The sequence below is a fragment of the Aphis gossypii genome, chromosome 2 (genome assembly GCF_020184175.1).
Source record: "Aphis gossypii isolate Hap1 chromosome 2, ASM2018417v2, whole genome shotgun sequence".
NCBI classification, from domain to species: Eukaryota; Metazoa; Arthropoda; class Insecta; order Hemiptera; family Aphididae; genus Aphis; species Aphis gossypii.
In genome coordinates, this window is record NC_065531.1 from 87,771,289 (window position 1) to 87,915,467 (window position 144,179).

General features: G+C 27.8%; 1 protein-coding gene and 1 long non-coding RNA gene across 2 annotated transcripts; both read right to left on the reverse strand.

The window, feature by feature from the left end:
- Positions 1-267: 267 nt before the first annotated feature.
- LOC114133067 (mucin-5AC) lies at positions 268-99,636 on the reverse strand. The gene is made up of 5 exons (XM_027998692.2): positions 99,348-99,636; positions 14,743-15,016; positions 5,791-6,003; positions 3,997-5,717; positions 268-3,324 (listed from the first exon to the last, which is right to left on the reverse strand). Exons 2-5 carry the CDS (start codon positions 14,798-14,800, stop codon positions 2,002-2,004), a joined length of 3,315 nt encoding a protein of 1,104 aa, XP_027854493.2. The 5' UTR covers positions 14,801-15,016; positions 99,348-99,636; the 3' UTR covers positions 268-2,001.
- Positions 99,637-118,423: 18,787 nt separating this feature from the next.
- On the reverse strand, positions 118,424-123,040 carry LOC126549637 (uncharacterized). The gene is made up of 3 exons (XR_007603738.1): positions 122,884-123,040; positions 121,511-121,637; positions 118,424-118,769 (listed from the first exon to the last, which is right to left on the reverse strand). It is a non-coding gene; the product is annotated as an uncharacterized LOC126549637 (long non-coding RNA).
- Between the last annotated feature and the right edge of the window lie 21,139 nt (positions 123,041-144,179).

A 144,179-nucleotide genomic window follows, 5' to 3' on the forward strand; every position in this document is an offset into this window, starting at 1 on the left:
AGGATTTTTTTGCTTTGAAGAAATCAAAATCGAAAGCAAATCAAACTGGGTTATTCGTGCTATTGGTTTAGTGTATATTATACATAAATCATATTCAAACTATATGTAAGTAACGATTACGTTAAAATTAGAAACAAAATGTTCCAAACGAATAATCGTTTGATATTGATATTGTGTTCGTCGTTGATTTGCATGGAAAAATTATTTCAGGTAAACAGTAAGCAAGCAACAAAGTAAAAGAACAATATTATTATAATAACATTTCGATTAAACTGTACAAATATTTTATTACTAAATAATATTTAACTCTTACATAAAAAAAAAAAAAAATAGTTACATGGTATAAAAATAAACATATTAATACAATTTATATATATATATATAATAAAACATAATTACACTTAATTATTATTTATGATTTAAACAGAATTAACTAAGTTTTATCATAATAATAGTCTAATGATATTCAAAATTGTTTTTTTGACCTCTTCATATTTGGCACTATCCTCTATTTCTGGAAATTATTTTCTATTGGAAAATAGTAATTAATCATGACCAGTAACCATATTTGTTATTTAACCCCAAAAAAACGACCAGGAATAGGATCAAAGTGAATGAAGCCGGGGAGAAAAGATACACCGTAATATTTTGGCTTATTTTCAAACTTCGATTTCGGTCAGATGATAAATGAGCAAGTAAACGTATAGCCAATATACGTAACAAAATGTGTTACAATGGAAAATCGCTTATGGTGTGCTTTAATAATAATCATGGTTGTTTTTTCAAAAATAATAAAATGTAGGTATCTATACCAAATGAGCGAAAATTCACAAAAAATTATCGTACATGATTTAATAATTAAAAAAACGGAATCATAAATCCAACAGATTGTCGTCAACGTGCAATGACAAGTCGAGAGCCTTTTCAGGTTTTTTTTTTATCGGTTTAGTGTTTGTCGCGCAAATGGTATGACAATGAACATCCCAATGATAAGTTAAAGAGGTAAAAAGATATAAGAAAAAAAAAATTATATCAAAACGACAGACGAAACTAAACAATTCATATACATACTACAGAATCAAATATATTTAGAGTCGACTGTTACTCCTTACTGATACAATAATCATACAATATATATAAAAGCTAAAGGTATAATATAATATTATTTACAACGCGATACGCATAATAATAATAATAATAATAATAATAAAAAATAATAATAATGGGTTTCGATTGCGGCCCAAAGTGACGTTTTTATTTTTTCAGACCTTAATTGCAGGCCCGTATATTTTAGGTGAGAAATTCTATTTTTAGTGGTTATTTAAACTAAATAAATATCTCAATTTTTTTTAACGTATTTTGATATAAAATATAAAATGTATTATATTCACACTAAAAATATATGATGCAAATATTTCAATAATAGGTATAACATGTTATGAGGAATTCAATTCATTATTTTATACTTCATTGAGTGTATTTCAAATTTGAAAAAATAAAAATAATGCCAGATATTTCTAGACTTTAAGATTTATTTTCATATAATACTAATTTATCTATAAACAATTAAATTTTAAATATTTAAAAATTATACTATTATGAGCCTAATATACTGATTCCTAAGGCTGGCTAACATTTAAAATTTTATATTTATGAAATTATGTGTAAAAAATTTGAGAATATTATGTCTATGTTGTCTCTGTTTTATTTATACGTTAATGTATTATTCTATATAGTATATACCAATATAAATCAGGGATGTTATAATACAATTGGGATATTGATATTTTCAGGCCACAATCGAGGTTCTCCGATAATAATTTTTTGCTCCTCTTTACGATTTCACGAGAATTGAGCGATTGTTGGAAATCAAAAATAATAATAATTATGTAGTTATATACAAGTCACGACAATGGGTCATACGGATTTCCGGTCGTTGTTTTCCAGATAATAATATACAATGGCACGCGGGCAACGGCGGCGAGCACCGATATAGGTGATTTAACCCAAGAATGGGTAGCCACCGTAAGGTATGAAGTTGGGAAACTGCGCAACGGTCGGCTGGACGGCCACAGACTGGGTGACGTACGACGTGACCTGGGTGGGCACTACCGAGCTAGAGTAGATGGTGGTATATGCGGTCTTGGCACCAAACGTGAGCTTTAGAACTTTGCTATCGGTTTGTGTGACCATCGACTGGGTGATGACAGGAGTAGACGTGACCGCAAACGATGGCTGAGCTGGGAACAGCGTCGGTTGAACCGGGAACAGAGACTGCTGCTGCTGCTGGGGCTGCTGCTGTGGGAATATAGGTGTTTGCGGGAACTGGAACAATGGCGTGGGTTGAAGCTGTGGGGGCTGTGGCGGGAATGGTAGCGATTGTTGTTGTGGTAAAGCCAACGTAGTGGTGACCAGTTCATAATCGGTTCTCGTAACTGTGCCTACAGGTCGTGAGAGCGTTGTATAATACGTGGCACCACCGTTGACTACAGGTAACGCGTGGGTCTCAAAAACAGTTTCATACCGCAACACCGGTCGGGAAGTGGTGATGACCGGCGCTGGTATGGGCGCGTTTGGATTCAACAGTCTGTATAGAGCCAGTTGTTGGAGCTGTTCAGGGCTCATAGTTGGCGCTTGCAGCTGCTGTTGGTACTGATGTGACGGGTGTTCGATCGAAGATGAGTTTCCTGACGCCGACGCCATTCGATGTGCCTTCTTTGACCGTGGTCCATTGACCTTGTCCATCTGTGATAGATCGAACGCTGAACCAACATTTGACAAGTCCAGACTGTCTAGGAAAGCCTTAGCTGCGCTTGGATGCGATGATTCATCATCGTGGTTCCCGTTGTCACCATATTCGAGTTCTAAATGTAGTTCTGATCCGGCTTCGTCAAGTCGTGTATTGAACTCGTTAAGTGTTTTGCTTGGCACAAATTGGTACACTTCCATCGGTGGTAGCGTTTTGACTGCAGTAACCAGCCTGGTTACTTTATACGACTGGACCAACGTCACACTACTGGTGTCCGTACCCCGAACTACTGGCAGGATATGTGTCTTGAGCATTAGCTCGGTGGTACTAAAGCTCTCAGTCATCGTCTCCAGTGGTGGTGTGGCTTGGTCCGGAGATAAGGAGATCGGAGGCAGCGTAGCTAGGCTTGAATCAATTGGCTGCTCACGGCCGTACAAGTTGGGCGCCTGACTGGCCAATATGTTCTCAGACAGTGGTTCCACTCTAGCCGGTACTGGGCTTTCAGTCTGTTCTACCAAGCTTTTTTGGATCGTAGACGTTACCGTAATGAATCTGGTGTTTTTAACAGAACCCACCTGTGAGAAACAAAAATATTTCAAATATTAAAATGACTATTTTGAAAATAAGTTTATTTCTTAAGTTGCTTATGTAATAAATATATGTTTTAGGTTATCATCACCCATTTCCTAATCTTAATATTGGTTAACTTATTATTTTAGGGGTATTTATTTATAAATACATTGTATATTTTTAACCATACAATCCCTGTACAAATTTTAAGAAATTATTTTTAACGATGAATACTATTAAATGTTATTATTACTTTTTTTAGTGATTTATAATTTATAAATTTGTCTATTTTTTTTTTTTTTAATTCAATTTTTATAAAAACCATAACCACGTTTAAATATTATAAATATGATAAGTTTAAATTTAAATTTCGTGGTAATAATTCTTCTGTAATTATTTTTTTTTAAATATGCTAAACTTTCAGTAAATAATTTTAAAATAAAATAAAGAATAATTATTATTATCTTTGGTAATATTACCAATGACCACTGGTTATGTATTTTTAAATAAAATTATTTTTTACACCATTATTACAATTTATATATTTTTTTTTCATTATTTCTAGTTGGTCATATTCATTATTCATGTTAGAAATTATAAGTATTATCTAAGTATATATATATATATATATATATTATGTTAATAAAATATAAAAAGAAAGTATTGATATATTTTACTTGGAATGAGTATGGTGATTTGATCGTGGCAATTTCGTAGTATATGTCTTTGAATTCAGCTGGAGTAGATATTTCCACTCGGATAGTCTCGGCATTTGCAGTCGGGCTCACGTCTTGAACTAAAACGTCGTTGTCATCATCGTGTTGTAAGGCTGGTAATAAACCTGAACCAGCCAACGCTTGATCTCCGTTGTCAATTTGTACATCTGGAAAATGTGGTGTTAATGGTGTTGTGGCATTTTCCTGTCCATGGCGGTTTTCATCAATACGGCGAATAGTAACACGAGGTTTGGGAGAAGTTTTGTATTCCCAGCGTCCAGTTGGTCGTATGAGTTTGGATTTGAACGTCAATGGAGCTGTTGGAATGGGTTGTGGACTAGATTGGGGAGATTGTTCTTGTTGTTGGAAATGTTTTTTAAAAGCTCGTCGGTTGGCTGGTGTGACTACCGCTGCATTTGTATTACTATCATAACGCTTAGCACTAGGCTGGAACCTTCTTTGAGTACCAGCTCCTTCAGTTGATTCAACTTCTGGCTCAGAAGTAGTTGGTCTATTAAACCTGTTTTGTTTAAAACTGGGAGCTCTCTGTGTTGTAGTAGTAATTTTTGAGGTGAATTTAGATCCTTTTCTGTAACTAGGAGTAGTAGGTTCATTTTGAGCAGAGGTGAATTCGTTTTGTTCCTCGTCGGTTGTCGAATAATCTTCAAATTCTTTTGATTTACTTTTTGGTGTAGGTGTGTACTTGTTTTTATTGAAACCTCCAACAATAGCTGGTCTTCTTGATTGTCGAACTAAGATTGAACCGGGTTGTGAACCTACTAATGACTCTAGAGATTCGTCATCCAACCCAGAGCTAGCTGGAGTAGGTTCAACGTTTGGTGATCTAGTAGAGGGTTTTGGTGCAGCTGTTTTCAGGATTCGAACACCAGACGCAGATGGAGATATTTTTACCGCTACTTTTTTTGGTGCCTTATTTGTTACAGACTCTTCTTCTGCGTTAAAGTTTGCTACTGAGTTGAATGCTCGGAGTTTTCCATCAGGACCTCGACTTTTTTGAACGAGTACGTGTCTAGATATGGTAGGTTTTAAATCAATTACTTTAAATGTTTCGTCCACAACTTCTGATGGTTGTCGGGAAAGGAAATCATATTCTGGCGTCGGTTGTAAATGGTTTACGGCCACCTCTTCGGCCGGTTCACCAGAAATAACTTCTACTTTACTGTAAATTGCTTTTTCAACTACTTTAGATGGCTCTGGAGTACTTCCCTCAATAACTTCTACTTTAGTTACAATATTTTCTACGACTTTAGAACCCGACAAAACTATAACTTTTGAGCTTACCGCTGATTCTTTATTTGCGATTCCAACTGGTTTTGGTTTTTGAGGCGATGGTGTAGTTGGTTTTGCAACCGTTTTTTTTGTTGTTAATGGAGTTCCAGTTGATTTTTTTTCTTGTTCAGATTTTTTTATTGTATTTTTTGTTGTTGGTTGCTCTTTTGCAGTTGTGGTAATTGGTTCAGTAGTAGTTGTTTCTTTTGAGGTTATTAAAGGCTCATTCGAAGTCACAATTATTTCTTCATTTTGTGAATCGATTGGTAAATTTACTGGTTTACTAGGAGTTATTTCAATGGACTCTATTTCCAGCTGCTCTTTTGTTACAGGTTTTTCTGTAATAGTAGTGCGTGTAGCTTCTGTAGTTGACGGTGCTTCAACTGTAGTACCTAATAAATATAATTTATTTAATTTGTATATAATAATTTTAATAAATATTTTTTTTCGTAAATTAGTATTTACCTGGTGAAATAGATGCACTTTGTGGCATAAAAACCATAACAGTGTTACCAATCGTTGTAGTAAAGTCCAAAAATCCATACACTGTTTGCGTGATTTGAGAATCTGATGACACTACCTGAGAAGCGATAAGTTCAGGTTTTTCATAAACTGTATCAGGATTAACATATACGGGTCCTGGTGATGAATCACCGTTGACTAATCCAAACGATGAAACTAAAATATAAAATATTTTAAACATTAATTTCAATTAATTACAGTATATTTAATGAAAAGTATTTCTTGAAAATATCCCTATTTGAATAGTTCATAACAAGTACCATGATTAATTAGCCTATAATTAATCTGAATATATTTTTTTTTTCTTAGCATTTTTAAACTCGTAAATTTATACAATTTAAAGTTGAACAAAACATAATATTTATATGTATAAACACATTTCATGGATGTAATCGTTTATTATTTCACAGGAATATTATAGTTTCAAATGGGACTGTCCATTACAAAAAAGAGGGTAGGTTTGTATAGGGGACAATGTGAGAAATTGATAGTAACTGAGGCTAGAGAGGTCGTAAAATTATTACTGATGACAGATAAACGCTTGGCGGATAAACAAAATACCGTTTATTTGTGGAATCCAATAACATAGGACACTATACACTATTGCGTTCGAACAATAGATGGTCATTAACTCTATATACATGTTACTCATATGTATATATATATTTATGTACGCATGTGTCAGCGTATGGTACAGAACCATAGGAATTTATTATTGCTACATGTTGACAGGGGTGATAATATAATGTAATCATGAAATTTACGATTTGTGAGGCAAACGGAAGAATCCGTTCTTTTCATGCGCACCAATATGTTTCTCCACTAAATAGGTATAGTTTTCTGTATACTTGGACGTTTGTATATATATACAATATATTCACACTGTGAATAGTAATTATAAACATTATAAATTAAATGCTGAACGTATCCCGATAGATTATTTGTTTCGTTTTGTTAAAAAAAAAAAGATACTCGAACAATAAAAATCAACCCTAAGGAAAACCAAAAAACACACGCTAATTTTTTTTCTTTTTACAGACTGTTAATGCCATATTATGTACAATAAAATCATCAAAATTTAAAATTTAATAATATAAGTATTATTAGAGTATTTTGATCTATTACTAAATGAGAGTAATAGAGTATATTAATTAATAAAGCCATATAAGTATTTATTTCCTTAAGTATTTAAATAGTTTATCTTGTACAAACTGAAAATTAAAATAGAAGATCAAATATAATAAGTGAAAAATATATGCTCATCGTTTCTAAATTAAGTAAAATAAATTTAGAATTTATTAATCTTCATATTATGGAGGCATTTAATGACTAGCACAACACTATAATTGACTATTTATATATTATTATCATAATATAATATAATATTTTTAAAATAAATTTTCGTTGAAATATTTAAAAATGATGAATTTGCATAATAAGAGTATTTAATTTTTCCAAGTATTTCAAATTAAACTTAAAGAGAAACTAAACAATTTCTTAGTTATTTTATTTATTTAACTTTTTATGCAAACTTATTAACATTTTTGGTTAATTATCAACCATCAGAATGTTATTAATTCTACTGACATGGATTTCGCAGTGGGAAAAATTAATCCACTAACTTATCAACTGTTGTGGTTATTCGTAATAATATGTTACTTTTTTATAAATTCGTTTCGAGTTCACTAGACCGTACATGCGTCCAAATAAACCTGAGAAGTGCACTTTGAGATCACGATCTCGCCCGCGGTTCATGGTCCCATGAGATAACATGCTCCGAACTGTGTCAATGCTCAATAACATGCTTTTCGTTTACCCGAGTAAACTAGGCAGTTCACTAACTCAACCATACGTTCACACTGGATTCAATTAATGTTGAATATATCAATAGTAATACACATAATAACGAAATGATTTGTATTTTTAAGTCACGTGATTATTTTTTTTTATACGAGATAATTATTTTAAAATTGAAATTGTGTATGTGAGAAAGTTCGATAATTTAAGCATGTTTTACAACATATTACTAAATAAAAATTTGTCAATATTTTTTTCTGAGCTTCAAACAACTGCACCAGTAAAACTGGACATGAGATATAAGCAATTTTGTATGAAACAAGATACTATTATTATAAATAAACAATTTTAATAAATTATAGTACTTACAAGACATTGTTAAAAGTAATTTTCTATTCGATGTATGATGATATTGTATAAAATACATAGTATGCACCGTATATATAACAGTGGGTATAGAAAATAAGATAAGTTAACTTTGGAATATATATTTCAGAGTACCTATTATAGCAAACCAGAAACTATTTTCAGCAGTACAGATTTAATCCACTGTATGCAGCTATCTGCATAGGTTAGACAAATTGTTTGAATAAAAAGTTTTTTTTGACCTTTTCAAATGTTGAAAAACATAATATTATATGAAATTTGCAATGTGAAAAAAAAAACAGAAAACTCTTTGAATTAGTTTTAATACTTCAATTCATATATTATTATTATTATAATATATTTATTATACTATAATAATATATGAGATAAAATTGATTGAATATCTACTATAATTTTAATATACAATTTAAAAAAAAAATCATCTCGATATGTTAACAAGATTGTTAAAAGTCCCGTCAGATTTAGTTCAGATATTGCTTATACAATTTAATATGTTCAACGTCTGCAGGTTTAATATTTATACTTTTTTTTACATATTATGTATGTTGAAATTGAAAATAAGTTTAATAACACCAAATATTGAGAACGACAAATGAAGAAGATTTTTGTTAAAAGTGCCACAACTTGTCCACGGGCTAAAAAACGTTTTCTGTACAACAACATATTGTGAACAACCTAATTGTTATACGGAGAAAAAATTTAACAGTTGATGACAACATTTAACTCGTTTCAAAACTTTTCCTACACAACATAATAAACATTCCATAGAAAATGTGCATAAAAGTTTCCCAATAGATCGCTAGAATCAATTTAAATGATGAGCACAATATTATAATTTAATAGTTTGGATCTATTTTGCATTTCGTTTTTATAACCTAACAGAAATACTGATCACAAAATATTTCAAGATTTTTATATACTAATCGAAATCAAGACACCATATAATCGTAACCGAGTACTGTATAATTTAGTTTGTTATTTAATTAGTTCAACAAATTCATAGTAAGAAAGTTTGGAGTTATAACTGACAATGGACAGAAGGATACATGCCAAGTTGTATTGTCTTAAAAGACATCAAATCTCCTAAACTATCATCTAGAGTTATTTGTTTTTTTAATAACTTACAGCTGTGTTTCTAGACGACAAAAATGGTTATGAAAATTATTTCAATAACTAATATTGCACCATTAAAGTTGTCTTAACAGATATTACAAAATTACATGGGCCTAAAATAAATATTAACGAGAAAAAAAAATTCAGTTTTCGTTGAAAAACATATGAATAAAATAATTTTTGAATAGATAGTTATACATTTCTCCAAAAAAACAACTATTGTTTAAGATTTTTTCTCTAAGAAAATTTTAATATTGATTAATAATTTCTCTTAATTTGATTTGAATTTATTTTTTTTTTCGTAAACATTTTATCAAAAATTAGCTATTCAAAAGAAAATTGAACATTATTACAATATTGTGTTTAAAAAAACAATAGTAAAAAAATTCATAAAACGTAGGTACCCAAATTACATCTTTATAAGAAAAAAATAATTTAATTTTCATCCTACATAAGAAATGTATGCACGCTTTCAGATTAATGGAAAAAGTTCTCAAACCACTTTGATATTAGAATAGTTTGCACTTAAAAATAAAAATAAACCTGCTTTACCTAGGATACAAGGGCCTGAATAAATATGAAATAACGATTTTTGTTTCTGAGTACATAAAATTAATTTAGCATCAGGTGGGTGTTGCAATTAACTTTACTGAAAACATGTAAAACACATTAAAAGTTCGTCAACTTTGGTAGTATAAAATGAACTTCTAATAATTTAATCAGTAGATGTGGGAGTATAGTATTAGGTATATTATAATATGCAAAAAAATACATCAATAAAATACAAAACATACTTTATATTATGTCAACTACGACGCAGTTTTATACAAAATGGTTATTTTAAAAAAAAAAACGATGGTTGTACACATAGACCTTATACTCTAACTATACTCTACTAAGTATAAGGTCTATGGTTGTACCTGAACTACGACGATTATAAAAAAAAAAAGAAAAATATCACGATGATCATGGAATCACGGCTACCATTTTGTAAAACTCTCAATCAGCTGCATATAGTAACTGGCCGAACAAGGAGGCTAGACACAAAAAATAAATACTTAATATGATTTATTTTTATAATATCGTGCTGGACTGTAATTTTATTGTTTCAGCATCTTCGAGTATTTTAGTTAAATATAATAGGTGATTAGATAGAAATGTAGAATTATTATAGAAGCATTGTAAATGATGTTAATAATATTAATAATCATAATGCATAGGTACCTACGCTTTCCGCGACCGTGAACCGGAATAATTTTCCCTGACCTGAATTATATTATTATAATTATTTAATATTAAACAAAACAGTAAAATCATGTACACATTATGTGAGTCAGAATAGGCACTAGCGCTATTCAAGGGTGTGTGTGTCACACACACATTATTTGGCAAATGTGTGTGAGAAACCTAAACGTCATCTCTTCGCGTTCAAATCTCACGCTTGTAATAATTTCGTTGTATATTTTAAATCTCATAATCGTAGTTTTTTAGTAGTATATATCGTTTAAATGAAATTTGTATTGAACCAGGCGCACAATGGCCAAGGCGGACCCGTTGATGAGATTTACGAGTGCATCGCAGATTCAAGAAAAAAAAATTCGCACGAACCCAACCTCCGACCTAGATCCACCAATGACATTGGTGTATAATTAGTCTAAGGAGACTCGACGACGACTACGAAAACGAAGAAGACGAAGACGATTATGATTTTGAGGATGATGATGATAATGATTATCGTGTGTAGGGAGAACGTATTCTCACGCGCAGATGACGATATACCATTGTTGTGACTAACCCATTATATAAAACGTTAAACGATCGAAATCTGTGGTAACGACGAAATGTAATATACCGATCATAACGGCGATGATGATGATAATAGTAATAACGCTAAAATATAAGTATAATGGGTAGGTGGTAATATTAGTACAAAAATCGATCGTTCTGGTGGACTTATTGGCAGGGGTGTAACTGTGTAAGTCGTTATTGCTGTGTACGTCAAACGGTCTGTAGCCTACCGAATCTTGATTATTTTCTATCTACTTTTCAGCGCGGTACATTTTTTTAACCGCAAAAAAATTGCTATAGTCAAATTGGTAGTCCATTAGATTATTCGTTATGAATTCAGAATTATTACTATTATTATTAAATGATTATTCAAAGTTTGTCAAACCAAGGAGCTCCATTATATGCATACAATGTTCATGAATTTAACCACAATCTGTGTTTATACTCTGCAGAAGTGCAGTAAAATGTGGCAATGAATTAAAACACATTCTCGCCCTTTATTATTGTTTAAAACACTGTCCCACGAGACTTAAATCCTAAGCAGTATATTACGCTTTATCGATATAATATTCAACACCAGTCTGTTATAATTCTCTGTTGAAATATTGTAAAAGACATCTCCTCTAAGCTGAATAAAATTAAAGCTTTAATAATTAAAAAACTGAAAATTATTTTTAATTTATTAAAATTGTACAATTTAACGACCGTATTATATATTTTGCAAAATCTATAGTAAAATTATTCAATTTATTAAAATAATAATTTTCATTGTTTTTATATTTTTGTGCTGTATGCTCGTTAGCTTTTACGTTTATTATACGATGCATGTTTAGATAATGTACATTAAACATTTAACACTAACCAAATTAAAAAAAAAAAAAAAAAAAAACACTTACAAATTATTTTTCAAAATATAAAGTACGACTACTAAGAGCTATAATGATTCAAACAAACAATTTTTATTACCAGCTAAAAATCTTCTTAAGTCTTATGAATTTATACTTAAGTTATTACTTTATTACAGTATTACACTAACATAAAAAAAATCATTCGATCAGACCTCTTAATGCAAATTCTAAATTACGATATTATTTCTTATAAGTATGATTGTACTGGCGTATTTTCTGTTTGTATTCAATTATTCTTTATTGTAGAATATTTCTATGACAAAATAAATGATACTTAACTTAAATTAGTCATAATATTTATACTTTAATTTTATTTGGTGTAACGTATAATTCAATTTTATTGATTCAGTGGTATATTCAAAGCTGTGTTACAATAATGATGTAGTAATGTGTTGTTTTTTATTCTTGTAAAACGCTTGAAATTTTAATGGTATCTATTATAAGCTTAAACATTGAAGATATTTAATGGTAATAATAGAGATAGTTCTTATATATTTTTTTTAAAAAATCTTAGAAAATAAATATAAAAATTATAAAAACGATTAATTATGGACAACTATATCTCTAGTTAAACTGGCAGACAATATAATAGTAATAAACTCGAATAAGAATTATCGTATACTTCAAAATTAATAATTAGTTATAATATTTAAAGAGTGGGTTTTATTTTAATAAGAGGTTATCTGAACATTTACATTCTATCAGAGACATTCGGAATTGTAAAATTGTGACAATGGATTATACACCCACCAACGACATTCCTTCATATGGGACTAGTATAAGAAGTAACTATCATGATAGTTATACGTCATTATTCTATTTTAATAGGCAAATTATTGTGCAACAGAATAAGATATATATAAATAAAAACCGTATGTGCACTAAACAAGCTTTATTGAACAAGAAATATGTGAGGACGTATTATGGACGAAGTAATCAATCTTACTAACCATTAGTATTTATTAAGCGTAACATTTTAATGAAATCGTCACATATAATGATGAGTGAGTGAACATTTCGCTGTAATTTCTATTGCAAATGATGTCGTGTTTATCAACGACAGGCGAGGATTCAAATCTAAAGAAGATATTCGTGTCTGATACATTATACTTATCCAATAATCCAACACACTCTCGTAAACATAAACTTACTGTTGATGGTTTCATTTAATATCTATAAATCCTACTATAGAATCATTTAAAAGTTTAACATGTAATGCAATGGTGTGTGGTTTTCATATCAATCACTATACCATTAGATATAGTAATACGTATTTTATAACTTATAAGACATGACCGTTAAACTCACTTTGATATCGCATCAAACATTGAATTATGACTGAAAAATGTCTAGTTTGAAACTGTTATAATACTGTGATATGTCGAAATAATTTCTTATACGTTTCTTTTCGTTTGAAAATTACGGATATGAATGTTGTGTTAGTTTATTTAGAAACAACTGTACAATTTTAATCATGTTAATTCAGTATTTATGATGCACAATGATTAGTGAAAAGAGATTAATTAATCTTAAATTAAAAAAATGATGGATTAATTATTGAATGTCTAAGTGCATGAAACGAAATAATTAGATTACTGATATTGTCAAATAAAAAAAAAAACATGAAAAAATCAGGTTATATAATTTATGTAAACAAATACATAGTGCTTAGTACGAAAAAATAAACTAAATAAAAATATATATAAATATATGTATATATTAATCTGTGCTAATAAAATAAACAGCAGTAAAACGATAAATAATTTAATATTATTTGTAAACAGAAATTTAAGTGTGCTTAACTTATTAACAAAATAAATTATTTTTTATGATTTAATGCTGGTGTATATGATTTTGGTTCAAAACGTATAATGAATGTTAAATTATTTAATAGCCACTTTGTTATAATAGGTCTATAAGCTTAATATAATAATTAAGGTGTAAATAATCAAATTTGAAGTATTATTTTTCTGTAGAATATTTTAAACAGAATACTAAAACATAAACTCTAACAAGAATGTTTAATAAAAAATATTAACTTTTCAATTATATTTTTTCTAAACGTACCTACACTTTGAAAATGTTCAAAATTAATATGGACGTTTATTAGTACTTTTTTTTTTAAATAATACCCCATTATATAACACTAATAATAATAATGCATTTTAATATTAAAAATTATTTATCATGAATAATAAATGGTTATTAATTTCACAGCTTCTTTTAAATAATTTGAATATACAATTATTTTTTGGTAGTACACTTTATGTAGTCTTTATGTAATGAAAATCATGGTAACAATTTATTATTAAATTATTTCTTATACTTGCTTTTTTTATGCAGTCAAGAAGAAAAATACTAATTAAAATATATTGTTATATATTATTAATTAATATTATAGATTTGTAAATTTTATGCACTTCTATTTTATAATAAACTAACAGTATTCATAAAAAAATGGTTTTAGTTTGTATTTGACACCATTGATAGTTTTGGAGTAATAATATAGGACTATAATTGCTACCAAATACCGTCAACCTGATTTTAAATACTTGGACTATAGTCGAATTTCTGAAAGCCAAAATCGTAAAATTCCTATAAAATACTTTCCTTTTTATTTTTTGATCTATGACTTTCACAGTATCACATCAATAAAAACGAAAACAAAATATGAATTAATTCATCATAATTGAATATTATGTACCATATACAACAATATAAAATAATACTATAGCAATTTAATAATAATTGTATAATAATATACAATAAAATATCAATAAGACTAAGTGTAAAACTTAATTTAATGTCACAATAATAACCCCAAACATTTGTATTTTCTCACATGAAATAATTGTTTTGATATATTTTTAGAAAGCTTCAATCATATTACATATTTACTTACTTTTTGCCAATAGTAATACGAAACACAGCGAAAACGTTTTCATCTCAGCAGACATCATTTTGACTGGAATGGACGAAAAAACTTTGAGTTTCTATGTATTTATTTTAGCGTTTATCAATTTTTGTAAACGGTGAAACAGAGTATATAATATATATACCCCTAGATGAAGGTCACGTCTTTGTGAGTATATCTCGGATGCCTTTCAGTGTTGCAGTCTTCGCCTGGATGAAGTCATTTCAACAAGCCAACTGACAGTCCATGTGTACACGAAAATCTGAAACAAAAAAATAAGGAAACATAAAATTATAATTATGTGTACGTGAATTACTACTAGTTTATAATGTTTATATTATATATAATCAAAAATCATATGAATACTATACATTTTTACTGTCAAGAGACAAGAATTTCATTTAATAGTTGTACACCAACCACAATTTTAAATTTTGTATTTTTGTATTTATATAATATCATTATACTTGGTTTATGTCGACAAATAATTATACAATATATTATACTTAATATAAATTAAAATTATTACGATAGTAATTGATAGGTACAATTCTTAATTCTTAAATTTAGACCTAAAATTTAAAGTTAATATAGTCTGATATTTTCCTAAGGTTGTTGATGTATAAAATATAATTTTGAACATTATTGAACTTCTCTTTTTTTTTTTTTATATTATTAATATTATAAGTAAGTATTTAAAGTATGTATGAGAATGTGTCATGCAATCAATTTATCTCTGTGCCTATAATATAAGCATCCTTAACATTTATAAACGATTGGCGAGAGTATATAATAAACTATATTTTATACGCTATAGAGTATAGAATGGCTATATAAAATGAGACAATATAATGATATATTCAACATTTTCATATAAACGAGTTTTTCAAGCGAAAATCTAATAGGGTGTCGCTCTTCGGCCAGAGGCGTATACGAAGTGTGTGTATATGTGTTTGTATGTGTATGTGTGTGTGTGTGTATATATATATATATATAATATATATATATATATAGAGAGAGAAAGAGAGACAATGTATAATATGTATATATATATATATATATAGTCGGAATAGCTGGGGGGAATGAAGAAGATATTTCCTGGGAAATTTAAAAAAAATGTATATATAGGTACCTACATATAATAATATCGTTTTGGTATTTTTTCCACTCTTCCGAGTAAAGTGAAGCGCTTTTTTTATGTATCGCGTGTAATACTACTACCACTGCCACTATAATACCACTTCTACCACTACTCACACTACCCTACGTATTCTACGTGCAAGCGCTTAGAAGCACATGTGTGTGTATATATAAACAGTGAAAATTATCGACGTCAGACCCGAAATGGACCTATCGAAAAACGGAACGACGGCGGGCACACGAAACCCTCGTGGCTGATGTACCGTGAACGCGTGCATACGTTTAACACCGTTAGATTTGATCCCCCACCACTCCATCCATACTTAACTACTCCATACCCATACGCAAGTACACCGATCTGGCGTATACGAATACATGTACACGCGAAAGTAGATCCTAACAAAGGCACTTTATTAGTTTCCGGGTGCGCGGGTTTTGCGGGTGTGTGCGAACAAGCGAGCGTTTCTATATATTGTGCGCTGATCGTATTTTCCCTAAAGACATATAAGCGGATCGGCAACGAACGCGGGTGGACCGTGGAAATACGACGTGGGGTCGATGGCGAAATTGGCATTTTTGTTGTTTTTTTCACCACCCCCTCAAATCCACTTCCACTACGAACATTTCTTCCCCAGACGCGATTTTTTTTTTTTTTTTTTTGTACGAAGTACACGTTCGCTCGCTTTCAATTTGCAGTAAATCCGAGTGCGACGGACGTTATTTACACACGCGCGATGCTTAAAACGGCCACGGGATAACAACGCATACGACCGTAGCCCTCTTGGACGGACGCTTTAATCCTCGAAGCCGGAATGTTTATATATTATTATAATGACGTCGTACACGCGCATCATTCCGGTTCAGCGTATTTAAAAGTTTTAATAATTCACACGATATTGTACGCACGAGCGTGTGATGTGTATTAACGTTTATCTATATTAATAAAATATAATTCTTGTATATGTATGTAAACGATTCACGGCCCAGTCTATTGCACTCGGTGTTCTAAATGTTGCTAATAGGTAATACTTTACTTGAATATTAAAACCAATATTTTAAAAAGGTTCTCACACGAAAATTCATCGGCTCGTGAAGAAAATAAAATAATAATTATAATTAGATATAATCTTAGACCTATTATTTACATTAAATTTAAATTAATAATATATTGAACATTTTAAAAGTTTAAAATGCAGTAAGTCCACAGATATTTGCTACGAGCTATACTTTAATATACAATATGCACGTATATAATATAATTCATCGAATAATGACACAAGAAGTGGGTGGCTTAGTCATCGCTTCCATAGGAAATATACCAAATTAGTAATGATCATGTTTAGTCATGTTTTGTTTTAATCTTGAGTTTATACGTTTAACTGTTTGTGGGTTTGGAGCACTGGAGCGCCAGATATAATAAATATTTCTCAAAAATGGTATTTTATAAATTACACTCACTCTGCCGATAACTGTGTGATGACAAATACGAAATAAACAATTTCGATTTTGAGTTAATACTTTCATAAAATAAAGTAGATATTATTTTCGTTAAACTATTGCAGTGCCAAACCATCTATATATTGCACTTTGTCCACAAACCAGTCATATAAAACTAAAGAATGTAATTTAGCTGAGGTTAGTAGTCATTCGATTGTAAAACTTAAAACACGAATTCTAACGAACAAAACAAAAATAATTTGGCCGAGATTGTAGAAGTTTGTTGAAATTTTTACTAATAATGCAACAACTGTATTAATAAAATAATTATATTTCTTGATTATTATAATGTTTTATTGTGTGAGTATGGTTGAAATGTCACAATTTCTACAAAAGATTATCTTACACTTTCCGCCATAAGTTAATGACATTGATGTTTATAATAATATACAACTAGTATAGGATTCAAATCATAAATTTTACATGCATTTCTATACAGAAGTATATCCGTGTTAGTGGTATACAAAATAAATATTATGCCCGCTTGCACACAAACACATTATTTGAAAATCGATAGCTTTAAACATTGAAATACCCAATGTGCAATGAATTTTAACCGTTGATTTATGTAATTAAACCTAATCAAAAAATAATAAGGTTTAAATTTAAATTAATTATTTTACCATTAATAATTAATTTATATTTTGAGGTGACAGGAGTTTTGGAATGAATGACGTAATAGGTAGGTTAGGAAATCTCCTTATTAATGTGTTGCCTTTTATGAGGTAGGAAGAAAGTGTGACATTCTAAGACGCTCTGCTAATTATTAATACAGTTTAAACAGTTGTTTAAACATCCATTTGAAACGAAATAAAATATTATAAATTAGATAGTTAAATTTTTTTTTTTTACTTAACGAGTGAATATAGTTTTTTTTTCATCATATATGAATCCAACTCAGCCACTGTTTGATAATATAAATATAAAATATAAGGTTTAAGGTTTCTAAAAACATTTTAATAAATAAATATTGTATAACGCTATTGTATAATAGTGATATTATATTATATTCTATATATAATATTCGGTCATCTTGATTTGTTCAAACAACAACATTAACTCTACGAGTGCAATATACTTATTAGTATTTACAAACAGTCGTTTTAATATGTTGATATCGATCAACAATATTACTGAGAGTTTACCTTTACCGAGATGTTCTATCCAAATAATGTGTTAGTATAATATTCGTATTGGAATGTTATTCGACAAAGATAAAATAAAAAATAAACATCAACCAAATCGATCTGTGCGTTTCAATTCGAATTCTATTGTTTGTAAAAGCTTTTATTAAAAGGTACAACGATGAAAAATGTATCCAATTGATGTCTCCAGGAAAAAAAAACATTGTGACTGTTGCAAAAAACCTATCCTCTGTTTACGGTTCCATTGTGAAAAATCCACAACACGTCGGCAAAAGAATGATTTCGGCGAACGTTGATTTGTGAAGTTTGTCACGAAAATGTTAATAAAATAAAAATAAAAATAAAATCCTCGCTTAATTGATAATGAATATTGATGAAAATGTTTTCTCGGAATCCGTCACCACCATGATGTAGATACTATACCTACTCTTACATACTGTTATAATATGTATAACGTAATAGTGAGTACACTCTGCACACTTTTATTTAGAAACGTTTCGGGAGATGTTTAAACATTTTCAATGTTATCATTATTACATTGAATTTATTATTATTATTTATTAAAATATAAATATGTAAGCTGTATAATAATTATTTGATTATTATTTTAGCCATAATACTCGCATAATATAATATGATAATTGAAATTTATGGTGCTTGTAGATTTTTCTGTTTAAATGTTGAGCAATAATCAATTAACGATGATTTTAACACTGTTATGCATTCAAAAAAATATAACCACCTAAGAACAAATCTAGAAACCACTATGGACAGATGAAATTTATCACTCATCATCTAACATTCTAATACATAATATTAATATACTGGTTCCCGTATGTTTTGACGAAAGGACAAATACACGGCCGATTACCTACTTACATCACGTCGGGCCTAAAAATACTGAAAAATTGGTTGATGGAAATAATAACGACAACCACAGCGACTGCTGGAAATCAGTAACAATATATTAGAATAGAAAATGCATGTAAATACTAGTGATAAAATCGACTTACGGTCGTAAATTATTCGCGGGTTACGCGTAACAGGTGGTCCACGATCGCGATGTGCAATAACAGTTTCGATAAAATTTCCTATTTTATTAGTTTTTAAATTACACACACACACACACACACACAAAATAGGCGTACCACAAACATATTATATTATATTATAATATACTATTTATGTGAGTGACTATATTTTTCTGTCGTTTCTTCGTCCCTTACAAGCGGCCGGCTGTTGTTTTTTAAACAACTCACTTTCACCGAACATCATGCAACCACACATGTAGTAAAACTCGAAAACTAATACATAAAAATCGCGAAATAACGCGTACTATCGGTTGTTAATTTAATAATATTATAAACTATATAATAAAATGATGATATAATTTATGGATTTTATTTTCGTTATCTCTTAGCTGTTTAGCTGTGCCAGATTTTGGTAATGTGGAAACACCACCGCATATATTATATTAATTAATAATTCCCTAATGTTGTCGTATACCTATCTGACCTATGGATTTAAGGACGAGAACATTTATTAAACAAATGACAATAATCACCTCTATATATTATGTACAAATGCAATAATTACATATGTAACGAAAATTCTATATATGTATTTAAAAATGCAATTACGCACTTAGAGCTTATAATATTTTATTTTTAGAGTGAAATGGTAAAAATCTTGAAATCGGGTAGCAATGCCAAAAAATTGGATTATAAAATATCTATAGTCTATACACCAACCACAATATAACACATTCATATACTAGTATTATATTATAATATAATATACAAGATCTACATTTTATCAGCCGATCTCTATTGTTTGCATATTTGTAGATATTTGTTTTTGATATTTTCGTCAAGTTCGCCGCTTTTACTGTGACAGTTAATTTTTCTGTTTTAAACTACAGCCTTTCCGGTTATCTAAATGTTAATTTTTCTTAAAACTTCGCCGAAATTGCCTATATTAAACCCCCTTTAAAATTGTTAAGTTAATTCCCTTGTCAATTTTATTAAAGTATTATCTTTACATAATACTATACCTAAAAATATCTTATCGTAAGAAAGGAATTTTTTTGATTTTTGATTTTTGTAATTAGAAGTAGCAAAGGGTAGAAGTTTTGCTAATGACTTTGATGTTTATGTACCTCGAATTTAGGTTTTTCTATTAATAACAATATTTTATAGCATTATAGTTCATAATACGAGCTTAGTAAAATATCAAAGGGAAAGTATGGCTATACAATATAACATACTATACAATATAGCTACCCTGCGAAAGTTGTGGTCCGTTTCTTCACTCACCATATATACTATATATTATACACAATATGACATTATTAAGAATAAATTATTGAATCATTAAACTAAAATTTTAATAATAACAACGATATATTGTGTTGAACAATAATTCGCGTCGATCCACATCGCTGCAGATAAATTAAACCGTCGTGACGCAAAAGCAAAATAGTACACATATTTTATTATGTATTAAAAACGGTTATTGTCACACGCGCTTGCAAAGTCGACGAATAATTGTATATTTTATAATAATATTGTTACTTATGATAATATTTCCAACGAAACCCTTCGGCTGTATCTGTGCCATCACGAGTATATTGGTAAAATTATATTGGTAATGGTATCATGTTTCGACTACTGTTTTACGTTGCGACATGCATTTGTACATGTCGTTATGTATTATACTATATTATACCAGATGCGTATATTGCATACGGATTAGAAGTGTATTGTATCCTTGATCTATGATCCAAACACCTCACGCTTGTATTATATGCATCAAGTTTTATTTTATGTATAGTACGTAAACGCTTTAATCGAGTTAAACATGTTGATAACTAAATGGGCTCTTATAAATGGCAAGGAGGTAATTTATTATTGATATAAAATATGAGGTAATCGAAGCTATAGTCAAGATTTATTTTCATCGTATCGATATTACATTATTTATATTTAAAACCTATGAGATAACATTTTAAAATAATTGTATTGGGTGTTCATAATCAGAATATATCGTTATTATCGTAGTCACACGCGAACGCTATATATATAAGTAGTATGATGTATTTAAGATTTTTCATAAGTTTAATACAAGTTAAATTCTCACCCTATACCAGATATTACATTTAGATATTTTTATTTTGTACATTCAGTAATTGTATGGTATAGCTGACTGCAACCAAGAATACAGAGACGTTATACTACGTATTTACTCGTATAAGGCCATTATGTACTCGTAATGCTAAACAGACGACAATATATTACGACTTGGCGGTTTGACAATATCAATATCAAAGCAGAGGTCGACCGAAGCCACCACCAATCAACATCGTTCGGCGATAACTTGGAAGAGATGAGCAGTGCTCATCTGAGCACTACAATAATAATTATAGTTACTATTCCGTAAACCGTAATATAATAATATAATGCTACGATATTATAAATTCGTTAGTCGCATCCAAAATACGAAGCCTACAGTGTGCACAATACGTCACTACTCACTATACACAATATTATATATATGTACCCGACTGCGGCGTCTTTGTGCTGCACAATGGGACCCGTTGCACAATTGAATGATAATAATAATATTATTATTATTGTTACGAGAGAGAATACCCACGTCTGTCTACGGCGCCAACTGCAGTGTTTATCCATTTGAATTGAGATAACATATTTTTCGGAAGATTCTCGCTACTGTAGTGGTCCGACTCGTCGTCGTCCAGATGCGATATCGTTACGCAATAATATAATGTTATTATACAATATGGAGATGCATGGTTACCATGGTTGCTCGCTACGATAGTAACACATTATTGTTGCCGCCTTCCGGTCGAATATACCTTCCAAGAGGCAGTACAAAGTCCGTCATTTGTCCGTTTCCGCCAAATCTACTATATCTATGTGGATACTACTGTCGAATCATTAGAATGCGCAAATATTATTATTATTATACTCACCAATACATATAATATACGTTTCAATTCCTCCGAATGCGACGGGTCATGCATTAGACAGCTAATATTGCAATACTACTCTTTAGCTCCGTCGCTAGTGCTGTTTCATCAAACGTCGTTTATATTTTATATTAGCTCTAGTCTAGGGCACGATAGCTTTAAATATATAACTATTATATTAGAAGCCAGATTTAAATATAAATCACATTATTTTTTGTTTGATCCAAGACACTGCATTCCAAATAGGTACATAATATGTTTCATGTACATAAACTTCAAAGGTAAAACTTTTATTTATCATTTTTTTTTTTTATTAATTCAGTTAGTTGTATTAATTTTTAGTGTAAATTAATTGTATACACTTTAAGTGATACCTAACTAAATAAGGGAATACAAATATTTTATCAAAAAATATTGTTTTCATAATACTTGCTTCAATAATTTTGCTTTTTTAAATATTTTTCATACATATAAAATGTTTTATTTGTGAATACGATAACATTTTTATATAACTACTGTATACATTATTGGATTTTGTATTTTACAGGGACTCAGGCAAATAACAGAGATTGTGTCAGTTGCAATACATCGCAATTGCATTTATTTTTATTTTAAGTATATGCCTACTTTTAATTTATTGTGCATGGTATTTTTTTATTGGTAATATTGTTAAGATAAAGAAGTGTTAACAGTTCAGAAAGTTATTAAACGGTCGTTTTTATCTAGTTATTGTGCCTGTTAAGACAATTTGAATTAATTTAAAGCTAATAATAATTGCATTAAAAAGGTGTTTTTAAGTTATTTTTTGAGTATTTGTTGTTAATTTTTTAAGCTTAATGCTTTTGTATATTAAATAATCAGACAAATTTATATTATGCCTATATGGGCTATATGTATCATTATTACTATTACACTTATAAGATCCCGAAATGTATTTACTTCGTTGGATTAAATCTAATGTCTTGCCACCAAGTGAATAACAACTAAAATAACTACAATGAAATGAACACTAAAAGACAATGATGCTCGCGGCCATGCACGTTTTGATACATACAAGACAAAACCGTAAGCCAGGCAATAAGCAATTTATTTATACAATTAATAATAATAATAATAATAAGAAGAAGAAGAATTAATAGAACCATCTACCTAATAGAGTATATGATATAACAATAACGTCAAAACGTGATACCATAATTTGACTTTTTAATTTTTACACGCATAATCGTAGTCACAAGCAAAATATATAAAAATGATTAAACAATTTATTGCGCACTCGGTTATTAATATCCGCGAAACTTACGAAGTGAAAATAATTATAATTATACTGCCAACCATGGAATGGTTAGATTCACATGATGTAATATTACAATATTATTGACTAATGTAATGTTCATACCGGTCATTTCCGTTTTGTGCACGTAATTTGAATGTAGTCCAAAAAATTCCTGCCAGAGACCTAACCCAGCGTGCGAACGACATCTTATAATAATATTAGGTACTATAGCATTGTTGTCGCAAATCGTATAAATATTATATTATATATTATTATTGTTATGTTCATTTATTTTATCCTGAAATCGATGGTGGCGACGAAATTTTAATACAGTCATGGTTCCGCACGCGATTCGAATCCGTAATCTGAAGAGTTCAATAATATCATAACATAGGTATAATGTTATATTATTATTTCGCGATAGTGTCGTCGTCGTTGACATTCGCACACAATACGCGGACACTGACCTCCGGGTCGTTACATCGGTTGACGGTCACACACTCACATATTATTATTCTTGTGTAATATTGTAGTACGTCCAATCTACGTAGGTTAAGCGTTATATACAATTTTAATCAAATACACATTTTTTTTGTTGTCAATGACCGTCACGAAATGCTATTGGTGCCGATCAAAATGATGACTGCTGCAGCTACATTGCAGACCGAAAAAAAAATCGTGAATTTGTGGTTGGTAGTTGTTGATGGGACAGGAGGGGGGGGGGGTTATATTTTTTGTGATTTTTTTCAGAACCACAATAATTCATTTTACATTGTGTATACTATAATAAGATAATCTTTACTACGCATTGTAGAATAACTGTGTTGGAGATGCTACCACATTATATCAGCGTGTTTATACGGGACCGAAATAATCGCAGAAAATTAAGCACGGAAATATTTATCGCTGCCGATACGGAGAAAGTTCACAGTCGAGTTTTCAGATAATATTTCACTTGGGAGTAAGAAGTATAATAACAATAATAATATATCTGGCCAAGTGTTCCGGCGACGGTTATTTATTCACTTTTTTCGTCTAAATCGCGTAAAAGACTATTGGTATGCGCACAGTTTGCGCACCACGCACTTTTCCAAAACTTCCATTTAATTAATAAAGTTGCGAATATTTTGTTATTTATATACTTATTATAATAGGTGGTACATTCCGTGAATGTCATAAAATATTTAATTAAAATCCACTGAAATGCACAAAAACACCATTTAACAAATAATTGATTAATGGATAATATCATCATAATTTGTGCTGTTATTGTTCTAAAAACTATATAAAAATAACATATTTTAAAACATAGTTATTTATTTTAAGATAATAATTAAAGTATTTATATATATATATATATAACTTATTTACACGAAAATCCACAATTAAGAATAAAACTGTATAAATAACATTGTTACAAATAATATGACGCAAACATTAAAAATTGTGTTTAATTTTTTAATATTTCATAAAAATATATAAGCTGTGGTTGCGTACTTAAGTATTGACTTTGATGTGTTGTATTATGTAAGTATCTACAACCTAGATTTTTGATTACATTGACAACTAAAATGGACTGAAAAGTAGAACCAATGTTCATTACAAAAACGAATATAATATCAGAATATCTATATTATAATATGCAAAAATATATTTCGTAGATATTTATTTTTAAAGTTCATGAATAGATATTGTCCAAACAAATGGGTTAAATTGTTCGTTTTATTTCTTCGGGGTTGAAAAAAAAACAACAAACGAGTGACGTTTAATAACGAGGGGGTTGAAAAATCCACATGTATAGAGGTTTCTAAGAAGGGTTTTCTCGGTGATCAAAATATAAAAAGCTCGAATTGAAATATATATACTACCAAGCATTCACATAACACCTGTCACAATTCACGAGTGAGAGGATATTTTGTGTTCTGTGATCGCGCGTGGCTGAATGTGAATGGTTTCAAAAGACGATGTGATATGACCAGCGAATTGAACACCGGCAAATGCAAACACAAAAAGCGTAAGGAAATGTCTCAGTAGAAAATTCTTCAGAAACGAGTAGTACTTATAAACGACTGCACCAATACACTTTTTGTTTGATTGGTTTTATTTGATAGCTGTCAAATATAGCATTCAACTGAAATTCGCATTAGTAATCTGAGCAATATTACTGTAAAAATATATTTTAATACAGGGAAAAAATAACAAATATTCAATAAAACGTGATTATTTTAATATTTGATTGGTTTTTTTAATAAGTCTATTATTCATACTAGTGACATACCTAATAAATGTATTTCTATTCAGTCTAACCCACGTGATTATCTTTATTTATTTCCGAATTTTCATTAATTTTTTTAACAACAACTTTTATAGTTTATTACTAATCCACTGTATAATGTTATATAACTATACACTTACACACAGACCTGATAAAATAAAAGTTAGAAAAAATATAATTATGTAATTTTAAAAAGTGTATACAAATGCATAACTCATTAGTCATTACTCATTAGACTACTATCAGCTGTTTGTGATGATCATTTTCTTTGAAAGGCAAAGGAGGTGATCCCTCCTTTAAAAATGTCTATGTAGTTTTAATTATTTTAGCTTTACAATCTTATTGAGTTATATTTTTAAAATTTAATATAAGCGAAAAAAAAAATAAAATACAAATATTATTAATGAGGTATAAATATACAAATTATAGTTATAAAGTATACTAGGAATTTAAAAATTTAATCACCCTTTCAGTAAATTTTGAGTACGACCTTGGATATTCATAACCCTTGTCCAACATTTTCATATTAGGACTCAGTTTTCACTCTTCACTCAAAATCCACCTCATCTTTATACTTATACCAGCTACTATCATGTCAAAGTACGATTAGAGTGTATAATATCATATTATAATAAATTATAGATCTATTCTGTTTATGGACGCCATTTAATAGTAAAAACCCACTCAAAATTTGACACTTTAAAATTGTTTATGATAATATGATATTATTATTGTTGTGTCATACTTGTTAATAGTCTATGGATATAATTTTATACCTGTATAATAATGATAATGTATTTCCTATAATATATTATGCAAAGAGTGACAAGTGAGATCACTCAATTCCGTAGGCTTGATATGAACAATAACAATAAACAATATACCACATGGTCGTATAAGATAATAATTTTCTAGTGGTGCAGGTTGTACCTGTACATCGTCATTCGTGTGTGTTGTTTATTACTTTCATCGAAAGTTCAACGATGTAAGTAATTATGTTGTCACTCCTCCTACAAAATTGTACTGTGAGTGGGAATGACAATTACTTTCTTTCACATAACCAATGGAAATCAAGTGATACGCGTCGATCGAAAATAAACCTTATTGGCGGTGGTAGCTGTTTCGTAATAACTACCTGAAACTTATCCTCGCCCAATAGTCATAAATATAATGATAATAGTTATTATCGTTATAGTATTATAATATTTATTATTGCGGTGACGAGTAGACGGGTACTCACACATACGAGCACACGTGCATCGATCAGCGGTAAAACATGTTTGGTCCATGTGCATCTTCCGGTCGGCTTTGGCAAGCCTTCGAATAATACAGAGTGGTTCAAAAATATGTTAATGTTTAAAGATAGAAATAAAAGGGAACACATTTTTTTTTTTACAAATGTATTCAAGATTCTCAATGTACAAATTATAAAAAACATAATTATAAAAAAAAAAATACTTCAAGTTTTAAAGATTGTATTAAGAATATGATATTAATGTTATCGGGTGCATTCAGCAAATCAATGTTAAAAATGTTGCATGCCATTACATAGGATATCAGGCGAAATTACTACGATATTCTCAGTTATTCTTGTTTTGATTCGATTGGGGTTCTGAGAGGTGTGTTGTTGACCAAAGTCTTTAAATTACCTCATAAATAAAAGTCACGAACTGATAAATCAGGTGAACCTGACCGCCAGACACTTTGCCTCGGATCATGTACATTTTTAAAAATGGACTTGTCAAATAATATCAGGTTAGACTTCATTTCCACGATATAATCTTCAAAACTTAATTTTTTCTTTAGTTTCCAATGTAATACGATTAACATCCTAACCTAATCTTTAATTTGAACACTTTGAATACATTTTAAAATTGTTATCAAATCGTTTTTCTTTTTAAAAAGTTCTATTTTTTTTTCTTCCCAGCTGTATTATAATAACTTTACTTTTATATTTCCATATCACACAATTTGTCATACAAAATACACATTATTGTTAAACATGACCTCAACATAAAATACTCGTCCTTTTTGTTAAATGCTGAAGTGGGTGTATTTTTTCATTGTTAGTATTTTTACCAATAAATGTCAACACTTACTCATGTATATATACTGTCATAATAATATATGTACGACGTACGTATATTAGACGATGAAAAGTTTTGACCATTGTAACCTAACTTGAATTTGCACCTATTATTCTCTCAGAAAAAAGCAGCTTTATAAAACGTGAATATAATGAGATATATATAGGCTGGCTAGGCAACGGGAGAGTTGCAATAATTAACGGTATATGTCGAGAAGTTCGACCGTCTAATGAATTTATGTAAGTCTGCCACTATGCGCGTATTAATGTTTTCGGTTCGGGAATTTATGGTTTTCCGCGGCGGATAATAACAATTATTATTCCTCGTTTTTGTTGTGTTTTAAGCTTTGAATTGATGGCGTCCATTAAAACGACGACCAGGGATATAGAATGCTTGAGATATATAGAGAGAGAGGGGAGAAAGAGAAAATAGCATTGCAGTAGCTCGCGTGGGAACGAGGGAAAAAAACAATCGGAAGAAAAGCGAAACCACCTCGACAATTAAAAATGACTGAGACTAATAAATTCACAGGGACCGAAAACAAACGTCTCTTTGGAGTGAGTTGTTGCTGGTTGTATAAGAATCGGTGAATATCTTTTTCATTTTGCATACTTTCCCTACCCTTTTTCCGTCATCTCGCCATCTGACATCCATTTCATTTTTATTTTAGTTCGCCTTTGCCTAATGAAATGAAACGTAATCGAAAAAAAAATAATAATAAAAGTAATAATAATTCAGAAGCATTTTATCGACCATTCCGTGGGTGAACAGATGCCTCCGGTCTCTTCGTCCATGTTTTTAAATATTTTACCTACCCCCGCAGTGAAGAAACCACCGTGAACAAATATATAATATATATATATATATTGGTCGTGGGATCTATTTGAATTTACGTTCCGTTTAATGTGTTTTTTAAGTACGACATTATTTTGAGGGAAGATTTAATAACCGTTTAAATTACTTTAAAAAAAAAAAAAAAACATTAATCTGCATTCGCGGTTTTTGCCCAACAAAATTATTCTCCATGCTACCGCACGCCAAGTACAAAATATAAATTGCGTAATCGCTTCTCTAGTACAAAACATTTGGTCGATATTATAGTATTACATTTCATTCAAATACTCGCTCATAAATTATAAACCCTGAACAATATGACAATAATAACTGTATCATTATATTGCATAATAATTATTACAATTTAGTCGTAATGACTTTAATAATATGTGCTTGTATAATAATTCGAATTTACATAATAGTATCCAAATATAGAAAACGTTCAATTGTTTTTTAAATATTATCATGTCCTACAGTACGCTATGTGTAGTGTAACACACTATAAAATACTAAATCATTTAGATATTTAATAATACGTCGATAAATCACCGGAAAACCTGTCCGAACTTTTCATTTGTCTGGAATATAGATATAATAATAGTAAGTATTTTAATACAAAATACAATAAATTTTCCGCAGCAGAAGTGGATGTTTTTTTAGTTGTTTCATTGACTTCTGTCGGTTATAGATTTTGTACCTACACAATTTTATATTTTCAAGCAAGCATCGTCAGCACTTGGTGGATTATTTATGCCTATATAGATGCGTGAGATTAAAATTTGAACGGAATTTAAAAAAATGTGTTTGTATTAAAAGCTGATTTGATTTGTGGGTGCTATTATAAGTAAACAAAATAAGTTAGTGAAATTTTACAACCAACAAATTGTTTGAAAACAACGATCTACAGTTGTACTTATATAACTATACGTTTTTTATTATTCAATTTGTCATTTTTATACTGCTGTAAACTATATAAGCAATAAAAATATTGGTGTTTGTTTTTAGCATGTTAATTACTTATATACCGTTTTACGTTGCGTGTTATTTATTTATCGTCATCGTTCTATGGTGTAGAAAAAACTAAGTTCAAATATAATGATAGACCGACAGTGAAAACCTGATTACAGAACATTAAATACTTTTAGATTTCACATTTATGTGTCTTTAATAAATTACATTACATTAATAATTCGTGTATAAATAAAATATCAAAACAATAATAAAAGTCGAATTTATTGTATAGCTAAATGTTCACTTCTACACAACAACGCCAAAGCGGACGGATTATGGATATTAAAAACATAATGTCAATGTTGATGATGTCATGGGAATGCCTTTACACTATGAAAGAACTGTGATATAACGAGAAAATAATATTATCTATTATGCCATTTAAAAATCGTGTATAACAACTGTAATCAAACAACGTAGTTTTATTGGTATTAGTTTACGCGTTATTTCTCAACACCGTGTTTTTGTAATGCATGTCTTACAAAAACACGCTCTCGTACGTATAGTATATATTATTAGTTATTAGTTATTACTTATTACACATAGTAAAATATTGTTATTAATCAATAGATAGAAAATATAAAATAAAATCACACGGCATTCCTTTATTTTTCCGAATGCTAAAAGTTTTCCGGACGATAAATTCAAAAGACGTGATAAAGGCGTTCTCGGCCGTTATTGTTTATAGTAAAATAAAACGACCCAAAGGGTCAACCCTTTTGGATGACTGGACACGATTTTTTTTTACATTACCAACAATCCGACTAAAATGTCATGTCTTTTATTTAAATTAATAACTATCACAATTCGCTTTGTTATTGGCTTTATTATATTAAATTTACCAAAAGAAATTTAATGTTTTTTAGCCGATGTATTTATACTCACTACCGTTAATCTGAGAATAGATCATGTACTATATGACATATAGTATAGTCTATATACATTACAAAATTTAACAAGTATTTTTCATTAACAAGGTGATTCGCTATGCATACTCTGCAACCAAATAGGTAGGCTAGTCTATTATTCTTTATACGTGAAGTTTAATATCTCAAAAATATATGTTCAAATTTTAATTTGTATCGTATTTGTTTTTATATAAATACAAAATAATTTCGAGAATTTGAAAATTTGGTTTTAAATTTTAATGGTCTTTAAATGTGTTTAAAAATTATTATTGTTGAAAAATATGTGAGTGTGTTTGGTTACAATAGATAAATATCATAAATTTCTTATTTGTATACTAGAAAATTAATTGTTTTAGATAAAACCAAACATTATTCTATGTTTGTAATACGAAAAGTTTCAAATAAAATGGAATGTCTTGAACGTTATTGTATATTGTTATTGTGTCAGTCATATTCTTATTGTTCAAATCCATGGCGGCGATTCTCTTCGCAAAATCTCCATCGCGTGAGCGTTGTCAGTTGTCATAAGTAATATTTGTTTACCGAATCTAATCGACAATGCAAATAGAAGAACGACTTATGAAAACAATTTCAAGAAATACGAAAATTTCAGTAAAAATGAATAAACCTATCTAGGGCTCTTACAGTTTTAAGCGGAGACACACACGTCTTTTAAACGTAAGGTTCCGGGTCTTTATATTGCGCCCGACCCCGCATTAAGGCTTACTCGGTTAAAACATGTATCTGTAATATCTGTATTCAATTCCGAGTACGTGTGCCAAATCTAAAAACGCTTCTAGACGAGTTTTAGCACAACGCCTGTACATATGCAGTTACGGAATGGTTGTTTGAATAGAATTTAGGGTCGGTGATGAGATCGTGTGTGGCGAATGAGAGACATCCCCATTATTTTGATTTCACTGAAATAACGTTCACCTCCTCCGACCACTGCCGTAGTTTTATATATATGTATACAATGTATACATATAGGTACTATAGATTGTATATACTCGTGCGCCCGTTATCCAATTAGCGATTACCGGACGGAAGGATGTAATGGCGGGTGTAAGAACGCGTCAGAAAATATTTGAAACCTACCCTCCGACCTGTTCAGTATTAAACATTAACTTTTCCACTCGGTAACGTTTTTGGTTACAGTCGCTTTGTACTCCTCTTTATGTTGTGTACTGTAGGCTGTTTTGACTACCATCATACCATATATATGTATATACTACACTATACTGGTATTAATGGTTGCAAATAAACCTTAACTCGGTCGAGACTAATGAAGACAAATTACAACGAACTAGTATATTGCTTTGTATATATGTGTAGAACGTATCGTAGCAGACGGTGGGAAAAGCAATACAGTTGTGTGTGTGTGTATTTGTTTTTGGAAAGGGGCGGGTGGAAAGAGGAAACTGAAGAAAAAAATACAACAAAACGACAAATGGTGTTTCGAAAACAAACTCGCCGGCAGATAAGTAACCGATTTGTCAGACGGAAAGAAATTCGTTTTGTAGGTGATTTTTCGTAAGTAGCTGTAGTCACAGGTATATGCACATAATATTCTATTACACGGATACCTTGCTCGTAACGTTGTTAATAATATAGCCCGACAGTTGGACGGTGGCAGAAAACAAGAGAGCGGCGTGAAACACGCGCATATGACACGCTACTACAATTTACTATACCGAATAATGATTGATTATAAAGTGCGTGGATAAACCGGTCTAGTATAATACCCATACATATTATTATAGTAATAATTTTGTAATTACGATCTATTCGAAAAGTGATAAATATATAATATTATTATAAATGTTATATTCTGTAGCTGAATGTTAGTGTCATAACACCAATATTCATTAGTTAAAATGAAAATTTAACAGGGTGGTTTCGCACACTTAACATTGATTTACACTTTCTATTTAAAGTTACTATTATAACGATATGCTAGAAATATTGTTCATATAAAATTTAATATTATATATAACATATATTACAGTAGAAAACGTTTCTTTGTCAGAACAGCTAATACGTTTAACTATGTATACGTCAATAATATGTTATAACTTACGAGAAACCTTTAACATTTTTTAAATATCATATTATATTATATTGAGAAAGATACATCAAAGAAATGAGGGCATTCCAAATAAACTTGCGACAACAGAGGATGAGAGAATCATTATTTATCGACACTGTTATAAGTTATAATGCGCACTCATTCATACCGACATCGAATCTAGTTTAACAATCCTAGCAGATTGCTATTGTGCGCCTCGTACAGAAATTATAAAATCAATTTCTTTCTCCCATTTTTTAATCAAACTATAATTGCGGCGACGTAGTCAGATTATCGAAGAAATTCCTTCAGGTCACAGTTCGCGTGGCCGACGCCGACGTCGTTGATTATGCCTGTAGAAAATTGCGACAGACCGTCACGACGGATGTGCGTACAATACCGTCGTATCTACTAATACAACGCACGAGGTCTCAGTGAACACGCGCTCGTGCTTGTACGCCACCGACACGGTTTAACCCGAAAAATTCTTATACGTTTCGCATATAAAAGCGTTATATTATTATCATTGTCTATACACCGCGATATCATAATAATGCATATATATATTATACACACGCAATAATATACAACGGTCGTGGGCGTTTCAAAAAAAAAAAATCGTGTTTTCTTTTACCGACGCGAAATAACGATAAAGTATACACACATACATAGTACATACATTATAATATATAGTTTCTTTGCGATCGAAAAACATCCCCAATGAGCGGACTGCGCGTAAATCTTCGGAACAGCCAACTTCCTCACTATAAATTGTTGTCGTTATTATTATTGCGCCCAACGCACGGACGACTGGTCGCCCGCGCAAACGGGTATGATATGTGCATATACATTATATTATACACTTACGATTTTGTAAATTCCCAACCTCCCGCGAAATACCTATAAACATTATATATATTATATTATTGTGTATACCGTCTCGTAAATTCGATTCCGTCCGCCGGATATTCCGTTTGTTTCGGTATACTCCACCGACTATGCTGTATACGAAGTCGTTGTCGCTAGGAATTGATATTCCTTTCGGGTCTCCGGCCTGTAGATAGGGTGCGAATTTTCGTAGCGCGTTAGCCGTGCCGAATACAAACGACTTCATTAATCGCGTGAAGTCGAGGCGGTTATCGCCCTTGGTTGGATGATGGCCGGCCGGTGCTGGGTTCGCTCCAATGGTGCGGGTGTTGGATCGACGGGTGTGGAGAAGAAATACTGGGCCCGGGGATACGATGTTTCTTCTCTTCCCACTGACAGACCCGCACACGCCCACGGCACTGACCCACAAAACCCCCGCGTTTGTTGGATACGACCAAAATTTCGACCGAAGCACTATAATATTATGTTGTTATATAATATACTGCTCGATGAGACTTGTTTTTGTATCCACCTATAACTGCCCGCTACTATAATGTGGAGGATTATCATATCTGATCGCTCACTGTCATTTGCCACGTGGTGTCAGCAACTTTCAATCATTTGGTGCTTAAGAAATGTTTTTTACGACTAGGTAACGATAAGACAGGGATCGTCTGTCTATAGAATACCCTCAAATTACCAATACCTTCGTATATAATACCACAATATCTATATCATGCTTATATTCTATATCCGTCCGACGACAGACTTGTGAATGTATAGCGGCCATATGTTAAAATTCAGGTTCCTGATAATAACGATTGATTTATAATACTAATATGTTATCAATGTTTTTACTAGTGGTGATTACGACTGATATAGCTGTTTTCGTTATCCGGTTTTTGACCTCGCATAAATAGCGTGTATATACCATTAGACTCGTTGCCACTGTAGTTCCAGAACAGAATCGCAAGTGCACACACAACAATGGCTATACTAATATATAATTCCATGATTGTTCGATGTACCAGTTATTGAATAACACATCACGATCTTATTATAAGTGCAGACGTCCTAATCGATACGCGTTCAAAATCACTACAACAACTATCTACGATCCCGGAGTAGGAGTGTCTATAACAATATATGAGCCTGTATGTTGCAACGGGACACTACGTCGTAATCAGCTATATTATAAAGACAGCTAGGTAATTATATATTATATTATGAGTTATGACGATGTAATGTATGTTCGGACCTTTAAAAGAAAGTGGCCACGCGTTACTCGATGGATTGTTAAGCGGCACGTCATCGGTATACCCAAAAGTATATATTAATTAACGCTCATCAGTTGCGTAACTTTAAGTACAATATTGTGTAGGATACTTAGGAGTACTATATTCTATTAGGTATTTAATTTTCTTTACTTAAATACACATTCATTGATTAATTATTAGCACCAAATTTTTTACACATAAATTCTTTTGACTCTTGGTCACCTTATACCTAGCTATTTTTTATCCTAGAATTCAATCTCTAAACGTTGACTAATGCGTGAATTTTGTTTCGAAACGCGAAAATCGAATTTAATTTTGTTTCTATATAAATGGTTGCCATGTGCCACAGAAAACATAATAATTATTATAATTTGATATAATTTTCTGTATTATAATATTTTAATACAATATTGTTAATTTCTGTATTTTTGTAAATTATTGACTCAAAATATACTTATTATTACTATTATTATTAGTATTACTATTACTACTTATTATTTTGAGAAAAATTTCAAAGATATCAGAAAAGTTAATTAAATAATTTTAAAAACGTACCAAATATTATATTCAACCCACAGGCAGATTTCCCATTTCAATCGCCTTAATTCACCGATACATCGATATAGCGACATATTGCATATTATTTCATTCAGGTTTCTCAGACAGAGTCGGGTTAACATCTAATATTGTAATAACATTTTATACTTATACTAAAGAAACGTATTTGTGTCTTCTTGCCTGTAAATCTGTTTAATTAATAGACTCGCATGGAACTTTCACGAGCAAACAATTTGATGATGTATATTGAAGTTGATGTTTCGCATCACTCTCAACACCGTTAATTTTATGCTCGGGTGATTATTATTCGACTGTAAAAGCGATATGAATATTATGATTATCTTAAAAGTATCATAAGCGTTGCCATATTGCGTGACAATTGGATTTCCGTTAATAATTTATTTGATGAAACTCACCCCCGGAGTACAATATTTTTGAAACAGTCGTTTATAATAATATAATGTCTGTTTCATTAAATTTCCCAAGTGGCTGAATAAAACGACAAAACTCGGGTCCATTTCTCGTTAATAATATATAATCGAGATGCATTATTATTGTTGGACCTGTGCATATTTTACCGTATTGCAACGTTGCATTATGCTGACTCGTAATCGATTGTATTAAATAAGACCGATTCAGATGTTTTATGAAATATAATGTAATCGACTTGATCTATATTATGACTATTTCATGCATCTACTACAATGATATTTATTATGCAATATATAGACTAATACTCGTTAAAAGCATTAACTTCAAAGAGTGTCTTCCTATCGTATTAAATGACTACAAGTCTGACGTTTAACTTCTCTATAACTAATATAATATAATAGATATGTGCGTTTTGCTGGAACTTTAAAAACACTTTCGCCCTCTGAGTTTGACACGTATTGAATTTTACTGAGTTTTAATATTGATTAATTTAGTGATAATACACATAACTTTAACAAATAATATTATATTAGTTTAAACATAATATTATACCTACTTATTTATATTTTGGAAAAATCTGATTTTCAACACAATGTCATCCAGTAAACTCTCTATGTATTACAATTACGTTTGTAAAGTTTTATTGGGTTGCCAAGTAAAGTAATTTTAAAAGTAAATTATAATGCGTGTAAAAAAAATCTATTAATTGTTCAAATGAAATGCTAAATAAAAATAACAATATAAAACGAGTTCGATATACGGTTAATTAAAAACAGATGTTTTTTACTACCAAATGTAAATGTATTTTGTTCTTTTTGTTTTTTTACTGTTTAAAATTGTTAACTGTCGTAGAATTATTATATATATATATATAATACATTATTATGTAGTTTTTCAAACCTTTGTGCCTGAGGAATCGCGTGGGGAAAGCAAGCGTCCTCCGCGGTAGACCCAACAAGGAATTCGATTTGCGCAATTGTATAATATTCATAGCTATACATTATATAATAATATAATTGCATGGCCCAAATCGAATTATAGTATTGTTATCGAAACACAAACCTAACGAGTTATACATTGTATGCCGACCGATCCGAAGAAATCCGCTGCAGCAACTCGACCAAACGAAACGCAATGAATATACGATTTTTAAATCGTTTGTTTGTCTGTTTGTTTGATTGATGCGACGTCGTTGGAGAACGAATGACAGCATAATTACTCATTTTGAGTATAATTAGCATAAAAAAAATTAATAGTAATAAATAGAAATACTATTCCACCAAAGTATTTATTTTTATTTTACACACGCATACATAGAGTCTTATAGGTTATAACATTATACTACCACGAGCAAAAGATAACCGATTTACCAATCGTGGTAGTATCATAGAATACACATAAATTTATTAGAATATGTGAAGAAAAGCAATACCTAATTAATCGAAAAGTATTTATAATATGACTGTCATCTGATCCAACATCAGTGAATCTTGTGATCGATGGATATTGTACTGATGATTTTACCAATAAAATTATCATTTATTTATTATATCAGTATCATCTACCTATGTGCGTTTAGATATATAAAATTATGATCTTATAAAAAAATGAATCGGCAGGCAGCAATGTAGTGAGATTTCTGGTGGTTGGTAACTGACAAATTGTGCATAAATAAAATGATAAATGTGCTAGTCAATTACTTTATAGCCGATATTACAATGTGTTATTATAATGTCTTGTAATATATAATAATAAGTAATACGATATTAGTTATATTATGTCTATAAAGATATGAATAATAATATATTATACTGTAGACTATACATATTTATGTAGGTACACCCAACCATCATTGATTATAAAAATTATATAATCATAATTTAAAAATTTATTTATTATTAACGCTACCTAATGAGCATGATTCGGATAGTTTGAGAATTAGGTATATAAATTATATAAAATCTGTATTAAATAAAGATATGTATTAAAACAAGAATATTATAGCAGATAAATATAAAAATACGTTTTTAAGTATTGTAGAGATATTTGATTTTATATAATTATTATTTTGGGTATTCAAAATTGTTTAAAATAAATTTAACTATTATATTAGTTACTTTTGCAACATAGTTTACAGTATAGAAGGATAAATAACCATAAAATATTTTAGGGAGGCTAAACCTACATTTTAAAACTTTTGAACTGCCCTTGCCCCATTCCAATTCTTACTATTGATATAATACATTTTAGTATTCGTATATATAGTATCATGGGTAAAGCACACGGCAAAACGCTTGTATAACGGAACATCGTATGTGGGAAGTTGAATAATTTGAATAGATGGAAAAGGTATACGGTTAATTATTATTATTATTATTATTATTAATAATAATAATAATAATAATGTAACTATAGAAATTTTTTAATTTATTTTTATTTCCTTGTTATATTCTTCAACAAGTACTTTATGATTATATACGCAGTAGTAGAATCGACGATTTGCGCCACATGGTGCAGAATGCAGATACAGTGCATCTTATTTTATTTTCCGGCAGTACCGTAATAGATAATTGTCTCATTATAAAACGCATATTATTATATCATATTAATTAAGCTCTTTATAGGCTATAATTTAAAAGTATTTCTCATGCTTGATTAAGCTCAGGTTTTTACTCATTTTTTTGTATGGACTTTTAAATAATTATACTTAAATATTGTATCATCAAATATTAATAGGGTGAAATAACGTAAAAGTATGTTATATGGCCAACAGATATTTTTGAACGGTTGTACCTACTTATATAATAATAATTAATAATTGTAAATTTATTTAACGTATATATAGATGCGTATTTGCGTCACATAAAGGTTTTAAAACGCCTACCATTTACTGACACATAAAATATAAAATCAAAAACAGTAAAAAAAAGAATTTTGTTGATATGTAGTTACAACGATCGACCGATTAGTATTGTAAAATTACAACATCATTTTGTCATGCAAATATACCTGTGATTTGTAAATTAACAATCATCAAAAGATGTATAGGTACTTAAATTTTAAACCGTTAACTCGGTTATTATTATTTATGTTGATAATAGATTCACCATCGATATTTTTGTGGAAACATATCATTAGTTGAAATATTCACGAAAATTTAAACATACACGATTTCACCTATGCTATCATAAAAAATGTAATTATTATTTTTTACGTGAAAATGAATACAAATGGCCAACTACTTTACGCACATCGTTTACACAAAATGTGTATAAAATATGAAATTATACACATTCGTTACGGAATACTAACTGCAGGCAACTGCTGATGCTCTTCGCGATAATAATCGTTGATAGCGCGTACGTCCATGTTATAATAATAATAAAATATACTTAAAGCATGTATACGTGTATAGTTTAAAGCCGATTTGTTTGTTTTATTTCGTTTTTCTCGGATATGTTTGCTGTTGAACAAGGACCATAAAAACTGAAGACTCGTGTGTGAGCGAGCGCACGCGCGTGTATGTCAAGGACCGAGAAACAAAACTTGGAATCGTTAAAATGTATAAACATGCATAAATCTACATGAACAAAAAAAAAACAACAACAACACGTCCAGTAGTATTATAAGTCACGAGATTTTAATCAACATCGTTAGATGCATATATGTGTATTGTGTATGCTGTGTTTGCATGATGTCGTCGTGTTGATAGACCATTCACTATAATATTATGTGTTTTGAGGTATGCACCACACAGCAGATATATATATCGGTATTGTGCAAGATGTGTGTATAAAAATGAGTATTTTAAAAAACGATATTAATTGCTTCTTACCTTTTTTACAGTAATTTAACTAAATAATTCGCTTATTGAAGGCTGACGCCGTTATCGTGAGTTCAGAACCTATAGTTCTCGGAAATAATCGGAAAACTTGTGTTTCTAGGATTAAGTAGAGGATTATGTAAATTAAATGTGCAAACATAACGAAAACAATATGTACAATATTATCCCATAAGAAAAATATACTCCGGATTACTAGTGGCTAATGTAAATGTTATCCTTTATCATAATATATATTATCCGTTGGATCAAACATTAATTTCCTGGATGACTTATTTAATATTTTAATCTATACTTCCATAATAACAATTATATTTTTATATTATTCGGATATTATGATGATTAAACAATGATAACTTTATTTAATATGAATATATTTTTACAATTATTCTTATTTATAATAAATCACTTCACTTAACTTTTTATCATTTAGTTATTTTTAATTTTAATTTTATTTTTCCATAAAACAAATACAATTGATCAGAGATACATGCCTTCGAATTAATTAAGCATTATTTAATTATTTTACTCGAAACGACTCTTATCTTCCATCACTTATCACATACAATTAACGCAGTAGGTACTAATAACTGTTGTTTTTGTGTCAACTTAGGTCATAATTACAATAGGTAAGAAAGATTTCCGACAGTGTAGAAAATTCGGTACATCGGAGTTCAAATGACAATAAGCACAACACATGGATTTTGTTTCCAAGAAAAAATTGATAGTACCTACCCTATTGTACCTAACGTGATAAATGGCAAAAATAAAATAAAACTGGTTATTTTATTAATGACAACGTTACGCGCGTGATGGTTTTCTTTCGATTGTTGTATTTATTTAATATTTTTTTACGCTTCGAGACCGTGAGTTTAGTGACTCACCAAAAAGTGTTGCTATAATAATAAATAGTTACGTTTACGTAGTTGATAGCATATTATTATTACTTTTGAGTACATGTGAAGACTTTTTGAAATAATTTATGAAAAAAAAAAATGGTTGTACCTATATATTTTTATTTCCTAGAAATAATTTAAAAATACTAAACAAAAACCTTTACGCGTGGTTGACGATGCGTATTTGTTGTGACTTGAAAGTACAAAAATAAAATGCCAAAAATAAAATAACAACTGATAAAAAAAAAAAAATAAGATAGAAAACAATCACAAAAAGTTTGTGGGAGTAAAGACCGAGACTTTATAAAGTTTTTAAACTTGTTCTTTTCTGTTTCTTATTATTGTTGTATTTATTATTCTTTTCAAATGAGATCTATACTGCTCTTCTTTTTAGCATAATATACGTGTATTCAGTACTGTTTATAATATGTTAATAAATTATATTATACTATAATATTATTATATTGTATAGGTATACATTTCTTTAAGTTATTTGGAATAGAATTTTAAAATATATGTATAGTCGTTCCAAAATTTGAAAAAAATATATATTAATTAATACAAATTATTCTTTTTTAAATTTAAGTATAAAGTACACTTATTTCATGTGCTTTAAAGTTAAATCAATTTTAAAAAACAAAAAACAATTTATTTTTCTATAGTTTTGAGTAGTAATATTATTACTTTATGAATCAAATTAATACCATAAGTTCTAATATTGAATAACTTTCAGTGCATTGAAATGTGTAAATAAAAAAAATATTAATAAATATATAAATATTGATAAACAATTGTCTAAAAAAAAATGTTTGTAAATTGAAGAAAAAAACAAGAATATTTCTCAATTCATAGTGACGTTCCTTTATTTTGGGATGGTTTATTAACAAGTGCTCTGTTAAGATGCTAAATCCTAACTTTATAAAATATTAAAAAATAATTATATTATATCAAAAAATCTTATTATATTTTAAAATGGTGTTAAAATAAATAAATTGGTGGTAAATATTCTGAGAAAAATGATATTATTCTACAAATTTCAAAAAATATTAGGCATATTTCACCACTACAATATAGAATAATAATATTATTGAATGTATAGTTTTAAATTAAACGAAAATGGAGAAATTACTTAAGTATATATTTATTGGGAAAATAAAATGGAATTTTTTATTTAATTATCCATAATTTCCCCAACAGACGGTCGGTTGTTGGCCACGAATTATACACTAAGCAAATTCCACCCGTCACGCAAATTCGCAGTGAGTTGTGCTCCCTTCTCGAGGGCTTACGGACTTTGTTTTGTTTTATTTATTTGTTTTTTGTATAATGTTATGTAAATTTTTTCAAGTAAGGGCAATCTAATATTTTATGTACCACTTGCAGGTTTTGGGCGTGTTTTCCCTATAAATGTCCGATGGTAAATATAATACAAAAACTATGTTCGCCCCGTTTATTATTTTTATTATTATTACTATCATCATCATTATTTTTTTTCATTTACATTTTTTTTTAAGTAAGAGACTTAATATTTTTCATTAGAAACACAATTTCCATGTTATTTTCAAATTTATTTAATTATGATCGTCGATAGCGTTGTTGTTTTATTATGTATTCGTTCTTTATTTTATATTTGTTGTCAAATATATTGTTATATCGTGTTCTACATCAGCTATATAATATACTAGTCAAACGCAACATTATCATAATCGTTTTACGTAAAAACATGGAAGTGAAAGAATATGTCAAGCATGTCAAGGTTTCCTTAGTTAATCTCGCTAAATTAAATCGTTTATCTGATTTGCCTAACAAATACGTATCTTTTTGTATCTTAAACCATTTAATTACATTTTTTATATTCGCTGTAAGAGTAGATGTTCACCATAATATCATATTATCATCCGATAGATATTTTATTAATAAAGAGCAATTACGAAATTCTCGTGCTTAGGTAAATAAAAGTCTGATTATTATTTTTGAATATCCATAGTAAATAATAAAATATTAAATAAGCTGATTGTGTATTTTAATAATAGCATTTAAGTATTTAAATATAGTACCTACTTCTGTTATTACAATTATTGATAACTCGATAAAAAAATATTTTGTTTTGATTTAAATTTCTAAGTAACAGTATAAAACCATTAACAATAATAAAGTTAAGATAAGCTAACAGACTACGGGTTTGATTTTATCAATATGTAAAACTGTTTGAAATCCATCACTTATTTCAAAAATTGCTACGGGATAGCTGATGTCTCATCTGGGAACTCGTATATATCGAATTTTGTGTAATTGTGGTGCACAACTCTATTACAGAAGAAGATTATTATTATTATTAAATAGTACGTCGCTTACTCCCTTTGGGATCATCGTCTAGAATACGTAAAACCGTGCATGTATCTGTCGAGTCTTGAGTTTGATGATTAAAATTTACATTATGCGAACATACTTTACAACGCATCGAGATTCGTCGCAGTAATACAATGATAAGTCAGGACTAATTATCTCCATAGTATGTAGTTAGATTACATACAATCATATAAAATCTGCAGACGTGTGGAAACAGTTAATATTATTTCGTGAAAAAGTTTAAAAAAAATAGTTAGGTACGGTGTTGGTGACACAAAAATGATAATTTTATTGGAGGGTGTATTTCCATCCGCAAAATATTTTCATTTATTTATTATTTATAACATAGAGACATAATATTATATAGGAATATAATAATATATCCTTTTTTTTTGAATATAATTGATTTTTTATACTAAAATGAGTAGAGGCAATAATGTGCAATAAAATTAATTTAATTAATTCATTTGAAAAGTTTTAAATTGCTTCAACATTACCAACTAAAAGCATTATCATTAACTTGACCAATGGTATTTTGAAAACTAAATCGCTGTCAGTTGAAAGAATGTAATTTTAAATTAAGATGTACGATTAAACAGAAAAGTTTAAAAGTGATTAAAAATTAATTAATTAGTACTTTTGGTCAGATATTAAAAATTTTGATTTTTCCTAAATTGATTTATGTGAGCCCAATGTTCAAATATTAAGATTTTAGGTTTCTTCGTAATTATTTGACTTAAAGCAAAATTCAGTGTATTCTTTAGCCAGGTGCGATTTTGACGTGATTTAGAACTTTGGAAAACAGACGCACGCCGCTGCACTATAATTATTATATTATTTTATAACTACCAGTTGTAGGTAGTATAGTAAATTTATAAACGAATACCCGATGGGGATCGCGGAAACCGACCACTGCTACGGCGGCCGACGATGCTTATCGTCATGAATAATACAGAGTTTTAGTGTTTTGCACGCCACATAATATTTAGTATTTACACGATTAAAATCCTGCAAGTAGTTTTATTTTACTATTATTATTATTTTGGTCACAAATGATGAACAAAATGATTCATAAACGTAAAAAATCCTTCTTATCGGTGTGTGTTAAAACAATTCATTTAGATCGTCACGGAAGTAGAATTATACTATACCTAATATAGTTTGTATACTATATGCAAGTAAAAATAATATCTCAGTACTATCTTTCGATAATAATATTTGGCACGCGATATCGGCGTTATATTTAATACCTATAATAATAATATATGAACATTATCCACCTCTTTTAATGGTTTTGCACGGCTGAACACACATTTTTAGCATACAATATATTATAAATGGGTACACAAGCACAATCGGATATACAACATCATTGATATTGTTTAAGCATATTATACTATAACATTCAAAAGGTTAATAGTAGGTACATAAATTGAACAATTATTAAAGAATATGATTTTAATGATAGGTTATAATGTTATCTAGTCTGGTTGTAATAACATTATTTAATTTAAATTTATGTTTATTTGTAGAACGTAATACAAATGTTGTTAAAACAGCTATTTTTTGTATAAAAATGTGTATATCATAATCTTCGATGGTTGATTAATGCCATATATTTATATCATCTATTATGTTTTTGCTTAAAAAACTAAAATTGTTATATAAATAGGCTCAACTCGAATCGGCTAACATCAAAAAGGAAATAACTTCTATTAAATAAACCAAAGTCGATATTTTAAAATTGGAATATTTTCTTAAAAACGTATATATAGGTATATTAACTATGTACCGTTTTTTCATAAAAATAGTTAACGAACATTTTCGTAAAATCACAGTAATTATAATATAACTAGTAACTACACATTTTTCAAATGTAATTAATTTTACCACTATAGTAGTTGGTTTTATTTAATTGCGAGTAGGAAACCGTACATTTTTTTATTTGTGTTTGATTATCAACGATTCTTTAAAAACTAATCAAAAGAGAAAATATTATATGAAACTATAATATATTTAGCAAGCAGATAACTAAAATTGTGTCTTTAGTAAGTCAACTGAGGAAACCACAAATGTCACCTTCTGTTCATATTAATTATGTTCGTTTTGCCGTTAGTTCTCGATAAAACAATTTTCAAATATTAACGATCGACATTGGTAACACCATCGTTTGAATTTTTCTGTTTTTATTGAAATAAATAACTGAATATTTAAAATTTTATATTTTATATTATATCTTCTCGCAAGTTAAGATTCAGCCTTGGGACCACGGTATATGATTTTGTAGTCTCATTGTGTACTAATATATTAGTGACATTTGGTACATTCAAATAGTGTTGATTTTACCGATTCTCTTAATGCACTTAATACATGAGCTTTATGATTTTCAAAAATAAACATATATATATTTTTTTAATGATTTTTAGGATTAACATATTATGTGGGAGGTAAATTATATTATCTATGTTGTTATAAAATTATGATAAATCTTGATAGTAGAATTTTATAAATAAAAATAAAGTGAAAACGTGGGCGGTGAACAATATTTGAAATCAACTCGCGATCTGGTACCTAGATGGCCGCACGCAGTGTCAACCGATAATATGTAACTATTGTGGCCTTGAACTTCACTGGCTTGAGGAGCGGTGCTGGTCTTGGCAACCGGTCGCGTCGGGGAATGCCGGCTGCTGTGACTACGTATACGATTATTTATTGACTATTTGTATTCAGCATTTTTTTTTTCTTTTAGTTTGTCCCTACTCCGGTCGAGTGATTCCGCGACTTCTCACCACATAATATTGTATGTGACGAGCTCGCGAGAAAAAAAATCCAAAGAGAAAAGTAAACACAAAAAACGTTTCAATTTCACTCAGTCCGGCGGTATCGAACATCGCATTCCATTGCGTTTGCCGACGTCCACGTCGTCCGCCCACCGACTTGCGAACAACCAGACTCGTATAATGCTAATATGTATTATACGTGTAAGCGTTCGACGACCGTATATTGTAATACTTATTACTTGCAGTGTAACATATTATATTATTATACTCGTATTATATTATTCTGGTCATTGAAGTTACAGACAACACGACACTTTGTTACTTTTTATGGACACAGCTAGTATATAGCTAGTATAGGTTATACGCAGTGCCGTTTTTCATACGTGAAAAAATAATATTCACAAGCATTGTAGAAGATTTGATCCTTATCATTGTTGAACATTCGTTCAAATTACAAAATTCTTGACTGAGTCATCTTCAAATAAATCTCATTGATGGGAGGGAAACACAGTTTGTATTTTTTTAAATGACTTAAAGCATAAAATATTGACTTATATTGATAGAATGTAGAATATAGATATTAAGCATAAACAATACTTTAAATATTTTCAAATGTTGAAACTTTTTTATTGTTTGATGTTGTGAAGTAACAATATTTTAACAAACCTTCAACGGAGACAACTTGCTTAAATTGCGTCATTATTTACTATTCGACACATAATAAACTACAATTATCCGCGAGTAAGAGGAAGTTAGTAACTATATTTTTCAGATTGAATATTAATTATAATACATAATAATATAATGGTGTTAACTGTTTATAGTAATATATTTTCTAAACAAATAAAAAACAAATGTTTCATTTAACATTTTCCTTTATAAAAACATTTTATAAATTAGGTATTTAAAATTGACTTTATTACTTTTAAGTACATATTTATTAATATATTTCTATTGTAAAATTATATTTTTTAATCAAACAAATTATTCAATTTACTATTATGTTTCTCTTTAAGTACTTGAGCTCTTTAATTTGTATTGCATACATAATTTAAATAACAGTATCTACAATATCCATAATAAATCAATAATGTTTTAATTCAAACAGTTTTTGAGTAAGTAATGTTTTATAAGTATTAACTAATTGAACACGCAGACGCAGAAATTTAAAAGTTTCTAAAAATTCCAATATAATATATTAATGTAATAATTACGGAGCTAAACTTCTTGAAAAAAATATAAACATTAAAAAAAAAAAAAACGGATAATTATTTATAACATAACTATTAGTAGTAGATAATATTGTGTATATTATGTGCACCTGATATTATGACCCGGGGCATCACAGTAATAAACAATTTGATATAATAGTTTGTATTAAAACGGTATTGAAATAAAATAAGCTTTGTACTTACTATACAATATTAAAATTTGTGTTTACATAAAATAGTCAATATTAGTTATATTATATGAAATGTACAATATACATAGTAATACACATTATATAATACATATATGACTTCAAAAAATTACGCATCAATAAATGTACACATACGCGTGAGTATAGCTAATACGGGTATACGTAGGTATATAATTTGGAGATAATAACGAGGATTGAAAAAAAGTAAATATACTATTATAACAAATCGATACGAGTGCGGAAGACCGGAAGAAAAGTAAAGCTTTCCGTTTACCGTAGTTGTAGTGCGTAAATACTAAATAATGATATAAAGCAGTTATCCAACGGGGCCGGTTTCCCATGAGGAAATTCGACGTCAAAGTAATAATATAATTATTATTGCACTATAAGTTATTATGTATATACATATACAATCCAAGTGCTTGGTATTAAACAAATATTAATTGTCTCGAGAGTCGTTGGCTCGACTGTGTGCATATTATCTGACGGTACCACCGGGTTGGCACCCCATAACCCATCACACTAATACGGGGAAGGTTAAAAAAAACAAAATTTACTGCTACATAATACACACCTATATAGACACACATAAACACACAATAAGGCTATAATATCGTCTACGGGGATGAAAAATACCATTTATATAACTCGTCGTTGCCGGAAATTGCGTTGCATCGTTTTCGATTACGGAGCGTCGCACGAGTTATTCGACATTATGATGTCACGCGTTCGCACAATATTATATTATATTGTTAACGATTTTAACGCGTCACAGACGTCGTCCTAACGATGATTTCGCGATTTAAATCCATTACCAGCTCTTCCGGGTCGACGAAGTATGACTGTGCGAAGAGAGGGTGATAATATTCTACGACGAAAATATTTTTCGTAGTCGTGCGGGTGTCGTCGTCATTGCCACGAATTTAGCGGACATGTATTATATTATATATAATACCATAAGAAACCGGTTAGGTCAACCACGCACGAGTGTTTTGAAAAATATTAAAATATAAGTACAAAAAACTAGTAGAAAAACGCATTGATTGTAGGTACCCATGCAAATAAATTATTTTTCCCTGTTCCGTCTTGTGGGCGATATAGTATACGTAAGTATATTATAACATGTTTAATACTGGTCAGATTTACGAACCTATATTGAGTACCATTTACAGTATTGGACCGAACTAAGATAACCCCACACACCTACTTGTCGTAGTCCTTCCATCACTATTTTGTTTTAATCACAGTACCTATCTACATATTAATATTATAACAGCGTACTAGGAGTAGTTGGATATTGTTGCAATTTATTATAGGTATATACGGTACATTATATTATATAATTAATATTTGTACATATATTGTCATTTAAAATAGATACCAATGAAGACTGCGATTTTTTCTTGAGCCTTTGTTTCAGATTTTTTCGTCTACCAAATACAGCTGATAATACTATTATTAAGCTGCAGTTACGACGCACATAAGAGCAACGGTTACAATGATAAATTAATATACTGAACAACTGAAAATGTAAAGTTAGAAGGATAAAATAACGATTTAAAACTTTTTGAATAGTGTTTATATCTTCAGTTCAACGAAATTAAGAAAACTTTTTACGATAACGTAATTTTGCGTGTGGTTTCCAAAAACGAAGAATTTTCTGAATAAATAAAGCGATTTAAATTTTAAAATCATAGTTTCATTGATATTTTCAGATTATCGATTTGATTTTGTTATGATTTAGTAAATAATAATGTATAATTATTAATCATTAATTGGTATATAAACATCCTAACCCTCTACTATGATATAATGACTTATGGGTTATATGTATTATATCGTTTTCTTTGACCTAATACTGGAAGTATTTACAAACGATTTGTACCGTTTGTGACGATGTACATTAGTGTTACAAACTTTGAAAATAAATCAAACATGTGAGTTTATAAGCACCTACTTACTTACGATAAATTTGGTTTTAACGTATACGATATACTAAAGTTACTATATAATATTCGCATTGCATATAGTGCGTTTAATGGTCGACAATAAAACAATAATAAAATGCCCAAACTAGAAGTGTATATTTTCCATCCTGCGAACAATATCGTTACAAGTATTATAAACAATAATTTATAGTATTTTTATTAGAAAAATAATCATACGTTTCCATTAAATAAGTCGTAAAAACGGCCAGCGTAACCGAAAGTACCCTAATGGAAACATTGTATGATATTATTGTATTACGGTTTTTACTACGTATACATGCATATATACATACAACATACAAACGTACGTACATATTACATATAATAAATATATAATAGCGGGTGCTCGTTGTTTACTGTTGTTTGGTAAAATGTAATTTCGGTTAATTGTATTAACAAACAATATAAAGGACATATATTCACGAATTAAAGTGGCAGTCAAGTATATGGCATTAATAAAAAACTCCGCTTATGATAATAAAGTTAAAATTAAATTGGAAGACGATGATAATAATCGATGGTATTGATGAAGCTGTTAAATTTTAAAACGTTTATGCAAAATTAAAAAAAAAAAGTAATCTGAAAACTTTTTGTTTTGGGTTATTCACAATATAGGTATATTATAAGAATTGTATTAATATTTTTTTAACATAATTGATAATATTATCTGAGTATAGAGCACAAAATTATGTTGCACTATTAGTATATAGTCTCGGTTAAAGTTTTTGAAAAAACGAAAGTCTACTGAGTTAATATAATATTATGTATCGTCGCACAGAAGGGAATATATTATTTTATATTATTATAGTTATGCCTCCCCCACATTGCTTATGACCACGACAATTAACCTAGATTATTATTTCAAATGTCGTATATGATATACTTTGATAAATTACATGTACTATAATTTACTTACATAAATTATCATATTATTGTGTAATGTTTTTTTAATGACACGAATCACCCGTAAACTCACAAACAAATTCTAACGCATAACTATAAATACAAAGTTAACTCGAAAAAATATTAACTGAACTTAGTAGCGAATTCACGGGTCACTGCCAAAAACAAACAAATTGCATAAGTAATATTAATTTATATGTGTTTCCAAAACAACGAAGCATAAAAATATATTTTGATATTTTTTCACGATTTTCGTTATATTATTTAAAAAATCATTTTTTTGTACTGCATTGGCAAAAGCTAATACTATTAACGTTAAACGCCAAACAGTCACGACACTGTTGAATGGCTGTTTAAGTAGATGGGAGAGACGGTGGACACGTTTGTATTCGGAATCGGTCGCACGCGATTATCGTTTACACACGACTACCGATCGAGCGGTTTGTTTTGGAGCGTTTCCAAGTTTCAATTTCTCACCGCTAAGCGAAGAAGTATACGCGCAAAACTTTCCCAACTACACGTTTCTATACAGTATAAAGTATAGAATATTACCTACAAAATCGCAATAAAAAAAATACTACGATAACAATTTTAACATCCATTCGGGATGATCTAAGGTTTTTGTTTGTCACATCTAATTTTTTAATATTACAATTTACAATTCAATCGTAGTTACCGTCTCGATAAAAAACTAAATGTGTACATGAAGATAATTATTTAGTATCGATATACCTAAAAAATATTATTCATAACAGTATAATTACATGGTGTATACTTATCGCACCCACACCATGATAAGTATTAACTAGGTATAATGTATGTGTATAACGCCATACTATGTAGATCTCGTGATTATTATTACTTTTTTTTTTTTGTAGGTTGTTCCAATACAATCGTGAACAGTATTTTATTATTGTCGAACTGGCCGACCGAGTGCTATAATAGCACTTTATTATTGCGTTATGTGTAAGCGCATATGAGCTTCCGATTAATTATTTTGTTATTGCATCAAGTCGTCCCCGAGGGGAAACTCGTGATATTCTCTGTGATTTTTATCGTACTCTTTGTACACAATTTTAAGCAATTTTATCATATTGTAACCATTGTTTTTATACAGTATAATTCATTAATGTCATTTTTTTTAAAAAATTATATAGATTTTTTGTATTACTTAAGAAATATTCTATTGAAACACAAAGTTCGGGTTTTTAAAATTACAAATACTCCCTTTTTAATGTAAATAATGTAGAGAATAATTTTTCTAAAAATTGAAGTAATATTAAATCGAAATTCAAAAGTATTGGTTTTTAAGTTAATTAACTAATATTATATATATTTTATAATTTGTTCGTTAAACTATTGTTAAAGACTATAATAATACTTAGTGTCGACATTTTAACTGATAAACTGTTTATTTAGAATTTTAATTAGACATATCAATAAAAATAATTAGTACACTAAATATTTTTAAAAAAAAAAAGATAAGTTCTCATTTGAAAAGCAAAAAAATATGTATAGCCATAAAAAAAATATCCCGTAATTAAGTGCCCATGCATTACTTGTTTTTGATGAATCACCCTGTATGTGATACGAATATACATTCAAAATTTTATTATTTACGGAATCAAAAATAATATGCATTTAGAAACTGCCACTACAATGAATTGTACCGAGTGAATTATACATTTTTTTTTCATTTATAAAACGTGTGAATAATTACTCAAACTTTTCAAAGTGTTGACAAAGTTTTAATTTTTGCGCGTGTTCCATTAAATGAGTAGGATGAGTGACCAGTCGGATAAAATAAACATAATAATAATATTTTACTACTTACACCTCCTTATTTCTAACAGACTTATTTTAAAAATAATATGTCCGTTAACACGTTTAACGTTCGATTGAATAAATATTCAACAGAAAATAAAATGCTTAAGATTCGACGCAAACCATATGATAATATTATTATACGGCACGACATTGTGTATGTGAGAAGTATATGTCAACCAACTGCAACGTACCTGTAACATAAAACGAAAAAGAAAATTATTAGTTTATTTATCTTGTATATTATTTTTGTCTATATTTTATAAATAGATTTCGTATATATGAAAAAAAATAACACTTTCGCTAGGTTCGCAGCTGTATAATATAATATAAAAATATAGGTAATATATTTTGCGAGAGCTATATAGTTATTATATACCCGTCACAGGCGTATATAGTTGTAGGTAATATTAAACTATTACTATTATTAGGTACGTTTTACTGCCGTCAGAGCGCTCAATCAAATAAGTGCAATACACGTTTTGTTTTTACGGCGTGGCAGCCCGGTAAACCCGGAAAAATTCACACCCGCGGTGCGTCCAATTCCCCATGCCGCCATATTATTATAATAATAATACAGATACGTCTAATATATAGGTAGATAGCTTGCGTTCATGTCTTATTCGTCAGCAGTCGTCTTGCGATCTACCAAATGAATGAATCGGGTCGATTATTTTCGATGTACATACAATATACCTACATAGACAAAACGATTCACAAAATAGACATTTTCTTGGAAAATGTATAATTTTAAAACATATTTTCACAAAACAAGAATTGAGGTGACCACAGTGAAATATTTTTGAAAAAATATTTCTAAATTATTTATAATTTTTCTAGAAGCATGTATTTACCAATAAAATTATTGTTTTACCTAACTGCTCAATTGATAATAAAGACACCTTATTGTAGACTATATTATATATCTTATACTTGCATTTACACTAAATGTATTGAAAATATTGTAAGTTACATCATTATGTATGCACAAGAAAATCATGTACTTTACATGATAAAAACCTCAATTTTCAAGTGTACTTTCAAATTGTGTTAGTTTAGATAAAGCCCAGAATTTATTGTCATTTTATGTTTTAAAATATTAGTAATTAAACTTGCAAGACACATAAAATAAAATAAAAAATGTTAATTTCAATCAATAAAACTATTGTAAACATAATATTATTGTTTAAGAAATAATACCAAGTTAGTTACAATAGAAAATAATAAAAATAAAAGGATAAACATTTTTATCTATATTTGTAACATAATATAAATAATGTTTAATAATGTTTAATGTTTAAAATACATTTTAAAATTACTTAACATAATATGCATGTTATGTGATATGTAAAAAGTAGTATGATAGAAACTTTCAAAACAGTATAATGTGCAAAATTATATCAAAATAATTATTCACTTCTATATTTTTTACAATAATTTGCAATATGTATAAATATGTCCAAAAAGAGTTGGATGGCGGATGGGTTTTTGTATGTAAACGATATACTATTTACGAGTAGACAAAAATTTCGTATTGATATATATATATATTTAACATACTGTTGCAGTAGGTATACTATATTGTAGTACATAACATTTACGCGTCATTCATTTGAACATATAGCCGATTCAAGTCCAAAATATACGTGTGCATGTACGTAATATTACATATAATTATACAATGTATAATATACATATATTTACACTGCAATTGCGATAAATTTAACGTCGAGAGCTGTACACGACGCGAACGAACTTTAATGGAGTACGGTCTGCTCGTCATTTGCATAATACCGATTACTACTATATTCGTTACAAGGATATTTTATATATATTTATTATACACGTGGATATTGTATTATATATATATAATGGAAGATAAACCGTAAACAATGACTGTGCGATGGAATAAATAAGTGGTTATACATGAAGGATAAGCAATAATATCATCATAACAATATTATATGTGATTCACACAACTACACAAGCTAAAATACAATAATTGTGGCCAAGGTTCGCATGGCATATAATAAATTAATATTGCAAACGTCTGTAGTATAAGGACGCAGCAAGTAGCGGCTATGGATATATGGGTATTACTTCAAATAATAAAAAAAAAATACTAGTACGAGGTATTTCTTTAAAAAGTAATATACCTAATTTATATTATACTGTTAATAATCAGTCCACAGTAAAGGAAAAAGAAACGACACGAACTGACTGAGTTTTGTTTCATTTCGAAAATCAAAAGGGAAACCGCTGTTTGCCGAGTATAAATTTAATATAATATACGTACCTACGTATAATACAAACGATTATTCGTTTCAGCCCGTGATCCTGTGGTGAGAAGCATCTATTCAATTTTAGATTTAATTTTTTAGTAACTACAAAATTAATTAGTTTGATGTATTTTCTATTTTGTAGCACTTCGTTATAAATATATTTATATGCAAGTAGATCTCATGAGTATAAGCATACAGTTATACGTGTATTCCTTTGAGTAATTAATTTTACACGGTTTTGAAGTTAAAACAAAACAAAAAATATTCGCTGTTCTTGACCTCGTCAATAATTCTATAGTCTTGAAATATATAGCCCTTTGTAGGCAGTTATATAATAATATTATTCGAATTAGTTAACTTATATAACATACAAGTCGGATATTCTCACCGTACCACTGCACTATAATATATTATGCCATACAGTCATCCTCGGTATCAACTCTCGTCGGCTACGGTTAGTAACCACCTGCAGTGTCGGGTCAGATCGGAATTTTAATTAAGCCTCTCGGTCTTCTCAAAAGCATCCAATCAACAAAACACGCGTGTACAGAACGGCTAAGTCGACTCTCGTTCGATTTGAGTCCGGGACGGCTTAAGTTCAATTTCAGCTATATGTGAGGCACGTGCCTATACGGTATATCCAAGACGGGAAAATCCCAATCGTAGACAACGGTGCTGCTTCCATCTCCTACACCATTTCTTCTATAGGTATATAATTTATATACGTATACGACATACGTATGGTATATTAAACGTGCTCTCCGTGTCACCATTCGATAAGCTTTAAGTATAGTAACACTATAACCCACGACGAGGGACAAAATCGGATTTCGGATCATTAGACTTCCCAAAGTGTGTGTGCATGAAGGCGATTGCGTACTCGATTTGAGAAAACAAAGCTCGTGTGTGTGTATTCCAACAGAACGTTCATATATATATATATATATATATATATATATATATATATATACTGACTTCTTAAAAAAGAACATAATACATATATATATTTATATACACTCACCGCAACCCTTCGACATAGCTTTGGTATTCCGGCAGTGTATGGCGACGAGTAGGAAAAAAGGTCGCTGCACACACAATAATATATAGATCGAATTGCTCGTAGGCGAGCGGAAAAAAGTGGAAAAAAACGACGTGTATATATAATAAAAAAAAACAAATTGTATTGTGTGTACCAAAAAAAAAAATAAATAAATAAATAAAAGGGAAAAAAACACTTTTGGACCGACAATTGGCCGGCGGTCGATTTTACGGTTGTTAGACAACCGTATTAGCCGCCTTGATAATCTGGAAAACGCGCGCTCACATATTTTCACGAAAAGTGCCACATGAGAAACATTATTTAGGCGTACAGAAGAAAAGAAATTCTCGTTTAACGACACTCTTACATATAAACATTGTCATATGACGCTGGATTGTCATCGCTTGTTTGTAAGTTTGTAAATTGTACAATACTAGTGTCTTTATATCTGAGAGATGATCTGGCTAGTTTTAAAATATTAGTTGTAGAATTATTTTCATCATCGCAATGAACGTATTTTCCACTAATTCGGGTGACGTAACCATTATAGGTCTATAATATTATTTTCTATGTTTCTATGAAATTTATATAAAGGTGAACTGGAAAATAATTTGAAATATTTGAATAAAACGCCTTATTCTATAATACCACGATTTCGTCATTACGATAATTTATGTGTATAATATAATACTACGCTTGAAATTCAATGAATATTCAACCACTCATCATGTTGTATCCATTGAAGACAGGAGAGTAAAATTTGGAAAGGATGGAGATTTTCTTTGAAAAATCTGAACAAACGGTATGGAAACAAAAAATAAAGGCGAAACAGTCAACGAGACGTGCTAACTACACGCACAAAATGCATTTAACTTGCTCAATTGCAGTGATAAATATGTATAAAAATAAAACAATATAATAATAATATCTTTTGGCTGTGTATATACACGGCTAGACGAGTGTTTCGGAGTAATTGCATAATATCTACCTACCAGTACCTTTAGATATACGCAAAGGCCACTCAATTACTCGGCACAATTTCCATAATCTGTGGATTTCGCGTACACGGGCATTGTTCATTTAATGTTGTATTACATTATAATAATGTTATGCAGTAGAGTACTAGACGGTGGGATTGAATCTTATCCATGATTTTAATGACCAAACGTGCAGTAGACCAATATTATAATTTGTTAATAATTGCGAGAAACATCGCGCATATAACTACGATGATGAAAGTAATACGCTACATTTATTTATGATCTGTAAATATCAGAAATTAAATAATAATTTAAAAAACTCACAACTTGCAGGTTACACTGATACAGGTATCATGATTCGATTAGGCACATGGATATTATTTCAGGCTAGGCGCCATTGCGTTTAACCAACGAATAAATATTAATTAAAAAAAAAAAAACCACTCACTCGTGATATGTATTAGTACACAAGAATGGATGTAACGATATTAATGTATATTTGATTCGTCTGAAATAACAGCAGTGAACTGCGTACAAATGTTTAATAATCGAGTGGGAACATTTTTTTGTTCTCAATCGCGTAAATATGATTATAAATTTTTGTTTTATTGACTCAGTGCACGTGTTCGTCAACCAATCCTTGTGGGTTTTTGAGTGGCCTTTGAAAAAACATCTTTTTTTTGTTAAAACGAAAGATACTTATTATAGAAATAATTGTACCACCGCAGCTAAAATAAAATATCATAGTCAGTCATCAAGACTTTGTGTCAAAAACTTCCATTGATATACAAGTATACAACCCATTGAAAATATTTAATACAGTAGTTTTAATACATAATATACATTTATAAATAAACAACTTTTTTCTATACAGGCTATACAATATATTATTATTATAGTATAAAAATGTCGACAAGCATAATATAATTATTGTGAAACGCTAAGTTTGCATTTACGTACATTTTAACCTCAAGGTAAAATATAAAGTTTCATCTCATCAAAAAAATAACACAATAAGTATCTACACGTCGTATTAGTTTGAAACGATAAACTCTAAATTTCAATCAATCCGTTATTAAACGTATTAATTTTTATAATATTACAATTTATACGTACTTGTTAACTTGGTTAAAAATCAAAATATATTATTATGCAATATGTAATTAATATAATATAAATATAAATATGTTGTATAAAACAAAACGCTGATGTGGTGCAAAATGTCCCTGTTACTACCTCATACCTTTCCCTTAAATACTTCACTGACTTAAAATAGTGACGGGCGTATGCGCATTTTAACCACAGTGTTAATAATATTTTTTATGTGAATTTTTTGAAGACAATGACAAATAGGTAGGCATTTTAGATTTAACCCGAACGCGACAAAACAAACGTAACAGATGGATTTTAGCGGACGTCTATTATTCATTTTATTTATTTATTTATATGTGTATATCCACATTTTTTTTTGTTTTGGCCGTATATAGTAATATATTATATTTCGTTATACCTATATGAGTGTATAACATATAAAAAGAAAAAAATGTATATACGCGTCATATATTCGTTGGATGTCCTCAGCTCTACCGTCACCGTTTTTAACATGGCAAAAAAACCATTTTCTTCCCTTTGTATGATTTATTATTGTTTCTTATTTGGTCGTCCGGTATCGTCAGATGACCGTTTCGGACTCTCGAGAAAACACCTTTTTACAATAAAAATAATAATAACAACGTGCAACGATGATAATATATTGTATCGAAGTCTACAGCTATACAGTACAGAGAATAATTGTAAGTAATTTTAAAACGGTTTTAAAAACTAGACAGCGATCGTTTCGTAGCACGTCGGTTGGATCACAAAATATATTATAAATTTTGTCAAAAAATGAGACAGTACCTACATGTTCCATTAGCATATGCTTATCGGCAATCGTGTTATACACGGACCGTATCCTATACAATCGAATTCAACGTTTCCATTAGTACTTTTTTTCACAAAAGAACATAATATTGCAACAGACTCGCAAAAACATTGCATTACATTTATGTATATATATATTATATACACATATTGCGTGAACCCATAATCTATATCACTATTATTATGATATAACAATATAATAATTGACGGTGTTAATATAATAATACAAATAAATATATGCCCGTGTTAACGAAATATTTGTACGTATTTATCATGCTCAGCAGGAGGTAACCTAACCTAAACCTAACCTCATGTGTGTTGTGTGTAAACAATTATATTATAACGAAGTATCAAAACGTTGTTTCGATTAAAATTCGAAAATATCCAATATCTACGAACAATTATTAGACGTACCTAATAGTAAATATTTTATTCGGTTGATTACAATATTAACATATTTGTTGCTAATATTTTACTAAAACCCTTTTCAAAAAATCCATCGTATATCAATAAATATATATGAATATAAGTATCGATCAACAACTAACGTTACAATCACCATACATGAAAAGCCATCTTTAAGCGTTTTTTATAAAATATTTTCTAAGTAAATATAAGCTTAACTTTTACACACGATTATAGAGCTGTGTTGTTATCACATATACAATAATATAATCAGAAGACCGTCAAAAACGGTTTATCGCGATTTTTTAAAACCATAAATAACGTAACCACGCGTATAATATAATATAGGTATTATATGGTTGTTGGTTTTTTCTCCAAACCTGCGTGTATACCTATAACGGGAATATATTATTGTCGATTGTCCGCATACCGACGACATAACTTATGTGTTTTTTATTCAAATTCTTATTGTTGATGTATTATTTTTTAATTCAACGACGTTTTCTCCGCACGAGCTTCGCGATTGCCGACGATGTTATACCGATAACAACTGCAAGAACCTTTGCTCCTACGCACCGTGCATATGCATAATATTATACTGAATGTTTCTACATGAAGATCGCTATAAAAATAAACATAATCAGCGAAGTGACCAAAACACTATATTTTCAAAATTACATGTACCTACTCAAATTGTAGTTTTATCAAAATACTGTCTACTATACATACCCACGGATATATTATGTTAATAATCGAAAAAATCTATTTCAAATTAAATAATTAATTAGATAACTGTCACCAAATGTTTGTATTCGTCGTAGTTGTAAATAAATATTTTTTTTCAATTAAGGCTCCAATAATTATTATTATCGCGTAAAATAGGTACATATCATGAGGCGCAATTTAATATTTGGTATGTAGTATTTGAATACAACGTTTATCATTAAATTTTATTGGTTATTTAAAGTATAGATATTTTAAAAAATACCCTGTCATTTTGATATGATTATTTTTTTAAATACTTTTATTTTATTTATTTTTTTGCTTACGATAGTAGCTGTATTCATTGTAAACATTCTATATTATTTGATAGTGGTATTAAGTGAGTATTTTCAATTATTCTAACCGTTTTTATTTTATTCATTGATGTACATCAGTGAATTTATAAGAACCATCTCATAACAGTTATTTTCCTGATTATAATACATAGCGTCATAATAAAATCACGGACAATTACAATCCTTTGACACGGTTTGGTTTTAAACCCTTATTCTGTATATAAAACTCCTGATATTATTGTCTATTTTTAAAATGTATAATAATATATTCAATGGTGTACCATATGTTTTGCTGGTATATATATAATGCGATCACAGTAAAATAATATACACACAACCTTATGACCTAACCTTCAAACTTTCGTACGTGTTATAATATAGAGGATGATTTTTTTTTGTATCGTGAACCCGTAGACAGTATCTTATAGAAAGCAGGACGAATTAATAATTTTAATTTTGAGAACGGACACTGCATTACTACTTAAAATTATAAAATTATTGTACATTCTAGAACGGCAACAAAAATAATGATTTAAAAATACCTCCCATTGGGTATTTCCTAAGATATTTTCATATTAATGTCGTTTATTTTACTTTTAGTGTTACTATAGATTGATAACATTTTTCCCCAAAAATATTGTATTTATTATATTATTAGTAATTAATTATTATAATAATATTTATTTATAGCAAATTATGTAAGCTTGTAAACTCAAAATTTAATAACATTTTCCTTTACCGTAAAACAGTAAAAATAGGTTCATGATAAAATTATATACCTAATAATGTCTAAAAAGTAATAAAAAATTTCATTGCGTATAGTAATATATATATATATATATATATACATATATGTATATTATATTATTATTATTATTATAATTATCGCGAATAATGTTTTAAAATTATAATAAAATAATTATATTTAAATAAATAATTTTGTCTAAATTTAAATTCAAAATAGTTATTTATTTATTGTGCTTTTAAAAACATTAAAAATGATGAAGGGTCACTTTATTTTATCACTAATAAAATATATCTCAGTAAAATTTATCAAGCTCACTAGTACCTAGCATGCAATTAATATACATGCATAGATATCTGTAATATTCAAAACAGTTAAAATGTAATTAACTATTATTAAATAGCCATAACTTCGTGTTGAATATTTACTTAATAATTTATATATTTTGTCAATATTATTTTGAAAAACGGTAATAAATCATTACTCAGTAGTTAAAAATAATGAATTGTACATGCAAAAGTTCAAGTCATAATATAGTCAGTCATTTTAATACATTTTGTTTTAAATGTATTTATGATTAGACTTATTTTGTTCTTTTACGTACTTATGTTATTAGCAATAATTTATTACAAATTTACAGCAAAAATTATTATTAATAAGTTATAGGTAATGAAAATTCCTCAAACGTTGTAGACTGGAACTCATTACCTACGTGGTTCAGACGTCCAAATATCTCGTTTTTTAAAATTCAACACTAATTTTATTTCAAAAACAAATTTATGATTCGCTCAATAGATTTATTTTCTTTAAAATTTTGCAAAAGCATTCTGCTAATTTCACCTTAGTTTTTTCTTTGTGTATAGTATATATTGAAATACGGGTACTAGTAACAATATCCAAGTTGGGTTCAAATAAAACTTTGTTATTGACTTTCATTTAGTTTAAGCATCAAATAAACATTTAATGCGTGCTCAAAATAATAGCTTTCGCCGATGCTATCTTGGTTAACCATGTATACGCGTTATTCTTGTAGTGGATCAGTTTTTATTATGGTTATCACATTGAGGTACAATATACAAACTATGAGCTAAATACGAAGTTTGATATAACAGTGAAAAGCACGATTTCCAAAAATTTACGAAAAACAGTTATTATTTACTGTAGCTTCGACGATATTCCGGTGCATATAATATGATTTATATTTACGCATAACTTCGATGGTCGATGAGAGAGAATAGTGTATTAAAGAAAAAATATAATAAAGTACCAAATGTGCGGGTCGGTCGATTTATCGAATACAACTCCTGCACTACCCAACCCACTACGCCTTGAAGATATACGAAAATTTTGTACACTCAATGCTATACATATATATATATATTATATTATTATATATAAGTATCGTGATCGTAAAAGTTTTTAAGAGACGAATATGTACCCGGAGGAGTTAATATTGCGGGCGCCAGATGTGTCCTAAACCCTCATCTCTACCCACCACAGACCCACCCTCTTATAACCGCCGAGTCCCCCTCGGCGCGATTTTAAACGCCAAAGTCCACCGCTGTTCTCAGGCCCTGCTAGTATTCCATAGCACTCTGATTCTCGGTGGCGCCGCTGCCGTTTGAAATGACGACGCATCTTATCAGTGTGACAAAAAAAGCTAATGTTCAACACTTTATTATTAAAAACTTATAATAATATGTTAAGTAAATACGCGTATCTCACTGAGCAGGTTCGTGTAGGGAATAATCAAATCGTGCATCTAAAACAACTCATTGATACATTTATATAATATTTATATCAATATTAATTTTACTGATATGACTAAAAATTAAATTATCTTGATTTCTTTACAGACAATGTTTCTTATACTATAAGAATAATTAATTAATTAGTTTTTGATTTTCAATAGTTTATGTTTATTATTAATTAATTTAGATGAATTTTGTAAATTTCGTTTTGTTATTCTTGGTCGGGGCAAAATAGTTTATTGATAATTAATTTCAGAATACAATTTTGTAAATCTCAAATATTCCTTTGGAAATAACTCTATTTAGTATATAATAAGTTTTAAAATTACACAATAAAATATTTTTTTATTTATTATTTTTGATAACTGAAGAAGCCTACCTAATTTTAATCTTTATGCCCGCTCTATAATACCATTTCTAAATTAATCAAATTTTTCCGCTTTCTCTTAAATATTTTTTTAAAACCTACTGTATTAAGTGATCTTAAGCTTAAGACAAACTGTATAGTATACACTTACCACCTTATAAACGTGAGTATATATTTTAAAAATGATTACACAATAATAATATATAATATTATTATAATGTCTAAAGGTTAGGAATAGTTTCGTGTCGTTTCAATATTGTGATCAAGTCATAATTGTGTATGCGGTCAATGTCTATACATATTTTGTAACAAGAACAAATCGAAAGGAAATCAGATTATTGTTATACACACAAACGCTAAGTTAAATTAATGTTTTACACTGTTGTTGATGTCAGTTATAGGATAGTATTGTTATGGGTCGTTAGAAGTCAAGACTCGTCAAGTGTAGGTAGATACTTACTCTTGACCCGTAAATGTTACACGTAAAATATTATGCCAAATTTCCAAGGTCTGATGTCAGTTATATGTACGTGTCAGCGGGTATCGCGTATTAATCAACAAGTGGCGATTTCATTTGTATATGAAGGATTTGATTTAGTGTTAAGCCAAAATAATGTTCTTTAATCAATCATAAAATGCATATAAATTAATAATAAGAAAAAATACCGTTTAAGCAGTAAGTTGTCGTCTTGTACAAAAATAATTCTAACTAAGGACGCGTCTAAAATAAATGTTTAATGGCTATTCACATATTTCAATAACGCTAAAAGTTAAAAATATATATATATATATATATATACAAAAACTCATTCAAACGAAATATTCTTTTACCAGCTGTTTGATTGATTAATATATTATTATAATATATAATATTTTCGATGAATCGTCGCACTCGCGTCTTATGTCACCCAAGAACAGGTCGCGGAATATTTATTACTTACAATATTATAACATTTCTATGTCTTATTCGAGTTGAACTTAGTTTCACTACAATATGCATATTAAACAGGAGTGGTTTTATTAAAATGGTTTAAAGTCATTCCACGTATTTATTTATTCATACGAAGCCAACAAGACAACAACAACTATGAATCTATGAATAATTAGAAAAGTTGGGTTATGAAACACTTTTACAACAATATGATAAGACTGCTATATAATACATAAATGTACATGCGTAGTACTTGCATAATAAAATAGTATATAGGTTGTCTTGTAAAAAGAAAAAAAAACGATCAACGGAGTATAAAAAAATTGACTAAAGTGAATATTATAATATGTACATAACTGATCTTTTTGTGCGAATCGTTTTCCATTCTAGTAAAAATCCTCTATGACTTCAAATACCTTCGCCATATAAAAATTATATTAAAGTACACTACAATAATAACTAATATTATAATACCTCGTGTAAAATGATATTATGAACCATATTTCCTTTTTATAGTTGACGTATAGAAAATTATCTGTTTTAATATTTTATACAAACATTTTTCATATAATTGTAACTGTCTACCACCATCACAAACATATGCTTAAATGAGTTAGATATTTTTATTTATTATTGAAAATATTAGATATCATGTTAAATAACAAATATGTATACTTTCTGTGTATACAATAAAAATTAAAAAAAATATATTTTATGATCATAAATTAATAAATGTAAGTACAAAATATCTTATCCATATAATATTTTCTAAAGGACTCAGTTTATACCAAATTTTCTCTAAAACAATAATTATTATTAAGATATTTCAAATACTCGAAACTCCGAAAATTCTACTATTATTCTACCATTCTATCCAATGTATGGATGTTTTTGAACCATTATTACCCATGTGAAATCACAAAAACTGTCCACCCTTTCCAGATTTCTTAGGATTCGGACGTTAAATTTTTTTCGAAGGTTGAAAGATGAACACATAATGCTCTATTATAATATTATGTTACAGTTTCGTTATGCAATTAATAATATAGATTTTATGAAACTGAATGCTTATTATGTATTACTAGATACACGTATAACAATAACTTCAAATAAAAATGTTTCTTTAAGTGCTAATATATTCGATCTATTAATACATTTTGCGAATTTTTAGTTTACAAATAACGATTATAATGTACATTTCTGTTATTTTATTCAACGTGTTGATTACTATACACTTGATGGTCTTATTTTTTACCACGGTTACTGTAAAATTTATCATTACTTTTATGGTACAAAATGTTACTTAAAAATCGTTTTGTAAGCTTTATATTATTTATAGTTAAAATATTTATACTATAAGAAAAAAAATATATAATTTTTATATTATAAAATAACTCAGAGATTTTTTTAGTAATACAATTAAATTAAAAAATGGAAATATATTCGAAATGTATTAAAGAAGAAATACAAATGTATGTTGTTTGATTTTTAATTCAAATAAACTTTTATATTTTCTTGAACGTTTTGAAAACTCAAAATTACAACATAAACATATTATAAATAAATTGTAGGTACTCACTAAGAAATATAATAGTATTAACTACAAGAAATTAAGTTTAAATATTATTATTATTATGATCCTATTATAACTTATTATAACTTAATGTTATACTAGTATGTATATACTATATATATTAAATATTTATTCTCTCTAATAATAAATATTTTCATTTTTTTTTGCACAATTGCATTAAAAGACAAATATTTTGACGTGAGAATATATGGGATAATTCTATCGCAAAATAATTATAAATATATTTGCATGCGTAGAAATGACAATAATTTTAATATTAATATAGCCTTAATAATTGTGCACCTATATTTTACTCGAAAATGATATTTTTAACATTTTAAATCTTCAAGACTTTTCTTATAAATGCTAAATCCTACTTTTATTATTTTAATTTTTACACTAAGTGTATTAACTATAATATACTTCATTATACTTTCTGATTCATTTTTTTGTGACAAAAACACTTTAAAAAGGTTAATGAAAAAAAAATCGTAATTATTATTTAAAAAGCAGTTAGATAGTTAAATAAGCTAAATGTATTAAAAAATATCCACTATTTGACTTGAAAATTTATATCAACTAACATCATTGCAGGTACTATCAAATATATCTACTTATATTTAATGATAAGTTTCATATTAAATTATTAAGTAAAATTTTAAGAGGCTATATGAAAGCTTTACAATTTGTATTTTATATTTGATGGAACTAAAAGTAACTATGAATAAATGATAAACTTATAATGATATTATGATTTTTTTAAAACAGATAATTACATTTTATAAGTTTTTATTTTAATTACGTATAAAGTATAATATATATGTACATGTGTGTAAACCTTAATAAAACCAAAACTATAATTAATTACAATATAATATCCTCCTGGCACCTAATTTGTTTTTATGTTTTGTAATTATAACTACCTGGTTCCCATTAAAATGGTCAAATCTTTATACCCCAATAATGTTATCGCCTATTACATAACATTTGTAATTGTATCTACATGGTGTTCATTACAATAGAATTAATTCTGTATTTAGTTTATGATTTCGTGGTTTTTCTATTATTATTATTACTGTTCTACTTATTTTTAATACTTGTATCAGTAAGTAACTTAAAATATTTTGGTTGATGTTAATAAATTAATAAATTATATATTAACTTAGCTCGTATAAAAACAATATGAAAATAACAATAAACAATTTACCCACATTAAATAATTATAGTTTTTTTAGATTTATATAAATATTTGATTATAATATCATGTTTAATAAATATATTTAAGACTCTTACTAGTTAAATAATTTGATATAATTTTGTAATAATTTCTATTGGCTAGGAATAAAAATGATAAAATATTAGTAAAACTATTAAACTAATTGGGATTAATGCATTTTATATCTCCCTAATAATTTGGATCAAGATACATTTATTGCAAATAATCGACTAACAAAGTAGTTTATTATTATGAATATTTTTTCGATATCTACTAATTTTTAGTAAAATAAAAAATCCGTTTCTATTACGGGCAACGACAGAAACTGCATATTTTTAATAACTACAAATTTAACTGAAACACGCATACATAAATGAAAATTAATAGAAAAATTATAGCAATAAATATAAGAATGATAAAAAGATAATTTAATCGAAAAAATGTATTATATATTAATAGTTTTTTAAAATTTTCAGTATAATGGTTAATACTTAATACTCGATGGATTTTGATTAAATTTACAATAATAATAATAATATAGGTAATGTTTAAGAGGTAATATTACCAAATATAATAGTAATAACAATAATAATAATCATAATCATAACAATAATAAGACCAGACTTTAATAATGTAAGCCGTGGAGTTTTCCGCTTGGCCAGTGAACTTAATTTTCGGTGACAATGAAAATGACGACAACAGTTGCAGTCGGTGAATAATGAAATTTATCCTCTTTTAATAGACAACTTAACCGAAAGAAGCCTTCAAAAGACTCATTCAAATATTTTCATATTTGCATACCTCCATGTAATAATATCTACGTGTACTATATTAAGTACCTGTATAAATAATGCAAACCTCGTTACATGTACAGTTATTTTCAGTAAACTTGTACCTATATGGTCATATATAACATCGTCGTAAATATTCAGTCTTATGATCCTACGGTGTGCCTACAATATAATATATTAAATCTAGGTAGTGAAGAAAATATATATATAAAAAAAAATATCTTATCGAATAATAATAAAAGCTATTGTAGACAGATATTGATAACCAGACGTGAAAAGCTTTATTTATTGCTAGAGAAACTAATTTTGTTGACGGAAACTACACGAGGCTGGCTAAACAATTTGTTATAACTACGTGCGAACAATTGAGTTTTATAAGTAGGAAGGTAACACCTGAAAACGACGTTTGCAGAAATGCACAACGGACTTCGTGCGAGAAAAAGAAGAAGAAAATTGTCGTTATTAGGTATTTTCTACTCCCAACTTTCAAACGGTCATCCATCGCGCGAGTTTATGTATGTGTGCGCGCGTGCGGATAAAATGTTTCTCAAAACTCGGTCAAGAGGAATGGGTATAGATAAGGTAATAGCTAATGTAAGGTTAGTTCCAATCGTAAAAATGCTCGTCTTAAGGGACGTACTTTTCTGGGACGATTAAATTAATATATACTATTTTAAATCGACATTGTTTGTTCAAACCCCATTGAACCGAAAACGACAATAAAGTATCGTCGAAAAGCGTTTTTATTTGGTGGATAGGACCACGCTGTTAGAAGCAGCTCAATAATATTTCATTTTCAACTACGCCATAGTAAATATAGTGGTATAATATATATTGTATTATACAGTTATTATAATTACAATTTTACCATTTTCTAAAACAAAATCTGAATATCAAAGATATAACTGAACAGTACATTGTATTATCGCTTATTGAAATACAGAAACAAGTTTACACAGTAGGTACTCGTTTATTCATACAAGTTTAGAACGATTTTAACTAAGGAGAATGGCACGATAGAGATTAACAAATATATGGATACATGTTTTTATGATAACCACGTTGTAATCTCGATTCAATAACAACAGATTATAAAAATTCCGTTTTTAATACTTGGCCTTTACTCTGTTAATTTTATTAAGTACTCAATACAAAATTACAAATTAACTTTGCAAAAAAAGGATCTGTGATAAATGAATCACAAGAAGCTACATCAAATTTACAGCCATATGAACTATTCTAATAGTTACTACATTTTTAAAAAGAATACTAAATTAGCAGCCATGCATTCAAAATAATAAAATTACAAAAATTGCTATTTAGTTAACAAATAAACACATTTTTTTATACTTATTTGATAAATGTTTACATATTTCTCTTAAAATAAAATAAAAACAAATAATTTTGTGAAATAATAAAAATCATCACATCGACTAGTGTTAATTAATTTTCAAATTTTTAATTTCATAGATAATTAATTACAAATTGTGCCTAGTTTACATATCATCATATGTAGGTATACTAGGTATACATTCTATTTGTACACTTTAAAGGTATTTACAGTTGACCCTCTTACTACCTATCTCCACTGGGCTAAGTTATAGCCTACCGGGTCTAAATAATATAAGATTAGCGAGACAATGAAACGTATTTGCCAACTAGACTAATGTTTTTGAAAATGTTAACGTTATAAAATGTAATCTTACTAAACATAACACTCCAATTCGTCTGTGAAATGAAGACTCACACACACTGAATGTGGTTGACAGTGTTCTCTTAATCACTCTCGGAGAATAATAATTGAAGTAGGTATAATAATACTCAAGAACTCGTTTAAAGTAATGTCATGTAATATGCTCTTTACATGATTGTTGTACAGGAGAAAAAAATATCCTTATACTGTATAGCTAGATGTTTCAGATTTAATCAAAAATTCACATTATAACACATCGGCTCGAACTATTTACGAATTCACGACTTATGATAATAATAATATTGAGATATCACATAAATTATTCGTAACATATCATTGTGTCACGTACACACAAAAATATGCTGTACGTATATTATGTATATGCACATACCACCGCACAATGGCCCAACAACGCATCAGTGCATTAATATTGCATACACAGTGCGCCGTGCATTAGTTAGATCATGGCAGCGGCTGAGGAAGAAAATCAAAGTTTGCACAAAGAATATGTAACAACCGAACTCAACATTTTTTCAAAGTTTTCTTTTGTGTACACATATACAGTTTGATGAGCGGCTCCCGTTTGGCACGTTCCTAACTTCATTTCCGACGAGACATATTATGCTTGTACTATACTGAGCAACTTTTCACCGTTATTATTTTTGTTGTTGTTTGTTGTTGTCATCGTGGTAAGCCTCGTGATGGTCGATTAGTTTTTCATATCCATATGATGCGTATTTTTCAAAAAAACGTCGATGTAATCCTCGAGTATGTTGAAAAGCATTGAACATCGTTGGAAATTAATGTGCCATGTAAATAACCGATATCATAACACATATAAAACATAAATCAATTAAATTTACGATTTTTTTTTTATTGTTTTGGTTTGTTTTAACGATTTAATTTTTGGTTTGTGCTAGAGACGACTGAGAGCGTTAAATATTCCATCACAAAGTTTCAAACAGCAAGCATAAATTTGTTGAAATTATGTATAACAAAAATGCGAGTTTTATATTTGCGTAGAGATTTAAAAACGAAATATTTTTTCAAACGAGTACTATCAATAATGTTTTGCTGCAATCGAAGCTACATATTGTATGTATTATATACATATAACATAAGTTAAGTTAGGTTAAGAACATAACCTTATGATAGCAAGCAGCTAAAAATATGATATATAGTGTAACAAACATTCGCCTTGTAAAAACATTTGTATTGTTTGGGGGAAAGTAAACTTGTCTCAACCCGGACGTAATATCACTGCATTTTATGCGTTGATGGACAGATGGTACATAGCTTATTGTGTAATAATAGTAATAATAGTATACTTGATTGTTGACATGGATCGTATTATATCATAAATTATGTATATAATATAAAGTGGTACAGATCAAGACTTCTGGCCGGCATGCATCGGACGTGATCTATTTCGACCGATAGCAGTGATGCGAATGCCGCTGTCGCTGTTGGTTTAACGCATATTTATATGATAGTATGGTCGACTGTGTAAATACGGCGCGATGAGGGGTTAAAGTGCTGTAAATAACTACCACCACTCCATCCACCACATCGAGCGTCACATCCGCCATCGGCAGACTTCCCGGTCAGAGAAACTCCTACTATCGATCACCGTGCGGTCACGCGAGAGAAACTCCGTCATCTGTCCATTATTATCGTTTAGAAAATACGCGTACATAAATAAAGGTTTGATAATAATATAATAAGTATAGCGATATTATGATGACGCATGCGTGGAAAACGAAGATAATAATATTATATTGCCGTGTATTTGACTAAAAGGGGTTGAAAATTTGTAGCAGGGTCGTAATGAGGACACGCATGCATTATTATAATATAGATTATATACTATTATAATATCGTATCATTATATTATTATCTACTTCATCGCCTTAGCCAGTCGCGTGACGTTGTGTAGCTTGATGAGACGCTCTATGTAGACAGCACGATATTCCACCTACCGGCTCAATGTCGACCAACCCAATCATATTGTCGGTAGTCATTAAATTATAGCATAGGACTTATTTATCGGTAATAAACGAATATGATAATAATATTATAATTTATAACACAATATCCTAACATCATCGTTGTCTGGCGTTGTTATTAATGCAAATAATAAGTATTATTGTTGCATTATTTAATTATTTTCGATTTTCAGTGAGGTCTCACTGACTTTATAAGTTATATTTTTTAAAACGATTAACCGAAGGAATTCTATTCTGCTGCAATAGTCTCAAAACAATAATTGAATTGTTCCAATTACACAAATCGAGTTTCTAACGAAAATCGTTTTGTGTGCGTTTTATTTGGGTTGTAACAAACGATCTAAAAATAATAGCTCGCGAGGGATAAAAACATAAAAAAAAAAGGAAAAACCGTAAACGCATTGTGCAGGTATATCAAAACACTGGTTAATTTAAACGTTACAGCTCTACGTTAATTATTATATACATTTTCGGTAACGAAGTTGTGTGTTTATATGTATCTACATAATACTATTACTATTGCATCAATAAATTATAAACGAACGTACTACGACGGTATTAATTGTCGATATGGTTGGAACCAAGAACCGTTACGATTAACCTAAATTCGCTACAGCTAAACGGAAAAAAATATGAGAGCATGAGATAGTGATAGTAAAATGTACTGTTCTTTTATTGTATAGCTGAGATAATAATAATAAATAGCTACATCAGTTAGATCCACAAGGGTAGAACAGTTGAGACAAAGAAGGTTTTTACAACAACGACAATGAAAGAAAATTGTAATAATCGTTGTTTAAATGATATTATTATACATACCTAGTATATAAAATTGTAATATATTATATTATTTTTAATATAATATTGGCGCCCATGCGTGACTCGGTTAATATGAAATTAATTCTCACGTGATAACGTGCATATACTATATATTATAAATAAGCGTATTTTTCGGAACGTAATGAAAATTTACATACACGCAGGATTTTAAAATTTCGAGAAAAAAGTTCGGTTTAAGGTGCATAATAAAAAGGCGACGGTGTGAGCGGAAATAAGTTAACGCTACTATTAAAAATATAACACACGGATGATATTTAAATAACTATGATGAATATTGATTGGAATTGACTTGTTTACCAAGTGTTATTTTTTCACGGTACACTTGAGATTTAAAAATTCTATAGCAGATAACACGTATTGTTATCACCATCATTATCACTACGATCGATGTCGTCGCCGTCATAATTATAATTCCCCATACTTGGTGAGACAGCTGTCACGTGCGCGTGAGCAAAATTTGACAAGAATAATAACCAATATGGATGACCACATAAAAACCTATTAGTTCAACGAACCTTGTGGTCGTAATCTTAATCGTAATATTTTTTTTCACCCGTTCCTATTACATAGATTCGTTAAGTTAGTTTGGGCTGTACATGCATATTATATAAATGACGCAACCACATTTGCGGTTATTCCACTAACGAAAATTTAAAACCATGCAAGGCGAGTTGCCGTCTGTTTGTATAATATTAATATTTGGTTTCAATTTTATCTATCAAGAACTAAAAAAAAAAAAAAAAAATCAAATATGCATGCATAATATAGTTTATAAGTCTTTAATATGTGAGTTTTAAGCTTTACACAGTAGTTAGGTTCTCAGATTTCCTGTTAAATTAAACACTGTTCCTAAATAAAAACTATTAAAAAAGTTTTGTTGTAGTTTTTGAAAAAAAAAATGAAAAACCAATGTTTACCAGAGTATAAAGTGTACTAAAAAATTTTAGTTTAATGACTGGAAGATTGAATATTTTGGATGTGAAGCCACAAGAAAAAAAACATCAATTGCTTGTTATAGAATAATGTCAAAAATAGTAATATAATAATAAAAATAAACTAGGTGCTATAGATTACTTATAGACTACTTACTATAGATTTATTATTAAATTATAATTAAGTATAATAAAGTTGCACAATGTATAACAATAGTTCTTAAAAAATTGAGCATCATTATAGAATGAAAATTGAAATTTCTTATGAAACACAAATATTTTAAATAATCGGCCGTCACCATAATATTTTTAGGACACACATATCTATCACGTGGACTTGTTATGACCTTTAACAGACTTTATATGTACGTTCGGTGACTAAACACGAACGGTTTTTTCTGACGTTTGTACGATCAATTATTTTTTTTTTAATAACCAAACTTCGACCTCATCGTGTCATCGATGTATCGTCATTTGGCTGCGGTTCAATAACGGCGACGACAGCGCACAGATGACGTCAACCACAGATAGGGTATGACCAATCTTTGAAGACTCGACGCGTTACAATATTGATAATCAAAATTTTAAATGGTTTTCGTGTGGGTATATATTGTATATACGAAGGAGGTCGCCACATGTTGACCGAGATTATAAAGTAATGATATTAATAATAATAAACATATGATCGATGGGTAGGTAAAAATAAAAAGTATTATACATGATTACCGATTAATATTGTTTCATCGATGTAACATTTAGTTGTCGCCTTACTCCAAACTCACAAGAATTTCGTAGTTGTAATAATAATATTATTTAATATAGATAATCGAAATTCGAGTTATTACTATATTGTACAAAAACGTATACGATGTCCATCTGCCGAGTTTTTTTCGATTATCAGTCGACGGGAATAACAGTTATAGTATTATATTATTAATAATACTCGTTCTTTGGAAGAAAACTCGTGCAGTGACTTCAAAATGAGTTGATATTATTTCTCAAACAATAATATACAATATTATATAGATGGTTATAACAAACATTATACGTTTATATGTATATATTATATTACCCAAAACGACAGCGGAGTGATACATATTTAAATTAAAATCCGTCCTCTCCGAATAAACTTTAACAGTGCTTATTTTTTGTTTTGTTTTTTTTTTTTCAGGAAAGTGTGCCGGAATCGTTTTTAATGCGTGGGACAAAATGCAAATTATAACGTTTTTAAAGTTCAACTTTTCACAGAATACCAGATGCTCTTTTGTACCGAAACTCGATTTGAGTGAATATATTTTATATTATACTATACGCATATATAAGTATAATTCCGTTGACGCTGAGTTTCACTCCCCGACTGTACGTTATGGGCCTTCTGTCACCGCAAGTACTATACACATTATAATAATAATTATAAAAATAATGATAAAATACATTTTCTATCCACAGTTTTTTTTCAATTTCTTTCTCCACATCTCAACAATTAAGATTAGTTAAGATAAGTTCCCATAGAAACTCGTCATAACTCCGTAAAATTATATGATGAAAACTACGCTATACAGTTTATACTTATTAAAACTGTAAGAGTATTATATATAATTATTTATATTGACATTGATATATTATGATTTTTACGATGGTGACTAAATCGATATTATAACATATATAACACATGTTTATAATTTCGTATGTATAAGCTATGCTAATATTATAGTCTTCGACTCGCTGAAGTTTAAACTTAAAAATCATTTTTCAATTAGCTTTAACTTTGTCGCCGCATCATCTATGACAGTATTTTGTACTATTATAATATAGTAATTTATTAATATGAACTAAAAGTATGGAATACATTATAATTGAACTGGCTAGATTAACCTAACTCGAGCACTCTTTTTTTACAACATTAAAAATTTTAATTATGTTCTTGGACAGTCCAGCATGAGAATTGCTTCTTGAGACCATTACAGGGGACATTTATATATATTTAACGTCATTAATGCCATATAAAAGGTTACTTTTTCTTTCTTGAAACATCCCCAACATCTTCTATGTCTGGTATTCAAACTAGATAAGTAGGTAAGTGGTAAGGTATGTGAAAAAAAAAGACTTCACGTAAATTTCATAAACGAAGGTTGCCAATTAAGCAACTATTTTCACATTTACAGGATTCTCGAAGTATAAGTAGTTGTATATACTGTATACTTTAATTTCATAATATAAAAAGATCTTATTAATATTATAATTATTATTATATTGTGCGCGTTTTTCGTTTTTTATCTTATATTGCTTTTACATTCTGAGTAAAAGGGAGATGCTGTTAAATAATAATATAACATCATACATATCATTAAATAGGTATTAAAGTGTTTTGGCAGTTAAATATTCATTTCAGGTGTATTATATCCGTCGGCGGAGTTATTAATTTTAAGTAAAACTTTTTTCTTTCTTTTTCAAGTATTTATACATGACCGTTGATGTTAGGAAGAAACCTTTCAAGGTCGGTGCATTATAATAATATGACGTTATTCTTTTCGGTCGTCTATCGGAAAAATGTATAATAATTTATAAAATATATTATTTTTGTATTTTATAATATTATTCGGAGCAAGATATGTTTGCTCGTCTTGCTATTTTTGTTCATTTCGAGCCAATTATTCGAAATGTACCACGGACAATAAAACACAATTTCATAACGAAAATGTTACGTCATATTATATAGTGAGTATAGTGTATTATTATTATGATGTATCAATTTTAAAATAAACGTGTTTTTTGTGGATACCAGTTGAAATAATAATTAAAAGCAGAACGATCGAACGTCATATAAAAAAATAATAATTTTTATTGTCATGTTTATTGATTTGGGTCGGATTGGTTTTGACACAACTCGTCTGCAACCGTATAATAATAAGTAAGATAGGTACCTACTTCGAGAGATGCACTTTTATACTATTATTATAATATTATATTATGAATTGCGCAACGGCAATAATACGCGTATTGCTACACGTCGTGCGATTGTTACGGATGTTGTAAACTCATTTCGCGCCGAGCTTGGAAACGAGCGCGCATGATTCGATTGTTGTTCGTGATCAATAATAATGTATACAATAAGCCATAAACAATTAATTTAATAATAATAATATATATATATATGATACCGTGGTCCATGGTAATGAGTCGGCTGTCGCTCAATTTTTAATATTTTCACTTTATTAAGTAATAATATAATATTATGTTACATTGTGCTCTGCGGTTAAGTACATATTATACATAATACGTCAAAGGTAACAATGCGGTATATGATAATACGAAAACAATGATAATATTCCCTCACAATTAAATGACATGTGAATGTAAATATTACTTTAACTTTTTTGGTTTATGTGTACACTACAATTATGTATTGTTCTATAAATTATTATTTTATTTTAAACACGAATATAGTTGATTGACTCACATTTTTCAAACCAAATATACAAAAAAAAAATATTTGTATAAATTGGCTTAACTAGAAAATATAAAATGTTTTCATAAACATCATTAAAAAGGTTTCTTTTACTCTATAAATAAAATTATTTTGATTATATGCTTAACCCGTTAAAAGTTACTTCACTTATGTTTTAACTCCAATAATATTATTACATTTTAACATGCTACCAATTATCATATCCGTAATATAATGTATTTTATATGGTTATCATGAAAATGCTCTTAATATTATTATTTTCAGTTCGATGAATTATGAATCATGTATTGTTTCATCTCAAAATGTTTCATTTTTTTACTGAAATGTTTTTATTAATTTATATTATATAGTTCACTTTTCCTATTTTTATTTTAAATAGTTTAAATATTTTTGAGCTCCAACCTTTAATTTTGTAATTATTGTGTGGTAATAGTATGAATTTTTTGTAGTTTATAACTATTACTATTAGTTATTAGTTTAATAAATAAATAAATTGTGATCATTGTAATCATTGTGTATATATTATTAAAGGACAAAAGACAATTATTATTACTTAATAACTTCAAAATTGCAAATACCACATAATATGTATATAAAGCTTGTAAAACTCACGAATGTGGTCGCCTTAACTCAAAAACACACAAATTCAAACTAATCCTATTATTTTCGAGAATTAGTTTAATAGTTACTTAATATGATATAAAATTAAATTTAAAATCCAATTAAGAAATGTTCGTTTCCAAATTTCCTAAATTAAACATTGTTTTTAAATGCATCAAAATTATTAAGATTATTACAATAAACAACCTATAATTATTAATTTTTTTTTAAATAAATTGGTAACCTATTCTTGTTGTTAATTTTATAGTGTAATCAGCCTACACAGTATGGTGAATGGCCATCTATCAATCGTCAACTACAGTTGACCAGATTATACTATGATCAATTGTGTGTTTTTATTATGATAAATAATAAGGTGATTGATCTTTACTTTAGACTCCATATTTTCAATTTCAATAATTACATTATGAACCTATTATTCTTAGAGAACAAAATTAAATGACTAAGAATTACTTATTGTAATTTTTGATTTTGATGTGATCAAATTTTAATATAAAAATATCCACTTAGTACATAGTTTAAAATAAAAAGAAGGTTTTTGAAAAAAATCATTTTTTATCTCCACAGAGTACTATTTAAGTATTGTGAAAATTTCTAAGAATTTGAAAATATGATTTTTTAATGTGTTTAAAAGTTAGGTTTTAACCAGATGGTATGTCTGGTACTCACGCGTTTGTAGCCCCTGTAGAGTACTAAATATTATTATATTATAAAACTCTAGAATTATTTTTTTTAACCACGGCGCCGTGGTGCTTATACCCGTATATTATACGTACACACTCTTTTCGCCGCCTTCACTGGATAATGTAATAACGTCTCATTCCTTTTTTTTCTTTTTATTCCGTTTTGTCTACGCAAACAAAACAAATCATCCGGAGCGAAGGAAATTACCACGCGTAAACGGTTTGTGCACCATGAATATTATCTAACGTCATTCCACGTAAAACTATATAAATAGGTACACAATTACGTTTTTTTCTCCTTTTTTATATTATTGTTACTATTATCATTTGTATCCCTACGAATACGTGTCAATTTGACCACTCACACCGACAGTTTCTACTATTTTGCAACGTATCATTATACGACTGCGTATTTCCATTTGCCGCGTTTGAATCACACACGCGCGCGCGCACGCACGTTAACCCAAGTCTATAATAATGTCATATATTTAGAGTTATAATACTTCTGGTATTGCAACAAATACGGTAGGACTTGGCTCGAAATATGCTCGTTTATCCGATGACAGCAGTGAGCGGTACTCTGTGTATGCTTATATCGTACTCGACCTCCGACATATCAACATAATGTTATAAAGTTCCTGAACTAGATCACACGCACTACATAAAATATATTATATATATATTATACGGAACGTCAAATTGTTTATTCATATAATATATGTTATTATATATTATGCTATCCGCGTATGCAAAATACTATAGCAAACGTGTCGGCGTGCGCCTTCGTGTATGCGATTTCATGGTCTATAAGAGATGGATCGTAAAAAAAATAATAATTACATGTAATGAAAAAAATCTGATGGACGTCACGTAACTACTAAGACCCTGAAGAAAATAAAACTTTACGGAAACTCTACTTCAGAGAGAGAGAAAATGCATTGTTTCAATGTCAACGAGTTCTTCGTATAAGTAGTGCAGTGAACAACTCATCTTACGAGTTTGAAAAGAAAATCGGATGATATGCTTAAGGTTGTGATCGATATCTCACACGAAATTCAAATGAAGTCCTCATGCGAATTTTGCTCGAGGCTTTCCACTTGCGAAGATCTACATGTTTGTATACGTGAAGATAGTTCATTCGAATCCTTACCTAACCTAAAAGCAAGTGCCAATTTATGCAAAATACTCAAATTATATCACATATTACCATACTGAGGTATTAAATTATTATTAACACAGCTGTGTGTTTCTAAAGAAATGGATTTTTTTTTCAACAAATTATTTATCTAATAGTATAGAATAAACTCTCGGTGACCGAACGGGCAAAACGAATTTTTAATGACAATATATCATTACTATTATCATTATTCTGATGTGCGTGTCGTTTATCACGACAAATGAGTTACATAATTACGACTAAACAACCGTAAAATCGTTTATGAGTCAGTACCACCGTACATACATTTTTCGATGCAAGTACGCTTAATGTTACTAGACATATCGTATATACGTGCTTAGTATATATATATATATATATATATCACTATATTATAAGCCATAATATAAGTATATTATATATAAATGTATCACGGTGAACAAAAAAAAAAAAAAAAATGGCAAGCATAAAGAACGATGATCTATATTTATACAATGTACACGGTATTCTATGTAACTAGTACAATATATTTGGCTAGCGAACGATTACCGCAACGACAGTGGGAATATTGTGTAAGATAGGCGAAACGCTACTGATTTGGTGAGCGCATAATATAATATTATGATATATTTATTATATGATATACATACATTTATTTATTTATATATATATGTATATATATTGCTGTTTAACAAATACATTTAGGACAGTAACATATAACATATTATAGTTTACAGAATAACGATGGAGTATTTATTTTTTTATTTTACATCATTATTCTTTGAAAACTAATTAAATTTAAAATGAATCACAATTAATACTCGGATAAAATTGTGGAAAGTGTCTCTATGTAATATATTTTATTTTGTATTTATCTACTATTATTATTGACCATTGTGAAGTTATGAATATTATTGACCATATTAGAGATCTGGTTATAATTAATAATAATTATGCACCTATTTTGAAGTTTAATTATTTAATTTTGTCACATGATTTAAAACCAAGTATACTTTTAAACTTTAAATATACAAATATTGAATATTGCATAAATAGTTTTATCCCTCCTATTCATTTACATTTTAAGAATTATACATATATCATACATATAGATATAATTACTCGTACACCAGGAGTTATATTATTATTTATTAAATACATTTATGAATAATAGTATGTGTAGATATGCTATTTGTGTAAATTATATGCTAGGTTTAGATAATATAACTTGCCATATCGTTTCAATAATTTGCAGCTCAGTCTACGGTTCGGCCGAGCCACTCTTGGTCGAGGTTTTAATGGAAACAAGGAAAGGAGTTTAGAAAGGATGTCGGGAATGAATATTATCCGTTAGCAGTTTTCATCAGCAAGTATATTATTATGATATGTAAAGGGAATTTTCCGGACACTAATTGCTCACTAACCCCTCACTATGGCGGTCCAATTCGTCGGGCGGTGAAAGCACAACGGATTTTCGGTGCACTGCTCTCGTGGCCGCTAATGATACCGACTTTTAGCAAGCCCATAAGGGTAATCGCGTGTATAACTCGCCGCAACAGCGTATTAAAGGCTTACCCAATATATGTATATATAAATATAAAATTATACATCATTCTATATTATATAGGCAAACATTATAATTGGAATCGTAGGACTTTAATTTTAAGTGGTACTTTAGTACATGCATGTAAAGAGCACTTTGCTTCATCACATATTATATGTATCTCACAATAAAACTTCTTAATATCGGACACTCTTAGTCGCCAAAATTGTATCCATTATTTAGAAAAATAAAAAATATTGAAATATTATATCAACAAAAAAAGTGATTCACATATTATTAAAATAATATTCTATTATTTAAAACAAAATCAGTTACCGAAAAAGACTGCCATTCCCTATGATAGTTAAGATAAATATAATAATATAATAATTTATAAAAATAAAAATGTATATTGTAATAAATTAATATACTTAAATAATAATTATAATCAAAATAATCAAAATCTAACCATAAAGGTGTTCGTTATTAAAGTGTGTCATATTTAGAGGTTTTCTTAAAAATAAATAAATCAAAATATTTCTTTTTCCGAAAAAAATATTAGCTACTTCGATATTATTATATATAATATATATTGCATATAGGTATAATTGGTATATAATATATTATATTATACTTCGAATTTACGAATAGGTCCATCATAATACAAGTAGGGTATATTATTACCCTACATGTTAATATATTGATGTTCACGAATATTTGTCTGTATTTTAATTTTCTTATGTTTTAAACTATATAATATACAATATAATATTTATTATATGGTTTATTATTATAAACCACAATTAGATAAAATGTTATTTCCACATGGTAAATCATCATAAGACTAAAACGTCGTCAACGCCATCATTAAAACTGTATTGTTCTCTAACATTATACCCGAAGTGAAGACAAAAGTCGTACCATTTTTTCTACCCCTTGTGTTCACGACCCATTGTTCGTTGACACGATGTTAGAATCATCGTTTAATTATCACTACACTTTTTTTTTTCATAAACGTTTGTTAATAGTTACTTGACAAATTATAAGCCACAGAAATACAAATTTTCTATAAGTGACAAGTCATTGTTATTTTTCAACGATATTTTAATCGATCTGAGGCATTTGAAATCCGTTCTCAAGTTTTCCCACTATCAATAATTTATATGTAACTATTTACTCGTATACAAAAAGTACGTTTTATTTGGTTATGACTTATGAGTAGAGAAATGTGAATAATTATAAAACGTTTTTCAGGTACATTTTTGTCGACTATCATTACATATTACTCTATTTATCCATTTATTAAGACAAGGTTTCTTGTGAAAAATTTTAAGAATATTAAAAATAAGAAAAAAAATATTCGCATGTACAAATTTGTATTCCACATCTCTAAATATTAATAATAATTTTTAAATAAGGGTCAAAATAAATTAAAATATTAAACATATTAAAACAAAATTACTGCATGATATAAATATAATATGTTTAACTACCAGAAAAAAGTATAAATAATTTTAAATGTCTATGTAAGATACTAAATTAATTCATTGGCCACTGCACACTTTTGTTAAAATAGTCGTCTTAGATCATAAACTATAACATAATGTCATAATAGAATATGTATTAAAATAATACATGAGTATAAGACCGATTGTGAAAACGAATTAATATAAAATTCTTGAATAACTCAAGGATAAACTACCGGAATTATAATGTAGTAAGATTATAATATATTTGTTAGTAAATGCTAATATGTCATAATATTTATTTTTCAAAACCCACATGGAATGTAACCATTATCTAACTTTTTGTAAAACTTTGGAATGACGATGAATATGTTGTTATGGTTAGATAATATAGTATTTTATCGATGACCCATCATCTGACTTTAAAATTGGTGCTAGAAAATACGGGTAGATAAAGATAAGATATACCATTATAGTAATGTATAGGGAGTTTTAGTGAGTAATGGCCCTCAAAAAAAAACTTTGTACGGATGGAAGATAGATGTACAATAGGAGATTCTAGTGAAAAACCAATCGGCTAACTATAAGACGAAAACTTACCGAACTAAAGTACTTTAAATAAATCAACTAGGTAGGTAACATAGTTTCTTCTTTCTTAGGAAACATTTCAGAGCAGATTAAAATCGTTTATCTTTAAATTAAGTTATCCAGTTGGTTGCAAATTCTGAAGCCGATAAGAATTTGATTTTAAACATCCTCATTTCTGAAGAATACAGCACACATAAATATCGTACAAATATCATATACCATAATACTCATCATAAATTAATATTATATTCTATTTAAAGAATTTTACAAAGAGTTCGTAGAATTTCAGAATTCATTCTATGCAAGCGGAATATATTATTTACCTGGCTTTAATGTAATTTGCACAAACCAATATGTTTTTGCTTTATTAAGTTACGTACATTGTACAAAATTACTTAGAAATATAAATTTGTGTTTACGTTAGGGAAATATATATATATATACTTCGGAGCAAGATGTGTTTTAACCATATTTAATTAAACATCAACTGCATTAATATAACGCAATGTACTAGACCAATCAAAATAAACCGATTCACTAGACATAATTAAATAATATGCTTTGTTAGAGTAGGAATACCAATAATTTATACCGTCATGTTCGAAGAATGTTTATCATGCAGCATCATTACTACCTTTTGATCTTTTGGTTTGAATACTGTTACAGTGAATACAATATTATATTATACTGCAATAGTCGTATAGATATTATAGCAAATGTATTTAGGCAATAGCGTATTCGACATCAATATACCGCCTTGGAGTTTAAAAATGGTGAAACACTATCATAATCTTTACCCATTAAGAAATAAACAACATGTAAAATACAAAACAAATACCAGTTTAAAATATTTGCGTGTAAATTATTAGTTTTAAAAATTAACCAATAGATACTGCATCGATGGTCAGAGACGAAAAACAAAAACACCACTATTAATATTGTTCTATACCTAGAAGGTAACTATGTATAATTATTTTCTTCGTTCTTTATCTGTTTTAAAGGTAATATTGAAGTATATCACTGCTAAAAAAACTGCTTACCGTTTCTCTTATTGTAGGTTGGTAAATCGTATTATTATAATATATTATGTACATATTATAACAATTTTGGTTCTGTTCATTGTTTTACTCGGCCGTAAAACACAGGCGCTAACAACCAGAGTGGGTCACTACCCCATCAACACCTCAAAGTCTATAATACCACCAACATCGGCGACGATTCTAGTTCCATGGTTTTGACTAATGGTCCGCATGTACAAACAATCGGAAGCTCGGTTGCCAGTGAGCCAAACCGCACATCCGTCAGCCGAAACTATGTAAGTCCAACGCCAAAAATAAAGGAGAGACGGTAGCGCGCAGATGGTCACAGACGGTGGGCGCGGAAGGCGCGCAAAAACAACTCCAAACCGGGTAGTCCTATAAGAACCACACCATTGTTTGCGGGTTCGCTATGTATAAACGCTTTCACGGTTTAATAATATATATATAACATCACACAATATATCGTGCGCTTTCACCTTCTCTACGATGGGTTGTTTCAATGAAATTATAACGGAATTAAACATCAAACTTCCGCAGGTGTCATAAAAATGTGTCTGTGTATATGTGTATAAACAGGAAGTCACACGCCGCGGCTTGTGAACCAAACGGACGTATATTATTATTACGCGTAACGATGGCACGTGGTCGGTGGTAATAACAGATATACTTGTTTGTATATATATATATATACATCACTTTATTATATTCCCGAAATGGTAGAAAAAATAAAACGCTCAATCGCGGAATTTTCCAATTATCGAAATCGATCGATCGGATAACGCGCAAAACAGGATTTGAAATCCGGATCATATTTCAACTGTACAACCGTACGCGTGTAGGTCGAAAACAGAGTAGCGTCGGGTGAAAGCAAAATGCATTATTATACTACGTATTTTGGCAGTAAGTATACATCAACCGCGCGGGTTTTTATCACAACTCTACACTGTCAATTATTAAAATACAGATTGCCAAATATATGTTAAAATACAAAAAAAATAAGTTTCCAGAACTGATCAAAAACTTAAGTTTAAGTATCTTTATTATATTATGTATCCTAATTCCTGGTGTAGCGCATAGAAAAAAATTCACGAACTCTTAAGACGCAACTCACAGTCGCGATTATTCAAAGATCGGCACTCCATAGATGTACTTATAAGATTGTGTTTCTTATTTCGTGTTTCACCATATATTATTATATATGCTCAAGCAGTATTAACGCTCACTCGGTATGTGGTTAATGAGCCTGTGCGCGTAGCTTTCCGCCTACCCGAATCAGAGCGCATATTATTGTTGCTTCCTGATTACATTTTCTCTTGGGATTAAATAACTTTTATTTTTTCTCTTCGTCGACCAGCGATAGATTATTACGAGCCTTATTTATTTACTTTTATTTTTTTGATCCACAGTAAATCTGTCGTTATGTTATGTGTATTTTGATGTCGGTGTCACAGCGGAAGTCAACATCTACGGTCCGGTCAATGAGTCGTAAAAGGCCATGTCAAGTTTATCTTCTTATTCATCTTCAGTACACGGCACGTCGTATACCGTAGTAATATGATATTATTACGTGCCAATATTATTATTCTACCCAGAAGAAGGAAAACGACAATTAATCAAAAACCACTTTTACACCTCACGCCAATGACAATAATAAATAACAATCCAAAGAAAAGAAAACACGGTCGCTTGTAACCGGACTATCCGCTTTGAAATGATTATAACGCGGGGAATACACCCATTAATAATTAATCCCGTAACAAATAATATAATACATAATATATACATACCGATTACTCAAAACAAAAATATCAACTTCAATATTTGCTAGATATATGATAATAGCTAATTAACATAGCATAATTACAGAAACTAGTTTAACTCAGGAAACAAATAGATGAATATTAATAATTAAATTTAAATGTGGATAACAAATGGTTTTTCCTCTCAAGTATACAATGCAATTATTTTTTTATGTTTTCAAATAATTTACTTGTTACGCAATTTGTGTATAGATTGTAAATATAATTAATTATAAAAATAAAAATATATAATATAGTTTTTGAGGAGTTTGCATCATCATGAAGTTTCAATGTAACGAAATTATAAACGTAATTTAGACTATTGACGACTAGCTATCAGAAACAGACAAACAACGTTTGGATTAATTTTAAAAAAATAAACAACAATATTGATGAATATTATTACCTCAAATACCTGATATCAAACTTTTTCTAAATAATTTTTAATTGATCGGTCAGTTATGAATATATTGTATGTAACGTATAATATAGGGTAAGTATGACTTAGGTCATGAGATAAGCGCACGACAAACCTTTAACACAAACAATCAATCCGAGGTTAATATAGTACATTGACTAAGACCGCGTGTATAATTAAAATATAATACGTTTTATAAATTCTTAAATAAAGTTTTATTACGTCGAGTGTCATCTTAAGACGGCGCGTATTATAGTATAAAACATATAAACACGTATACAAACTTACAATTATAGCTGTTGTAATGAAATCTTACATCGCTAGAATCACATAATCGTTATTAATATCACGACGGTGGATATGCATACGAATTAATAATTTTATATGTACCCACGGTTTCACGATCGCAGATGGAAATACACATTTTCAAAATGCCTCTGTATAATTATTATTTATGTGAAAATTATACCAACCATTTATATACTTATATATATATATATATTATATATATGAGTACGCATATTAGAAACGTTTCGAAATATAAATCACTGAACCATCCATTGTATTATTCATCAACGTGAAAACATTTTTTTCTTTTATGTATATAGTTCTCTATACGCGAGTTTTATAGTTTATACGAATATAAGACGTTGATGCAGTTGAACTTTGCTATCTATAGAACCATTTGATGGCCATTATACAGACGATCGGAAAGAAAAGTATTAGCCGGATAACCAAAAATTCGTATTATATGTTTTGAAAGTTTGTACCTACATCACTCTACTGACCATCGAACAAAATAAAAAGAGAAACAGTGCATTATTATTATTCATGTATAGATAGATTACCGCTATAATATACCATGTATGAGCATGTGGTCATGTTGACTCAAATAGACTTACGCTATACAATGCAATTTATGATGAGAGCAGTATTATTATTATCATTAACGATCGGCGTGTGATATGTAAATTAAGGGTCATTACGTGTGTTATTGAGTATTGTTCGCGTAACGTCATGTAGGTAGGTACATATAATATTGTTATATCTCTACACGGATTATGCGCGCATGCTCGCGTCCGAAAAGAGAATAGTGAAATTCTGTAGTCATTATTGAACTCGGCTAGTTTAATAATTTCGATTTATAATTAACACAACAATGAGATCGTTAAAAACATTCAACTGTAGATGGTATCGGCACGATGAGGTTTTTATAACCAAATCCATAGGCACTGTGCAATAATATAATAACAACAACACTGTGTTGGCATAATAATATTATATAGTCGTGTTTTCCGAACCGTCAAATTGCACAATAAGATCGCCGTCCAATTATTGGATTTTTGCAACTCCTAATTCCTATGTGTTTTTCATCATCATCTTCGGTTGTTTTTGAAACATATTCGAGTGGTACGTGGATTATCCATATCATAATATAGATCGATTGACGGCATCTTAACATTTTCAGATGATATATAATTCGGTAGGTACCATACGAGTTATACAATCCTAAACTCTGGAATACTAAACAGGACTTTCCATACGTGAAGAGCAAACAGAATTATAATTATTATCATATTAGAGCCGCAGAAATTACGGAACAGGACGTCCTAGTATATGGATATGTGCCCGGACAATTCTATAAATAGGCATACTCATAATCTATTTACTTGGTATATATAATATATGCATATAAACAGTAATGAAAACTAGCGTAGATGTTATGCAACTATGTGGTGGTCAAATATGTTTTTTCTGTAATCAGCAAGGAAGTATGACATATTTTCAAATTGAAATACTTATATGTATACGTCATATAGGTACATAAACATATTATATTATTATACATATATTCACTAGTCAACGACCGAAATCGTATTTGTTTATTATACATTTGAATAACTGCGCCTTCTAATACACAAACAACGACAACGCATCATAGCTTTCACTTTATTGCAATACGAAAAAAAGAAGCTTCTCGACAATTTCGTAATCCACGAAAAAAATTTGTTTCCTGCCGCAGACGCACACGTCTTGTTTTCCCCCGAACAAAGTTTATCGTATACCATGCCGCTAATCATAACGTCGTCGGTGATTTTTTTTTCTAGAAGGTTTTTTTTTCTTTTACACATCTTTAAGTCCTCCGTCTCATGGAAAACACGAAAATAATAGCTCGAACGAGTGGGGCGTGGTCGTTACACAGCCGTCGCTAATGACTACGCGGCTCCGGAGAGGCGTCTGAGTTATTTACGGTCGCGACGGCGATTAAAAACGAATTACGGCGACGATATCCATCGAAGCACGATCCGTCTCACACCTGCCCGTCTACCGGCTACCCCCGCCGATCGGACGACAGAGAGATAGAGAGGGTTGATCTATGAGTCACTCGTACGATCCACACACACACGTTGCACCTACTACCGGCGTCATAATTTTGTGTCTTATCTGCAGTACACAAAACGAAACGTTTATGAAATTCGTGATTCCGATACTATATATATATATATTATGTATATACATGCCGTATATGAGGACGTGAAGACGATCGGTGGCGGTGTTTCGACGTTGATGGATTGTGTTTAAATTTCTTGCGCGAGAACCCGCACCGCACTTGAAACGCCGCCACAGCCCACGACTACTCCTGGCTTCGCTCCCGTTTTTACTGAGTTTTCAATACCACCACCGTTATCCTTCTCCACCTAATGTGGTAGTGTTCGCGGTGGAGAGTTAACACACACATACACACGTAGACAACGCATATTACACCGTCCCGATGATTTATGATTTTCCGGCAACTTTTGTATACGAAATGTTTATGCCGTTGAGTATATGTGTGTGAGTGTGGTATAGGGGCGTTATACATATTTAACAGCCATTTGTCTGCGTGTCCCCACACCACCACCATCCAAATATTTTTGACGATTACGCGGCGTTTAGCCTCTCCACCCAAGCCGAAGGTGATTGACGACGACGTATTTATAAATAAAATACACTACAGTCAACCAGTACCAACCACGGATTAGCGAACCCGATCGATACGATCGATTGTTGCTGTTTTCGGTGGAAAATTATCCTCCAGTCGTCGCCAATAATATTAGATGTATATGTGCGCTGAACATATACAACTGGCATTAGGTATATTGTAATAATGTAACGCTGTCGGACGAAGTGGCCGATATTCCTATCCAACAAGCGCGATTATTCGCAATTTAACGGGCCATTCACGCGAGTCGTCTCCGAGTCCGTCCGCTGTAGGAAAATAATAATTATTCAGTTACACATTTCTACCCATTGAAAATGGGCACACAATGGCTGGCTTGATTGGACCCAGCGTTTGCGTGTTGTGTGCGTAGTCTGCAGCTGTGCATGTAGCGCAACTTCACGACCGACCGTCGTTTTTCGATTTTTGCATTGGTTTATATTCGTAGGATTTTCTTACATTTATGTATGAATTTTAATTTCCACGGTCTCTCACTATTTTTAGTGAATATTTTATACTTTTTCTGGTAGAAAAAGCGAGAAATAAAACAAAAAAAAAATATTTTTCGATTTACTCGTAAATAATATTCTCGTGATCAAGGTTTCTACGGCGTTGAAACATTTTCACGATATCGATTTCCTACTAATTTTATATACTCTCGTGTTTCTTAATGATGTTCGCTTTTATTTAATGCCTAAGCCACAGTTTTTAGAAGGTGACGTTTAATTTTATTTTCCAGTTCTAGACAACAAATAAATACACATTTCCGTTTTAATGCTCTACGGGAATTTATTTCCGTACCATTAATGACTGCATAATATGGTAAAATAGTTTCCTTTTTTGTGTTCAATTAATTTTTACTTTTGTTTAATAATTCGAATTAAAAATCATCAAAAGTATTTTTTTATATAATTTATTTAAACCATATTTTATTGAGCTGTTAAATTTAATAATGTATTTATGCATTCAGATACCTCCTTTGAACGTATTAAATCACGGATAACTTATTCATTAATTAAATATACTCTACCGCACTTTCATCTTAATAACTTAACCTTGACTATATTATTTATTGCTCTCGTTTATCGCCTTCAGTCTAACAATAAGATATATTCAAAATATGATGATAGTCTCCTCACAAACTGGTTTGTACTTTCTTCTCATTTCTTTATTGCATATTTTATATACTGGTATTATAACTAACCGATAGTTGTTCGATTCCCTTTCCTTTGCCCATACATTCAATCCGTTAACAGCGAAACAATTTTCAATATTGTATACAATTACAAAAAATAAAAATAAAAAATAGTTAGTTATGGTAAAAAATTGTTATCATTTATCAAAAATAAAGAAAGTAAACGATCTTACATGATGTATATGTTTATTTCATTATTCGGTGTACCTATCGTTGTCGATCGTTAGACCGTAAATATTTAAAACTAATTAATCTTGAAAAAAAATGTGTTCATAGTAATTTATGTACCTATATTGAGTAAAAAATAATTAGTTTAGCTAATGAGAATGTACAAAACACCCAGCGATTTATTATTTTTACTGTTTGTAAAATACGTATATTGTATATTATAAAGTATTATATACGTAGAACCATAAAGTTCTATCACAGTTTATAATAATAAAAATAATTAATTACCAAACGTAATATTCATTGACATTTGCTCATTTGTCCCATCTTCAACTTATTATATAACATTACATTAATATATTATTATAGGTATGTTTTCAACCAGGACAACAGTATACATTTACGTAAAATCCGGGAAATAACGAAAGTTACCGGATTATTGTATATTGCAGTATAGATTTATATAATAACAAGTATGCATAAGCAACACAATACTAAATATATAATATATATGACATTTTATAGTATACAGTATATATATATATATATATATATATATACTTGCAGTACTACGTCGTGTGTTTCTTTTTGATTTCAAACATTTTGTGCTCGAAATAGACTCGTGTAACAGATAGATCATAATATACGTGTGAGTTGTGAAAAGATTAAAGGTTGGGACAGCCTCTGCAGACACGTTCCAAAAAGTTACAACAGAGAATTTGGTTTATCATTATATTTCTCAGCTCTCTACCAATAACGTTCGTACATTTCACGTTAATAGATATTTTCCAACACTCCGACTATCGGCGGAGGTTATCGTGTGTGGCTGAGTGGAAAGTGGACGCCGGAAACGTTCGTGACGGCTGGACGAATATTGCTTGCCGTTTTCAGTTTTCAGAGGAAAATTTTCACCTATATAGGTGCCTGGGATACGTCGTGTTGTCGTAAAGCTCGTCACATTTCGCGTGTGGCATTTCCATTTCCTGTCGAGGCCCCAGCCGTGTCGACACGAAATCCGTTTTATATTTTACGTCTACGAATGTCGCCCTTTTAAATAGACGCCGCACTGGTATTCGTCATGCGAATAAAATTTTCTGTTTTCCATAATTCAACTTAAATCAAGGTATCCAGTTCTTTGTAATAAAAATAAATATAATAATAGTATTTAGCTTACGTACTCATATTTTAAGTTATACTGTGTGATGAGTACTATGACAGTTTCAAAAGTAAAAAAATGTTTTATTTCATTTTTGAATATTATTGTACTGCATGCACTAAACTCGTATTATAATGTATATTTGGGCCCAAATAACTAATGATAATTTATTATTACATCTCTCAAGTGATGCTAAAGGTGGAATAGTAGCGTGTTAATGCATATTTTAATAGAAATAGCTGTACTTGACGATACTTATAGTATGGTTTCTTATTTTGATTTTTCATATACATCAAAATAATTTAATAATGGTGCAATAATTTTCTGTTGATCCGCACTTCCGTCAGTTCAGTACGTTTATTATAGTTTCGTTGCAGGTATATAGAATATGCGGGACGTAGATGGCATATTATTTTAATATTATGTATTATGTTATAAAGAGAGCCGTTTAATATCGCTGGGCGACGGGAATGTTGTACGCATTTTATAATGCACAAATAAAATTCCTCAGGGCCGTTTATAACTTTAATTTAAATGGCAAAAAGCAGATAAAAACCCGGTCCCTGGGATTTATGATGACATTATTTGCTTGCTACTCTACCGCACGGCGTGCTGAAATGCCCACGTCTGGCTATTATTATTATTATGCATATTTTGGAAAACAGCCTGCCCCTTGTTGTCTGAATTATTATTATTTTTTTTTCCATTATAAATTGGGCAACATGGTAGCGTTCATACTTCCTACCGCCACCAAACGTGTACAAACACACATACAAACACACGCATACAATCAACGACAACAAACGACGTATAAATCTTATTAGGACGAGTCTTTTGTTCCGGTGAAAATAAAAAAAGCAATTTTATTGCTTCCATTCCACCTTTCTGTACACATTCAGACTGTAGGTATATAATAAATAAATATATATATATACACATATAATCATAATGGATACACAGATTTTGACCTATCTAGTCTCTTCAGCATCATACAAGCATTCTCATATTGAATATCGAGCATCTCTACAGAGGACAACTTTTTTTTCAGACTGAAATACCTCTCTAGACCAAATAGCTTTCTTTGCTGAAAAATGATTTGGAAATCGATTGATTTATAACAATGTTTGATACTGTTGGTGGCAATCAAAATTTATTTCATAAAAAAATGTCACAATTGACCTCAGGCGTAAAACCCTTAATATAACTAACAAAAAGGGTACATTGTTTTCTTTATTTTCAACGTTTGATTGATACAGTTTAAACGATAAGTTTGCAAAATATTTTTAGGTCATTCGATTATATTGGATAAAATAGTTTTGCCTATAAAGTAACATGTAATTCTTCGTATGTAAATATCGATATTCTTTTGATGACAGTTTACCTTCATTAACTATGTGATAGATAACTGATTGCTTTTTCACACAAGTTTGTATGGTATATTTTATATCATATATAATATATACGTTCATGAGTGCCATCATAATAGATAACTATATAAGTTAGTAATTGGAATTCATTAACAATAATAATTCTGGGTTATCGCTACGAATTCTTGAATTAATTGTTTAAATACCACATTTTATAAGTAAATGTTTCCAAGCGTTGTTTTTTTAAAGATTCCTAATTAATAATTAATAATAACAAACATATCAAATTTTTACGAGGTGTGCTATTACGCACTGATCTATTGCGCTAATTGAACCATTATACTGCGTAAAAAATATAAATAAATTAGGAGTATTACGAACTTGGACATATTTTTGCATCGTCATAATGGCTATCGTATTATTGTTACACAATTTTTTATTATAGTGGCAAATGGTAATGCACTTTACAGTATCGTATTACGTACGTAATACGTTTCTAAATTAACATTTAAAAACTTTGGCTTTCTCGGAGTCATATATCTGGAAATATTACGCGCGTAATTGTTTTTATTTAAAACAAAAAATGAGGTCGGTTTCTCATTGTTATAATATGTTATTTTCATTGAAACAAATTATTATTCCAGACTTGGATCCCGCTTCACACGCGTGGTATCTACGAAAAAATGTATACGGAGTGATTCATTTAACGTAAAATATTCATTATATCAGAAAAAAATATCGTTATAGTTTTTAAGTTTTTTACTTTATATTTTAAAGGACTATTGTTTGTAATATTTTGTTCTATACAAATCTAATTTCATATAAGTTTCTTAATAATTTAAGTATTATAAGTTTTAATGGCCGGAATTGTTAATAACAATTAATGTATACCAACTATACCTCTGTAATCAAATCACTCCATTTATCATAACTCTAAATACGTATAACTCTTAAACTACTCGTCAAAAGTTCAATTTTTTTGTTTCAAAGTAAGTACCTACTCCGAATAATATTTTGCTTTTAAATAAAGAACTAAATGTTTATGTTGTTATAAAAAAAAAAAAAAACTTAACGCCTAAATATTATAAATATTGGGAAAAATGGTTTATTTAAAAAACTTAAAAAAATGTTTTAAAAAGTGTTATATTTTTTAAAATAATAAATGCCGTACGTTAAATGAATCATTTGATATATTTATCTATATATTATGCATACGTAGTGCACAGCTCTTATAGCATGAACACTAAAACGAGGAAAAGAAACGCTTTCATTTTCCGTGGAAGCTAAATTTGCATTTCACTCGTTCTTTTGTGACGGCCATCTTTTTACTTGTCGATCGATAAAAAAATAGCCATTACATTAAGTTATGACATTTTACCTGAAGCCGAAGCTTTACGTACCTAGATTACGCGTAAATTATTATAATAATATACATCGTCGTAGTACTCTCATCTCATGGAATTTGCCGGATCGAAATGGAAAGTGCACGCGGCCAACCGGTCCGGCCCCCATCAGGTTATCGACATTGACATTGCCGGGCGAGAGTGCAATCCGCCGAAACGACCTGCGCTCGCACAAAACGGCCGCCCCGGGGACTTGCAGCGGTGAAACCTGTTCAACGACAGAACGTCCACGCCGGACGACGTTTTGCCGTCGATCGATTGTCGACGATCGGTTTACCGTTTATCGTTATATTATTGTCTATTAAGTTTAAAAATTATAATATACCTACGTCTCACGGTAAATTTGTTTTCCATAATTGTAGGTTTTTCACGATTTTGCGGCTTAATACGTTTAAGTCCACGTCATAAAAGGTTTACTAGTAACAATTCGTTTAGTAGAATATGAAAAGAAAAATGTACCGTATTAATAATGTTTTTTTTTCTTTAGCTTAATTTTTCTATTTCCCGTTTGATATCCTAGTAATATAGCAACACGCTGTCGCCATTGTATTCTCGTATGCGCACACAACGAAACTGACTTTACGCTGCTGTATAGACAAAACAAACTACCATTTTATGTAGGTATATAATACGAGTTCACCGTGATTGCGTTATTTTCCCTATTTTAATCTATTTTATACTTATATTAATATAACATTTCGCATTTCCCGGACGTTCGCCTTACAGTGAAATATCATGTCGAGACGGCGACGAACTTCGAAGAAGATTACTGCCGCCAGTAAGAATGGAAATGGCGTGCAACGGGATGCGGGTATCGTACAGTATTTCCTGCTTCCGTTTTTGATAGGAAAAATCTATATGAGTTGTAATGTATAGAGTGATCCATAAGTTATGCTCACCACAATGTTTTTTTTTATATATATATATATATATATATAATGAATTTATTCAAATTCTAATTTTTGGAATTTTTAAGTATATTTAAAGACTGACGATATTATTCCAATTATTCAACATTTTTATTCTACTTTGGAATGCATAGAATTTCAAGAATGTTCTATGGGAATACTGCAAGCTTCTCTTTTCTTCAAATAATAACCAGCAACTTACTTTTTTACAGTAAATTATTGAGTAGATGATTTTTTTTTTTTAATTCCGATGTATTTAAATCAAGTGTTAACAATTCATTACTAAGTTATAAATAAGTATTTAAATTTGATGATAAAAAAAAAAAAAATAGTTTTTAAAAACCAACTAACTACTAAAAAAAGTTATCTGATTAACGATTTATAGGAGTGAAGTTGTTTTCGGTACAAATAATTTCTTAAAATGGCAATTTGAAAATATAGCCCTATATATTATTTATATATTGTTATTATTGAAAAATGTCATCGTTAAAGAAAAACATGGGGATATCTAAGCATGCTTGGTGTATTACTTAGTTTAATACGAAGATATACAAAACATAATATTATAATCAGTGTAGGTTAATATTGATTGTCGCTAGCACAATGCTTTTGAGGCCTTGTCACATTAATGTTTTAGGATTATAAATTGGAATCCACACAAAAACGGATTACAATCCGCAGCTGGTTTAACTTGACGTCGTTGTCCGCTAGTCTCTACCGTGTCTAAATTCGAACAAGTATTTATTTTTTTATTTTTTCAATTTTTTTTTTCAATCGCGAAAACGTGACAATTATTATTGTAAATGTGAAGACGTCAACAGTTGTGCGAGCGGCACACGTCGCGTTTTATTGATATTAAGCACCAAATACTACGGTATACTATAATAATATCATTTTGACCTTGGATATTAAATACTGCATTATAATATACTTGTGAATAACGAATTCAAATTTTGTAATAGAGTTTTTAGTTTGAAAAAAAAATCCATTACAAATGGGTCGGAGATGAAAAAAAAACATTAAAACGACGCCTGTAACTCCTACATCACGGATGATTACTTATAATTGTGTTACTTCATAAAACGTAGGAATATTATATATATATCGTTTATATAGAAGACTCCGTACGAATAGAATGAAAACTAAAAACCATTATATATATATAGTTAATAACGCCAACGTTATTTCGAATATACATCTATATACATTATGCATATTATACAATCCAAAATGATTTAACGTTTTCATTCGACGTTTTGAAAACACACTTATTAATTTTATCGTATAATATCTATGTTGATAATATTATACCCAATGGCAAATACACATTCTAATAATACCTATACTTAACACACAGTTTCAAAACGGAAATGGATATTATAATTTCGGACCATACCTCCGCTATGGTGCATCACAGGGGGGTTGATGACCTTGAAACATTTAGGCGTTTGATAAAACGTTATATTTTTTCGAGAAAACAAGGTCAGATTGAGAGTTAACAGCCCGCTTACATTTTTAAGACAGAAAGTGAATTTCTAATAGTCGTACCAAGAGAGCAAGTACCTTTTATTAACGTGCATATAGGTGCTGTATAATATTATTAAATATAAACGTGATACACGTTGTAACATATACGTACAGCCGCGGGGAGCCACTTGTAACGGGCAAGTTTATACTATAATATAGTTTGTATGACAATCGTTCAAATTCCGTGATGTGATCTTAAAAAAAATCCAAGCGAAAGCCAATATAATTGGTCGTATAATGATAACGCAAAGAAATGATAAAAAAAAAATAACAAATAATAATATATTCAAAACAATGTTAATGGCAACGACGAAGAGTTGTTCACAAAACGTATTATTTGATAACACAATGTTTTACTTTCTTTTTCCTCTCCTCGGCAGTGCAATTTACACTTCTTCTTGTCGCTCAACTCACACACAATATATACGCGCTAGTGTATATTAAACTATGCGTGCGTCTACTATTTATTCCGTCGTTTTTGCCGAACTCGAATGTACGCCATTGCCGTAGAGTATGGCTGGAACCCTCAAATTCGTTATCAGAATAAGTACGTGAAAAATATTTAAGTTCTTATATATTATCTTTTTAGAATTATAATATAGTTATACAACGCAATGACTAATAGTGTATGTTGTGGGTAAATAATGCGCGTTGACCGTCGAAGTATATTATCCTTACTTAGAAAAGTGGAAAATAATATGGTAACGCGACTTGTGAGAAACGAATTGACTGTGTCGTACATATAATATGATTATCAACATAGAATGTACGTGCTTCTGTACAATATTTATACAAAACAGTGAAAATCAATCAAAAGATGTTTCTACAAAAATTCTAGAGGAGGCATTGTTTCAGTACCATAGCACAAAAAAATTATATTTATAGTCTTCCCAAAGATTGCTTAAATGTTCTTTTGTTTTATTCTTGTTATGTATGTTTAAAATCGTTTTTAATATGTGTATTATTTATAATATTACATTAATTTATCATATTTAGTTTGTATGTATTAAAATAAAATATTCAAATCTATTCTTGGTATACTCTTTTTTCTTCACCTATTAACATTTCATGTACTATCAATTAAATTAAAGTGCATTATATTCTATAAATAAAACGGTATTACATAATTAATAATTATACGCATGCGTGAAAAAAATTAAATTGAATGTCTAAAAATGCAGAAGTCGTTAAATTTAAATTTACTTTTATAAGAAGTTTTGTAATCGCGTTAAATACCTATTAATGTTGTTAACTAGTTGCATCAATGGATAAATTCAACGAAAACAAACCAATAAATTTAATCAACCATGAATTTGTATTTGAAAAGGAACATGTCACTTCTTGGTTTTTAAATGAAAAGAAAAAACCTAAGTATTTACATTTCACTTAATTTATTAATTATTTGATTGCTTAAGAAAATCGTTAAGTATAATATAAGTATATTATATTATACAAAGTTATATTAAACATTTATTTTTATAAAAAATATAGTTAATAGAAAAAAACTACGGTAATAATAATTACATCATTCATAAGTAATTACCATAAAATTGGTAGAAAAAAAAAGTCAGTAATTTTAATTATTTATTATAAAATGTAATACTTGTAATATATTGATGGTAATATTAATCATAGTAATCAAAATCAATATTATTTGTTCTCATAATTATTCAAAAAAATAACCCTTAGTACCTACCGTTGTTTAATTCGTTAAAATATTATCGCAGTATTTCTAAGGATAGTAAAAACCTTGATACATATCACATGTAAAGAAGAAACTTTAAAATTATAAAAATTAATAAAAATAAACAATATTTTAAGTGTTGCAACATACTCACAATAATAAAAGTTGTAATTAAATAAATATACATAATATTTAAAAAACAAAAATATAATAAATTCAAAACAAATTTACAAAAATGAAAAAAAAAAATATTTCAGAAGATGATTTTTTTTAATGCAAAAATTAAAAAAATATTCATGCAATATTGAATTTATTTTCTTGTATTTGCGTATATAATTACTCAAATAATAATATAATATTGATATTTAAAATCATTTATAAAAATATAACGAAATATTTACATACCTATGTAGGTATGAACTTAGTATAAACGTGTAAATGAATAATTAAAAAATGTACATAATATTTAGATAAAAGGAATTTTACAAAAAAACAATATGAAATAAAAATTCAACTAATTCTAATATTTTAAACACGGAAACACACAGGCCAACTATTTATATAATGATAATGTAAGTATAGAAATTATAATTTTCCTAATATTTGATAATATATTTTAAACAATTATAATTATTCAATAATTTATTATACCTTATTTATAATATGCCAATTCTGTTATTTACGTTAAAATGTAACAAGTAATTTTAAAATTAAAAATTAAATATTTTTTTATTGTTTGGGAATTATCATAAATCATGTTTGGAAGAAGTGTTCAAAAATATCGTCGATTTTTTATTGATATAGCTAATCTTCAGTAATCAAACTATATCTGTAATATTGCCATACTATTATGTTTTACTGACCTGCAGTAATATATGTAAGTAATATGTACATTGGTATTTTTTTTCGTCGTTAGTAATATTATGATATCGTTAAGAGTATTTTACAAAAATGTTGTTTTTTTTTTGTGTATCAGATAGCTTAAAAAATTCTAATTTTTCAATTTTTCTTATATTAATTTAAACAATAATATTACACTAATTTATTATTAATTTATTCCTATCAAACGTTATTGATTTGCATATAAATTATATTATGAAGTATGATAAGAAGAAAGAAAAAAATCATCATTATTAGTAATATATAATATATATATTATTTGTATTTTATGTTAAGTTTAAACCAAACCGTAACATTGTATTATTGTTTAATAGAGTAACTATTAATAATGGTATAAATATATTTTTTTTACACATAATATTATAATATTATTATATAAAACACCTTCATAACGCTTTAATGATAAAAACTATCACAAACTTTGTGGCCTAGCGTACAGGTCTCTCGAGCACAATGTTATTACTATCGATAAACAAGTGCATCTCACTAAACCGTATCATCATTAAAATTTACTTTAACAAAAATAATAAAAAGCAGATAGAATGGCAAAAACAAAATTGAAAATCTAATTTATGATTTTAATTTGTAACAAAGACACACCACTAAAAAAAAACCCAATTCTTTACCTGTATATTTGGCGGCTGGTGGCCGCACTTGGGCCCTGCAACGGTGGATCACGGTCGTCCTTTTCTAGAAGAAAAATCGGTTCGGATACGATTGCGTGTGTATAAAATATTGTTATTATTATATTATATAAATTATAATAAATGCGATTTTGTATGTGTCTAAATGGCAAAAAAATATCCGTTCGTATGATTCTCAGGCGGACGGGTGAGCTTGTGTCTATACGAGTGTGTGTATATGGTGAGTGTACACGCGCGGGTAATGTCTAAATGGTGACTGCACAAGAAATTAAACCTCCGACGTCGACGTCGTCGTGGTCTGTTCATTTCGCCGGGCGAACGTGTGCTCTCGCCGCCGCCGTCCTTACCACCGACCGGTCGTTCTCGCGATAATAACAACAGTGTTTTACGTACATCAATAGAAAAACGAACGGTTTTCGCCGTTTATTCGGTAGATAGGTAATCGGTTTTAAGAGCGAATTCTGTAGTTCCTAATTTTTTTTTAATTTTAAGTATTTTCCACATGATAAAAACGCACCTCATATATTTCCGTTACGTTTCGTTTCGTATAGTAAACTACGATTGCGTTACAAGATCGATTTTACGAAATTATTCGCACGGGAGCACAATTTCGAGGTTGGCGATTAAACATATAAAACAATTGACTATAGATAATATGTTCAATAATTCGTCATTATTTCGATAATGATAATTAATTATTAACATTTTTATATTTTTATACACACTGACAAATTTAAATAAACATTCATATAAAATATTTTATAATAATGACGTATTAGTGTATTTACTACAGGTTTTATAATTTTATAGTGTATAAAAACGAAATAATTATATTATAGTTGTACGGTTTAATGTTGTTTTTTTTTTTTTTTTTTTTTTTTGTAGCGAACCTTTTACAATATAATACCTATACATTTTCTATCAACATTTTTAGAATTTAATACAATGATTTGTTTGTGTTTTTACAATAAATAGGTATTTTGTGTATAAACGTCGTCAAATATGTCAAACATAGCTATAATATATACGACACTCATTAGTCATATTAAACGTCTGCTAATATTCAATAAATTATAATTAATATCTTGTCTTACTGTACTTGACCAGGAAATTTTTTTTTAATTTAATAATACTGCACTTATGTTTTCAAGGTTTGCAATACAAGTTGAATAACTCACTGCAATCAAAACCACAATTTTGGTATTAAATTTATAAAAATCTTAGCAGTAGAAAAATAAGTAAAATAATTTATATGTATTTTAAAGTGACACATTAGTAATAAATAAACAGTTTTGTAAGAAAACATTCATGGCTTCGCAATCCATAATGTTGTTTGTTTAAAAAAAAAAAAAAAATATACGCCTGCATTTTTTTTTTATAACAGTTTTAATGTATGTATTACTATAATATTTTAATTTAATTTTACGAAAGTGAATGAGTTAACGGTTGAGTAAAGATGATTACAATTTTGATTGTGTTAAATGTTACGAAATTAAGTTAAACGTGAGGTTTTTAACATTTATCAAATGCACACGAGACGTGCAAAATTGTCAGAGACGACGAGATTTACTTTTAAATGTTTATGTGACAAATGGAAACTATATCTAAATATTTATATTATAATATTTCATTTAAAATAATTGTATAAAACTATATATATATATATATATATATAAATGTCGAAAGGTTTATAATACGATAAAATTCTTCAGTTAATTTAATTTTATCGTTGAACAAATTTAGCAGAGTAGATGCTGAAAATTCAGAGAAATAAAATCATCCGAAAATTTTCATGTAAACAACACATATTACTATATACGCGTCCAAATATATTGTCTGGACTGACTCGTGTCAAAGCGGAAAACATAAATGTTAATATTATTAAATGTTACGAAATATACACAAACCACGACGGTCATTATTCATACCAGGTAAGCGTGAATCGTGTAAAACTGTCTGGTAGATAGGTAATCAAAAAATGTATAATATTTTAATTATTATTTCACATGATACGTGTAATTAAAATGTCGCATAACGTATTCAGTTTCAGCATGAAAATGTATTAAAAATAAAGTAGAAATTCGAGATTAGAATAAAATAAATTATTACTCATTATAATAATATTGATGTTCTTAAACTTTTTATGTGTTATTGTAAATCAATAATTAATAAATATGTTAATCATTATTTTTACGATTAAAAATATTTTTAAAAAATGATATTATATTTATGTGTAAATGGATCAAGCGACAATTTTTTTTTTATTAAAATTTAAATTAAAACGGTCAAAAAAATAAAATATATAATATATTAAATTCTAAATCATATGGTGGAGTAAAATATTTATAGTTTTAGTAAACATTTTATATCGAAAGCATTGAAAATTATTATTAAAATTTCAATAATTATGCTATTCTAGTGTCCATAAAATACTATGGCATCGGGTGATTCTACTCACTTTACTATGACTTTTAACATAACCGTTTTAATCATATCATGTAAAAATCATTTATTAATTGAGTGATATTAATTTTGTTCTATACAAATTAATTAATTTTCTGATACCTAATAGTAATTCATTATTTAATAATTTAATAAATTTATTCTCAAATGGATGTTGGTTATTATCGGTACACTATTATGTTATTATTACATAGGTACATTATTATGGTTTTCCTTTATAAACTGTAAAATAATTTTTGTTTTATGATTTTGACTTCCCTAATACAACAATAAAATTGTTCACTGCCCACAGGTACCCAAAGGAATATACCGCAAAAACAAGTTTATGCATTTTTTATGACCAAATTAAGACAACAGAGTACAAACATAAAATTACGTTGACATAATAGTATGTATAAATATTTTTTTTCTTTTCAACATAAAAGTGTCATACTTAAATACAGCTTAAGTAACAATTTAAACAAATAATATAGTACTCCTTTTAAAATGTGTAACTATCTAGTATATTATATTATTATATATACAAATCATATAAAATATTTGTAAATAATATTAAACAAGCTTAAGGCATATTAGTTACTAATAATAATATGATTGCAAGTCATACACGTCAATCAGAATACATATTAAATTACTTGTTTAATATTAACGGCTTAAACGATATTAAAACATAAATTTTACTATCACAAATCATTGTCTCATTGAGTTCAGTGAGTATAAGATAATATATTATACCCATGTACTAATATCGACTTATATCTATATATTAATAGTTAGAAATATGATCTAGATTGTTAATACGGAATAGTGAAAGATTTCTGTCATACAAGTTAATAAAAAATGATAATAAGAACTAATCAATATCGTACCAACCGTTTAAAACCGAATCGTTTTAATTATGTATTTTGATATAAAAGTAAAAACAATACTATATAAAATGTTAAGTGTATAATAACAAATGCAAGGAGGCCGAACATATATTATAATTACTAGTGCCTGGCGTACAGATAAAAGAATGATAATTTATACACATGTTTGAATTATGTATCACCTATTGTCACGAACAAAGAAGAAATACTTTGAGTCTCCGAATATAACTACGATTTACACATTCTTAATCGTAATTAAAAAATAACAACAGAATATTATTATTATAATATTCTATATGACATTTATAAAATATTATAATTTAATCGGTTAAATTTGTCAAGTATCTAATTAAACTTTATGAATATTAATTTAAAGTAGATTTAAGTATTTTTATGAAATTAAAATAAACTAGGTAATATTTTACATACATAATATTATACACGGGTATTATTTTTTGTATATTCATTAGTTAAATAAAAACCATTAAATTATGTTTGACTTTATTTGTAACAGTCTCTTGTAATTTAAATTTAATATCTTAAAATGATAATATAGTGAATATTTTATACATCACGATTCGAAGACCAATACTACAACATAACAACATAATCGAACATTATAGGTACCACAGCAGTAAATAAGTACCTAATAAGTAAAGACAATATGCCACACTATAATACCTATTATATATTTAATATATTACTGAAATCGCTTTATTAACTAGTTGTAAGATACTTTTTTCATTTAAGTACAATGGTGAGTAGAGATGCTTGTTCCAATACGTATAACTAAGTAATTTACTATGAATATATATCATGGCCCATTTGGTATTTCGACAATTATCTGAGAGTAAGCACCTACGATGTACATCATACAACATTATTTAAACAAATAATTATGAATTAGTTATAAATAATATAAAAAACATATTACAAGTTATAACCTATACTCGTATTGCTTATATTAATTTGCGTCGAATTATAGATTTCAGTTTAGTAATATTTTGAATTGAAATAATAGTAAATAATGGACAACTAAAATCATTATCGTCTGTATTCTGCAGCAGTAGTGTTTTAGTGACATTAATAAAATAATAATATATCTTTAATATATGACTACATGTATGGGATACAGTAGATTGGACTGCCATCTGGTCTTTGATCGTATAATATTGTGTCGCTGACATTTTAAATAATTACCACGATATTGAAATATTTATACACAGCATGATACGATATTATACTATTCAAACATATTACAAGTTCAATTTATAACTAAATGATTGAAATGATGAATTTAATATAATGTAACCGGACGATGAGCCATAATAATTAATACCTAATATAATTTTATCAAATATATCATTATAATATGCACTCGATGGCTAAGTTTTCCGAATTTATGGGCCTTTGTTCATGAAGTAGAATCGTTGTATAATCGAAAAGTGTCCATTATTAAATGTGCGGGAAAAAGATCAAATAACGGGTTTGGCCTACGAAACTTGCTGGCAGTTATGACTGCTATAATATAAGTAACTGCTGTTGGGCTCAGTCCAAATCGCTTAATATTTGTATGAATATTAAACGTGTGTAAAATACCGGTGCTCGCTACCTAGTACAACGACGTGGCGGAGAAAAATAGACGCTGTAACGAAATAAAATCGAAAACAAAAACGTGCGATCGTAGTAAGTACAATCATCTTAGTAACGATATCATATTGTTATGCTGACGGTTCGCCCGAATTACAGGCTAGCTGAAAGTCACGTATCACGATACTGTTATTAGTTTATTACATAATATAACACAGTACACACATTGTACTTATGAAAGCATTCTTAGGTTTGTTAATATTAAAATAAAAATAAAATGGCCACAAAAATGAAGGAAAAAAAGAAACCAAACTAAAAAAAAAAAAATAATAAAACAAATAACCGAACGTCAGGAAAAAAGTTTAAACATAAAACAAGAGATAATCGTAAAGAACAACGTTTAAAAATAGGGCATACCTAACACTAACCTAACACAGTACACACACTGTTATCTTATAGTTAAGATAAGAAAAACGCAAAAAAGATCAAATAAAATCCTCAATCTACAGAACCTAAAAATAACAGTCAAACGTCTCTTCATCAAATGAAAGCAAACAGAAGCTACTTAAATAAAATATAATATTCCTAAGTTGTTCTACTAAGTACTAAAATTGAGAATGAAATATAGTAGGTAGATAATTTATTGTAACAAAAAATATAGCTTGTTAGCAAAACTATAACAATCTTTAAAATCATATTATTATTACAAGAGAAAAAAATATTGTCAATCATATGGACAAGCTGTCGAGACTTATTAAAAAAAAAAAAAAAAATATATGCCTGAAACGGAATTAATGGTATTATAAGGTCAAATGTACATTCACACCAAATGCTTAAAGATAAAACCTTAAACCCTTTTAACCTTTTTAAAAATATAATTAAGTTTATATTTAAATTTTGATATTATATCCTATAATTGCCGTATTATAAGCAAAACTTTTAAGCATTCAAATGTAAAACTCATAGAAAATAAAATTGAATATTTATGGACATTTAAAAAATATTTATTACCTACACTATTTGTGTTATTTGATCATTATTTACGTATTTTGATTAACATTTTTGATTTTCTATTAGGTACAATATGAAATATTTTTTGCTATATTAATACGAGTATATAATGACTATACCAAAAAGTAATTGCATTATAATACAAAAATAAAAGTAACATTTATTATTTTATTTTTTAAAAATGAAATATGAATTTAACTTAACAATTTATTTTTCATTTAGATCATAAGAGGCCTTTAGACAATATCATATATTTTGCCACTCATTAATCTTAAACGTTGTATACGACGCGACGTTTCGCGTTTTGGTTTGCTGGTTTCCATATTATTATAGTATAGTTGTACTGGGAAACTTTTGAAATCATATGTATTTCAACGATGCGTGAGCATAAAATTAAAGTGCACGCATAGATGCATATTTTTTTTTAGCTTTCAACCTAAAAGTTATTATAGCTCAAAAATTATTGTGATTACAATACATATTATTATAATTCAACATACTACATTAAATAAAATAAAAAATAATAAATTAATAAAAGTACAGTCTCAAAATAATATAAATATAATATCAACAACTAATTAATAATGAAGATAACTGATCGCGTGGCACTACGAATAATTTATAGTTAAATAACTTAGAATGCAAAATAATATATAATATGGTATATTAAGTTAACTTAATTTTGTAAAAAATACTTTAGAATATAAAAAGAAGAAAAAGAGGGTAATTTATGCAGTTAGCTCATACAGATGATTAATTAGTGATAATTTTTAATAGACTTGTTGTTAAGAATTCTGAATTAACACAGCTTTTGTGAATATTTTCACTTTGGAATAGTTATGGTCATCTGAAATATTGAGTGAGTAATTGATGGAATTTTGTATTAGGAGAAACTTTCTTAAGGTTTGAAGTATTTGAATTCATAGAAAGAAAATATTGTTTTTTATCATGAATAACATTCGACTTTTTACAAAATGGACAGGCTTATAAATGTATGAGTAAGTGAATTGCACGTTAAAACTGACTGCATTTTGTAAGAACTCAACCAAGTTTATTTTCAGTAAGACTGCATATTATATAACGTAATGGATTGCAACCAAATATATGCTATCATAATATTATTAGACCAATTTATGTATGCACCTAATATATTGTAAATAATATGTAGGTAACGCGGGCACCATACTCAATAACCCACGAGTACGTAGATTACACCCCCTCCCAATCCCATCACAACTTGCAGTATACGCTTATAATATGATACCAGTATATATGTAAATCGCGTAGGTAGGATAATGTGCGTTTATGAATCTTTATTATAATATTAATATTATTAATACCTATACAACTCAGCGAATAAAATATCGTACCTACATGTATATAAATGTATAGAGATGCACAAGCGCGCACGAGCACAGTCTTCCCGGTCGTGTTTCCTCCATTGGGAATTGCAAAATTAATACGAAAAACACAATGGGCATTGTCTCTGAGACTGCGTTATCGCCAGGACGGCGATGAAGAATCGCGTGCCGGCCGTGTAAATCCAACGGAAATAACGTTCGTACAATTGTTATTTTTGGTTTTATATATTATATTGTTACTATGTATTGTATATAGGTTTAGGTATACATACGTACATTATAATAGCGTGGCTTCGTCGGCATTAGTAAAATACGCCATCGTCGTGTATTATATACTCGTACTATGTACTTTATACTTACTTACACAGGAACAGTACGTACACATATATAATATTAAATTCACGTCACCGATGAAGAGCGGGGTGGGATGGTAATCGCAGGTTTTATGATTTCCAATGTGCCCTATGTATAACGATATATTATAACAATATGCACAATACGTGTCGTATGGTTTATATTGTGATATATTATATATTTATTTTTATATTTATATTTATATCATTATAGCGTTAGTTGTTTTTTTCAACCATTTATAATATACAGAGTGATTCACTAAGCACGTTTACCTCCTTTATTTACATTAATAATGCATTTATTCTAAATTCATATGTTTCAAATGTTTATGGTCTACTAAAAAAAAATCATTTTTTAAATTATTTATATTTTTATACTATTTAAGGAATGTTCTATAGCGTTACATACTCTTGTTTTTTACACAAAACCACATTCAACCAATCTTTCAACCTATAACTATTTAACAAATGATTATTTTTGATATTTTGATGTATTAAAATTGAAACTTGAACCAGCGCCTAATTTCCAAGTCACTAAATATTATGTGTAATAAAGATAATAAAGAATAATAATAGTCGATAATAATGATGAATGGGTAAAGATTTGGAAACTTTGATGATATTAAAATTGCATCAATTAATATAAATTTATTTGCATGTTGAAATTTATAAAAAAAATTGTCTGAGTAAAGTAAGTATTATATTAAATATTACATATTATATTTTAAATTTTTTATTTTTTAAAAAAAGCTATTATCCCAAGTATAAAAATGTCAATAATAATGAAACTACTCGATTGAATTTGGATACATCGACATTTTCAAACAAATATCTACCTATTAATACAATTTCTTGTAAAAAAGAAGCAGGTTCTCATTTAAACAAAAAATATGGTATAAACACTTTAAGTATTCAAAAAAAAAACTTTTAAGTATCATAAAAAATTCTAAAATTTAGAATTTGAACCAATTTATTTTGAAAAGGGAAAAGTGGGGTAAGCATATTTGGTGAATTATCGTGTTTATTAATATTATATTTTATTTACATAGCTTAATATAGATTTCATATAATGATGGTTTGATAATAAAAATATTGATTTTAATATTATGCTATTTGAAGTAGATAAATTAATGACTTTAATAAAATCATTTTGCTGATAGATAAACAAGTGCTATGTAGAGTGTGTTTGCAATATTACGCTTCATTACTAAATTTAATATACATATAAATATATAATACTGCAAATTTTAAAACATCCAATAGAAAAAAAACACACTATAATATTTTTTATTTTCTTAAAAGATTCAAAACTAGGTACATCCATGTTTAATAACTCTGAGGCAAGAACTTAATTACATTTTTCTTACACACATGCTTGTGCTTATATTATGCATATAGCATTCAGGACGTAGTTCTCACAAGATATCTATGAAAAAAAAATCTATACATAATATTATTATACGTTTTAATAATAGATTCATAAAACAAAAACAATAATAACATTGTACACCTTATTACCATTAACTAACGATGAAAAAAAAACGTCTTAAACCCAAGGTCTTACCACCTATGTATATTATAATAATATAATACCAAATACCATATCAGTGGGTAGAATCTAATTTTTGATTAATTATTCACACTAGCTTAGAATTATCATATATTGTATGATATGTTTACACTGTTTATTATTTATTATACAATATATCTAATATTTTAGACGTTATGTTTTTTAAACGGAAAGTTGAAAACCTCTGAAAAATCGGCAAACTAAAGAGAGTTTCTCAAAAAGATGATCATTATACGTCACAAAAATACTGTAATATTATAATATATGTAGTTAATTACTATGATATAAGTTGAAAACATACGTTTAATATATTCAGAAGGCGAGAATGATGTATCGGTTTATCAACTAATATACATAATACGTGGCTGCTACGTTATGAGTGTTAGTAGTAGTAATAATAAAATAATATTAATATTATTATATTATATGGTATTATTATACCGTCTTATCCAAACCCGATGTGCCGGCGCGAATATCATAAAATTGTCATCTTCGGTAAGGTTATAATAGTTGAGACCTTAGAAATGGCCAGAGAGATCGCAGGATATGTCACTATATATCCTGAAACCATATATTAAATACACCAAAAGTACCAATTTGGGAAGTAGCTGTATACTTTGTAATTATTTTAAAGTTTTAAATAGTTTTTTCTGTTGGCCGTTGACGATTTTGGTATGATAATCACTAATCATGTCGTAATATTGTATACTTATATTATTCTAACTTTTCCTGCACAGCTATAGCCGTAGTTACCAGTGAACAACTCAGTAATCTTATACTGATAAGTATAGAACAAGAATTTTCAATAAATGCTGATAGTGTTATTGATGATTTCAAAAATAAGGTAAATTGTACAAGGAAAATGACTCTGTAAAAATAAATCGATGATTTTAATACAATTTATTATAGAAAATATATTGTAGCTATATAGTAACTTGTTATTTTTTCTTTTTTATAAATAATAATTATTTGTTAATGGTGTTTCTTATATTATTGTGAATCTCAACACTCAACAAAAATTGTTGTTATTTGACTTATATGATTGTATTAAAAAATTGATGTTTAAAAAATGTATTGTAAGGGTTGGGTAGGTGTAAGCAGTTTAAAAAATATGAACACTGAGTTTAATTTTTTAAGTTGTGGTTAATTTTGAGTTAGTGAGTCTGTCATTTCATTGTATATTCATGTATTCATTGTATATTTATAAATATATTTCATTACATGTTTCCCCTCGTGGATTAGTTATTACTGTAGTACACAGACTTCTTGCATATACCCTGAAAAAACGCCCGGCTGCGCCTATGGTTCAGACACGAAAAGCGTACAAACTGTATATAAATGTTTTCATGATTGAATCTCAGACCTAATAAAATCGGTAATAAAAATTAATTTTCTGTTGGTTTAAATACACGTTAAGAGAGATTCGGTGACTGGTTCATTTAGATTACTTGGCTGTAAGCCAAAAATTCATTTTAGTTTTTAACTTAAAACAAATACGAATACCTATACGATAATATATTATTGATATACGCAATGAATCTAAATCACTGATTTCATAAAACAATATTACATTTTAGAACGGGACTTATGTTCAATTTGGTTGACGATGGTCAAGGTTTTATTAAAAAGACTTGTGTCACCAACATAAACACTTTTTTTTTAAACATTTTCCTGATGCGTTACACGTGATTAATGTATTGATAAATTAAAATAGCCACTTTTAAACACAATCTGTGTTTAATATCCAATTCTTTAAAATTTTGTCAAACAGAAAAGAAAAGAAATAATTGTAAAACCAATACGTCCATGACTCGAATATAAAAATAAAGATACGAAGAGGGTGAGTAGAGAGAAAAAGAAGATAAAAGACATCAAACGAATTTTTTGCCCTTTTTCAATTTTCGATTACAAGTGTAATATTATGCTCTTTACTTTTATCTATATGAAATACCGAAAAAAATATACCTATCTGTTTCTTTTTATTTTACTAGTGAGTTGCAGTCTATAGTCTACACATACGTAATTAAATGTCTAAATAATCATTTGAGAGTCTGATATAGTATAGCCAACACCAATAAAAAAAAAAAAAACTATAGTATTATACTGGTTTATTGTACGATGAGAAAAATACAGAAAACCTGAGTACACACAATGTTTTCAAAACGTTCAATATAAAAATTATAAATTACTGATAAAACTTTGAATAATTAGAAATTATTGAGTGTAATAATACTTGTATAGCTTACATAGCCAGAGCGTGATAATAAACATGATATAAATTAATTATTTCTTATTTATAGATGACAAGTTATTTTAATTTTATAATGCATAAAATTTCAATCTTCAACAGATTATATCAATGACTAGTTAAAAGACAAAAAACAGTATATACAACAATGTACTCGTAGTTATCATTCACGTGAACTTATAATATAAGCCGATATACTTCAATTACACCTTTTGGATGCTAATTTAACTTAATTACCATTTAGTGCACTGTTTTAAAGTTTAATTAGCTTCTTTTGAAAACTTGAGCTTTCTAACTTGAGACTTTAATACCCACGAATTAATATCTTACACGCTAAAAAGAGAGAGACAACATGCCGGAGTCTGCTTTTAACGCTTGAGTGGTGATCACTAAAATAGAAAAATTCAAGAGAAAATTAAAATAAATATTGACAAGACAAAAAGACCAAACATTAAGTTGAATTAATGAATATAAAAAGGGGAAAATGTAAAATGTTGTAAAATATGAAAAAAAAATAATAAGATAGTAGTTTTATGAGAATCAAGCTTAATCGATTTATGAAATGTTATTATAGTTAGTAACAACAAAGTTCACATTTTACAAAATGGCCTATAAGAAAATATTAAAGGGTCCCATAAAGTCGATTACAATATAAACGTCGATTTTCAAAAATATAAATTTACATGCAAAATTCATAAAAATGGTTAAGACGACATTTTTGTCATCATTTTATACCATTATATATAAAAAAATATTATTTTTAAATATTCGACAGATAAATTACTTAAATACTTGCTTGAAAAACGGTAATGTGTAAGTGTAATCTATGTAATCTAAAAATTATTTGAATCATTTCCATAAATCATCTAGAGCCGTTACGAATAATATTTAATAATGCTATTATATTAAATACTTACTATTAATAGCAATAAAACGTTCTTGACTTATTGAAATATGGAAATTGTTTAAGTATAACATTATTTAAATTTGTTAAGTTGTTTATGATTATTGAATATGTAAATAAAACAAATCTAAAAGTTTATAAATCATATTATACATGTGACAAGTACCTGTATAAAATAACACATCAAAACTGTTATGGTTAAACGACATCGACGCTGACACAACGATCGATTCAGAACGATTTCGAAACATAAGTAATATACTATAGGTACTGATAGATACTATTTAATGCACGCTCACGTATCAATCAAACTTACTATAAAGAGTATCTATAACTACCCAGTGAAATAGCATATCGACATAATAATATGCTCCCGATCAGCTATACATTTATAAACAATGTTTAGTGCCGAAACGGGTAATTATTGATTTCGAACGAAATATCAATAGTTTAACCAAAAGGTAAGGTATACGTATTCTAGTGACTCGGTACATCGTAATAATATTATATTATTATTAATAATATGTAATATATATATATAATATAATAAAAATACACACATATTATGTTATATATAATAATACTAAAATGAATACAGGATAATTCATCAAGCATGCTCACACCCATTTTATCCTTTAATACTATTATACTTCATGCACCAAAGGAAAAAGTATACCTACTTATAATGACTTATAAATTATACTAATATACTAATAAATATTAGTATATTAGTAAATTAGTATTCTGTTTTTTTTTTCAAAAATATTGTCCAAGTTTTATTCACTAAACAATACATATATTTTAGGTTTTTGACCAAAACAACTCAAAAATCGTTTGAATTTTGATTTAAAATAGAAAATATATCATCTGTTTGACAATTTAAAGTTCTAATAAAATAAAATGTGTAACAGACAAGTGAATATTTCAAAATTTAAATATGTCCACTATAAACAAATGAGAATGATTATGCTCGGTAAATCATACTGTATATATCCGCACGTGCCGTTGAGTAGCATATTTAGTCCAATGTTTTGGGTGAATTTTGCGTGGAGAGAGACATCGGGAGCAGACGGACAGTAATTAATATCTATATAATATAATATATAACAGCAGCACATATATACAGTTCAAAGACAAAACATGATTAATGTAAGACTGCAGTGCCGCGCCACGACGGCGGCGAGAAGAGCACTGTTATAGTAATAATAATAGAAAAAATAAAAACAAAGAAATACCAAGAGAGAGAAATGACTATATTATAGTATAACATAATATTATTATTATATCCACGCGAGACGTGCGGTCTTAACGATATTATTATGTTACATATGAATGATGAAGCTATATTATATATTATTATGACAACCGGAAATGTTATTATCTGCGACTTTATTAAAAGTTAAACCCGTCTAGGAGTTTTAGGAGTCGTGTCGTGTTTTTATGCGTTTACAGCCTTTTCGACTGAAGTCCGATAAATTTACGACCATACATAGATACATACTATATTATACATAATATAGTATTTTATGTAATTGTATGCGAAGTAAGTAGAAACATAATAATAATAATAATAGGTAATGATAGTTGTATGGAGGAAGAAACTATACAACAACAACAGTCATAATATTTACGCTGTGTATTTTTAAACGACTTTATATGCCCATCGCTCCCTACGCGTTTCCCATTTTGCGTTAACATTAAAAGTCGAATAAGTACCTCATTATATAATACAGAGTTACAAATATTTACTAACTTAAAATATTTTCCACCCAATGGTCTATATCAACTCTGTCCCCAATCGTTTTTTCCATTGCTTTTATGGATAGTAAATAACACTGTGCGTTGAAAATAGTAATATAAAAATAAAATATGAAAGTAATACATTAATACCAGATATAAAATGCAATAATATTTATGAAAATTGAAATAGGAATTTTAACATGGAATAATTTGTTCATCAAAGATATTAAATACAGAGGTGATTCACCGAGTATTCTCATCCTTATTTTTAAATTTAATAAAACATTTTTTTTAATTAAAATTTTTTGAATGTTTAAACATACAATGTCTTTAACAATATATTTTAAAATTGTTGAGATATTTTGTTCTATTTACCTTATTTTGTAGAGATAAAAACTTTTGAGTTTCCAATAAAACGCTCCCCCCCTTTTTATACTGTAAATTATATAATAGAGACTGTCTTTTTAATAATGTTGATTTATCTGACTTAAAATACGAGTATTATTATTGATAGAATATTGGATCTAATGCTTATTATGTTGAACCATATTTATGAACTATATGAATTCGTAAATGAATATAAACAACTAAAATTTTCAAATTAATATAGACCCATAGTTTTAAAACCATAGAATTATTATCTATAATACAGAAAATGAAATAACTCAAAAACTATTTATTCAAATTTTGATTTTTATATGTCAAAATGTTTTAGGAAATTGCCTGCTGCAGTTTAAAAGGGCAGTTCTTGACAAGGAAAAAAGGGGTGAAGATACTTTGTAAATAACCCTTATACTTCCAACGTGACACAATAAAATATTTTAAAGGTTACTTTTTAAAATCACTTGGCATACTACGTTAACTGCCTAAACAATAAAGCATATTAAAAGGTCACTATTTAAAATTTTCAAATACCATTCTCAATAACATTAGCATAACAATACACGGATTTCAAATGGTATCTTACACTTATGTTTATGTATTTATATATTAAGAATCAATTCATGTTTTAAGTCAATTTAATAAATAATTATAATGTATAGTAATAGTTATATTTATCCAAATTAAAATAATCCAATTACAAGTATTTTGAAATTTTGTGTATTACATTATTAAGGAAGAAACTATTATAATTTATTATATTATTATATGTACCTATTAAGTAATTTAATTTTCAACAAATTATTCATACTATATTTAATAATAATTTCTAAATTAAAAAAATTTTACTTGATATTTTATATGATACTTATTTTTTTATCGCTCAGGCCATATTTTGTAATAGTAACACAAATATTTAAAAATAGATACTTAATAATTGGCGCAGGTAATAGTTTATTTTATTAGAATAATAAAGTATTGATTCGATAGTATGTAAAAAATGTAAACCATAATTGTGGTTAATCATAATAAGTTAACGAATGTAATATTAAAATTAAAACATAATAGTATTGAACAATAATAGCAACACATGAAGTATGTGTTTTATGAGCAGGATGTAAAATTAAACAATTAAAACATTTTTATTAGGTAGGTATTTTAACATATTTCACGCGTCAACGCATACGCCCTTACTTTATAAAACAGTTCTATATTACCTAATATACATTTTTACAAGACATAGATAATTAACCTGAAGCAAAATAAATAGTTAATCGATAAGAAAAAAATATATACGATAAAATGTAAAAAAAAATAAAATGGATTTTACTGATGTAAATTCAATAAAGTATTAATAAAATTACATTATCTTAGTAATTAATGTACAACCGTTAATTAATTTAATGCGTAAATAGCGACGGAATTTCGTGTGCAGTTTGTTAAACTTTTATGAAATATCTTGGCCTTGAGTTTTTTAAAGCGAAGTTGTTCCAATTAAATGCCAGAGAATGTGTGACGAAGAATGGATTAGACGAGTTTTCTAATCGACCTATAAATATATAAAATGTGTTATTTGTACATTTTTTCTTCGTATCAATACTAAAATATTTATATTTTTGATGATGCGATTGTAAAAGTTAATTTGACTAAAAGGTCATGACGAGCAACGACCACACTGATTCACCTATAAAATAATATAATATCTTGAAATCTATTGTTTTCAACACTATGAAGACAATACGTGAGAAAATAATATTATTATGAATAATCGTAAAATCGTATTTGAATTCCCATAAAGGAATTTTTATTTAAAAAAAAACAGCTTTTTAAAACCTTCAGATATTGTACTCGTACCTACGTTTTATGTGCACGCACCTAGTGGACTGTAAGCTTAATACCGGCTAGATTTTCTTGAGATTTCCCACAATAATTTTAAATTAATTTTATGGGCTTGTAGGTTTGTTAACATACATTTTATTCATATTAGATATTTTAATTTAATGTGACACGTCACAATATGATTACCCTCTGGCTGTGGCCTTGGATACGCATACCTATATATAAGCGTGTGCTTATGATTGTATGAATAATAACAATTGTAATAACGTTATATATATATATATATAAATTAATTTCAATGGGCAAGAGGAGTTCTCTAACTATCCTAACGATGTTTTTACGTCATACATTTTAACTTATTGTTTCGATAACGCAAACCGTGTAAACTTAACAGATTTATTTATGTATTTAAAATTAAAACAAACATTTAGTTAAATATTAAAGTAGAGAGGTACTTATTTTATCACTATAATCTAATACCTATAACGGGTCATTCAAAAAATTTAGGCTATAATACATGATATAATATTACTTAATTATTTATATAAAATACAATAATTGTACACGGATACTAAAAATGTGCATGTATAGATTAAATTTGATATTAAATGTGTGATTTTTATACATTCACCCAAATACAAATATTCGTTAAAAATAATGCTTTTCAAATAAATGAGGGTTTTTTTATGAAAAATAGATGAAAACGATAGTCTAACAAAATTGTACTCACTGTAATTACTTATTAATCAGTAAAACCTATACAATTTTGGTTTACCCTATTACTGCTGCATCGATTCACAGTAAATTTTTTACAATGTTGCTAGTTGAGTGAAAATCTAGATCTTTGTCCAAAAAATAAGCAACCATCTCTTTTATTAGACAATGATTGACGATATTCAAGTGCACATTTTTTTTTAAGATTCAGTGTATAAATGTTTGATATATACCCCTACCGCCCCCCTCTGTATAGTATTATATTAAAATAATTTACTAATTTAATAATATATTTTATATTTTTTCTTTTAATTGAGTGTTCAAAAATAATAATATTTACACGGAATAAAATGTTTTTATAATTTTAATATAAAATATAATTAAAGTTGTTTGAATACCTATGTTTAAACTCACTAAACTACTTAACTGTTAATGTGAAATTCAAATTTACCATCAATTTTAGCACCAACTTTATTATTTTCCATCTTATTCTAAGAAATAATTAAAATATTTTTTGGTTTGTTTAGAGTTTATTAATTAATAGCTAAACATACAAAACTTGGATGCATTCTCCTTTTAATTCAGAATTATTTACGATGTAATATTAATATTCTAAATGTTTTAATTATTTAATATTTTTTTAAAAATAAAACGTCAATTAACGAAAAAATGTTGTTTATTACAAATATTAGGTATTTTTGATCAATAATGAAAATGGTAATCATGCTGTAAGGCTAACATATTTTTACACAGTAATTTTTTGCAAAATTTTCCTGAGTTAATATTATTTAAAATACTTAAAAAATTATTTTGATAAAATAGGTAGGTATTTTTCCTAGTGCATTAAAAAAATGTGTTATTCAATATTATCAAGTACTTTTAACAGGTACGCACTCTATATTATATAACAGGACAAACATTTTAAATGTTTACTAAACGTTCATTCACTTAATTGGCCATATGTAAACCCATACGTATTACCTATATAAAATATAAACATAATTTAAATTTCGTAATCAGATTTATTATTTAATTAAATAGGTATATTAATTTATTTGAGCAGATATGAAAAATTCTTGTTAACAACATATTGAGACTATATTTTGTTACAGGTACACACAAATGAATTATTATTTCATAATATTTTTTACGTAAATAGTATGTAAAGGTTGTATTAAAATATTTTAAATTTTAATTGAAAAAAAAATATATATATAAATCATTAGCATATTATAATATTATTGTTATATTTTTAAAATAAATATACAATTATATATTGTATTGACCTAAGTTGAAATGAAATTAACCAACTAGATTAAATATATTAAAGCAGTATGCAATTTAATTCATATCAGGTTCTAAACAGTATTAAATTTCAAACTGTTTATTATTATCACCTATGCATTTAGAATAACGGTCAATGTTATCATAATAACGGTTATAATTGAATTCAATTGACACACAACAATTGAATTTCCGATTTCAATCATAAATCAATTCAAGTCAGATTTTACTCTAGATGTTCATTTGAAGTCAATACAACCATTGTTATTATTTAATCGTGGTTTTTATTTTAACTGTTAATTCTTATGTAATGATTATTGTCTTCAAAGATCACATGTTAGATAATTCTCTTAAAACCATAAATTATTATACATATTGCAGAAATACGCAACTAAGTAATTAAGTTGTACGAAAATAATAAATTAATTTCACTTTACTGATTTCAAAATGAAGTTAACAATTAATTTCAACAATATAAATTATTATTAAACCAATTACCTACACATAAATTAAATTTACATTTCATTATCATCAAATTGGTAGTTTTATTCATATAGGAATATGTAAAAATGATATATCGTATTATTTTATTCATACTACAAACCTATATTATATCTAAAGACTAAAATATAATGTATAAAATAATATAAATTTAAAAAATAGGTAACAAAAATCATAATGTTTAAATTAATAATCAATATAATATGTAATCTGAAACTATGATTATATTATAAACGATTTTATATTAGGAATAATGATTGCTCATTTATTATATAAATATTATTATACCTACTCGCACCTACTTTATACTTATTCTATCTCTCATTGATTATTGTTGTAAATTGTAAGCACCTGTAACAAATCTAACCAATGTATTTGAAGAACACATTATTCTAATGGTTATAATCACCAATAAGCCATTTCCGAGATCGATCGGAGGTTTCCTTGAAAACGCGTTTCGATATACGGTTTTTCTGTTTATACAGCGGAAACGATGACTTTGGTTCCGTTTCACCTTGTATAAGTGTCAGATGACTCCATTACATTTAAGTGTATTCTTTGCGTGCCAATACTCACCTAAGAAAAAAAAAGGAAAGTTGACATTTTAACAAAATAATAAAACGCAATAAATCCTTAATGCGTCCATGAAATAACGCTGGTGAAAAACCATTTTTAGGCTCATTGATCATCTCCCCACTGCACGGTACATGAGGTCATTATATAGGTCGATAGCAGAGACGATTGGACTTTAGTCGGTCGGGTCATTACGACGATGACAAAACCTTGAATGGAAATCGTTGGGTGATGATATTATTATTATGCATATATAACATACGTATAGATATAGTAGGATACACTATACATATTCAAACAATGACACCGTCAACGTTTCCGTGGAAGGTCGAGTGTCTAATTAAACGGCGCTGGTGCATCGCCGCTGCCACCTACTCCGCCACCAACGCACGTTCCGTCCGACTGGAGATAAATAGGAAAAAAGAAAATTACATAAAATGTAATGTAGAGGTACGCGTATTATGCAGATGCATTACGCCGATACGATAATATTATCACTAAGCTCCGGTCGGCATATTATACACGCATGGTCTTCGATTAAATCTGCGCTGAGTATTACTCGACGTTATTAGAGCAAAAAATAATAGTATAATATAATATAATGGCATAAAAGCGAGTAAAATCCGTCAACGACGCGTTGGCCTCTATAATAATATACGTATACATGTTATTATTAGACATAATATACATACGCATTCGATATATATTTTTTGGACCTTGAATTCGTCGGTAGCAATATTATATTTGTTGGGACTTGGATTTGTATGTACGTAAATACATGTATTTCGTTAAGCGTAATTCACCAAATTTGACAAGTGTTAAATACTATTCAATAGATTCCAAATAAAATAAGTACAAGTACATAATACTTGTTGAAAATACTTTTGAACTTTATTTCAAACGGGTATTAAATAATCATATTAAAATGTATTTAAATATAATTTTCCAATAAGTGTTTAAATGAAAATAATATATATTCGTACATTAAAAAAATATTTAAAAACTTACTTTATTTATCTAAAGCAAGAATAAATTGTTCTAGGTAAGTTTTTTCTTTGTAAATATATATTTTTTTAAATTGAATGGAGACAAAATCAATAGACAAATCCACATATAAAGTATACGCTCGAGGCTTTTTTTTTTTTTAATATTTTGTACTTTATACATATAGTCACAAAATAAATATATGACTAAGCTTTGCATAATATATTTTTATATTTGTCTATACAGCAAAAACTTTTAGAAAAAAATATAAAATGAAGCGATTGATTTTTATGTGAATCATCGGAAAGATTATCAATATCAACACTTCTGTTCCAACGACTTTAACTAGTATACGAATACATGTACTAAAAATAGTAAAATCACATTTATCTATACCTACCAATAATACTCTTATACGTGGTTATTTCATTGTGAAGTAAGTGGCTTATTGTTTATTTTTGTTAATATATGATTGTGGATGGTATTACACATATTAAAAAGCCTATGCTTTCATAGAATAATTTGTAAACTATTCAATAAACAGGGACTATAATTGAAGCCAACGAATCTGACTTAGAATCCATAAACACCTTAAAATATTGGGAACCAGAATCGAATTTAAATATTTTAAAATTATCTTAATCATAAATTTAAAAAAAAAAATGGTGCCATTTAATTAACATCGATTTTAACCGTCACTCGAACTTTAACCCACAATTTATATTTTCAAGAACTACAACCTAAACTGTAAAAAAATAAAATATAGCAATTACTGTCATTAAATAATATTGTTGTATATCATACATTAATCCAATGGTTATACTTTCATATTTTATTACAACTAATAAAAATATTTTTTCAAATATATAAATAATTATAATTTATAATATACTTAAACTTAAACAATTATTATTTCAGTATTTTTTTCAAGCGTTTGGGTGATTTAGATTATTTAATAAACCAACCTTCAAGTTGTTTTCTTCTTTTTTTACTTATATTTTTTTATGTACTAATACTTTTTAAATTTAATGCATATAATATATATATATATATATATAAATATATTTATAAGACTTAATGAATGATAATATAACATATCGATTTACAGTTGGTTTTCAGAGTTATAATCACTAAAAGTGATTTAAAAATTACATGAAGATTTATATACTAATAAGCACACTATTTGATTATAAACGTAACTATGTAACATTATTATTAATTATAGATACCTATGTGTGTGTGTTTTCCTTTTTGTTGTTATTATTTTTTTTTAACAACCAATATAATTATTCACTTTCTTCGATCACTAATGGCGACCGAGTCAGTAAAAACTGGTTTGTTCTTCCCCGTTAATAGTACATATTATATTGAGTTTAATTAATATACCTGCAGTAGATATAAAATAATATACGTTTATGTAATACTCTCGCGCACATTACATTGCCGCGTGCGCAAACAAGACGCACGCGATTCGTGTCCATCAGTCAGTGAAAATTAGATGATGCTCATTGCCAGAGGTTAGAGCATCACCCCCTCTCACTATTTCTGAAACCATCCACACTGTTTAAAGTTTCAGTTAAAAATATAAAAACTGTTGGACGTATAGTATTTGGTTCAGTAAACAAGTACAACTTTAAAGTTATATAAATATTTAAATCAATAGTATATCAATGAATTGCCTTCATTGTGCGTTATATCTATCGCCTTTCGGTTATAATAGACGTAATCACAGAAACTGGAGAATTTTTGAATTCAATTACCCTTTATGCTATGGTTAAAATTGATTTGTCCTTTTTTGCAGCATTGTATATTGTTGCTTAAAACTCCAATGAATCACATCGCTTTTATTCTAGTAATTTAAGTAACTGGTTTCATTTTTGTACAAAACTGAAAAAAACCGAGGGCAGAAAAGATTATTATAATATGTAATTGACATTAATACACCTTTGATAATGAATTATTTTAATTTAAAATATTTCTTAGTGAATAGGAAAACAATCAAATGGGAAATTAAATTTGAAATTACATGTATATGTATACGTCATATTAAAAATATTTTACTCTCTTTGTGTAATTTTATTTTATTTTATATTTGCAAAAAATTTAAATTTAAAATTACGAAATAAAGATAAAATTAAAAATGGAATTTAAAAAATATTCAAAAACTACGATTTATTGAGATATGAGTCATAGTAGTACTGGTGTACTGGTGAGTAGTAATTGTTGAATAGTTAGAAATACAAACATTAGCCTTACTCCTGTATTGTTTAAATGTGATCACACTATAATTAACCTATACTTGATCCAATATATTATTATGTATTTTTTAACTTGTCAAAATTATATAAAATATTTTTTTATTAAAATGATTGATAAAAAAAAAAATAAATACAAATTGTTGAAAGAACTTGAATATTTCTATAATTATTATAAATATTACAATATCATTTGTTCCCATGTTATCACTTAACGTGTTTTTCTATATTTCATTTTATTTATGTAATTTCGTATATAATGATAAAATGATAGTAGGTATAATTTGTCATTTTAATTTTAATTTTGGATTCATAAATATTACATGTTAACAATGTGAATATTAAAAATTTAAATTAATATAGTATTAATGAACAAGTTTTCGAAGCGGATATAAGACTAATAAATAAAAAAAAATATGTGTATATAATAATATATATATATCGAAAGTTAAAAGTACTCTCACGACCATTTTGGTCTTATGACTAACACGCCAACGCCACCTACTACCACATCATATACTACGTACTCGTACTTGCCCACTACAATTATTATTATAATTGATAGTACGTATTGTCGTAACTTCCGACGGCTAAGAATAATATTATTATTCCACCAAACCCTGTCAATTATCAAATAGTTATATGATAATACAATTGAAATTTTGCAGTATCGTTAGTATTTGTAACATTATTTTTTTAGATTTTTGTGTACGAAAATATGATAATATTTAATTTAATAATTATTAACTTACTCAACAGATTCAAAATTAACATAATCCAGTGATATTATAAGATATTAAAAAGATTCAGATCATGTACAAATAAAAATAGTTGTAGGCATATAGGTATAATCTAAGTATATACTTCCCTATACTTACGACTTTCGATCGGACTTAAGAATCATATTATAGTGAGCCATTTTATGTATTTTTTCATAACGTTTTCTGATAGATGCAGTTGATATATTATGTTTTATCATAACTGTTTCAACTAATCCTTGAATTACAATAACCATGAATTTGTATTGTTAGCCAATCAGCTTTACTTACCAACTACTGATGTCATCTGTCTTGACTGAATCGACCACAATATAATTTCTACGCTCGAGATATTATTTTACGATGAATAATATCATAATTATTATTACGTCAGTTACTGTCAAGACAGCTACAGTTTATACACATTTTATGAGCGCATAAACTCAGCAGTTGTATATTCGTAACAAATAAATATTATAATTCCATAAAAAAAACCTCCGTTCGTTTTATATTTGGTTTTTTACGTCATAATCGGATTCAGTAACAAATATTATGATTTAATAAAAATACCTCGAGTATAATACTATTATACGAAATAGTGCAAGTAATAAATCGTATTAATAAATTCTTCACATAAATTTAGAATACTAAATATAATTTGTATTACCTATAATTGTATGTATTTTTATCATTAGCATCATCTATTTGAAAGTATAAATTATAATACACATAAATCTTATATAATATGTATGTATAGAAAATACATATTTATTAATATATAAATATATAATATACAGTGTAATTTACTAAACATGCTCACCTCTCTCTTTAATTAATATCCACCTAACGAACTTATTCAAAATAAAATTTTTGGAATTTTTAAATATACATAACACAATATTTTGGAATATTTAAGATTTATTATTCCATTTAATTAGTGTCTCTAGCAACGAAAAGGTATATTTTTAAAATAAAAATCCCATATTCTACTTAAAATTATTCATCAAAATGTTAATCTAACATCTAAATCAAAATTTAAAGTGTAGCTTTCTAGTTTTCTAGTTATTAAACATTATGTACTAAGAAAGTAAGGAATAATACTATTATACACGTGTAGTCGTGTATAATATGCTTATACACATGAAATAGAATCATATCATATACCAGGGGTGGCCAACAGGTCGATCGCGAGGTGAGGTAGAGTCGATCGCAACACCATTTATTATTTTCTTATTTTTTTTTTTTTTCAGAAAACAAATAAAAAAATTTGTTTATTGTAAATTAGTATACCTAACTAATATCACTATTATAAAAATTAGATTTAGAGAAAGGCAATAAATAATTTCTGAAAAATAAGTCTATAAACTGAATCGAGATTTTTTTTTTTGTGGTCGATCGCGACAACCTAAAAATAGAGGTCGATCACAAGTCTTTTAAAGTTGCCCATTCCTGTAATATACTACCTAAGCTATCTTATAATAACTAAATAACTAATAACTTATAAGAAGAGATGACTAAATAATAAAATACATTAAATTTGAATCTCTATCTATTTTAATTGTATAATGTATATATGATTGTAGTTGGATACCGGGATCAGTACCGTGGAAGATTAGTATATAATAATAAGTATAATTTTTATTCCTTAGTACCTACATAATGTTCAATAAGTTAGAAATAGTTCAAAATTTGATTAAAATATATGACATTTTTCAATAATCTGCTGAATAATTTTAAACAAAAAAGAATAAATCTTATTTAATAAACAGAATTTCGTATTGCCACAAGACATACCTTAAATGGTACATATAAAATTTTTCGAGTATTCAAAGTATTCAAAAATATGGTCTTTAAGAAGTTAAAGTTAAAAGTTGTTGAGCATTTTTGCTGAATCACTCTGTATATTCCTCTTAAACTGCTATTAATTATTATATACGTTTTGTGAACATTATACTCGCCAGGTATCATATTAATTATTATTTAAACTTAATTAGGCGTCGCTTAATGTTTCGCAGTGGTGTATCAAGTATTATAGGTGACCCGTTACCAAATAATTAAAAAATGAGTTCTTATCGTTGGTACATAATTTCTTAAATAAATGTTTTCAATACACAGTTACTGCGTGACTGTGGTAGTGGGATATATATTTTCCCCATATAATTATTATGTTAGGTAGTATAATAGAAAAAACAATAATAGAACGTAAACGTAAATATTATTATAATGTCACCGGATGTAAAATAAATAAAACTACTCGTCTGATAAACCCGCTTGACACGAATTAGAGCGGAAACATTATATGTTTAATGTATTTAAGGGTGAACAAAATTAATATACGAAATTCCATGAAAACATCTTACATCACTCAAATCCTCTTATTTCTATTCTTGTTTCTATTACATTACCAAACAATCCTCTCCTTATCGTCTTAAAAGGAATTGGCCACACGATCTCTTTACCATATAATTAAAATAATAATAAAAATAACCCTCCTTCTCCAAATTCAAATCTTTAAAAAAGGTAGTGACCTTTTTTTTCTTTAATACACTTAAGTATAAAATACACTATACTGTACATAATATATGTTAATTAGTTATTTTATATAATATTATGAGGTGTGGTAAATAAGTCAAACCGTACATGAATAAATTGTAGATATAAAAAAAAAAAATAAGAAAATTATCAAAAAATATTTTTTCTTTTCTATTAAGATAATTTTACTTATGTAAAAAACGAGAATAAATACATTTTTACTAATGACATTAACAATGCTACACTATTATAAAACTGTATATTATATTCATATAATTGCATGCATAATATAGTCTAATAAATTAGTAAAACTAAAAATTAAATTATTTGATATCTCGATTATTTTAATAGGAATTTACTATTTAGATATAAACCTGTATTTCGGAATGAATCATAAATCAGTGAAATATCAAAATATTACAATTATAAGGTTAACGTAACTTTCGTTATTAAGTCGTTTTTATTGCTAAAATATATTGAAAAATATAAAAATAATATGATTCAATTATATACTAAATTATATTGCATATGGGACATGGGTATTTTAATGTTCTCTCAATATATACCTATTTTGGTATTATAATTATTACCTACTAAAAACCGATTAATAAATCGTTAAAATTAAAGTAAAGATTTACTATGTAAATAATTATTATTAAAACTACACAGTAATTTCAATATACTTCAATGAATACTGGTAGTTTTCTTATTAATCAATAGGGCTTTAAATATCGTTAGATATGACGTATGTTTTAAATATAATTTTAGAAGTCTCAATAAACAAGATTAATGAATAATAACATTATATTGTATCAGTTTTACATTATGTATTGAATAAAAGTAAAGTTATATTAGCTATAATTATTTAAAACCATATATTAACATTTGTAAAGAAATAAACAATTTTTAACTCAAATTTTTTCTAAAAAATAATTGTATATAATTTATTGTACTGTAGTATAATATATAACATTCTGAATACATAAAATAGTATTTTTAATAACAATGATAATATTTTGGATTAATCAAACACATTTATGCTGAAGATAATTTATTAATCAAGATAAAATCTTCACACTAAATACATATCAGTATAACCGAGAATTTCCTTGTTAGGTACTATATTATTATACATTACCCAATGATATTATCTAAATTAAATTATATAAGTTTTTAAATTAAGTATCTTCTTCTGCAAATTACACAAGATACTATTATGTATGTATTCTATTAAAAAAAATAATAAATAAATAAAAGAAGTGGGAGGTTGATAATTAGCTGACTAACTAAACTTTATAAATATGAATAACATTTACATGGAACTATTACAGTAATAGGTACTTAATCCTTATGTCTTCATCAGTTAACAAATTAACTAATCAATTTGTATATTAAGAACAATTTAAAATGTACTACCAAGTGAAAGTAGTTAAATTAAGTCTACCGTTAATCGATAAAATGCAGAAAATATGTTTTTATATAATATTTTTAAATATAATATATTAGTATAAATACATAATTGATTTAATTTATAAGCTTTTAAGTGCTAATGATTAATTTTATTATAATTTAAATTTAAAATGTTTAATGTTTATAGTATTAAAGTAGTATTATAATATTAATTGTTTTTATTTTAAATTTAAGGAAATTTTTTAGTTTTTACTAACATTAACCTATTAACCAAAAAAATAATGCCTCCAATACTAAATCAGTGAAAATATTAAATTTATTCCATCACGCTATATTGATGTTTAATAATTTGAATAATATACTTTTGAACTAATAATAGTTGACTTATGCAGTATCGATACTTATTGTCGAACAAAATAATTTCATCCATAAAATATAAACTTTTTTTCTGTTGTAATTTGCATATTAGATTATACAGTTATATATTTATTTATATTGTGTACTTTATGAGATCATGATTAATTACCTTAGCCTCTTAAAAATAAACAATTGCATTTCACTTAATTAGTACAATAATAATTTAAATAAATTAGAAAAAAGTTTGAAATGAAAGAATAGGTAGACTTAAAAATTGATTACCCACGTCCCAACCGTATTTTCTAACTTTAAATTGACCCGTCTTATATTATTGAATGGAATACCATACAAATGTAGAACACGTATTGAAATTTATCTTTTTATGACCGATAAAAGAATTACCAACACTTATATTTAGAAAATATAACAAATCAAATTCACGGTAGTCCTTTTTTTTCAAAACACTACACGATTTCAAATATTAAATAAAAATGTGGAAGAAAAAACTATATTGCATAGTATGTAATCTTACATTAATTATTTATGTATATTACATGCTATTATTTTTTACTCTTAGTACATAACAATGTTGAACGATTTGATATTTCTATAAATGCTTAAACGTATTACATATTATAAGTATTATTTATTATTATTAGTTTTAATGCAATTATATAGCCATATGGGTAATATAATGACTAAAATGTATTCCGATAATACGTATATTATCATCGAATTGATCGTATAACGTTATGTTTGGTATTTAAAAATTTTAATATGATAATACTTAATAGTACTCGTATATTTAATTTGAATTATTTTTTTATAGAGTTAAAATATTATACATTTCACGTTTTGTATAACAATACAATTTTAAAACCTCTACCTATGTAAATATTGTTGCTTCGATCTAGGTCCGAGAATTGACCTATATGTGGTGTTGTGTCCTGCAAAATAATATAATTCCTATAATATTAAATTTTATTTTATACTTATGAAACACATTATTATAATAAACATAAAATAATTCACCATTAAATCAAACCTAGACACGTTAAAATATTTTATTCCTCGCTGCACGCGGTCTTTTTATGGTCATGAACCAAAGCGAATAATTAATTTCATAGAGAGAATCAAATATAATTTATACAACAAGAAAATAATTGCGATATTATTATTTTTTTCCCGTTCGATTGGCACGCACACGCATTCTGCAAGTGGCGAGGCACAACACCCGCATAGTTTCAAAACAGCGATAAGATACACGTAAGTAAGAAAATATACGCTCAAAACTGTACAGATACGTCAGTAACGACATACGAGTCTCCAGCTGCAGCTGTGCGGTTCGCTTACAACCTGTAGATATATTATGAATGTGTGGTTTTCGAAGGACATCTATGGAAACATTTTTTTTGCGTGTTTAGACAGATACTGATCTGTGAATATAACATTATATGTATATAATAATATATTATTAAATAAAGGCTGTATTTAAAACAGGGATCGATAGAACGATTTATGTATATCTAACCACCTGCGTATACGTACTACAGTCAAGATGCCATAAATTGTCAACAACGTTAAACGTTCATGACACAAGTGAAAAACAAAAAAAATCCTAGCTGTGCACTGTAATACACCGCAACCACAAGTTTGCTTTATAAGGGTCATTTGGACCCTGATCATAAGTCGTTAAGTTAGTCTTACTAAAATTAGCCATTTCTCACCTTTGTCAAAATTCAAATTATTTTTAAAAGTATTGTTGTGTTCTACAGTGGAAATTTTCTATTTATATATTATTAAAAAGTTTTAAAATTAAATAATATTAGTAATACGGAATAACAGATAAGTAAGAATTATTATAAATATTATATACAAAATACATTAAAAAGGATGAATAAATGAGAATTTTTAGCTAGTGAAAAGTCGACATATATTTTTTTTATTTAAAAGCTGTTTACATATGGTTAGGTTAGGTTAGATTAGGCTATATATATTTTTGTCTTTGAAAAATGTCTCCATACATAAAAACTAATCAGAGAAGTACATATTTGATTGATTATATTTTTAAATATTACGTTTTGTTTGACTTGCTCTGATTTATGTTTGATATGTGTTTATTTAGATAATAGTATAATACTAGTTCAACTTAGCAATTATGAACATGGAAAATTAGTAACATAGTAAGGGCTGTTCTTGCAATGTCCGGTTAAGTGTTGGTTAAGACTAACCGGTAGAATTCTATCGGTTAACTCATGATACATTTTTTCGGTTATCATTATCAGGCACTAGCCGAACATTGTAAGAACAGCCCTAAAACCACAATCCCTAAAATAATATTAGGTTATTATATTATATTATTTACTTAGATTCTAAAATAAATTAAATTATACGGTAAATGTTAGGTTAATAGATTAGATTAGGTTAGTATGATCTTTATAAGTAGAAATAAAATTCTGAAATTTAATATAATTGATAAAGAACTTCATTTTGTGCTATGAGAACTAGTAACTTTTGTTTCTTTTCGGTTCCAGTACTTAATTATTTTAAAAATACATTTTTAAAGGTTAATTTTTTTTATTATTATTCTTTAGTATCTGTTTAATTTTTTATATTATAATTATATAAATATATCAATTAAGTACAAATAGATATTTAAATTTTAAGATTTCGCGAGGAGTAAATAACTCTAAACAAAAATAGTATTAATTTATCGGAGGTAAAAATGAAAGTTAACCATTGTAAAACATAATGGTTTTTTTATAAATATTGGTTCTAGTTTCGGTTCTGGTTAAATGGCTCTCTGTACACAAATTTCAAATAGGTAAAAAGTATAAAATTTTCAAATATTTCGAATCTAAAATATTATAATAAAAAGTCATATTAAAATGTTTCATGTTCCTTTGGTTAATGTTTTTTGAGTTACAACAAAATAGCGTAATTCTTATTTTAAAAATATTTAGTTACATACTTAGGTACATTAAAATTTGATATTAAAACGCTCATAAAAATTGTATATGCTTTGTATTTATTAAATTATCAAATCATAGGAGCCCATAAATAACATTTTAAGGTGGGGTAAAAATCTCAAATGTAAAGTAAAATAATAACAAAGATAAAATTTTATTTTCATACATAAATGTAAAAATAGCATATTTATTGAACTATAAGTTCGTAATATTTTTTGCCCGAGAGTTGGCAACTTACCCTATCTTGCCCCTCCCTCCCCAATAGGAGCAACCCATGATCATAGGTATAAAAAAAATGTATCAACTTTTAACTACAAAATTATTTGGCAATTACAGAAGTCTTGACAATTTTTACTAATATATTTTTATTCACAATTAAAAAATGTATTAGGTACTACAAATCAAAACAAAGCGTAAACACTAAAACAACAATATCATATGTCTATAAATAGAATACAAAGAGTCAATATTTAATTTTTATCCTCAATATACTACCAAAAATTCAATTTAAACTATCTTCTGAGGAATGGTTTTTAATATTATTACTTCTCTTAAAGACTAAATGTGTCATCACATACACACCCATACACAAAAATAAATAAAGGTCAAACCAAAATATTCATCACTTTGCTCTGAATCTAAAATCTTACATATTTAGTATTGTATAAATTAGGATAAACGTTAAATAGGTTTATTCGAAAATGTGAATTTATTTTTAGATATAGTTAAACCGGAAATAAATTAATTTTACCAGTAAAAATATATATTTTTGAATTTTTGAAATGAATTTTAATGAGATTTATTTAAATTTATTATGTATTTATCACAATAATTCAAAGTAACATTCTAATAATGGTTTGTTAATAATTTGATTTCAAAAATTCTTTTCAATCATATGATTTATCTCTGTACATTTTTATCCAAAATAGTTTTCAACAACCATCAACGTCAGCAACGCTATTTTTTCTTTATAAAATACGCTGTATTTACATTTTATAAATATTAATATATTATATTTTGTTTATTAGCTGTACATACTCTAAGTTCAAAAAATAAAATAAATAGCATCAATAACAATATTAAATAAAAAAAAATAAGAGAAATATTATATAAATCAATAATTTCTTATGGTTTATTATTTATACTTTATAGAGAACATAAATTATAAAATACTCCTTTTTTTTATTTGAAAAAATATAACTGTGTAAGAGATATCTTATAATATGCAAATACATTTACTTCTATAATATTTTTTCGATAACCAAATAACTTTTTTTAAATTTTCCATGAATTTCTGGTCAAGTATGTATTATACATATTTGATGTTAGTAAGATATGTTATAATATTCATTTCAAATACATCGATGTGGAAAAAACAGTAAATCAAATTCGGGTTGATTTCTAAGCCTATAAGACGCTCATAAATTGTATTATAATACTTTTCAATCCTCTTACCAACAAAACTTCACTATAAATTGTATGCTCCAGTAGATACTGATGACAATCCATATAAATTTATAAATTCTCTATTTAAATAAAAGTTTTGTCCAATCAAAATGTCTAAAGAAACAACCTTACCAATTCATATTTAATTTTTAATTTCAATTTGTAGTTGGTCATACGAAATGTTCTAATTTTTAGTTTTAAGTGTTACACTTAACTGCATTCTGCAAATTATTATGCATTAAAATTTAAAAACCTTTATTTATTAAATATTTTATTATTATTTGTATAAAATTGTTCTTTTAAGGCTAATTATAATACTATTTAATAACAAAGATGATAAAATATACATAATTTTATATTTTAATTATGGGATGACCAATTTTTGACACTATGTATTGTATTTTTATACTATGACTTATGAGTATCTTTTAGTTGAATACTTGAAACCTACTTAAATAGTTAAATGTAACAAAATAACTCATTGTCTTATTCTATTATCAATTAATCCAATACTTCTTCATAACATCGTGTTTAAAGCATCTCCTCCCTCATCAATTTTTTCTGTTTTTGCCATGGTATGTTCAGTAATTCATAAATCCCGTACTATTATATCGGTGTATGCTTTCAATAATTTCATTCATTGGCGTTCCCTTACCTATAACCAAACATCCGACTTTTTTCACATCGAACAATTAATTTGTATTATTTATTTACAATTAATTTTTTCCTCAGCAAAATTTCAATAAAAATATTGATAATTGTTTTTCAAAAATGGGTGAACAAAAATGAAAGACGTCATGCTGTTATATAATATCATATATCATATATTGTGTCATATTGAAAATATTTGAAAAATGTAGTACGTATTTCCATCTTTTTTTTTTTAATTAAACAATAATTTTATAAATGTTATTCAAATATGATACGGTCTACACTCAACATAATATTTTTTTTGTAAATATTGTACCCACATAAAAAACATCAGATACAAATAATGCAGTTCTATCTATATGTACTTGACAGTCGTCAATCATTTTTAAAATATTGTAATATGAATTTTATAAACTGTAATAATTATTTATTTTTATACACATACCTAAACTAATATATTTTCGGTAATAGAAACAATAGTATTACCTATAATAAAATATCCTGAAACTCAATAATAATTAATATATCTAATAAATATCTAACTATAATTCATCCACAACTAAATATTTTCAGTAATTCAAATATATTATATTTTTAAGTTTTAAATAAAAACAAAAGATTTATAGTTGTTCATGAAGATAATATAAAGTAAAATAATTTCAGATGAAAACAAGAACCGATATTCAAACACGTAGTTAGAGAATTTAAAAACTTGGTACTTTTTCTTAAAAATCAAAATATCAGTAACGAAAGTTATCTTTTAGATAAGTTTATACCTACAGTGATATACTGATTTCGGAAACTTTTATTTTTGTTTATAAAATATATTACTCTTATCCAATGGCGATAATGAAGAACATAATACACAAGAAAATAAACGAAAAAGTCTTTTGAATTTTATCAAAAAAAATATCTTGAACATTAATCACTTATCACTTACCAATATCATTTAACGGTATATTATTTTTGTTAAAAATAGCAATAGGTACTATAAATATTCTTGTATTTGTAATAAATATTGCACCAAACTATATTTTTGAACTTAATTTTCTTTGAAAATTCCGTTATTTTTTAAGACATAACTATATTTTACAAATCATACTTGGTTTTTTATACTGTGATTATAAACTGTGAATGTTTTTTTTTTTATGTATAGAGATTTAATATCTAATAGATCATATTATATGCAATAAACGCAAAGTGAAAATTAATTAATTTTATTAATCTTTTATTATTTGCATTTGTGGTAAGTAATAATAGTATAATACCAACATGAAAATTACATTAAAAAAATTGTGTCTGCTTATTGATAGTACAATTAAATGGAAATCCTAAGTTTCAAACAACACTATTTCGATGCATATGACGTTTACGAATTCATTACAATATTATTAAGTTTGGATAACACACATCTAAGTAAGTGCTATAACATACATACACGTTACATTTATTACTGTTGTTTAGATGTCTCATCATAAGTGACTGTACACAGAACATATGATTATAGAAATAACTACACAACTACTCATCCGACATCATCTTGACCTAACCTAATATTACGTGTAAATTAAAAAAAAATCGTAAATTGTTAATTTTTCAATTTAATGAATTACACATTATTATTATAGTGTATTATAATATAATATATAGGATTAAAAACGTAACATATTATTTTTTTCAAAACTTCAATACATGTATTATACCCTAACTATAAGAGTTAGATATACAAAAAACAGTTATGTATTAAAACAACTACGAATTTCAATTTTAAAATAAATATCATTAAATTTATATTACACCTATATTAAAAAATGTTATAAACAATTCATGGAAGGAAGTTGTATCCCTTTAAACAAACCCATCTATATAGGAAGTCACCGTATAATATATATATATAGATTGATATTGTTTCTTTTTTCTTCAGAAGAAAATATACAAAACTAATAAAGAATTATCTGTTTAGTGAAATAAATCATGTTTATATTAAATTCAATAATGTAACCATTATATGTTATTGACTATAAAATATATAGGTGTTTTATATTATTAGTTATTTATCATTAATTTAAAATCTTCTTATAAAATATAACATCATTTGTTTGGGATTTGATAAATTATAATAATTAAATTAATTTTTTATTATTTATTAATTAACTCTCACATCTTGAATTCTGTTATCATTAAAATGTTAATGACATTTTGGTAAAAGTTTTCTGTTACCAAGTGAATAAAAATCTATCCACATCCTTCATCATAAAATCTATAATAATATTATTTATTATTATCTATCTAAATATATTCAAACAATATATTTTTAAAATAACTTCTTGTTGTCAATGTTTAGATTATAGCATCTTTTAGTTAATTTTTAGAATTTTTCAGCGATATCTTGAATTATTTATGTTAGTAATAAGGTATGAACTGATTTAATTCCAACATATATTGTAGTAATTATAATTATTATCATTATTAATCAGTAATAATTATGAAATACTAAAAATACAAAATTCAATATATTTGTATTGAATTCTACTTATTTACATGTGTCATATAATTATTAATAAAGTAAGGACCATGATACTGATGCCTAACTCCATAACTGAAACAACATTTTTTTTTTTTTGTAAGTGAAATGTTTTGTGTAGAGAAAAATCACTTAAAATATTACATACGTGATTTATCTTGTGTGTATTTGGTATATGATTATTATTTAATTAATTTAAATTATGTCCTTTTACTGAATGATTGCCAATTTGTTTGTAAGTACTATTATAAAAAAAGAATAGTAAAAAAAATACATACACAGAACTATCGATGATTCATGACCTTACAATTTGCCAAACAACAATATAAAGTATATTGCCGGTAACATAATGTTTTTTTTGACAAATAACTTATATAACTTACACCATTTTAATATCCTGTTTGAAACATATTTTATTCATGTACTTAATCATTTGTCAAATCTCGATATAACTTAATTTATAAATATTATTATCTGTATAATAACATACCTATCACATTTATTATTTAAGTAATAAATCACAATATTATATTTCCCTACTATTTGTTATTAATTTTTACTGCATAAATAATCAATTATTAATTATAAATTATTCAGTATTCTTCATATTTTTTTGAATAGTGAAAGTATTTTTATGTCTTTAAATAATTGTTTAGTATCAAATTCATAAAATATAATCTATTGTACTTATAGCAAACGCATGATCCTATTTTACAAGATTTAAACGGATTATAATAATTTTTAACTCATACAATTATCTGTTAACACTTGTACCTACATAAGTGTAATATTTTATTTCTCAAAATAGCAAAATAATGTATACGTATGCTATCTAGTTGGGTATTTAGTTACTTTCAAGTGATAAATAATTGTATTCAATTTTTAAAGTTAACAATTTATTATGCACAATATGCAGTTAATATAATGTTACATCTCGAAAATTCTTCTAGTCCTCCAATTACCTATTGAAACTCCCAATAATCACAATAATATTAAAAACAAATTAAAGAAATATCAATTTATAAAAACATACATAGATTTTAGAATTTTAAAATTACTTTATAACAACAAAGCAAAACATATTATTCAATACAGTAGACAATTATTTGAAAAATTATTTATTATTATTTTTAACTTTATTACGCATACAATGTTTTCTTTGAATTCATATTATCACTTAAAATTTTGAATTGTGTTGAAACTTTTTTTTTTCTACAAATTTTAAATCATCTAATAAAATACAAACAAATAATATTATACATATATGATATTCAGTGATTGTTTAAATACGTAACACCAATGTGGTCAAGTTATAAAAGTGGAGACTGAACTGACTACTACCTACTGCTCAAGAAGATATTTTACAAGACAATAATATTATAAGTATATTTTTTTATGAAACCTCTTAAATAATTGATTTAAATTTAAAAATGTATTGATTATTTATAATGGATGTACGGTATTTTGACGTTTTATACTAGAATTATTTTTTTGTCTTTATGTCTGTTGATGAAATCACAATTAACATAATAATATTTTGTTTCATAAGTTCAAACCTACATACATTTTACTATGAACTAAAAGCAGACTATTTTTTAAATTATTGACATGTACTTATAAAACATAAAATATATAATTTAATGCCAAAATTTATTTAGATTTGTTTTCAACTTTTAAAAATATTATAATATCTATTCTAAATTTACTATCATTGGTTATAGATACAAATTTTTAACATCATTATGATTTTGGAATATTATATCGTAAATTCATAATTTACTGTTAAAATGTATATATTATATTCTTTTACTTTACAATTAACTACCATACAAAAAAACCAAAATTATATTTATCAGCATAAATGAAAGTGTTAAGTAAAACAATTTTTCAAAAAAAAAAATATATATATTGAAGCAATAGCTAATAAGTAACTTGAAGAGTTTAAAAAAAAACTATTAAAAGAATTGACCTGATGAGTTTGAAAATATTACCATAAAAGTTTATATATGTCAACTAGAGAATTTACCATACAGTTTAACATGCAATTAAACTTTTTTATCATTAACATCCGTCGTTTATGGTTAAAAGGCATTTACAAATACGGTATCATCATATAGATTATAACAAAAGTAAATTTGACATCCCGTTAATACGTTGTATAATGTACGTTTGGCCTTTGTGTTTCATAAGTTATACAATAGCATAACATGAAGATAGTTTTGTTCAGTCCGAGAATATTTACACACCTGGAGTGTATATAATAGTAATAATAATATTGTTTAATATGTTTTTGTGACTTAGAACCTTAAAAAATAATAATAATTATTATTTTTAAAAGAACACCTCGGTAACAATATTAAAGACAAAAAACACAAAAAAATTATTGACAGGTGACTGGCGCGAGAAATATAAACGTATGGAGTACATGACTCGAGTGGCGTTTACCAACTGGGAACTTCTGTGTTGATAGTGATGCTAATTTTAATATAGACGAATATATTTTTAAATTAAAGTAAATTGTAACTATAGTTAAATACAAATAATAACCAGTAGATACAATAATATTAATCTTTATTTTAAATGTATAATATTTAACGTATACTTAGATATCATAATAATAACAATAAACCAATTATAGACGATAGCCCTGATATATATATAAATTATATATTTAATATTTTTTAAATGACAACAAATAATGCATCTTTAAATTTCGCAACCAGGAGTGAAATATTCTTCAAACAATATCAATATTTTATTACAATAAAATATTCAATAAATTGATTTTTTATTAATAAGCTTTCAAAATTTAAATAATCCGAGTAATGGACCACAAATTTTATAATTAACTCTTTCATTTTATTAATAGTGATAGATAAAAAGAAATAATGTGATAAAATTATAAAAATGTAGTGCTATTTCTTATAAATGCTTTAAAGCATACGAGTAACATTATTTTTTTTTCAAAAACATAATAATGAATTGACTGATAAATAATAATATGAGTCTAGCAGTATAATCAAATCACCATGTAAACTTGAAACAACGATGCGTTCAACTGTTTCTATTTTGTATTTAAAAGTAAATACGTAATGAGAAAAATAATAATATAATTGACACGAACCCGCCAACTTTACATACTACGCAGTAGGTTTACTCACTCGTAGAGATAGTGGAACATTTTCATAATTTAAAGTGCATATCGTTTGGTAACGCTCTCTTTGCGAGTCGTCTTAACCCCTATATTATATAGTATATGTATATATATATATATATACACATACACGTATTCTTTATGAAAAATTGAATTCGAAATGTTTCTCTTTGTGTGTCTTCTCTTCTTAATATACATTTGACTTATTCGACAATCCAACCTATTCGGATGTAATACGTGAGTACCATGGTGTTAATAATATAATATTATGATGTATGTACGAGTATAGTATTTTAAAGTAGGTATATATGTTGTCAAACCTGACGCTGCCAGATTTATCGCACGCGAGATTCGTGCCTGCTGATTATATTATATTAAGGGACATCGTAACAGAAACCAGTAGGTCATTATTTTCGGTTGTAGTAAATATTATGTATATTCAAATAATGATTTAGAAAAGCCCACTCTATATCGATAGTAAATTCTATCATTTTGGAGTGGAAAAGTATTGTAAAAAATCTTGATATATATTATTAAAATTAATCGTGTGTATTCAATATTTCACCAAGTGTCCAAGTTATAATAATTGTATTTAAAATATAAATGAGATAAATTATAATTTTTAAACATTTGGAAATTATAAAGAAGTTTACTTATGCCATCTTCAAAATGATAGAAAAAAAAAAATTAATCAAGTAGTTAAAAAATAATATATTTATTTTCTACATTTTTATTTGATTTAAATAAAATAGTATTCTGATATTCAATAAAAATCAAATTTTAACTTGTTTAATGTTAAAAAAAAATTAGGTAAACCTTTAAATATTTTTAATATTAAGTATTAAGCACGAAAAATAGATTGTAATATGTTGGTAGAACATAATATTTATAATATAAAATACTGTATAAATATCTGCATTATTTAAGCATTAAAAAACGCTAATGTATTTTTTCGGGAAGATTATTTTAATAAAATAAATACACATATTGTGTTATATATCAAATCAAAAAATCAAAAATATTATTTATCCATACACGATACGTAAAGTTCTAGCATCAGGTAATCAAATTTAATACATTTGCATTTTATACGAGCACAATTAGTTTTAATGTAATAATATTACATCCGAATTTGAATTTAAAATGTCTAAATTGTTGTTTATACATATTTTATTTTTTTTTTTTTTTTTGTTTCAGTATGAAATACTTTTAAGGAGTATTGTATCACATTTTAAAAATGTAAACTTAGAGCCTTAACAATAAAAATTGGATATTTTATAAATCTCCAACTGTAAATAATTTTAAAATATTATTGACATACATAATATTATTATTATTATAGTTACGTTTTGATAATTGTTCTATGAAATATTTCTGGCAGAGAAATGAAAAGACAAAGGGACTAGGATTAAAAATACTATAGAATTTTCTACATGAAAATAACAATTCAACTACTTGAACTACTGTAATAGCTCCAGGATTTGAGTTTGAACACTTTTCGACGTTTAAATGCGTTTTTGGGTGGCCGACTAGTATACGGTTATTGATGTTTATTGATATCGTGTTTTTACATATAATATATATTTCTTTTATTTTATTTTTTTTTTTATTGGATATACAATTTTAAAACGCAATATTGCGGTAGACCGCTAAACATCAATGACTTGAAAGTCATAAATGCAAATGAAAGTCGAGATTCTAATAAATGTTTATACATATTTACATAGAATGTGTATTGACATGCATTGCAACACAATTCTAACGTCTTTAATGTCTCTTTGTAAATCTATATTTATGATTATGGCCCTGGCGGGTTCACTGTTCAGTGGCGTTTTCGATCGTGATTTTCAATTTTCAAACCTAAAATGGTCGTTGTAGACATTCGCATTTGTCGTTTTAACGGTAACATTATTAAAAAGAATATTTTTTTAACACACACTGTCTGTATTTAAATCAAAATCGTTTCGAAAAGTAGAAATATATTTTTATTTTTTGATAAACGACATTTAGTTACATAAAATCTTTTTATTTCTCACGACTAAGAATAATTGAATATGATAATAATATTAATGGTAAATTTTGCAAAACGCAAATTTTACGAAACATTGACCTTTTTTGACAAAATAATTCGATAATAAATTAGTTTTGTCATGGTCAATATATACCTTAATAGCTCGCAAGAAGTAAGATTACAAATTTTTTTATTACACAAATTACATTTTAGTATTTGGTATAAATGATATAGGTTCCTATTTATAAACATATAAATGGTGTCAAAATATTTTTATTTTACTCAAATATTTATTTGTTGATTTGAACATAAAATAATTTGCTGTATCTCGAACAATTTGTAAGAAAACAATAGTTTTAAAATCCAATAGTGGTACTACTATACGTTATTATTGTGATCAAAACTTACTTATGATCGAAAATAATACATTTTTTTATCATACATTTGGTATTTTTTTATTTTTAATAAATCGAAATCGAATTTTCAATCATTAGTATTTTATTGTTACATATTATTTAATAATAGTGAACAAAAAAGTTTTAAAAAAATATTAGAATACAATAGAAAAAAAATTGGTGAAGTATCAAAAGAAAAATCATAAACATTAATTCAAACCAGCTCCAATTCTAATATTATAGAAACACATACATATCATTACTGTGGGGACGAACGTTTGATGAAACGTCTATGCAAGTTTCAAATCAACTATATTTTATTCTGCGTTTTGGGTATACATTTTACGAAAATTACGAAAAACAAGCAGTAAATGGTTCATAATTTATGGAACTTACATAACAATATTATTGAGTTTATATTATTATATAAACTCACAACTATGTATTGTATGACGATTCGTTGTGGAACGCATAGGGCTGGGCTTGCGATATGTATAGCCTATAGCCGTAAGACTTTGGATACATTAACATCAATAGCTGTAATATTGTTCTTCAGAGAGGCATAAGCAAAATATATTACAGGTGATATAATATTATTTTGAACGTCAAAAATACGTGGGTCTTAAACAGAGAGAGGAGATCTGAGTACAATCATTAAAAATGATAACAATCGTTTATAACGTGATGTTGTATTATTGTGTCTTCGACCTCCCACCGATGTTATTTCACCCACTCGTTAGTCAGTATTTATTTTTATATTGTTTAGTATTATTATTTATTTTTCATTATTTACTAACCGCATATCGTATGTTAAATCCAATACTGTGGCTATAATATAATACAATAATAAACATACATAGACGGTCCGATGTTCTATAATATGATATAGAATCGACTCGCAAGGTTCTTCCGTCAATTCCACGGTGGACGTGGCTTAGGTAAGATAAATATTATTTAGCTTATTAGCCCGGGGTGAACAACGATAATATCATTCGAGGGCAAATGAAAAATGAAAATTTTATTGCATATTTTGTGTAGTAATAATGATTTATTTCAATACCATACTACTGTACAGGTATTTCTTTATACATATTTTTTTCATGCACCGTATACAACTCATTAAGAAAGAAACGTGAAAATATACCATATTACTCTAACCTCCAGTAAAATTACAAGTAACTAGACGGAAATTGTATATAGATCCATCTAAAATCTTTCAGTGTAGATTCATTTTTATTGTAGCCACTGCACGAACGTTGATGTAATACATTTTTGTATTGCATGTTTATGAAAATCGCATAAGTTTTTTTCCTTTTGTTGATATTATTATTGTGATTTTATTCTAAATTTTGTAAGTTTATTACATTGATAAACATTGACCATTATTATTCAATTTCTAATATGTATTCATTAAACCATGACTAACTGTAAGCAATTTCTTTAAACAAATAATCACGTTATTTATTATTATTATTTATTTTGTATCGACTATAATAATACAACAATCATTTTTGTTCCAAATAAGTTTGATTTATGGTTTTATAAATAAAATAATAAATACAAAAAAAAAAAAATATTTTATTTAAAAAAAAACTAAAATGTATATAATTGTATAAATACAACATATATAAGTAGATTTTAAAAATTAGAATATAATGATAAAAGTTTGTTGGAAATTATAATTATACGAAGGTATATAAAAAAAATTAAAAAAAAATTGATTATAATAATAAAATAATAACAAATTGGATTACTTAGCTAAATTAAATTATATAGCCTTTGTAGATAGGTTATGGGAAGTATAATAATAATTTTGTTGGGCTAAGAATATATTTCGAAAGTTGAAGGAGATGTTGCTGGGAGATTTAAAAAGCGAGGTTAGGTATATGTAATATTTTATTATAAAAACATATTTATAATTCCTCAACTCAAAATAATTTTAATATTTAATATGGTTTATATTTAATCGATTTTAACTGATTTATTAATTTTTGTTCTGTAGTATTTAATATTTTAAATATTATAACATAGATACGTACAAACTAAATTATTTTGCAAATTTATGTATAATATTATGTAATTCTGAATATATTATGAAAATTAGTATACATGTAATAATCATAATTTATTATGACGAAGAAAAACTAAAGAACACTATGGCATTGATTTCTAATAATAACATGTAGAACTTTTTAACTAGTTCGTGTTCCGTGCAATTAGACGTCCCCTGTGATCGCCATAAATAAATCTTTAGACTTGTTTTAACAAGTTTTCTCAAAACTAAGAAGACAACACTGACATTTGTTACGAAGTTTTCTCTGACATATTAAACTTTAACGTTAATGCATCGCAATAGTCTTAACCGAAAACAATATAAGGAGTGTCGACTGCCAAGCACCTTTTAAATTTTGAGTAGAACGAGGAGTATTGTTTTTCCAGGTTAGATTGGAGTATTTTTTTTTTTGTTTCAGATGACATTGTTCAATTAGAAAAATTACTTCAATTTTCATCATTGACGGTGGTTTCTGTTAAAAATTTGATAATTTGAGGTAAAAATTGGACAAAAATATTTCCAGTATTTGTCTGTCTGAATAATTGAAAAAATTATCTAATATAAACTACAAAAAAATATTTAAGCAACAACGGTTTTTGATAAAAATACTCATGTATTTAGATATTATTCATAAAAACAATTATTATCGTGGTGACTTCAAATGTTTCATACACAATTTATAATAATATTATACTTTACAATGAAATTTTCAAAGTATTTTAACTAAATTTAAACAATTTATATCATAAGTCTATTCAAATCCTATTATACAGTACTTACATCGGTATATTCAGTATTGACCTAAGCAATAATATTAAGTGTACCTAATACTATTCGATATTTTTTTACAAAACATAGTGTAAAAATTGATTTTTTAGTTTTTATTAGAAAAAAATTACCCTAACCTAACCTACTAGAAGTAATATGTTATATACACTATAAATTATTCTTAGTAATAAGAGTCTAGCACATCGTTGTCACTAAACATTTTATTTCATATTTATGATTTATTTTTAAATTTAAATCTAATACATCATATTTTAGTGACCTACTCAATAACAGAATTGGAAATCCACTATGATACAACTGTATGAATTACCTGTTTATAACTTTCATACGTGAAAACTTGATGCAAGTTATATAGATCGTACTTTGTACAGTTATTTATTATAATACTGTAAAAGTCTCGTAGGTCGTAATTAACAAGTTTGTACGAAGATTTTAATATCTAACCTTTAGGTTATAATTTTAAATAAATAGTACCATAACGGTATGTTATAAATTTTAAATTATTTAATAACTGAAATCTGAACGACTAGATAAACATTTTAAATAGATCTATAAATACTTTAATAAAGAAAAATCTTAGGTTTATAATAATTTTTTAATATCTATGTCAAGTTTAAGTGAGAATGACATTTACTCCATAGACTAGTGACTACCTACGTCCCATCTAGATTTTTGTATTTTCTGATGGTTTTTTTTTTTTTATATATATAACTTTATTTTTATACTTTAGGTTCTTAACTTTTATTTTTAAAAAAAATACTTTAAAAACTTTTAATCCTCAATTTTCACAAACTTTCACTTTTTAATTTGGGTATGTTTTTAGTTAATACAAGAAAAAGTCAAATTATGTTTTTCATTATGACTGAGTACAATTTTTAAACTTTTTAAAAAGTGTTTTTGGAGATATTTACTGAATCAATGTGAATCATAAGAATCATTAGTCTTAAACAGTTGTACGAACGATATTATATTTTTTCCCCGTTATCTCGTAATTATTAATGATCTGTTAAAATCTGAAAAAAAAGTTTAACACAAAACATTTTCTAATAGTAAAATTATTTTGCTTTTGAATTTATAACTTACAAACTATCATACTGACAGTATTATAACGTTAACTATGTTTAA

What these genes read in the sequence shown, in the direction of transcription:
- LOC114133067 (XM_027998692.2), bottom strand. Translation starts at nt 14,800, where the DNA reads ATGATGTCTGCTGAGATGAAAACGTTTTCGCTGTGTTTCGTATTACTA. An exon ending in AAGTGCATCTATTTCACCAG is followed by an intron (nt 5,718 to 5,790) that starts GTAAATACTAAT and finishes TATATTTATTAG; the next exon opens with GTACTACAGTTGAAGCACCG. An exon ending in AATCACCATACTCATTCCAA is followed by an intron (nt 3,325 to 3,996) that starts GTAAAATATATC and finishes TGTTTCTCACAG; the next exon opens with GTGGGTTCTGTTAAAAACAC.